At 42.0% G+C, this 135053-nt stretch overlaps 2 protein-coding genes and 1 non-coding gene across 6 annotated transcripts; 2 read left to right on the top strand and 1 right to left on the bottom strand.

Moving 5' to 3' along the window:
* Nucleotides 1-16328: 16328 nt before the first annotated feature.
* Nucleotides 16329-50774, top strand: LOC116762693 (HLA class II histocompatibility antigen, DO beta chain). 3 transcript variants are annotated; one of them, XR_004352322.1, is made up of 8 exons: nucleotides 16329-16472; nucleotides 28935-29204; nucleotides 29745-29948; nucleotides 30396-30506; nucleotides 30769-30800; nucleotides 30966-32789; nucleotides 47919-47921; nucleotides 50717-50774. XR_004352322.1 is itself a non-coding variant. In XM_032650008.1 (6 exons), the coding sequence occupies exons 1-6, from the start codon at nucleotides 16382-16384 to the stop codon at nucleotides 30999-31001; spliced, it is 822 nt and encodes a 273-aa protein (XP_032505899.1). In that variant the 5' UTR covers nucleotides 16329-16381; the 3' UTR covers nucleotides 31002-33787. The 3 variants fall into 3 exon arrangements, 1 of the variants encoding a protein (XP_032505899.1); XR_004352321.1 differs by having other exon boundaries at nucleotides 29667-29948; XM_032650008.1 differs by lacking the exons at nucleotides 47919-47921; nucleotides 50717-50774 and having other exon boundaries at nucleotides 29667-29948; nucleotides 30966-33787.
* Nucleotides 36824-36931, top strand: LOC116763005. Its single transcript, XR_004352422.1, has one exon. It is a non-coding gene; the product is annotated as a U6 spliceosomal RNA (small nuclear RNA).
* Nucleotides 50775-63247: 12473 nt separating the features above from the next.
* GCLC (glutamate-cysteine ligase catalytic subunit) lies at nucleotides 63248-102092 on the bottom strand. Of its 2 annotated transcripts, XM_032649236.1 has the most exons (16): nucleotides 101493-101642; nucleotides 83815-83927; nucleotides 82797-82979; nucleotides 80471-80584; nucleotides 78851-78909; nucleotides 78601-78734; nucleotides 74125-74199; nucleotides 73536-73652; nucleotides 72314-72452; nucleotides 71798-71910; nucleotides 71226-71318; nucleotides 70824-70928; nucleotides 66315-66396; nucleotides 66135-66238; nucleotides 65923-66043; nucleotides 63248-64861 (listed from the first exon to the last, which is right to left on the bottom strand). In XM_032649236.1, exons 1-16 carry the CDS (start codon nucleotides 101640-101642, stop codon nucleotides 64650-64652), a joined length of 1914 nt encoding a protein of 637 aa, XP_032505127.1. In that variant the 3' UTR covers nucleotides 63248-64649. The 2 variants fall into 2 exon arrangements, with proteins under 2 accessions (XP_032505127.1, XP_032505128.1); XM_032649237.1 differs by lacking the exon at nucleotides 73536-73652 and having other exon boundaries at nucleotides 101493-102092.
* Nucleotides 102093-135053: the final 32961 nt, after the last annotated feature.

Here is a 135053-nt window from a genome sequence, read left to right as displayed (position 1 = left end):
TTGCATCTTGTGTCATAATCTACTTTATAATCAGATCAAGTAAAGCTCTTTCACTTCTAGCTCCGAAAAGCTCTGAATCCCTTATCTTCTCTCTAATCTCGTTCTTGTAACTTCCATTCATTGTGTGAGATGATCTCATATTCAGAGAGGTTCCCCTACCCTTGGTGCACCTCTTCCAGCCATTGTTCACAAAGTCATTCTTCTTTCTAAAAGACGCATAAGACGATGCCACTCCTGTAAAATCCTCCCTGTGTCTTCACCCCTTTTTCTGGTCACATCTTCCTCAGAGACAGTTTTTCTAGCCCGTTTGTCTCACCCTTTCTTGTTGGATTAAGTTCTATCCACAACAAACTTCCTGCCCTCCTGATGCCTTTGTGCCTCTGAATATGTTGTTTCCTGCCGTTCGGTGAATGATGCTCCTGGATTTGCCCCAGTTCTTTAAGATTCAACTCAGGATTCAAGTCTCCCAAGAAGCCTTGCTTTATCTTCTCAGTCTGGAGAAAGTGCCCTGTCTACGTGCTCTCGTTGCTGTGCCGCTGGGGCTTACCTCTGTCACAGTCCCTATTAAACTCTCCACCGCCCACTGTAGACCTCTGTCTTTCCACGAGACCATGAGCCCTTGCGGGGGAGGCCGTCTATCTTATTAAGCTTTATATCTACTACCTGGCACAGGGCTCCATTCATAGTGGACAATAAATAAATGTTTGTTGGGTAAATGAATAAATCTCCTTCCTCTACTGTCTTCCATCTTAATCCTCCCTACACATACAAATCGTGGAAAGTCCAAAGCTGTGCATGTCACTGGTTATTGGAAGGGTCTTAAAGTGGACGGTTCCTATTCTAGGAAATTGAAACTTTCACTTTCCCAGAAATAGCAGGTACTTTCCCGGCTAGCAATGAGCTCACCAGAAATTTTTGTTTTTGTTTTTGTTTTGTGTTTCTGCCTGGCAACTGTTGGGAGCAAGGTGAGGCCAGAGTAAGGAACTTCTTAGGCAGATAAACCTTTGCTTAATCCTGCTGCTGTCCTACTGCTCCACACCTGTTTATCTCTCAAATTTCACCAAGGGTGAAATAAGCATTGGGAGAGACAGGAGGCTGGCCTGATTCCTTCCCCTCCCCACCAAATGTCCTTCTTCTATTTGTAAAGTAGGAATGATAATTTCTGTATCTCCTTACCTTATGGAAACTATAGTCCTCACAGAAGAAGATCTATTTATCTTTGATGTCCTCAGTACAAATTACACCCATTGACTCAAAATACTTTAAACTTGGAAGACATCTTAAAAATAGTATAGCTGTCAAATCTTACTTTACAGATAGGGAAAGTGGCCTGAAATCACACAGCTAATCAGTGACAGAGCTGGGAGGAAAACTCAGGCAGCCTGATGGGCAGTACGGGAAGATACGGCAGAACTTAGGATCATAAGCGGTCATGAAAACTTGTCATCTCAGGGAAACTTCCAGGTACGCCTTATTTCAGGGACACAGAACAATGTTCCCCGACAGAGTGTTCAACAAATCCTTACAAGTGTGGTCTGCCTGGTAACCACAGACATTAGTAATTCTGATTTGTCCAGAGTTCTTTTCATTTCCCCCTCCTACTACCCATCACCATTTGACTTCCGCCCCTTAATTTCCCCTTTTTCTTGTCACTTAACTTCAGTGCCTTTCCTGCTCAGCCATGTACTACTCTTTCCAAAGCGAGATACGAATGGAGAGGAGGAACATTAGGAAACTCTCAGATTACTTTGGAGCCCCAAACAACCTCCCGCCCCGTCTGCTCTGCCCAGTGCGGGAATAACTTTGAACTTAAAGTACTTTACACCCCAGCCAAGTGGGGCAGCCCCTTGTAGTCTGCACGGCAGTCGTGGTTCAGGGGAAGGAAGTGTGGAGTCAGAATTTGGGGGGGAAAGGACAAGGGAATAAGGAAAACAAAAATCTGTTTTGGGCGCTGAGTGAAAGGAGCATCCATTCACTTGGGTCCGATGCCACCTGCTGGCCCTAGGAAAGACTGAGTCTTCAACCTAGAGTTTCAAGGGCTTTTATGAATTGTAATAATTCAGTATCAATGGTAATCATTCCGGAGTGCCCTCTGTGTGCTTCTGCTGTGCTAAGTGCCTGCCATATACCGTCTTACTTTATCTGTAAGATAATCCCATGTGGCAGGTGTTACTATCCCAATTCTAAGAATGAGAGTGGAGATTTAGAAACATTTACTCACTTGCCTGGGACACAGAGCTAGGAAAAGGTGGACTTTGCTTAACTTTACAACAGAACTCCTCAAAAGAGTTTGCTATACTGCCTGTATCCACTTACCCTCTTACTATTCTCTTTTTTTAAAGATACGATTCATGTGAATAAGCAGTACATTAATTAATGTGGTTTACAATTCAAAAAGCACAACATGGTCTACGGAGGAAAGCTTCACTCCCATCCTTCCCCACAGTTTGCCAGTACCCCTTGCTTTGGCGATCCACACTTCAAGCTTTATCCTTCCAGAGAAACAATGTACTGTATATTTAAGCATATATATGTATATATTCTCGCTCCCTATTATTACAAATAGCAGCCCCCTAAATTCCCAGTTCTGAAATTTACTTTTTTAAATAAATGTATTTATTTTATCTATTTTTGACTGCTTTGGGTCTTCGTTGCAGCATGCGGGCTTTCTCTAGTTGCAGCGAGCGGGGGCTACTCTTCGTTGCGGTGCGCGGGCTTCTCATTGCGGTAGCTTCTTTTGTTGCGGATCGTGGGCTCTAGGCACGCGGGCTTCAGTAGTTGTGGCATGTGGGCTCAGTGGTTGTGGCACATGGGCTTAGTTGCTCCTTGGCATGTGGGATTTTCCCTGACCAGGGTTCGAACCCGTGTCTCCTGCATTGGCAGGTGGATTCTTAACCACTGCACCACCAGGGAAGTCCTGAAATTTACTTTTTAAACTTTAGAAATATATGGCTCTAATGTACGCTATTTTATGGAAGTACCATATTTCATTTAGCCTGTCTCCTTTTATTGACGAGTAGTTAGGCTATCAGAAGTCTTTTGCTATTATAAGCAATGTCTTGTATAGACATTGTTATACACATGTGCGAGAATAGGACTAGGATAAAATCCTAAAGAGGATGTTGCCAAGTCTAAATGTTTATGTATTATTAATATTGATAGATATTGGAAAATTACCGTCATGGAGATTGTATGAATGCAGAATTCCATCAGCAGTATATGAGTTTATCTCTTTCCCCACATTCTCATCAACACAGAGCGTTGTAAAATTTTTAGATTTTGTGACTCTTATAGATAAAAAGTGGCATCGTACTGAAGTCGTCATTTGGTTTATTTTTGTTACCACTTAAGGAAGAAGGATACTGAACCCAGAAAGAAAAATTGAGATGCAATAAGCCAAGATGAGTAAACACACACACGTGCGCACACACCACCACAACCATCATTAACTGAAACCTGTCTAAAATATTGGTAAATCAGACTGAGGAATGAAAAATGACTATAACTACAAAAATCACTGGCAATAATGACAATTAAATTTAAGAACATGATGCGATAATCAGAAATAACATGAGATTGAGGCAGATAAAGTAAAACAATTCTAAAGTCTTGGTCGTATTTAGCAGGAGGGCAGAGATATTGATTAACTTTGGATGTTGCTAAATTAGGCAGTCATGTTAAAAACGTAGCGGTAAATCTTAATTAATAAAAATTAAAACTCCTAAGCCAGTAGGGGGAAATTAGAGATTACTTAGAATATTTAATTAGTTTAATGTAAGTGACGAAAGGACAATAAAGGAAGCAAAGAACATAGCACAATATGTGATAATAGAAACAAATCCAGACAGCTTAGTAGTCACAGAAATGTAAATAACTTAAATTTAGAAGTTAAAAGAAAGAAGTTCTCAGATTGGATTAATACTATCACAAAATCTAGTTATAAGCCCTTCACATGAGTCACAAAGAAAACTTAAATACTTGAAAAGGTTAAAATCAAAATGTGTAATACGATGTGTAAAGCTAACACTAATAGAAGATAGTTCATGTACATTGACATCTAAAAATACGCGTAATGGGACTTCCCTGGTGGTCCAGTGGGTAAGACTGTGCTCTCCCAGCGCAGGGGGCCCAGGTGTGATTCCTGGTCGGGGAACTAGATCCTGCATGCTTGTTGCAACTGAGAGTTTGCACACCACAACTAAGACCTGGCACAGCCAAAATAAATAAATAAGTAAATATTACAAAATAAATAAATTAAAATATGCATAATGATAGCAAGAAGTCACCAGGACATTATACTAAAACTGAATGAGTCTGCACCTAGTAATAAAGTCAGATATAGGTAAGAAAATATAGACCACAGGAATTCCCTGGTGGTCCAGTGGTTAGGACTCCCCGGTTTTCACTTCTGAGGGCTGGGGTTAAATCCCTGGTAGGGGAACTAAGATCCCACCAGCCGAGCAGCGTGGGCAAAAAAATATCTATATCTAGATCTGTATGCCAAATTATAGAAGAAATTGATAAATCGAAACACATTTCTTAATAATTACAGATTAAGTGGAAGAATGAGTAAGGACATAGAATAAGCTTGCTGATGGCCTAGTCTTTAATATCTGAGAGTCAAAAGGTAGCCCTAAGACTGATAAATCAAGTAGTTGTATTTAGAACATATGTAAGAGTACAGAGTTACGCACAAAGACAATGGAAGAGAAAGGGAGAGAATATAAGCTTGCTTTCTGATGTTTATAGCAGAAAACTAATAGGAACTATCTAAAGAAGAGAGGAACTAACTGAAGTATATAAAAATAAAATTATCAAGACAATCCCAACATATATACTTTCCTAAATATCTGAAAAACTGCACCTTAGAAAACCACAAAAAGACATAGTGAAAGGTTTTAAAAATGAAATAGTCGGGGCTTCCCTGGTAGTGCAGTGGTTGAGAATCCACCTGCCAATTCAGGGGACACAGGTTCAAGCCCTGGTCCAGGAAGATCCCACATGCCGCGGAGCAACTAAGCCCGTGCGCCACAACTACTGAGCCTGCGCTCTAGAGCCCGTGAGTGACAAATACTGAAGCCTGTGCACCTAGAGCCCGTGAAGCACCTAGAGCCAGCAAGAGAAGCCACCATGATGAGAAGCCCGCGCACTGCAACGAAGAGTAGCCCCCACCCGCCTCAACTAGAGAAAAGCCCGCATGCAGCAATGAAGACCCAACGCAGCCAAAAAAATTTAAAAAAAATAAAAAAGAAATACTCATATAAACATCATATTTAACAGAAAATAATAATCTCCAAATTACACTGAACTATTTGCCATATTAATAATTGTAAATGAACTTAACTCATTAAAATATTAAAATTAAAAATATTTTCAGATTAGATTAAAAGAAAAACTCTGCTGCTTGCAATATACAAAAGACATGCCTAAAAATAAAGTGACTCAAATAGATCTGTTCATTTATTCGATAAATAAAATGATGGACAAAGGCATAAAGAGAGAATGCAAACGTAAAGAAAGCAGAGGTCACAGTCTTATTAAACAAGGTGAAATTCAGACCAATCTCCCCAGATTGGTTGAGATAAGAAGACACTTTATAATGTAAAGTGTAAAACTCAAAATGCATGTCTAAGAAATATATAAGTTCTAAATAGCATATAAGTAACCCTCACAAAGCAGAAATGAAGGTAGATACCAGGAAAATATTCAGAAATGTAGTAACAGGTGATTTTAATTCACTTTTCTTAGGACTAAACAAATCAAGTAAATATGAACACAGAAAATATTACTAACATAGTCAAAAATTAGATCTGATGGCTCTATATTGAAATCTCTTCATTGAAAATTGAGAACATAATTTTTCAAGTTTCAGCAAAATATTAATGAAAATAGACCACACATTCTGGCACTCAATCATTTCCCCAAAATAGGAATGATACAGATACTATTCTCTGACTATAATGGAGCAAGCTTGATAATAATCAGGTCAGAAAAGGTAAATGCCTTTCCACATAGGAACTTAAAGAAATGGTCTTTCTCTTGGGCCAGAGAGTGAGAAAGCAAACAAACAAACAACTGAAGATTTTCTAGAAAAATGACAATTAAAAATTGTTACCAAGTCACTCTGCTTGCCGCACAACAGGCCAATAAATCGGGAGAGGAGGTGTTGAGGCAAGGAGTAGCGACTTTATTCAGAAAGCCGGCAGAGAAGATGGGGGACTGGGGTCCCCCCAAAACCATCTTATCAGGGTCTGGATGGAAGTTTCTTTTGTAGAACAGAGAGGGGGAGGAGGTGAGGAAGTAAAGTTAAAAGGCCATTAGTTTTGCCTGGCTTGGCCAGCATCCGGAAGGGGATGTGTTAATTTCTTCTTTTCTGCAGCCATTCACAGGTGGGCAGAGTCCCATTGTCTCCCTGGGAGCCGAACAAAGGCACTTTATTATAACATTCAGGCAGATGGGCAGGGTTCCCTGAGGCCGTTATATATGATTATAATAACAAAAGCAACGAAAAACAAAGTTTAAAATCAAAGAAACAGATCCAACATGGAGTCCGACTTTGCTCTTCCCTGTTACAATTAAATCACATATCAAACTTTTGGGATATAGTTCCTCAGTGTTCAGAGGAGAATTCATGACCTCAGTTACTTACATCCATGAAAGGAAAGAATGAAATGAACAATTAAATCACATATCAAACTTTTGGGATATAGTTCCTCAGTGTTCAGAGGAGAATTCATGACCTCAGTTACTTACATCCATGAAAGGAAAGAATGAAATGAAGTGAATTAAGTGAAAGGAAAACAAAATCAAACAAATGGAAACAACTTAAGTGTCTATCGATAGATGAATGGATAAAGATGTGGTACGTATATACAATGGAATATTAAAAAAGAAATAAAATTGTGACATAACAACAACATGGATGGACCTAGTGGGTATCATGCTAATTGAAATGTCAGAGAAAGACAAACACCGTACGGTTACAGTTACATGTGGAATCTGAAAAACAAAACAAGGGAACAAACAATTACAAAGCAGAAAGACTCATAGATACAGAGTGGTTGCCAAAGGAGAGGAGGCTGGGGAGAGTAAGTGAAATAGGTGAGGGAGATTCAGAGGTATAAACCTCCAGTTACAAAATAAATGAGTTACAGGAATGAAATGTACAGGGTGGGGAATACAGTCAATAATATTGTAATAACTTTGTATGGTGACAGATGGTAACTAGACTTATCATGGTGATTACTTTGTAATGTATAGAAATATCAAAACACTATGTTGTATATCTGGAACTAACAGAGTGTTGTAGGTTAATTATATCTCAATAAAAATTAATAAAGTCACCAAGATAAAAGTGGAAGATACATATATCTTTTTTTTTCTTTCTTTTTTTTTTTTTTTGCGGTGCGCGGGCCTCTCACTGTTGTGGCCTCTCCCGTTGCGGAGCACAGGCTCCGGATGTGCAGGCTCAGCGGCCATGGCTCACGGGCCCAGCCGCTCCGGGGCATGTGAGATCTTCCCTGACCGGGGCATGAACCCGTGTACCCTGCATCGGCAGGCGGACTCTCAACCGCTGGGCCACCAGGGAAGCCCCCCTGGAAGATATATTTTTGTCAGGTAATAAGGAGAATGATTTTTTACCACCTCAAAGAATAACCACATCTACCACACCCAACTTCTCTCACTCCCTAGGGAATGGGGAGGGAATGAGAAAGAGGGATGCAAACTATGAGTTTTGGGGGAAAATCACAGAAAAGCCCATGTCTCTATTAGGTAGGGCTCTTGGCTGAAGTCAGACGGGAAGACATAGATGAAAATGCCCCACTTTATTTTTCAAACTCATACAAGTAGAACACAAAAACAAAAATGTGGGAGAAAGCAACCAGGGCATGACCTTTCCCTTTATTAGTTGTCTCCCCAGAAATGTCTATTTTCTCTGATGAGCCTCTGAAGCTCAGATCCTTCCACTGTAGACATTGACAAGAAGCACAGAAAATGACTCAACAAAGTTTCCAACTGGACCAATCAGAGGCTTCGATTTATTCAGGATGTATCAGAGGCCATTGACAAGGGAGATTCCCAGGTTGGTATTGCTTCCTCTTCTTGGTTGACATTGCTACCTCTTCCTACAGATGGTCTCCATGTCATTCCTTGCTTGTGATATACGAAACCACTGACTTCTTTTGAAGAGATGGTACCAAAGTTATAATACAATTCTTCAGTTATTTTGACCTTTTGTGCATCTTATCATTACAGGGATGTTAAAGGTGTAGAAATAAAGTTTCCAGGGTTCTCAAGTAAGAAATGTAGTGCAATGGAAATAGCACAGCCTATGGATTTACTACTTGTGACCTTTGGTTCATTACTTCACCTGTAAAAGGGAGGTCACAATGGTATCTACAGTGAAGCGTTGTTCTGATGATTCTGTCTCTCTTCCTCTCTTTCTCTCTCTCTCCCTCCTCCTGCCCCACACAGTCATATAGTGCTTAGAAAATTGGCTCATAACAAGCAATCAAAAAGCATTAGCTCTTACGGTTACGACGTAGTCAAGTCAGATTTCAGAGTTTATGGGCTTCAGGCACATTCACACCAGAAGAAGTAAAAGGGAGCCCTCCTAAATTTCTGGTTCAGCATTCGTATCTTCCAATCTTCCCTCACCACCACTTGCCATCTAATAACTCCCCTTCCCTCTAAATCCAAGCACAAGCCCCAATTTAATCTGTGTTCTCTGGGCCCCAGAGTTCTCTTCTCCTCGTGGGCTCTCGTTCATCTCCGAGAGAATCTGCAGAAGCCCAGCCGGGGTACTGCCTGCAGAGGAGCGGAGACGGGCTTAGGCATAAGCAGCCTTGTCATCTCCTGCTTTTACTGCTTCAGATCACCCCTATATCATGTCCTCATTCACTTAGCCTCAAGTAAAACATTTTCCTCTATTTCCAGATGAGATACACAGGAAAGACTGAGGTAAGTGTTTGTATGAAGAAAGAAGGAAATTAAAATTCAGTGGCTTGCGTTCCCTCTGATTGCCACCTTTCTACTCAGCGTCACACACACCCTTCCAACTGGGAGCAACACAACCGTCCACTTCTAGAAAAAGCACTCACAACCATGGCTCATACATCTGTACACAGAGTTGAATTTCTGGCCTGTGGTCAGGCTTCTAATTCATGAATATTCTAATCTACCTGAGGGATATGGGGAGGGGGGTACATTCTGGTTCCTGTCCTATTAGGTTAAGTGAGGCTGTAGTAACAACCACCACCAGTGCCTTCTTTTTTTTTTTTTTTGGCCTCATCGCGTGGCTTGCAGGATCTCAGTTCCCTGAACAGGGATCGAACCTGGAACCCCTGCAGTGGAAGCACGAAGTCCTAACCATTGGACTGCCACGAAATTCCCACTACCAATTATTAATTAACTTGCTTAATTAAGCAAGTTATTTCTCATTCATGCAGTGTCTCTTGTAGGTTCAGGTGATTCTCTAGCGCACTTTCTTTCCCTGATGACTCATCTAATTAGACTGCTTTTATATTCTGGTTTCAACATTTTATATAACACAAAGCTATCTTAGTTGACTTGGTAGTGTTGCCGAAATTCGACCTCTGTACACCGGTGCTGGATTAAATCTCGGGGACAGAGTTTTGGATGAAGTAGAAAGAAATAGCTTTATTTCTTTGCCAGGCAAATGGGGAGACAGCGGGCTAGTGCCCTCAAGCCTGCGTGTCCTGCCTTGGAGGGGGTGGTGAGGAGTCTTACAGTGTTCAAGGAGCAGGGCGTGGTCAGCTCGTGGACATTCTTCTGATTGATTGGTGGTGAGGTAATTGGAAGTCAGCATCATCAACCTTCTGGTTCCAACTGGTCTGGGGTCTATATGCTTCTGGGCAATGTACAGTTAACTTCTTCCACCAGGTGGGGATTTCAGTATCTGCAAAACAGCTCAAAGGACATGGCTTAGAATATTATTTATAGCCCTTGAGGAAGAACTAAAGGTCCTTCACTTCGTTTAATGGCTAAAGTATTATTGTTTTGTCTTCCTTGACTATCTTCCTTTTTTCCCTGCATTTTCTCACTTCTCTGATTAAATTTATTCTTTGACTAAAGTTTTTCTAAGACCAAAGGCAGGCAGAGGACAAGTATCCTGAGTACAGGTCTCTTGCCTCCTTAGGTAGGTTTATCCCTATGTGTTTTATTCTTTGTGTTGCGATGGTAAATGAGATTGTTTCCTTAATTTCTCTTTCTGATTTTTCATTGTTAGTGAATAGGAATGCAAGAGATTTCTGTGCATTCATTTTGTATCCTGCAACTTTACCAAATTCATTGATTAGCCCTAGTAGTTTTCTGGTGGCAACTTTAGGATTTTCTATGTATAGTATCGTGTCATCTGCAAACAGTGACAGTTTTACTTCTTCTTTACCATTTTGTATTCCTTTAATTTCTTTTTCTTCTCTGATTGCCATGGCTAGGACTTCCAAAACTATGTTGAATAATAGTGGTGAGAGTGGACATCCTTGTCTGGTTACTGAGCTTAGAGGAAATACTTTCAGTTTTTCACCGTTGAGAATGACGTTTGCCGTGGGTTTGTTATATATGGCCTTTATTATACTGAGGTAGGTTCCCTCTATGCCCACTTTCTGGAGAGTTTTTATCATAAATGGGTGTTGAATTTTGTCAAAAGATTTTTCTACACCTATTGAGATGATTCATAAGGTTTTATTTCCTTAATTTGTTAATATGGTATATCACATTGATTTGCATATATTGAAGAATCCTTGCATTCCTGGGACAAATCCCACTTGATCATGGCGTACGATCCTTTTAATGTGTTGTTGGCTTCTGTTTGCAAGTATTTTGTTGAGGATTTTTGCATCTATGGTCATCAGTGATATTGGTCTGTAATTTTCTTGTCTTTGTGATATCTTTGTCTGGTTTTGGTATTAGGGTGATGGTGGCCTCATAGAACGAATTTTGGAGTGTTCCTCCCTCTACAGTCTTTTGGAAGAGTTTGAGAAGTATAGGTGTCAGCTCTTCTCTAAATGTTTGATAGAATTTGCCTGTGAAGTCATCTGGGCCTGGACTTTTGTTTGTTGGAAGGTTTTTAATCATAGTTTCAATTTCATTACTTGTGATAGGTCTATTTATATTTTCTAATTCAGCCTTGGAAAGTTGTACCTTTTGAAGAATTCGTCCAATTCTTCCAGGTTGTCCATTTTATTGGCATATAGTTGTGTGTAGTAGTCTCTTATAATCCTTTGTATTTCTGTGGTGTCAGTTGTAATTCTCCTTTTTCATTTCTCGTTTTATTGATTTGCATCCTCTCCTTTTTTCTCTTGATGTCTGGCTAAAGGTGTATCAATTTTGTTTATCTTCTCAAAGAACCAACTTTTAGTTTTATTGACATTGCTATTGTTTTCTTTGTTTCTATTTCATTTGTTTCTGATTCTTTATGACTTCTTTCCTTCTACTGACATTGGATTTTCTTTGTTCTTCTGTCTCTAGTTGCTTTAGGTGTAAGGTTAGATTTTTCATTTGAGGTTTTTCTTGTTTCTTGAGGTGAGATTGAATTGCTATAAACTTTCCTCTTAGGAAGTCTTCTGCTGAATCCCATAGGTTTTGGGTCGTCATATTTTCATTGTCATTTATTTCTATGTATTTTTTAATTTCCTCCGTGATTTCTGCAGTGATCTCTTGGTTATTTAGTAGTGCACTATTTAGTCTCCATCTATTTGTGTTTTTTACAGTTTTTTTTTCCTGTAATTGATTTCTAATCTCATAGTGTTGTGGTCAGAAAAGATGCTTGATACGGTTTCAATTTTCTTAAATTTTTGAGGCTTGACTTGTGACCCAAGATGTGATCTACCCTGGAGAATGTTCCACGTGAACCTGAGAAGAAAGTGTATTCTGCCGCTTTAGGTGGAATGTCCTATAAGTATCAATCAAATCTATCTGGTCTATTGTGTCCTTTAAAGCTTGTGTTTCCTTATTTGTTTTCTGTCTGGATGATCTGTCCATTGGTGTAAGTGGGGTGTTAAAGTCCCCCACTATTACTGTGTGTTACTGTTGACTTCCTCTTTTATGGCTGTTAGCATTTGCCTTATGTATTGAGGTGCTCCTATGTTGGGAGGATATTTAGATCATATTTATTTTATTTAAATCATAAATATTTATAATTGTTATATCTTCTTCTTGGATTGATCCCTTGGTCATTATGTAGTGTCCTTCATTATCTCTTGTAACAGTCTTTATTTTAAAGTCTATTTTATCTGATATGAGTATTGCTAGTCCAGCTTTCTTTTGATTTCCATTTGCATGGGATATCCTTTTCCATCTCCTCACTTTCAGTCTGTATGTGTCCCTAGATCTGAAGTGGGTCTCTTGTAGATAGCACATATATGGATCTTGTTTTAGTATCCATTCAGCCAGTCTGAGTCTTGGTTGGGGCATTTAATCCATTTACATTCAAGGTAATTATCAATATGTATGTTCCTACTGCAATTTTCTTAATTGTCTTGGGTTTGTTTTTGTGGGTCTTTTTCTTCTCTCGTGTTTTCCGCCTAGAGAAGTTCCTTTAGCATTTGTTGTAAAGCTGGTTTGGTGGTGCTGAATTCTCTTAGCTTTTGCTTATCTGTAAAGCTTTTGATTTTTCCGTTGAACCTGAATGAGATCCTTGCTGGGTAGAGTGATCTTTGTTGTAGGTTTTTCTCTTTCATCACTTTAAATGTGTCCTGCCACTCCCTTCTGGCCTGCAGACTTTCTGATGAAAAATCAGCTGATAGCCTTTTGGTAATTCCCTTGTATGTTATTTTTTGTTTTCCCTTGCTGCTTTACATTTTTTTTCTTTTTATTTAATTTTTGTTAGCTTGATTAATATGTGTCTTGGTGTGTTCCTCCTAGGGTTTCTCCTGTATGGGACTCTCTGCACTTCCTGCACTTGGGTGGTAGTTTCCTTTCCCATGTTAGGGAACTTTTTGACTATAATCTCTTCAAATATTTTCTCAGACCCTTTCTCTTTCTCTTCTTCTTCCGGGGCCCTTTTGATTCGAACGTTGGTGTGTTTAATGTTGTCCCTGAGGTCTCTGAGACTGTCCTCAATTCTTTTCATTCTTTTTTCTTTATTCTGCTCTTTGGCAGTTATTTCCACGATTCTATCTTCCCGCTCACTTACTCGTTCTTCTGCCTCAGTTATTCTGCTATTGATTCCTTCCAGTGTATCTTTCATTTCAGTTATTGTGTTGTTCATCTTTGTTTCTTTGTTCTTTAGTTCTTCTAGGTCCTTGTTAAACATTTCTTGTATTTTCTTGATCCGTACCTCCATTCTATTTCTGAGATTTTGGATCATCTTTACTATCACCAGTAAAGATGAATTCTTTTTCAGGTAGGTTGCCTATTTCCTCTTCATTTATTTGGTCTTATAGGTTTTTACCTCCCTCCTTCATCTGTAACATATGTTTTTATCATCTCATTTTTTTGATGGGTGGGGCTGTGTTCCTGTCTTACTGGTTGTTTGGCCTTTGGCTTCCAGCTCTGGAGTTTGCAGGCCATTGGGTAGAGCTGGGTCTTGGTGCCGAGATGAGGACCTCCAGGAGACCTCACTCTGATTAATATTCCCTCGGGTCTGAGGCTATCTGTTAGTCCAGCGATTTGGACTCGGTGCTGCCACCACAGGAGCTCAGGCCTGGCCCTTGGTGTCCTGGGAACCAAGAATCCATAAGCTGTGTGGCACAGCAAAAAAAAAAAAAAAAAAAAAAAAAAAGCAGAATAACAAAGAATAAAAAATAAAATTAAATTAGAAAAGTAAAAAATACATTAGGAAAAAAAATAAATGAAACAACAACAAGGCAAAACAAAACCACAGCAGCAAAAAAAAAAAAAGAGGGTCCAGAAAAGTCTTTGGCTGGGGGAGTGGGGAGGGGCTTAGGCAGGGGCGGGGCTTAGGGGGCGGGGCTTATGCTCAGGACCCATGCAAGTCTTGAGAGGGGTGGCAGGGGCAGGGCTTAGGCTCAGCGTGCCTGGAGGTGGCCTCGGAGGGTGGAGGTTCAGGCCTGGGACTCCAGCAGGCTCCTTGAGGCCCAACTACATGGGGGGAAATGCTGGACCCGTTCCTTTCCCATCCTCCAATCCCCCAAAAGTCTATCCCCATCTCCACTAATTCTCTTGCTGTAAGTGGGCCCCTCTGAGCGTGGGAACCCCTCCCCCATTCACCCCTCAGGGGTGCCGGTCCTGTCCCACCTCCACTTCTCCTCCTCCCCTCCCTCCCGAGTCCTACCCAGTCGTGCGGGGGTTCCTCCTGTCCCCTTAGGTGTCCAAGGTCCCCCACCAGTGCCTGGTAGGTGCCCTAGTTGTGAGGAGACGTGAACTCTGTGTCCTCCTACTCTGCCATCTTGACTCCCCCTGTCATCTTTCTTCTTCCCACACTTCATATGCTTGGAAGTTCTAATCCTTCAGGATTTACAGCTGGCTAGCAGTAAAAGTGGGAACATGAGACCTTGCTTGGGGTCTCATGCTTCACAGAAGCTTAGCACAAAACTCTCTATTAGAGTATCAGGGATTTGACCAGCTAATAAAGCCTTTGATTTACAATTTGCTATTACATTTATGGGTAGAGCTGTCCTGAGGGCATCTCAGCATATTTGGTAAGGCATAATTCAAGTATTCCAGGCTCACCTGGTCAATTACCATCATAATCCCATATTACGCATCCATCAAAGCATGTGTTCCTTTAGGGAAATGAAGGAGAAAAAAATTCTATTGTATCTTCTCATTCAATGAAGTAGTGTGTGTGTGTGTGTGTGTGTGTGTGTGTGTGTGTGTGTGTGTGTGTGTGTATAAAATATATATACATATTTATTTTGGCTAATCCGTAATTTTTAAGGAGTTCCAGATACACTTTTTGTTTAACTGTTTATTTCCTCTCTTTTGTCCACATGCACATATGTGGAATTATAAAATTCTCTCTTGGCCACATGTATCAAATATCAACTTTATCAATTTCATCATGAACTCTTTCTTAGATGGTTAGAATTTCCTCTTCTTGTGTGCTCAAGCATTACAATGTTGATTTGATTCTTCCTGACATTACAGTGGATTGTTTCCCTGTCACTCCACCCAGGTTTTACGTTTCTTGAGGACAAGAAACATGTCTGTTTCATCTTGCACTGTCCACAATATTGGGCCATAGAGCGTGATGCTAATTAAATGATAATGCACTTACAGACCACTTTGGCAAAAAAGGAGTCTTGCTCTCCTTTTTTCCAGTTTCTTTTTAGCAGAAGATCTTGCCTTGTTCTAAACTGAGTTTATTGAAGCCACACAACTGGAACTTCCTCATTCCCCTCTATCACCCCAAACATTCCTATTTCATTCATGTATCTGAAAAAGTCTTTCTCTTTTTATTGCCATGTGTGACAATTATTTGGATTCCAATCAACATTTGGAGAGTAATTTCTCTTTTCTTCTCCTTTTTATCTTCAATTTATCCTAAGTACAGTTGACTTTCACTTGACTCAGAAACTTAGGAAGATCTTTTCTAGCTTAAAAGCAATTTTTCCTTAGTGTTGCTTTTCTCTCAAGAGAGAGTCTCATCTTTTCCCTTGTTTTCACTTCCAAAATTCACGAAGCACTGCTTACATCTCCTGCCTTCATTTTCTCATTTTAATCCACTCTTTACCTTTTTGAAATATTGCTTCTACCTTTAACACTCTGTTCCATTGAAGGTTTTTGGTGCCCCATTACTTATAAAACGCAATAATGCTTTCTTTTCTTTTATCCTTTTAGCCATTTTTTGCAGCATTTTATTCTTTTGAGAATCCTCTCTCCATGTTTTTTTTTTTTTTTTTTCTTCTTCCCCCTGTCTTGGTTTACAGGAAATCCTCTTCAGGTAATTCTCAGTCTCTTCAATTTCTTCTCTGATAATCCTTTCCCTAACTCCTCATAAGGTCCATGCTTCAAAATGCTGTCTACTATCTTCTTTATTTACACACTCTCTGTAGGCAATGTGAACGACCCCATCGGCATGGATATCTATTAGTCACAGCAGGCCAGGGACAGTGCTATATGAGGATAGTAAGATCCATGATAAACCATCTGCCCAGTTCTTCTAAGACCACATACCTTTTTCTCCTAGCCGGTTTCCATGTACCTAAACTGCTGCCAGTGATTCCGCAGGTAAACAGTTCTTGAGTGGTAACTACTTTATGAAAGTATTCTACCCAGCACCTAATGACACAAAGCCTCTCTGTCTTGATTGGTTATCCATGTGAGGAGTTTCCAATCCTGGGGAGGCCAGAAAGGTATCTCTATTCTTCATGAATATTTTTGACTGAGTTGTGTGTGGGCAAGCCCCATTCTAAAGAGGTGGACGATTTTTCTGTCTCGCTTGTTTTCTTCCAGAATGGGTTCTAGCTGGGTTCCCTGGGTGGTGGCTTTGTTAGTGACGGTAATCAGGCTGGATTCCTCCATGACTCAAGGCAGAGATGCTCCAGGTAAGGACACAGTGATTTCTTTCATGTGTACATGCAAAAACTGGCATGGGGGAGGAAGGCCTTTCCCTACAGGTCCAGGCTCCAGTCCAGACCGGAAGGGGCTTCTAGGTTCAAAGAGAGTCTTCTTCCCTTTGATAGGAAATTATTCCTTCCCTCTTTACCACATGCAATGGACCGGCAGGAAAAGGGTCTTCCTGTCCCACAGCCACGGATTCAAGGAGTCCGGAGGCAGGAAAAAGGGAAACATTGCTTGCTTAGGGTCCTTATGGCATTAGTGTCAGTCTGGAGGACTGTAATAAATGGAGGCAGTCTGAGAATAGCTGCTATCCTTCCGCCAGGAGTTTGATGATTGTGACTGTTTCCGTATGTATCCAATTGAGGTGTATGTGAATAAAAGAACTTGGAAACGAAGGTTGCTTCATTTGACATTTTTAAGCCCCTATAATATGGTCAGATTGTACGAAGTGATCTTGAGAAATGAGAGAAATTGAATGTATTAGAAATTGTATTAGGACACGGCTCAAACCCGTGTCCCCTGCACTGGCAGGCAGATTCTTAAATACCGCGCCACCAGGGAAGTCCCCCACCTTCTTTTTTTTCAGATGTAAATGTACTTTTTATTAAATCAGAAAAAGATACAGTACACATGGTATCAGTCAATCATATGGCTACTTTGGATTACATTTTAATATACTCATCGTCCTATGTACTCCTCTGTACAAGTATTAAAAAAAAACTCAGGTATTTGAATAATCTTCTGTACATTTTTATTATTAACGGGGGTTATAGGGAGGGTATACATGTATTAGAAATTGAATGCCTGTCCTCGTGTTACCAGGTACATGTATTTACTGCTGTTATTTTTCTAGCTGAGGAGTTAAGCTATGCAAACAGGAAGTGATATTACATTCTGAAAACATATTTATCAGAAGAAAACAGGATATAACATGCTAAAAAACAGAACCCCTTTGAATGTCAAAGTCTCATTAAACACAAAAGAGGAACAAACCTAGGGGTGTGGAGGGTGGGTGTGAGGAGATCGTTATTCTTGGAGAATAGAAACCTCTCTGAGCTTATAATAATATCCACTGAACAACAACAACACATGCACAGTCAGTAAGATCTAAACTCTGACACAGATCTGACTGAAAACTAACTTTTAAAATATTTTTATCTAGAATGTAAGACAAAATAGAGATTTGGAAGTTAGAGCATTGTTTGAAATTAGCTGAGTTCGAGATGAGTCTGGCTGACCCAGGAAGGATGCTGCTGTCCTGACACTCAGTCCAATAGTTCCTCTGAATGTAGAAATGAAGGAAAATCTACTACTCAAGATCAATAACAATTCTCCTTCAGGTCTCAACTGAAATGCCATTTCTTCAGGGAGATCTTTCCTGATCAGCTTACATTATTAACCCATTTGAATGTCCTTTTATATTGTTCTCAAGTGCACAGAATGGAGTTAATATTCCCCAGTGACTTCACAGCACCTTGTAATCACTGATCAGAACAAGGACGCTCTCCTCTCTTCCCTTGTCTCCATTCTCACTCCCTCCCTTCCATTCTAATGTGTCTGGTATGTCTTTAAGTATGAGGGTGGCTTTTAGGAAGATGGAGCATTGTTTTCCTGTGTGTATTTAAAAAGATATTTTTTTTTTGGAGTGTAACTGCTTTACAATATTGTGATAGTTTCTACTGTACAACGAAATGAGGCAGCTATATGTATACATATATCCCCTTCCTCTTAGACCTCCCTCCCACCCCCGATCCCACCCATTTAGGTCATCACAGAGCACTGAGCTGATCTTCTTGTGTGTTATAGCATGTTCCCACTAGCTATCTATTTTACACATGGTCGTGTATATATGTTATTCCTAATCTCCCAATTCGTCCCACCCTCTCCTTCGCCTCCATTTCCACATGTCTGTTCTCTACGTCTGCATCTCTACTCCTGCCCTGCAAATAGGTTCATCTGTACCATTTTTCTAGATTCCATGTACATGTGTTAATATGTGATATTTATTTTTCTCTTTCTGGCTTACTTCACTCTGTATGACAAACTCTAGGTCCATCTACATCTCTGCAAATGATCCAATTTCGTTCCTTTTCATGGCTGAGTAATATTCCATTGTATATACGTACCACATCTTCTTTATCCATTCATCTGTCGATGGACATTTAGGTTGTTTCCATGTCCTGGCTATTGTAAATAGTGCTGCAATGAACATTGGGGTACATGTGTCCTTTTGAATTATGGTTTTCTTAAGGTATATGCCCAGTAGTGGGATTGCTGGGTCATATGGTAGTTCTAGTTTCAGTTTTTTAAGGAATCTCCATCCTGTTCTCGATAGAGGCTGTATCAATTTACATTCCCACCAGCAGTGCAAGGAGGTTCCTTTTCTCCACACCCTCTTCAGCATTTATTGTTTGTAGATTTTTTGATGATGGCCATTCTGACAGGTGTGAGGTGATACCTCATTGTAGTTTTGATTTGCATTTCTCCAATAATTAGTGATACTGATCAGCCTTTCATGTGCCTCTTGGCCATCTGTATGTCTACTTTGGTGAAATGTCTACTTTGGTGAAATATCTATTTAGGTCTTCCGCCCATTTTGATTGGGTTGTTTTTTTTTTTTTTGATATTGAGCTGCATGAGCTGTTTGTGTATTTTGGAGATTAATCCTTTGTCTGTTGCTTTGCTTGCAAATATTTTCTCCCATTCTGAAGATTGTCTTTTCATCTTGTTTATGGTTTCCTTTGCTCTGCAAAAGCTTTTAAGTTTTATCAGGTCCCATTTGTTTTTATTTTCCTTACTCTAGGAGGTGGGGTCAAAAAAGATCTTGCTGTGGTTTATGTCAAAGAGTGTTTTTCCTATGTTTTCCTCTAAGAGTTTTCTAGTGTCCAGTCTTACATTTAGGTCTTTAATCCATTTGGAGTGTATTTTTGGGTATGGTGTTAGGGAGTGTTCTGATTTCATTCTTTTACATGTAGCTGTCCTGTTTTCCCAGCACCACTTATTGAAGAGATTGTCTTTCCTCCACTGTATGTTCTTACCTCCTTTGCCATAGTTTAGGTGACCATAGGTGCGTGGGTTTATCTCTGGGCTTTCTATCCTGTTCTACTGATCTATATTTCTGTTTTTGTGCCAATACGATACTGTCTTAATTAATGTAGCTTTGTAGTATAGTTTGAAGTTGGAGAGCCTGATTCCTCCAGCTCTGCTTTTCTTTCTCCAGATTGCTTTGGCTATTCAGGGTCTTTTGTTTTCCATACAAATTGTAAAATCTTTTTTTCTAATTCTGTGAAAAATGCCATTGGTAATTTGATAGGGATTGCATTGAATCTGTAGATCGCTTTGGGTAGTATGGTCATTTTCACAATATTGATTCTTCCCATCCAAGAACATGGTATATCTCTCCATCTGTTTGTGTCATGTTTGATTTCTTTCATCAGTGTTTTATAGTATTCTGAGTACAGGTCTCTTGCCTCCTTAGGTAGGTTTATCCCTATGTATTTTATTCTTTGTGTTGCGATGGTAAATGAGATTGTTTCCTTAATTTCTCTTTCTGATTTTTCATTGTTAGTGAATAGGAATGCAAGAGATTTCTGTGCATTCATTTTGTATCCTGCAACTTTACCAAATTCATTGATTAGCCCTAGTAGTTTTCTGGTGGCAACTTTAGGATTTTCTATGTATAGTATCGTGTCATCTGCAAACAGTGGCAGTTTTACTTCTTTTCCATTTTGTATTGCTTTAATTTCTTTTTCTTCTCTGATTGCCATGGCTAGGACTTCCAAAACTATGTTGAATAATAGTGGTGAGAGTGGACATCCTTGTCTGGTTTCTGATCTTAGTGGAAAGGCTTTCAGTTTTTCACCATTGAGAATGATGTTTGCTGTGGGTTTGTCATATATGGCCTTTATTATTCAGTGAGCCAAAAAGTGCCTTTTGTTTTTTAAGTAAAAATAAAAGGCACATTTTTCATTTTCACCAAGAACTTTATTGAACAACTTATTCACCATTTTTTTTACACTACCTTCTGCCAGTTTTCAGGCAACTTCATAATTCCATCTTCCCAAACCTTTTTATATTTTTGAGCAAAGAGCTGTTTCGGGTGCCTTGTACGGTCTTCCAGGGAATTGAATTTTTTTCCATTAAGAGAATATTGTAAAAACCAAAATACATGGAAACCCGAAGGTGCAATATCTGGTCAATACAGCAGATGAATCAGAACTTCCCAGTGAAGCTGTAACAGTTTCTGCCTGGTCATCAAAGAAACATGAGGTCCTGCATTGTCCTGATGGAAGATTATGTGTTTTCTGTTGATAATTCTGGAAGCTTTTCATCGAGTGCTGTTTTCAGTTGGTCTAATTGGGAGCAGTACTTGTTGGAATTAATCGTTTGGTTTTCTGCAAGGAGCTCATAATAGAGGACTCCCTTCCAATCCCACCATATACACAGCATCACCTTCTTTGGATGAAGACCGGCCTTTGGTGTGGTTGTTGGATGTTCATTTCGCTTGCCCCACGATCTCTTCCTTTCCACATTATTGTATAGTAACCACTTTTCTTCGCCAATCACAATTTGTTTTAAAAATGGAACGCTTTCATTATGTTTCAGTAGAGAATCACATGCGGAAATATGGTCAAGAACGTTTTTTCCGCTTAACTTACAGAGAACCCAAACATCAAAGCCATTAACATGACCAAGCTGGTGCAAATGATTTTCAGTGCTTGATTTGGATATTTTGAGTATGTCGGCTGTCTCCTGCATGGTATAACGCTGACTGTTCTCAATTACTGTTTTAATTTGATCGCTATCAACTTCAACTGGTCTACCCGACAGTGGAGCATTGTCCAGCGAGAAATCTCCAGTACAAAACTTCGTGAACCACTTATGACACGTTTGATCAGTCACAGCACCTTCTCCATACATTGCACAAATCTTTTTGTGCGTTTCAGTTGCATTTTTACCTTTCTTGAAATAGTAAAGCCTAATATGTTGAAAATGTTGCTTTTTTCTTCCATCTTCAATATTAAAATGGCTACACAAATATTCATCAATTTTGATAATTTTTAAAAAATGTATGCTGATATGACAGCTGTCGTATACAATCTAACAAAATTGTTTTGAATGAATTTAAAGACAACTAAGTTCTACTAGAGCCATATTACAGAAAAAAACACACAAACCTTTTAGCCCACCCAGTATGTTGAGGTAGGTTCCCTCTATGCCCATTTTCTGGAGAGTTTTTTTTTTTTTAATCATAAATGTGTGTTGAATTTTGTCAAAAGATTTTTCTACATCTATTGAGATGATCATATGGTTTATTTATTTATTTGTTTGTTTGTTTATTTTTGGCTGCATTGGGTCTTTGTTGCTGCGTGCAGGCTTTCTCTAGTTGTGGTGAGTGGGGGCGACTCTTCATTGCGGTGTGCGGGCTTCTCATTGTGGTGGCTTGTCTTGTTGCAGAGCATGGGCTCTAGGCACACAGGCTTCAGTAGTTGTGGCACGCAGGCTCTGTAGTTGTGGATCACGGGCTTAGTTACTCCGCGGCATGTGGGATCTTCCCGGACCAGGGCTCGAACCTGTGTCCCCTGCATTGGCAGGTGGATTCTTAACCACTGAGCATCCAGGGAAGCCTGATAATATGGCTTTTATTCCTTAATTTGTTAATATGGCGTATCACATTTATTGATTTGCGTATATTGAAGAATCCTTGCATTCCTGGGACAAATCCCACTTGATCATGGTGTATGATCCTTTTAATATGTTGTTGGATTCTGTTCGCTAGTACTTTGTTGAGGATTTTTGTGACTGTTCATCAGAGATATTGGTCTGTAAGTTTCTTTTTGTGTGTGTGATATCTTTGTCTGGTTTTGGTATCAGGGTGATGGTGGCCTCAGAGAACGAATTTAGGAGTGTTCCTCCCTCTGAAATCTTTTGGAAGAGTTTGAGAAGTATAGGTGTCAGCTCTTCTCTAAATGTTTGATAGAATTCGCCTGTGAAGCCAACTCGTCCTGGACTTTTGTTTGTTGGAAGACTTTTAATCACAGTTTTAATTTCATTACTTGTGATAGGTCTGTTTATATGTTCTATTTCTTCCTGGTTCAGTCTTAGAAAATTGTACCTTTCTAAGAATTTGTCCATTTCTTCCAGGTTGTCCATTTTATTGGCATATAGTCGTGTGTAGGAGTCTCTTATAATCCTTTGTATTTCTGTGGTGTCAGTTGTAATTCTCCTTTTTCATTTCTCATTTTATTGATTTGCATCCTCTCCTTTTTTCTCTTGATGAGTCTGGCTAAAGGTGTATCAATTTTGTTTATCTTCTCAAAGAACCAACTTTTAGTTGTATTGACATTGCTATTGTTTTCTTCGTTTCTATTTCATTTATTTCTGCTCTGATCTTCATGATTTCTTTCCTTCTACTGACTTGGGTTTTCTTTGTTCTTCTGTCTCTAGTTGCTTTAGGTGTAAGGTTAGATTTTTCATTTGAGGTTTTTCTTGTTTCTTGAGGTGAGATTGAATTGCTATAAACTTTCCTCTTAGGAAGTCTTTTGCTGTGTCCCATAGGTTTTGGGTCGTCGTGTTTTCGTTGTCATTTATTTCTATGTTTTTTTTTTTTTTTGCGGTACGCGGGCCTCTCACTGTTGTGGCCTCTCCCGCTGCGGAGCACAGGCTCGGGGCACGCAGGTTCAGCGGCCATTGCTCACGGGCCCAGCTGCTCCGCGGCATGTGGGATCTTCCCGGACCGGGGCATGAACCCATGTCCCCTGCATCGGCAGGTGGACTCTCAACCACTGCACCACCAGGGAAGCCCTTTCTATGTATTTTTTAATTTCCTCTGTGATTTCTGCAGTGATCTCTTGGTTATTTAGTAGTGCACTATTTAGTCTCCATCTATTTGTGTTTTTTACAGTTTTTTTTTCCTGTAATTGATTTCTAATCTCATAGTGTTGTGGTCGGAAACGATGCTTGATACGGTTTCAATTTTCTTAAATTTTTGAGGCTTGATTTGTGACCCAAGATGTGATCTACCCTGGAGAATGTTCCACGTGAACCTGAGAAGAAAGTGTATTCTGCCGCTTTAGGTGGAATGTCCTATAAGTATCAATCAAATCTATCTGGTCTATTGTGTCCTTTAAAGCTTGTGTTTCCTTATTTGTTTTCTGTCTGGATGATCTGTCCATTGGTGTAAGTGGGGTGTTAAAGTCCCCCACTATTACTGTGTGTTACTGTTGACCTCCTCTTTTATGGCTGTTAGCATTTGCCTTATGTATTGAGGTGCTCCTATGTTGGGAGGATATTTAAATCATATTTATTTTATTTAAATCATAAATATTTATAATTGTTATATCTTCTTCTTGGATTGATCCCTTGGTCATTATGTAGTGTCCTTCATTATCTCTTGTAACAGTCTTTATTTTAAAGTCTATTTTATCTGATATGAGTATTGCTAGTCCAGCTTTCTTTTGATTTCCATTTGCATGGGATATCCTTTTCCATCCCCTCACTTTCAGTCTGTATGTGTCCCTAGATCTGAAGTGGGTCTCTTGTAGACAGCACATATATGGATCTTGTTTTAGTATCCATTCAGTCAGTCTGAGTCTTTTGGTTAGGGCATTTAATCCATTTACATTCAAGGTAATTATCAATATGTATGTTCCTACTGCAGTTTTCTTAATTGTCTTGGGTTTGTTTTTGTGGGTCTTTTTCTTCTCTCGTGCTTCCCACTTAGAGAAGTTCCTTTAGCATTTGTTGTAAAGCTGGTTTGGTGGTATTGAATTCTCTTAGCTTTTGCTTGTCTGAAAAGCTTTTGACTTCTCCATCGAATCTGAATGAGATCCTTGCTGGGTAGAGTGATCTTTGTTGTAGGTTTTTCTCTTTCATCACTTTAAATATGTCCTGCCACTCCCTTCTGGCCTGCAGACTTTCTGATGAAAAATCAGCTGCTAACCTTATGGGGATTCCCCTGTATATTTTTTTGTTTTCCCTTGCTGCTTTAAATTTTTTTCTTTTTATTTAATTTTTGTTAGTTTGATTAATATGTGTCTTGGTGTGTTTCTCCTAGGGTTTATCCTGTATGGGGCTCTCTGTGTTTTCTGAACTTGGGTGACTATTTCCTTTTCCATGTTAGGGAAGTTTTTGACTATAATCTCTTCAAATATTTTCTCAGACCCTTTCTTTTTGTTTTCTTCTGAGACTTTTTTTTTTTTTTTTTGTGGTACGCGGGCCTCTCACTGCTGCGGCCTTCCCTGCCGCGGAGCACAGGCCCCGGATGCGCAGGCCCAGTGGCCATGGCCCACGGGCCCAGCCACTCTGCGGCACGCGGGATCCCCCCGGACTGGGGCACGAACCCACGTCCCCCGCGTCGGAAGGCGGACCCCCAACCACTATGCTACCAGGAATGCCCCTTCTGAGACTTTTATAATTCGAATATTGGTGTATTTCATGTTGTCCCAGACGTCTCTGAGACTGTTTTCAATTCTCTTCATTCTTTTTCCTTTATTATGCTCCTTGGCAGTTATTTCCACCATTCTATCTTCAAGCTCACGTATTTGTTCTTCTGCCTCAGTTTTTGATTCCTTCTATTGTATTTTTTATTTCAGTTACTGTGTTGTTCATCTTTGTTTATTCTTTAGTTCTTCTGGGTCTTTGTTAAACATTTCTTGTATTTTCTCGATCCATGCCTGAATTGTATTTCCAAGATTCTGAATCATCTTTACTATCATTACTCTGAATTCTTTTTCAGGTAGGTTGCCTATTTCCTCTTCATTTAGTTGGTCTTGTCGGTTTTTATCTTGCTCCTTCATCTGTAAGATATGTTTTTATTGTCTCATTTTTTTTTTTTTTTTTTGGATGGGTGGGACTGTGTTCCTGTCTTATTGGTGGTTTGGCCTGAGGCTTCCAGCCCTGGAGTTTGTAGGCTGTTGGGTAGAGCTGGGTCTTGGTGCTGAGATGAGGACCTCTGGGAGACCTCACTCTGATTAATATTCCCTGGGGTCTGAGGCTGTCTGTTCATCCAGCGATTTGGACTCAGTGCTCCCACCATAGGAGGTGACCCCTGACCCCTGGCCTGGGAACCAAGATCCTGCAAGCTGTACAGGGTGGCAAAAAAATAAAAAAGGGCAGAAAGTAACAAAGAGTGAACAATAATAAAAGATTAGAAAACTAACAGATATGTTAGAAAAAATAAAATATAAATGAAACAACAACCAGAAGGTAAAACAGAATCACAGTAGCAAAAATATAGGGAAAAAAAGGCCGGAAAAGGCCTTGGCTATGTGGGGTGAGGCTTAGGCATGGGCATCCTTTAGGTGGGGGCGGGGCCTTATGCTTAAGCCCTTGGGGTGGGGGGTGGGAATTAGGCTCAGTGCCGTTGGAGGGGCCCTGATGTGCCTCTGGCCTCAGAGTAGGGATGATCAGGCCTGAGACCTTAGCAGGCTCCCCGTTCACCTTTACTCTTCTTCCCCTACCCCCTCTCTCCCACACCCTTAGGACCCACATGGCAGGAGGGGTCCCCGGATGGTGGAGGACTCAGGGCCCGAGTGGGCAGGAGAAATGCTATCCACGTTCCCCCGAGTCCTCTGAAACTCCAAGGGTCCCTCCAGGCACAGGAACCCCTCCCCTCCCCCAGCCACCCCTCAGGGGCACTGGTTCCCTCCAACCTCCACTTCTCTTTCCCCCTTGCTCTCCCCCATGTCCTCCCCAGTCACTTGGGGGTTCCTTCTATCCCCATGGGTGTCAAGGTCCCCCACCAGCCTCTGGTAGGTGCCTTAGTTGTGGGGAGACACGAACTCCACATCCTCCAAGTCCGCCATCTTGACTCCGCTCCCTCCTGTGTTTTTAAATTTTAATAAATGTCATTGTGCGATGAATCACGTTCTGTTTCTTCTCTTACCTAACACAATGCTTTTGAGCTCTCCCTCGGTGTTGGTGTTCGTGAATCCAAACCTGTCTTTATTGATAGGGAAGCAGATCAGGGAGGGGAAGTGTCTGTTTCTATGTAAAATGAACTAGAACTTAAGTGAATTGAGACCAATCCAGGTCCATTTACCAGTCTGTCTCTTAAAATTGTCCAGGGGCTTCCCTGGTGGCGCAGTGGTTGAGAGTCCGCCTGCCGATGCAGGGGACACGGGTTCGTGCCCCGGTCCGGGAAGATCCCACATGCTGCGGAGCGGCTGGGCCCGTGAGCCATGGCCGTTGAGCCTGCGCGTCCGGAGCCCGTGCTCCGCAACGGGAGAGGCCACAACAGTGAGAGGCCCGCGTACCGCAAAAAAAAAAAAAATTGTCCAGATCTTCAAATCTAAGACAACTATCACCACCTTAGTTTGTTTGGGTTGCTATGACAAATGCCACAGATTGCATTGCTTATAAACAACAGAAATTTATTTCTCAAAGTTCTGGAGGCTGGGAAGTCCGAGATCAAGGTTGCAGCATGGTTGTGTTCTGGGAAAGGCTTTCTTTCTGGTTCAGAGCGGGCACCTTCTCTCTGTGCCATCACATGGTGGAAGGGGCTAGGGAGCTCTCTGGAACCTCTTTTCTAGGGACACTAATCCCTTTCATCAGGAATCCATGCTCCTGACCTAAGTACCTCCCCCAACACTGCGGACTAATACCATTACCCTTGGGGGTTGGGGTTTCAACATGTGAATGGAGGGAACACAAACAACCAGACCACAATACACAATCATACTTTTTCTTACCTATGAAGACTGATTAAATAGCTTTGGGAAATTAAATTGTTTTGGAGAACATGCCAATTAGAAAAGAGTTACATTGTATGAAAGTCAGTATAGATTTCAAACTAATCACTATCAATACTAATAAGGTACTTTGAAAGTGGAAAATCATAATGGAGAGTGGATTTGCATTTTTACTTATTTATTTAAAATTTATTTTTAAAAATATTTATTTATTTTTGTCTGTGTTGGGTCTTCGTTGCTGCACACGGGCTTTTTCTAGTTGCAGCACGCGGACTTCTCATTGTGGTGGCTTCTCCTGTTGTGGAGCACAGGCTCTAGGAGTGCGGGCTTCAGTAGTTGTAGCACACGGGGTCAGTAGTTATGGCTCGTGGGATCTAGAGTGCAGGCTCAGTAGTTGTGGCGCACAGGCTTAGTTGCTCCGTGGCATGTGGGATCTTCCTGGAACAGGGCTCAAACCCATGTCCCCTGCATTGGCAGAGAGATTCTTAACCACTATGTCACCAGGGAAGTCCCTAAAATTTATTTTTTATTGAAGTATGGTTGAATCACAATGTTGTGTTCATTACTGCTGTACAGCAAAGTGACTCAGTTATACATTCTTTTTCATATTCTTTTCCATTATGGTTTATCACAGGATATTGAAGGATTTGGATTTTTTTTTTTTTTTTTTGCGCTACGCAAGCATGTGGGATCTTCTTGGACCGGGGCAAGGACCCGTGTCCCCTGCATCGGCAGGCGGACTCTCAACCACTGCGCCACCAGGGAAGCCCGGATTTGGATTTTTTAATTCATTCTTCAGTGGAAATGTTTAATATAAAAGTTTCCAAAAAAGGTTTAAGTTAACCCTATATTCACCATATTATTACAACCACTAGAACTGTGCATACAGGGCCAATGATGATGATGATGATGACAAAAGGCATCTTCAAGTCGTGAGTTAATACTATTTTACCCAACATAGATAGAGGTAATGAGGTCATTACCTTACTAGAGCCAACAGAGGGGATGAGGTCTCTGAGTAATTGTGCAAAGCAAAATGTCCAGAAGAAAATTCATTAAAAAAAATGTTTTTTTTTTTTCCTGTGCCACCTGGAATCTTAGTTCCCCAATCAGGGATTGAACCTGTGCCTCCTGCAGTGGAAGCACAGAGTCTTAACCACTGGACCACCAGGGAAGTCCCCAGAAGAAAATTCTTGAGAAAACCCATAGTGAGTTGAAAGTACAAGGGGAGTCTATTTCACACCTACTATGAACCTACTCTGCATTTCTTTAACCCACCTCCATCCTTCTTTCACTTTACTCCAGAAGGAATATATAGAATTAACCTACTAACGGCAAGAATACTATTGAACTATTCCATACAGGGCTGGGAATTCTTGGGCTTCTGAAAGCTTGGCTTGGAGAAACTTAGCACAGTGTCTGGCAAAATGCAAACAAGTCTATAAATATTGGTCAAAGGAATGAATATTTGTTGAATGAAAGTTTATGTCTCTGGACACATTCTGACTTGCTTCTTTGGGTTACAGGTCTCCTGTTTGGCTGGCCTGGTAGGCTGGACCTCAGGCTTCTTTCAAAGAAGAATGGATGTCTCTTTGCTAAGAAGAACCAGGGTGGGGCCCAGGGGAGCAGAGGCTACTTTGGCCGATTTACTGAGGTCAAAGGCCTCTTCTCCAATCAATGTGGTCTGGCAATAATAAACCAGGTATGGGTTTCCTAATTGGGGCTGGTTCATAGTCTTTTTTTTTGGTTTTCTAGAAGATTTTGTGATTCAGGCAAAGGCTGACTGTTACTTCACCAATGGGACAGAAAATGTGCATTTTGTGGTCAGATTCATCTTTAACCTGGAGGAGTATGCACGTTTTGACAGCAACTTGGGGATGTTTGTGGCCTTGACGGAGCTGGGCCAGCCTGACGCTGAGCTGTGGAACAATCGGCCCGATATACTGGCAAGGAGTAGAGCCTCTGTGGATGCGCTCTGCAGACGCAACTACAAGCTGGGTGCACCCTTCACTGTGGGGAGAAAAGGTGAGGTGTAAGGTGGGGACTGCGGGGATTCAGGAATCTCCCCCGTGTGAGCCTGGCTGTGGCTCTTCTTCCTTGTACTGGGCAGTTTCCTGCTTCAGGATAGATGGGTCAGGAGCAGGGGAGTCTGTATATGTTCTGTCCTCAATTGTGACTCACTCACTATCCTCAGGGGTCAGTTCGTGGTGGTCTTGGGTCCCAGACCCCCAGTTCTCAGGGACTTTAAGGGCTAGTGTCTTCCCAAATACAAGGGGCAATTGTGGGCATGTGATAAAGCCTAAATCCTCCTTGCGACACTAACATACCCAGCGTTTGAGTCTTTGGGGGTGAGATTTTCCCACATTTCCAGTTTCTACTTGGGTGATTTGGGAAAGAAATATGGGGCTGAGATAACCTTTAATGAAACTCCTGTGTTGGCTTTGTGGATTTCCTTCACCATGTCTCATTTCTTCTCTCCCCTGCTAGTGCAACCAGAGGTGACTGTGTATCCAGAGAGGATCCCAGCCTTGCAGCACCACAATCGGCTGCTTTGCTCTGTGACAGGTTTCTATCCAGGGGACATCAAGATCACGTGGTTCCGGAATGGGCAGGAACAGAGAGAGGGGGTCATGTCCACTGGCCTCATTAGGAATGGAGACTGGACCTTTCAGACAATGGTGATGCTGGCAATGACTCCTGAACTCGGAGAGGTCTACACCTGCCTTGTTGATCATCCCAGCCTGCTGAGCCCTGTTTCTGTGGAGTGGAGTGAGAATCAGCTTATACTTTCTGGACAAAACTCGGCTCAATCTGACTCAAGACCTGTGTTACCTCTGTGTTCATCTTGGCTTCAACACTAGTTCTTCTTCCCTCTGATCTGAGGGAGTCATAGAAATTGGGGTCTTTGGGTTGGGGTGGGAAAAAACATGGCTATCCTTGGATCTTCCAAGAAATATGGAGGTGTAATCACCTTGTCACTTACTTCCAACTTTGGGAACTACTGTCCTCTAATGCTTTGGTCTTGGCATTTAGGGGGGCATTATTATTGGCTATAAGGCTCATTAACAGAAACTCCATGAGTACAAACCTTGGCCTTAAAGATGTAGTCCTTCCCTAGATAGCACTGGATTGGTGTCCAGCACAGGTTCTGGGATTTCAGGAAGGTACACCAAATATTGGGAGCTTTTGGCTCACTTTAATACATGTTTTCCATAGGAGCTCAGTCTGAATATTCTTGGAGAAAGATGCTGAGTGGAATTGCAGCCTTCCTGGTTGGGCTAGTCTTCCTTCTGGTGGGGATCGTCATCCACACCAGGGCTCGGAAAGGTAATGAGCTCTGAGGAGTACCCCTGCCCCCTGCCCCCTGGCTTTCCCCACTTCCCACTTTTCCTAACGTCTAAGGTGCAAGGCAGGGAGGGCTGATCATACCTCTCAGGTATCACTGGGATAGTTTTTTCCTGAAGCCAGAAACATTCTGGAGGGTAATTGGAGATGGAGTTCTGATACTCTGGGTCATCCCCCATCGCTCAGGATAATCACAACATTTGGTTCTAACTGGGGCATCCTATTTCTTCCTTTTTTATTGTAGGACGTGTGGAGACTCTGTTGTCTGGTGCTGAGGTAATGTTTCCTTCCTTAGCTTTTGGTGCCAGATCATTCACCCATCCTTTGGTGGAGGGAGGGTCACGGGGATAAGATGTAAGTGACTCTGGCTGGGTGCGCCGTCTGCTGAGTCCCTGTGCTGGAGGGTGGGGGACTCACGGGACTTTATCACTGTCCCTGCAGGTCCCAAGAGCAGTTCTTCATCCACAGCCACATTAAGGTCCTAATAGAAGCTTCTCCCCCTGGAGCCTGAAGAGGGTTTGAGTGGTCCTGGATTAAGTGAAGGACATTCATGAGGTCAATGTGCTGGATGACTGCTTTCCATGAGACCTTGGAGGAGTCCTGAACTGATTCTAGAGTCTTGTGTCCTGAGATCACGTATCTCTCATCTTTGTGCCCTTCTTCCTCCTCCTTGTCTGTACTAGTCCCCATTTCCAGGGACAGTGTCCAGAAATTCTCCTAAGACCTAGCTCCTTCCAATCCCAAACTTTTTACTTTTCTGTGGTACAGCCCTAACCCTCTAAGTCGTGATCTCCATCTTTCTTTCTTCCAAAGGCAGCCCCACAGTCTTCAGAAGACAAACGTTCAGGTAGTCACTGCTCCCTTTTCATTGTTTTTTAAAAAACTCTTTCCTTTCAAATAAAACTGAGATAGAGATTACCACATAAAATGTATAATTCAATACATGACTGACGGCAAAACCCCTATAATCAATGCTCAGTTCAAGAAATAGAACTTTTCCAGCTGCTGCATAAGTCTCCCTGCTGCAGGCCAATCAAAGCCCACTCCCTCCTCTCAAAAGTAGTCATATCCTTGCAAACTATTTGGGCCTTGAATTTCCTTTGAGGGATGATTTTATTACACTTAACAATTAAAAAAAATCATCTGTAGGACTATACAGATGGTCTAATTTCGGGGTCAGCTTTGGTAAATTTTGTGCGGTAGATTGATTAGGGTACAAAGTATTTGTCATTCATCTCATGGAGATGTAGCTGGCCCTGGACTTAGACCATTCTGAGAGTACGTCTAAAGAAGGCTTACAGCTTTTACTTTCCTATTGGAAGTCCTGAGCCATCAGGTAAGAAGTTTGCCTTCATTGCTGATGGGACCACATAGGCCACGTTAGAGGCACTGGAATTGCTGAGGGAGAGAGTGTCTCTGTGTCCCAGTTGAGCCTCCAGAGGACCCCAGCCCCAGCTACCATCTGACTGCAACCACATGAGAGACCCTCTGTGAATACCACCTTCTAAGCTCAGTCAACTCCCAGAACTGTGAAAAATCATTAAAATGGCTGTAGTTTTAAGCCACTAAGTTTGGGTGTAATTTGTTATACAGAAATAGATCATGAAATGTTGTTTTTGGGTGTAATTTGTTATACAGAAATAGATGATGGAATGTTGTTTTTCAAAGAATTTTATCAAAACAACAAATCTACCAGCACAAACTTTATATCCTGTTAGTATCTTTTAATGTTTGTAGAATCTGTAGCAATGGCATCTTTTTGTTACAGATGTTAGTAATTTGTATTTTTCTTCCTTATCAGTCTTGCAGGTGGTTTATCAAAAAAAAAAGAAAAGAAGAAAAAAAGAAAACTCTAGCTTTGTGATTTTCTTTATTATACATCTATTGTTCATTCTATTTCCTCTCTTATCTTCATTATTTCCTTTCTTCTACTTTTTTTTGGCGTGTTTCTCCAGTTTACACAGCACCATTTGTTGAAGACACTATCCTTTCCCCATTGGATATTCTTGGCTCCCTTGTCAAATATTAGTTGAATATATATGGAAGGGTTTAATTCTGGGCTCTCTTTTCTGTTCCACTGGTCTATGTGTCCGTTTTAATGTCAGTACTATACTGTTTTTATTACTATAGTTTAAAACCAGGAAGTGCGATGCCTCTGGCTTTGTTCTTCCTTCTCAGGGTTGCTTTGGGTATTCTGGGTCTTTTGTAGTTTATGATTTTTTTGCTATACAGGTTGCTAGTCCTACATCATTCACTTAAAACTTGGTATATTAGTCCTTTGCATGGCTATACCACAATTCATCCATTCTCTCTCTTAAAATTAAGACTGTTTCTTTTCTCTTCAGTTACTTTTTTTTTATGTCATCTTGGCACATGTATGAGAATTTATTTAGAATGTTTTTATCTAGGATGGAAGTCTGGGATTATCCAACTACCCAAAGGGATATACACCAATATTTAACATATTTTATAATTTTTTGATGTACAGAATTTTCATGATCAAGACAAAGTTGTCAGTTTTTCTTTTTGAATTTGGAAATAATTTTGTTATTCCTAACCTGGTGCAACAAACATTCAATTACAAGTCTCTTTAAGCTAATGTAGGATTGTTTCTTTTAGATAGATATTGTCTTAGTCCATTCAGGATGCTACAACCAAATACCATAAACTGAGTAGCTTATAAACAGCAGAAATTTATATTTCACAGTTCTGGAGGTGGGAAGTCTGAGATCAGGATACCAGCAAGGTCGAGTTCTGGTGAAAACCCTCTTCTAGGTTTGCAGACTGTCAATATCTCACTGTGGCCTCACATGGTGGAAGGGAAGACCCTGGTCTTTTGGGCCCTTTATAAGGGCACTAATCCCATTCATAAGGGGTCCACCTTCAGAACTTAATCACCCCCCAAAGCTCTACATCTTAATACCATCACATTAGGGACTAGGTTTCAGCAGATACATTTTGTAGAGGCACAAACATTCAGAACATTGCAGATATATGGATGTGGATTTTATTATTGTTGTCAATCATGTAACATTTGCACTTTAATATTTTAATAGATACCACCAAGCTCCCACTCATTCATGATGCTACTAATAATATACGAGAGAATCCATTCCCACAGACTCTTGTAAATCCTTTATTTAAAAAACCCAGACTATTATATTTGCCAATTTGGGGGAGAAATATTTCATCATATTGCTATTTGAATTTGTATTTTTTTCTGATTATTGGTGTGTTTGAGTAAATATTTTATGTTTATTGGCCTTTGGTGTATTTGATTCTGTAAATAGTCTGTATCTTTGCCCACTTTTCTGTTGTTTATTTTTGTTCATTTATTTGTTGGTTTGTTGGCAATTTTACATAATAAGAAAGTTAGCCCATTGTCAGCCTTGTGTGTTGCAAAGTTTTCTGAGCTTTACATATTTCTTTAAAATTTATTTAGTCCGTGCAAATAAATTTAAAATTTTTTTCAAATACATATTTTTATTTATGTCTTCTAGACTTTCTGTCTTGCTTAGGAAGACTCTTTTTGTTTTAAGAAGGATTATTTTAACGGGCTTCTTGAGGTATAATTTACTTACCACAAATTCACTCTTTGTACATGTAAAATTTAATGCTTTCAGTGAACTATAGTTTTTTTCTTTTAATTTATTTTTAATTGAGGTAACAGTGGTTTATAACACTATATAAGTTTTATGTTACAACCTTATATTTCTATTTTTCTACACACTAGAGCATGCTCACTGCCAGATTTAGTTTCCATTCATCTTCATAGAGTTTATCCCCTTAACCCATTTCACCCTCCTCCCACTTCTGGGTATTTATCCAAAGACTATGAAAATTCTAACTCGAAAAGATATATGCGTCCCCATGTTTATCACAGCATTATTTGCAATAGCCAAGATATGGAAACAACCTAAGTGCCCACCAACAGATGAACGGATAAAAAAAAGATGTGGTATATATATATACGTATATATATATGTATACGCACACACACACACATACAATGGAATACTATCAGCCATAAAGAAAGATGAAGTCTTGCCATTCACAACCACATGGATGGACCTTGAGTGTATGACCCTAAGTAAAATAAATCAGATGGAGAAAGAGAAATCTGTATGATTTTACTGATATGTGGACTGCAAAAACAAGTAAATAAAAACAAAATAAACAAGACATATCAAACAAAAATAAATGCTTAGATACAGAGAACAGAGTAGTGGTTACGGTGGTGTCTTTTGATTGGTTAATTCAACCTATTTACATTTAGGGTGAATATTGATAGATGAGGACATGGTACTGCCGTTCTATCTTTTGTTTTCTGGTTGTTTTATGTCTCTATTGCTTCTTTTTTCCTTGTGTTTCTATCTGCCATTTTAGTTTGGTGGTGTTAAAGGACGTTTTTCTCAGTTTCCTCTTTTTTAATGTTACATGTCTCTGCTCTAGGTTTATGTTTTGTTGTTACCATGAGATTTGTATAAAACATCTCATATATAAAATAGTCTTTTTTTCTGCTGATAGCATCTTATCTTCATTTACCTATATGACTTCTGTATTTTTCCTCTTCCCTTTTTATGTTTTTGTTGTCTCAAATTATCCCTTATGTTGTGTTTGTTCTCAGATTGAAGTAGCTATAGCTATTTTTATGCCTCGCCCCCCTTTTACCTTTATGCTACAATAAATGTTTGAAAACCTATTCTGATACAGAGCTGCAATTTTCTGATTCTGTCTGTGTATCACCTTACTCAAAGTTGTGTGTACTTTTTACCTTTTTGAAAGCAGCTCTTTTGCCCCTTTCCTATTTGCCCATTTCTGTTCCTCTCTAACCTTAAAAGAACCTAATTATAGGAATGAGATCACTAGGCAATTGAAACTAACTCCCGACTTATGCTCTCCTGAATGCACACCATGCCTTGTCTAACCTGTTGATTCTTTTCCTAGATAAAAAGCAGTTAAAAAATGACTAGCTCTCTACCCCCAGCAGCTCAAACCTCCCCCCCCCACCCCCTGCCGCAAGCAATCCTGCAGGAGATCACGCAGGCAAGATAACATCTGAAGAGAGAGTCAGCCAGTCTGCACTCAATGGAGAATGATGCAGAACCCAGCCTCCTGCCTTGGTGATTCACTGAGATTCTTTCCCTCCATTTTTCCCTTTAAAAACTGTCATGGCTGAGCAGAATCTTTGGAGTTGGTTTGGGAAACATGTCCACTTTCTCCCCAGATTTCTGGCTTTTCTGATTAAAGCACGTTTCCTTCCTACTGACACTTGCCTCTCAAATTATTGGCTTATGAATGGCGAACAACTGAACCTGGGTTCAGTTACATTTTTATTTCTGGTAGAAGAGCTCCTTCTTACATCTTTTCTAAGGAAGGTATATGTTGATGAGCTCTCTCAGCTTTCGTTTGTCTGAGAAAGTCTTTATTTCTCCTTCATCTCTGAATGACAACCTGGTTGGATAGAGTAGTCTTGGCTAACAGTTATCTTTCAGTATTTTGAGAATGTCATTCCACTCCCTCTTGACCTGTAGAATTTCTGCTAAGAACTCTGCTGATAAACTAATGGGGGTTCCTTTGCAGGTTACTATCCTTTTTTCCCTGGATGCCTTTAAAAAATTCTCTGTCATTGACTTTTTTTTTTTTTTTTTTTCTTTTTTTGGCTGTGCTGTGCAACATGTGGAATCTTAGTTCCCTGACCAGCGATTGAACCCGAGCCCCCTGCAGTGGAAGCACGGAGTCCTAACCACTGGACCACCAGGGAAGTCCCTGTCATTGACTTTTGACAATTTTAATATAATGTGTCTTGGAGATGGTCTTTTTGCATTAAGTTAATGAGGGGCTCTATTTGCTTCATTGACTTGTAGATTCAGTTCCTTCCCCTGGTTGGTAAGTTCTCAGCCATTCTTTCTTTTTTATTATATTAAAAAAAATATTTATTTTATTTATTCTTTTTTTTTTTTTTTTTTTTTGCGGTACGCGGGCCTCTCACTGTTGTTGCCTCTCCCGTTGCGGAGCACAGGCTCCGGACGCGCAGGCTCAGCGGCCATGGCTCACGGGCCCAGCCGCTCTGCGGCATATGGGATCTTCGCGGACCGGGGCATGAACCCGTGTCCCCTGCATTGGCAGGTGGATTCTTAACCACTGTGCCACCAGGGAAGCCCCTCAGCCATTATTTCTTTAAATAAACTTCTCTCATCCCTTCTCGCTCTCTTCTGAGATACCCATCACCCTAATGTTGCCCTTCCTAAAAGAGTCAAATGGCTCTCACAGAATTTCCCCATTCTAAAAAGATGTCTGTGCTTGCTTTGACAGTACATATACTAAAATTGGAACCATAAAGAGAGAGATTAGCATGGCCCCTGCGCAAGGATGACACGCAAATTCGTGAAGCATTCCGTATTTTTATAGATAGCTAGTGGGAAGCAGCCACATAGCAACAGGGAGATCAGCTCGGTGCTTTGTGACCACCTAGAGGGGTGGAATAGGGAGGGTGGGAGGGAGACGCAAGAGGGAGGGGATATGGGCATATTTGTATACGTATAGCTGATTCACTTTGTTATAAAGCAGAAGCTAACACACCATTGTAAAGCAATTATACTCCAATCAAGATGTTAAAAAATAAAGAAAAAGATCTTTCTCTTTCCTCTTCTACTAGTATCATTTCTACATTTCTATCTTTGAGCTCACAAATTCTCTCTTCCATACGGTCTACTCTATTTCCAGTGCTTTCTCAAGAATTCTTCATCTCGTTTATTAGTTCTTTAACTCCAGAATTTCTATTTGGTTCTTTCTTTTTTTTTTTTAGGGTTTCAATCTCTTTGGGAAAGTATTCCTTCTGTTCTGCCTTTGTGAGTTTCGTTGCTCGTTGAGTTTCTTCCTGCCAGTTGTTTTGAATTCTCTGTCAGTTAGATCACCATATCCCATGACCTTATGATTGTTTTCTGGAGAATTATTTACTTTTGTGGTACACTATTGCTGTGGTTCTTCATGGTGCTTGATGAGTTGTCCTCTGCCAGCACATTTGAAGTAGCGAGCACACTTTTCTATTCTGATGAATCGTGGGTTTAGAAGTTAGAGGCTTTTCTTTTGTTTTCCAGTAGGTGGCACTAGAGCACACGGTTTTGGTTTCTCTTACCTGAGCTGCCTCTGGTTATATTTGAGTTCTTCTGTCAGAGGTGTTGCAAGGTGCTCTCACTGTCACTTGTTGTGCCTCTGGAGTCATTGGTGCTTTGCTGCTGCCCGTGTTGCTGGTGTTGCCACTTGAGGCTCTGAGATGGGGGCTCTTCTGCTGTGTCTGGGGTCCCCTGAGTTGCCATTGGCTGTTGTTTCAACCTCCAAGTACTTTCTCTTTCCCAGAGGTCAGGGAGTGGGTCTGATCACAGGGTTGGTTCTCCCCGCAACCAGCCCCCACCCCTAAGTGGGGTCCAACTGTCACCTCATTAATATAACGAAACACCTTTGTGGCTCTCATCACTTTGGAAATTCCAAGTGTTTTAGGAGAACTGTGCCAGGAATGGGGAAAAAGACCAAATATAGATTACATTTTATGAAACCCAATATCACACTCTGGGAAAAATTAAGTTGCCTCTTGTGTAATTAAAAATTTGTTAAGATGATAAGTCTCATGGAAAGGAGCCTTATCACAATAAAGGTGGGGAACACAGGGAAATTTTTGGAGGTGATGGATATATTTAACTATTGGACAGGTACATTGATCAGCTCTGGAGGTGCCCTACCTGGGGCCCATCTGCTATGTAAAATAAGTAAAAAACAAATCAAAGCCAAATTGATTGGGTTTTCTCTACTACTAGCAGCAGAAAGTGTCTTCATTGAAATAGTCATGCCATACATTTTAATTCAACCTTATAATTTCACACCAGGTTTCAAATAAAATGAGAGGAATCATTTCTTCATCTCAGATAACAAAGCAAGAGTAAAGCTGCAACCTTGGGATCAAATAAAACTTATTTCAACTGTATGTCTATTGCAGACATGACTATCTCCTTATTAAATTCCTATAGCATGATGACTTATTTAGTGTAAATAATATACAGTGCAACTAAGATGTTCAAAAAATAGACTGAATTTGCTTAAAAATAGAATAATAGTCTCTGACACTGGAGGAATTGTGCTCAAATGATTATTACTTTGAAATAAACTTCTAAATCAATCACTTACATTTAGAATTTCCTTCTATTTGACACTGACTCTTCAAATGGAACAAAATAAAAGAATCCTCTATTTTCTCAACGAATTTCTTTCTCTGAGACATGTCCAACAACTTTATATAATCTATATTACTTATAATTACTTCTAGTATAATAATTTACTTATATTCCCAAAGTCTATGGAATTTAGAATTATATAATGATTTAATAGTTGCACAATGTTTTATACAAGGGTAGAATATTTCTTTGATTTACTTTTCTAGCTTGTTTCTAATCACATACTTTTTGGCAAGTTTGTTTCCATTCTTATCGTCTGTTTTCAGTTTATGTAACTCCTTTTTAATCTTTTGGATTAAATTTACCATTTACCATTTACCAATCCCATTGACCATTGCAACAAAAAGAATAAAATACCTAGGAATAAACCTACATAGGGAGACAAAAGACCTGCATGCAGAAAATTATAAGACACTGATGAAAGAAATTAAAGATGATGCCAACAGATGGAGAGATATACCATGTTCTTGGATTGGAAGAATCAATATTGTGAAAATGACTATACTACCCAAAGCAATCTACAGATTCAATGCAATCCCTATCAAATTACCAATGGCATTTTTTACAGAACTAGAACAAAAAATCTTAAAATTTGTATGGAGACACAAAAGACCCCAAAGAGCCAAAGCAGTCTTGAGGGAAAAAAACGGAGCTGGAGGACTCAGACTCCCTGACTTCAGACTATACTACAAAGCTACAGTAATCAAGACAATATGGTACTGGCATAAAAACAGAAACAAAGATCAATGGAACAAGATAGAAAACCCAGAGGTAAACCCATGCACCTATGGCCAACTAATCTATGACAAAGGAGGCAAGGATATACAATGGAGAAAAGACAGCCTCTTCAATAAATGGTGCTGGGAAAACTGGACTGCTACATGTAAAAGAATGAAATTAGAACACTCCCTAACACCATACACAAAAATAAACTCAAAATGGATTAAAGACCTAAATGTAAGACTGGGCACTATAAAACTCTTAGAGGAAAACATAGGAAGAATACTCTTTGACATAAATCACAGCAAGATATTTTTTGATCCACTTCTTAGAGTAATGGAAATAAAAACAAAAATAAACAAGTGGACCTAATGAAACTTGAAAGCTTCTGCACAGCAAAGGAAACCATAAACAAGATGAAAAGACAACGCTCAGAATGGGAGAAAATATTTGTAAATGAATCATTGGACAAAGGATTAATCTCCAAAATATATAAACAGATCATGCAGTTCAATATTAAAAAAAAAAAACAAAACAAGCCAATCCAAAAATGGGCAGAAGACCTAAATAGACATTTCTCCAAAGGAGACATACAGATGGCCAAGAAGCACATGAAAAGTTGCTCAACATCACTAATTATTAGAGAAATGCAAATCAAAACTACAATGTGGTATCACGCCACACCGGTTAGAATGGGCATCATCAGAAAATCTACAAACAACAAACGCTGGAGAGGGTGTGGAGAAAAGGGAACCCTCTTGCACTGTTGGTGGGATTGTAAATTGATACAGCCACTATGGAGAACAGTATGGAGGTTTCTTAAAGAACTAAAAATAGAATTACCATATGACCCAGCAGTCCCACTACTGGGCATATACCCAGAGGAAACCATAATTCAAAAAGACACATACACCCCAATGTTCATTGCAGCACTATTTACAATAGCCAGGTCATGGGAGCAACCTAAACGCCCATCGACAAATGAATGGATAAAGAAGATGTGGTACATATATACAATGGAATATTACTCAGCCATGAAAAGAAATGAAATTGGGTCATTTGTAGAGACATGGATGGATCTAGAGACTGTCATACAGAGTGAAGTAAGTCAGAAAGAGAAAAACAAATATCGTATATTAATGCATATATATGGAACCTAGAAAATGGTACAGATGAACTGGTTTGCAGAGCAGAAATTGAGACACAGATGTAGAGAAAAGACGTATGGACACCAAGGGGGGAAAGCGGTGGGCGGTGGGGGTGGGGGTGTGATGAATTGGGCAATTGGGATTGACATGTATACACTGACGTGTATAAAATGGATTACTAATAAGAAAAAAAAAAAAAGATGTACCTAATATAAAAGGGGTTTTTAATATGTGTTTGCTGAATAAATTAATCAATTAATTAATTTACTGGTGCACACTATATTTAGTGTTTAGTGATATAAAAAAATAAAATTTTGATTACATAAAATATTTGAATATTCTTCCATTTAAAATGGTTAAATAAGATATTCAGACAAGTCAAGCTTTCAAATCTGTCCATTACAACATATTTTCTCATTGTCATTTAGGCAACCACTTTTACAAACCTTGCATTGTTTCTATATACACATGTGAGTAGAATAGAATGGAATAGAATGGGTATAGCTAGATATTCTTATTCTCCTCCTCTCTCCTTTTGCTAATTTATTAAGCAAAATGTTGTATACTACATATACTCTCCTGTACCTTGCTCCAAATATATTTTGGAGATTATTCCATAGCAGGGTACAGAGAGCTTCTCATTTTTTTCTAGCTGCAGGGTACTTCATCATTTATATCGGTGTATTCATGCATTCCCTTTTGCTTCCCAGCATTTTCTGTTTTCTGCTAAGGTAAGGTCCACACAGGATTCTCTCATGACAGACAGTTTGTCACACTATCTGGTGGGGGGCCTCAGAAATACATCTTTTCCACTACAGTGGCTTTGTCCTGATAGCTTTCTGAAAAGAGCACACCCCAAGTCAGAGTCAGCATGCCACTGATTTTTATTCAAAATATAGAAAAAAAAATTGAGGTGTTGAAATCTACCCTTAATAATAAAAGGAAAGTTCTAGAAGTACCCAGGTTTAGATATTTTCTTTTAAAAAAATCAGGGAAAAGAGACAAAAGAATGTGATTGAAGGCATCATATACTTACAAGTTACCTGCATGTCTTGTATTTGTTGTCCCCTTTCTGTATCCCATGGTGTGAAGGGACTTGTGTGTTTGTCTTTGAGAATGCAAAGATGTAGGAGTCCAGGAAGTGGGTTCAGTAAGGGCTTTCTCCTAGCTCAGGGCAACACGCCTAAATACAGAATGCAGAAAACCCCCCGAGATAAAACAGGGAAGGAAGCAAGGAAACCTTCCAGATCACATGTGTCCAAAATTCCGGAATGTAAATGAAAATGGTCTTTGTTTTGTGATGCAACTCTCCCTTTCTCTTTTCCTTCTATTTCTTGTCCTTGATGCTGTATGAAGCAGAAGATTCACTCCCTGTGTATCTCAGAAAATAAATATAAGGAAATGAGGGCCAAAGGAGGCAGCAAGGGTAGAAAGCAAAGAGGATCAGGAAAGAATGAAATAAGGTACTGGAATCAACACTGGGAACTTCCAGGTCCAGGTTAGGGGCTGAGGAAGCCATCCAGGACATTTCCTGCAGGGTCATTCAACCAGATCCTGAGCAAACCAGATCCTGAGAAAGTACTCTTGTTGTGAAGAATGAGTGCTAAGCAGGAAAACTTTTCGTGCTGTTAAGAAGCTGGGACAGAAGGTTCTTCTTTGTTTTTAAAATTTTTTTTATTGAAGTAGAGTTGATTTACAGTGCTATGCCAATCTCTGCTGTACAGCAAAGGGACTCAGTTACACACATATAGACATTCTTTTTTATATTCTTTTCCATTATGGTTCATCACAGGAGATTGGATATAGTTCCCTGCACTATACATTAGGACCTTGTTGTTTATCCATCCTATATATAATAGTTTGCATCTGCTAATCCCAAACTCCCACTCCATTCTTCCCCCACCTCCCCTCCCCCTTGACAACCACAAATCTGTTCTCTATGTCTATGAGTCAGTTTCTGTTTTGTAGATAGGTTCATTTGTGCCATATTTTAGATTCCACATATAAGTGACATCATGTGGTATTTGTCTCTTTCCGACTTACTTCACTTAGTGTGATCACCTCTAGTTGATGGGACAGAAGGTTCTTGCTTGAGTGTTACCATCTTCACTTCAGCTCAGGAGTCCTACAGGAGACAGAGGAGAGGGTTTTTTCCAGACCTATCTCTTCATGCTGCTTCGTTCCCTCTTTTGGGGGGCCTCACGTTAAAGCCCTGTAGTAAGAAGGGGGAAATCATTCTTTTTCTTTTGGCGGTACGCGGGCCTCTCACTGTTGTGGCCTCTTCCGTTGTGGAGCACAGGCTCCGGACGCGCAGGCTCAGGGCCATGGCTCACGGGCCCAGCCACTCCGCAGCATGTGGGATCTTCCCGGACCGGGGCACAAACCTGTGTCCCCTGCATCGGCAGGCGGACCCTCAACCACTGCGCCACCAGGGAAGCCCGGGAAATCATTCTTAAGCCTCCCTGAGCCAAAGATACTTTAGAGCACAGGCCTCTTATATTATTTATTTATTTATTTTTAACTGAAGTATAGTTGATTTACAATGCTGTGTTCATTTCTGCTGTATAGCAAGGTGATTCAGTTATATACACACACACACATTTTCTTTTCCCTTATGGTTTATCCCAAGATACTGAATATAGTTCCCTGTGCTATACAGTAGGACCTTGTTGTTTAGCCATCCTATATGTAATAGTTTGCATCTGCTAACCCCAAACTCCCAATCCATCCCTCCCCCACGCCTTCCCCCTTGGCAAACACAAGTCTGTTCTCTTACTAGCTGGTGCAAAGTTTTATTGCAAACCACCTAATCAGAATTCAAAGTCTTTCTCATTTTGTCTGTCTCCTGTCTTGTCATCTCCACCACCATTTCTAGGAGACCAAATCCATCTCTAAAAGAGGCTGAAGGGGCATTACCTGTTGGCTGAAGTCCAGAGTATCCTAGGAAAGGGAAGGGAGGACGTATACTTAAAAGATACGGAGGCAAGTCTGTTCCCGGATACAATGTCCCCAGCCCCGGACTCTCCCCTCTCACCTGAGATTTCTCTACATCACCATCCATATCACCTGATGCCAGGGTGGAGAGGAGAGCAGACCCTGAGAGCATGTGACCTAGGAAGCTTCCGTCACGCAAATCCAGCATCATTTCATCAGCCTTAGCGTCTCTTCTTGCATTTGCCCCAGGATCTCCATCTGAGATCTCCATGCATGATAACCCTTCTCTTATCTGTACAGGCCATCACCTCTTATATTTCACTCATAAATAACCGCGGACTGTTGACTTCTGGATTTCCAGGAAATTTGAGATTGACTAGGTAAAGGTTGCTCGATGTGTTCTCTGAATATCGATGACCCTGTATGATGACCCTGTAGGATAGGGTCATCGATATTCAGAGAACTCACTGAGCAAAGCCATATTTCTTCCTCCAAGAAACCTGTGGGGCATCTCAGCTGCTAACAGCTTCCTTACCATTTTAATGCCCGATTAAGAGCAGCCCCACCCCAGGGAAGAGCAGACCCATAACACAGGCCCCGATTCTACTCAGCATCTTGTCTCGTGGAGGTTCACACCGTGTCCCTGAGAAAAGAAGCTAGTTTGGGTGATTATTACCCTGAATCCAACTTCTCTGAGACTCTGAGAGCTTTGACTGGGGGGAGAAGCCTGATATGAAAGAACTAGAATAATTGGCCATTCCTAGAAAAGGAATGGCTACAAGGTTCAGGCAGTGAATCGCTTAAATATCACAGCCCTGGCATAAGGCCACACGTCTTCAACATCTGATGGACGAGGAGCCTGGGACTGGTTGAGATTGAACTCCCCATCAGGACAGGAGCATCCCTGTAGAGGATGTGCCCCTTCTCAGGTCACAATAACAACTCAGAGCAGGAGTGTCAGAAGCACAAGCCCAGCCTGACGCAGGGGACTGGTGCCCAGGGCCAAGGGGTGACCATGACCTGTGATGTCATGGGAGGTTCAAAACAGGGACATCCTCTTTTCTGCTTGTCAGGCAGAACTGCCTCCCCAAGGAGTATAGGTATTTGTAGAAACCATCACGAGATGTCTGTAAACAATCAGGAGATTTCTATCACAGGATATCACAGGGCAGCCCCAATAACCTAAGATGAAGGAGAGAAGAACATGGAGAAAATGCACATATGCTGTGGGGAGAGGAGAAACCTCGGGGGTAAACAAGTCTCCTCCCTGATGGGTAAGGGATTTTCGAGGTCAGAAGGCTTCTCACTCCATTCCACTGTGACAGGGCTCGTCCAGCTGGGGTGCTCCACGTGGCAGGTGTAGACCTCTCCACTTTGAGGAACTATTTCAAGCATCACCATGGTCTGGAAGGTCCAGTCTCCATTAGGGATCAGGCCTGTGGAGACCACCCCCTGCCTCCTCTTCCTGGCCATTCTGGAAGCACCTGACTTCAGTGTGGCCTGGATAGAAACCATTCACAGAGCAGACCAGGAGGCTGTGGTGCCACAGGGGCTGGGTCTTTGCAGGATACACAGTCACTGTAGGCTCCAGTAGGAGAGAAAATGTAGAGGGAATAGCGAGGGAGACAGTAAGTCTCCTGACGAGATGTAGCCTTGTGCAGACCAGACTGCCATGTGGCTTAGGAGAAGTCAGTGTCATGGGTCTTGAATTTAACCCCTATAACAGGGCCTATTAGAGTTGAGAGACGTCGAGCAAAATTGTGGGGTTTCTTTTCATAATTTGAAACAGTTACCTATTGTTGAAGTGTTTACGAATTTTGCAAGACGCAGGGTGCATTCAATAAAAGGGTGATTTCTGTAACTAGGCTGCCTGTGTTCAAATCCAGGCTTTACTTCTAACTGGTTAATCCTGGGAGAGTTTTTAAATCCCTCTGTGCCTCAGTTTTCTCTCCTCTAAAGGAGAATAATGATATGAATTTACCTCTTCAAGTTAAATGAGTCATATATACAATGGAATACTACTCAGTCATAAAAAAGAACGAAATAATGCCATTTGCAGCAACATGGATGGACCTAGAGATGATCATACTAAGTGAAGTAAGTCAGAAAGAGAAAGACAAATACCGTATGATATCAGTTATATGTGAAATCTAAAATATGACACAAATGAACTTATCTACGAAAGAGAAACAGACTCACGAACATAGAGAACAGACTTGTGGTTGCCAAGGAGGGTGGGGCTGGGGGAGGGATGGAGTGGGAGGCTGGGGTTAGCAGATGTAAGCTATTATACTGTATATGGAATGGATAAACAACAAGGTCCTACTGTATAGCCCAGAGAACTATATTCAATATCCTATGATAAACCATAATGGAAAAGAATATTTTAAAACGGATGTGTATATGTATAACTGAATCACTTTGCTGTACAGCAGAGATTAACACAACATTGTAAATCAACTATACTTCAATAAAAAATATTGATCATCATATTAAAAAAAAAAAGAGCTAATGGACTTAAACCATGTAAGGAAATGGTTGGGGGAATTCCCTGGTGGTCCAGTGGTTAGGATCTGCGCTCTCACTGCTGAAGGCCTGGGTTCAGTCCCTGGTCAGGGAATTAAAGTCCCACAAGCCGCACAGGGAGGGCCAAAAAAGAAAAAAAAGAGATGGCCAGAACTTAGCCTTCAGTATATGTCAGTTACTTATTGAATGTTTTTACTGTGAAAGAAAGTGTGATTCACAGCTTAAGGGTAAATTAGGGAACAGTAGTGGGGTAGATAGAGATGTAGAGTGTGAAATCCTGGTTACACTGACTCAATGGACTCACATCTTAGAACAGCACAGAAATGGTTCTTCCCCTGAGAAGCAGAAATAGACAGAGGTCATTCTCTAACGCTATGAGTTGTGCTTCAAGGAAAGCATGAGTCCTGCAGAGGAAAAGGAACAAGGAAAGTTAATCATTTAAAAAGTTTTTATTGTTTTATACTCAGCTGATGGATCTCTCTCTCTCTCTCTTTTTTTTTTTACCCCCAAAAAAGCCACATCTAGTTTTTCAATTGTTATCATTTTAGAATTCTCTCTCCTTCTAAACTGACATTTGAGATCAGGGCAGGGTCTGGGACTCTTCACGTCTGAGACAGCCTCTAGCAGTCTCAGGCCCTCAATAAATACAATTATTTCAAAAGAAAAGAGAGGGACTTCCCTGGAGGTCCAGTGTTTAAGACTCCGCCCTCCCAATGCTCAGGGCCTGGGTTTGATCCCTGGTTGGGGGACTAAGATCCCACATACTGCAACTAAGCCTGCGTGCCACAACTAGAGAAGCCCTTGTGTGGCAACTAGACCCAGCACAGTCAAAATTAAATAAATAAATAAATAAATAAATAAAAAGGAGAAATGGGGGACACATTTGTACAGTACCACAAAATAGCAGATTTAAGACCGATGGTAAATCATTAGTCACAATTTTTCGGTTTCTATTTCAGTAAGTAAAAAATGTTAAATTCTCAACATGGAAAATATTGAACAGAATCTAATAGAAACCACAAACTGGAGAAAATGTTGAATCAAGTATCAGCAAAGTGTTAATAATCTTACTGCATAGACAACCCATAAAATTACTGAGAAAAACACTAGGACCCTAGTGGCAACAGATTAATAGATAATGCTTTGGGCAGTCATTACAATTGGGGGAAAAAAAAGAGAGAAGAACTTTAGAGATAAAAGAAATGTAAGTTAAAACTAATAAGATATAAATTTCTAACTAAGTGGCAATATGGAAAATAAAATCTAACAATGGGGAATGTGAGGTAAATTGTTCACAACCATACAAAGGGAAAGCACAACTACTTAAGTACTATTAACATTATAAAAATAGTAACATAAGTATGGTATTATTATTTTTTTTGCGGTACGCGGGCCTCTCACTGTTGTGGCCTCTCCCGTTGCGGAGCACAGGCTCCGGACGCGCAGGCTCAGCGGCCATGGCTCACGGGCCCAGCCGCTCCGCGGCATGTGGGATCTTCCCGGACCGGGGCACGAACCCGTGTCTCCTGCATCGGCAGGCAGACTCTCAACCACTGCGCCACCAGGGAAGCGCCTTTTATGGTATTATTAAGTAACAAAATTATATCTGAAAAGCTAGCTTCACAATCATTTCAAATATGTAAAAATATACACACTAAGAAAGCAAAAGAGTAGTTGGAAATTCAGACCTAAAAGTAGCCTCAGAAAGGTCGGAGGTGAGTGGGAGGTTCTTCTCCGCTGCACCCCTAGTGATTAGTCTCCCTCACAAATTTCATTCTCAAAGAAACGCGCCTGCACACAGACGCCGGCACATTTATTTCAGGGGTTTCAGGAGTAAGGGGGTGTGTGCCCAGAGCAGACTGGGGCTCCTCTCACGCTCTCCCAAGCCTCTTACATTCCTCACCTCTCCTCCCCTCCCCTCCCCCAACCACAGACACCTGGAGGTCCCTTCCCGCCTCTCTGACCACCCGCCCCAGTCAGCCCTTTCCTCTGTCTCTCCTCCCCGAGACTCTCCCAGGGCGGCAGCGGAGGATGCCTGGAGCCCTCCCTCCTGCATCCCTCTCCCCATAGCCCCCTCCCTCCCGGTCCTCTCAGACCCCAGGCCCACTCCCCCCACCATACACACACTCTCTCCCCTCTCACCAGCATACGTCGACAAAATCGCACTTTAGTTTTCCCACAGAAGGCTCTCACGTGTACCCTCGTAACTTGTACTTGTCCACAATCCTACACACTCACCCTAGACTCAGTCCCTCTGTCTCTGTGTCTCTCTGTCTCTGTCACAGCCCCCCCACCTCCCCCCCCTACCCCCGACCTCGCCGCCGCACGGTGCTGCTCTCCAAGAACTTGTTAATCCTGCAGAAGGTGTGCACGGCGGCCCGCGCCCGCTGCAGGGCATCCTTCTGGCGGTTCCAGAGCTCCGCGGCCGGCCGCCCCAGCTCGCTCACCGCCAGGTCCTCCCCTACGTGGCTGTCGAAGCGCACCAGCTCCTCCCGGTTATAGATGTACCTGTCCAGGAAGTGCACCTGCCGCGTGCTGTTGGAGAAATGACACTCGGACTTTACCTGCACCATGAAAAGTGCTGTGGGGACAGGAATGATGTTGTCACCCGGGCGCATGGGAAGAGAATGGCGGTGACGCCCACCGATGACAGGCGCCCGGGCACAGGCCGGGGGCGCTAGTACTCCCTCGGAGGCTCTACCGGCACCCCACGGGTTCATCTTCCACCTGCCAGCGGTGGAGGAAGGACGTGCTGGGCGGAAGAGACCCCTCTGCTCCTGAGCCATTCGGGCTCCACTTGGCTTCCATGCTCGCCTGGACATCTCCAAGTGTGAAGTGGACTGGGATTTGCCCCATCACCATCTCCTCTTAGGAGCCTCCTTCATTCTGTAAGTACTTGGTTAGGGCTGTGCTTGTGTCCAAATTTCGCTCTCCCTTGGGACTCCAAGGAAGGGAACACAGCCGTCTCCCCTCTACTTGTGGAGCTTAAAATTTAGTGAAAGTGATGGACAAAAGCCAAACACGCAAGAATTTATACAGAAGTGAGAAAAGTCAGGATAAAAGTGTGGCGTTCTATAGCAGAGAATGATAGGATGACCTAAATTAGGTTAGGGTGCCAGAGAAGTGGTCTCTGAAGACCACTTTAAGTGGTAACATAAAAGGGTACGTGGATGTGAGCTAGAGGAAGTGTGTGTGTGTGTGTGTGTGTGTGTGTGTGTGTGTGTTTAGGGGAAAAAGAGAGACACATTTTAGGTAATGGTAATACTGTGTGGAAAAGCTGAAAGAATTGATGAACTTCCTCTAGAAAGTTCACTGAAGCACAGAGAGTGAGAGGAAGGAGGGGAAAAGATTAGACTGGAAAAATCACATGGAACCAGGCACTTAAAATCCTTGTAGGTGACATTAGGATTTTGACTTTATGCTAAACGTAATGAGAACTATTGAAGAGTTTTAGGAGATTAAAACCATAACCCCAATACAGGTCCACAATTCCTTTTCTGCATTTCCAAATCTGGATAGCTCACAAAATCAGATTTTCTAAAAATTTGCTGCTAAAATTCGTTTGGCAAATCTGACCTGCTGAGGGAAGGGGTCAAACGTGTCTCAGAGCTCTTATTGGTTACATATGGTTCCGTAGCTTCACTGTGTGTAAAGATACATATAGACATAAATATACACATATATATCATATGAATGCACATATTTTTGATTTTTTGGTATTAAATTACAGTATCATTAACATTATGTTAGTTCCAAGTGTACGACATAATGATTCAATATTGTTAAAAGTTATACTCCATTTAAAGTTATTACAAAATAATGGTTATATTTCCCTGTGTTGTACAGTATATCTTGTTGCTTATTTATTTTATTCACAGTAGTTTGTATCTCTTAATCCCATACTTTTATCTTGCCCCTCTCCCCTTCCATTTCCACACTTGTAGCCACTAGTTCACTCTTTGTGAGTCTGTTTCTGTTTTGTCATATACATTTGTTTTATTTTTTAGATTCCACTTATAAGTGATAACATAGAGTATTTGACTTTCTCTGACTTATTCCACTAACCATAATACTCTGTAGGTCCATCCTCATTGTTGCAAATGGCAGAATTTCATTCTTTTTTATGGCTGAGTAATAGTCCACTGTGTATATGTGTGTGTGTGTGTGTGTGTGTGTGTGTATATATATATATATATATATATATATATATATATATATATATATATACACAAACCACATCTTTACCCATTCATTTGTTGATGGACACTTAGGTTGCTTCTGCATCTTGGATATTTGTAAATAATGCTGCAGTGAACATTGGGTTGCATGTATGTTTTCAAATGAATGTTTTTGTTTCTTTCAAAAATGAAAATATTTTTGTCTTTAGATTTAGTTGAATTGTGAAAATGTCAAAAAGAGTTAAAGAATAACCCTGTGGTTAAAGGTAAGAAGAATAAATGGAAGTTTCTGATATCATTAACAGTGTGGAAAGTAGCATTGCTGCAGAAATTTGAGGCATTTTACTGAAAAATATTGTAACAGCACCACTATTTATGACTTAAAAAGACAAGTTGTTGAAATCAAATAGAGGTGTGATGACCAAGAACTCGTGACATTTTGAAAAACATGGCGTAAGGGCTTCCCTGGTGGCGCAGTGGTTGAGAGTCCGCCTGCCGATGCAGGGGACACGGGTTCGTGCCCCGGTCCGGGAAGATCCCACATGCCGCGGAGCGGCTGGGCCCGTGAGCCATGGCCGCTGAGCCTGAGCGTCCGGAGCCTGTGCTCCGCAACGGGAGAAAAAAAAAAAAAAAACATGGCGTAAGGCAAAAAATAAAAATGAAGATCTTGAACTTGCTTTGATTGAATGGATTCAACAAGAAAGTAATGAATTTGTTCAACTGTCTAGTTTTGGGGGTAATGAAACAAGCTAAATAAAACCACGAAGAGTTGAACTGGAAGGTGAATGTGTGTAGAAAGTGTAAGTCTAGAAGTTTTAGAAGCAGCATAGTCTATATAAAGCAGTGTTTTCAACCTCAGCACTATAGACATTTTGGACCAGGTGGTTCTTTGTGGCTGGGGAGAGGGAGCTGTTCTGTGCATAGTAGCCTGTCTATCAGCTTTCCTGGCCTCTACCCACTAGTTGTCAAAAGAACCCCCCTGTGTGACAACTAAAAATGGCGCTATCTGGAGCCAATGTTCTGCGGCGGGTGAAGGAACGGGGAGAAATAGTGCTGAGCTGTCGTTGGGTGAGAACCATGGGTGTAAATCATATGAAAAAACTGTCCCGGAGAAACCACTCTCAAGTATGGAGCAGCTGAGAGTGACATAGAAAAATTTGCCAATATTATTTCTGTTGAAAATCTTGGTCCTACATGAAATATGTTTTTTGGGAAGCCGGTCCCAGTGAAGAGCTGTTTTTTCCAATAAAATAAATTTGTTCAGTCCAACCAAAGTTGACTGATTTCTTTGCCTTGGCAATTAGTCACTGTGATATTGTGATTTATGATAAGAAACATGTATTTGTTCTTCATCCCCGTTTCTGCCACAGGTCTCCTAAAACCCTGGAAATTTCCTAAGGGGTAAAATCAATAAATGAGTCTTTTATATTAATTAGGTGACTTTTGGATCCAGTCTAAGGAGATGTACTACTGGTCCATAGTCCTCCCTATCTCAATAAACAGCACCACCATCCACCTATAGTTACCATGCAAGACAAAATCCTGAGGGATAAGCTTTTGATGTTCTATCTTCCAACTCCCACCATTTAATTCATTAACAAGTCACTCAACAATCTATCCCAAATCTGTTCACTTCATCGCTACTACACTAAATGAAGTCACAGGCACATCTTCCCTGGAGAACCCTTCTACTCTCCCCTAACTGGTCTCTGTAACTTCACTTGGAACCCCTGCAATCCAATCTCCATGTGGCAGCTGGAATTAGTTTTTAAAATAAATATAAATGGACTCTCCTTGTAACCCCTTAGTAGCTTCACATAGCTCTGTAAATAAAAGTCAAATTTCTCACTATGGCCATCAGGGCCTAACATGATTTGACTCCTGACTTTCTCTCTAACCTCATCTTATTCCACTCCCCAACTTGCTTTCTCTGCTTCAGCTCCTCTAACCTTCTTTCCATCCCTTAAACACAGCAAACATCTTCCCACACTTTGACCTTTCCCCTGGTTCCTCTCCCTGGAGCATTTGTCCCTTAGATCCTTTCCATGTCTGGCTTATTCTCATCATTTATGTCTCAAATGAATGTCACAGGGAGAGCCCTGTAGATACTTGCAGTGAAGTCAGGTGAATACAATTTTCTCAGTCCCTTAACCCTCATATTTTTTTTCAGAGCATTTATTGCTGTTTGAAATGTTCTTCTTGGTTCAATGTTTATCGGGTTGTTGTCTTTCTCTCTTGTCATTAGGTAACTTCCATGATCATAAGGGACTTTTTTTCTGTTATTCAAATAGAATCCTCTGTGCCTAGGACAGAGCCTGGTATATAATAGTTGCTCAAAGAAGTATTTGTCATCTAAATGAATAAAGCCATAGTTTTGGGAATTGATCTTTGTGGGGCTCCTGGTAAAGCAAGAAGGGGCTCCAGTTCCAACACACTTTTGTAATCATGACACCTTATGTCTCTTCTACTTTCCTGTGAGAAATTCAGACTAACTTGCTCTTTCTCCTCTTACTACTTGGAAGAAACATTCACAGGTAAGGAAAAGGTGATTTTTAAGAGACAGGGGACATTTCATGAAGTTTCATTTCATCCAATGCGTCTGTTATAGTGCTGAGGGTTTGTGCAAACCGGGGATTTTTAGTAACGGTGATGACATAGTAGGGGAAAGAATAGGGAGAAACTGGAAGGAGAGGTAACCAAAGACGGCTAATTATGGAAAATAGATGGTATGGTGAATGAACCTATGAAATTTGGGCCCAAGAGTCCAAGAGGTCAATGAGTTCCCTTGATTTCCTTACTGGCTTTCAGCCCTATGGGATGGAAACAGCCTTCACACGTTCTGTATCCTGCTCAGGGTGTATGGTTTGAACCATATGAAATTGCTGATATTTGACTATTTGGAGTTTATAAAAATATAATTTCATAATTTATTCTATACTAGTTGAATCTCTTCTTGTGGGTTCAGGCCAGAGAAAGAGGAGATATAGGAGAAACTGATAGGATAGAAAGGTTCAAAATAGAATAAGCACTAACCTGTGTCAGGTTTTCAGTTCTTATGAGTTCTTTAAGGCATCACAGAATGCCCCTTAGATGCTCCTTAACTACAGGGTCATTCTCAGTACTAAGGATCCCCGCTTCAGGTCCAGAGTGCTTTACGCAGGAGAAATAGGGAGAAAACTAACCCCAGCTTTTGTCAGAGTACCTCCAGTACAGGCATACAGGCCTTATGAACAGTGGGGTTTAGGGAGAAAGAAAAGGAGACAATAGATAACCAACAAGGACTTACTGTACAGCACAGGGAACTCTACTCAATATTTTGTAATAACCTATAAGGGAAAAGAATCTGTAAAAGAATATATATATATATATATAATATATAATATATATATATAACTGAAGTGCTGTGCTGTACACCTGAAACTAACTCGATATTGTAAATCAACTATACTTCAACTTAAAAAAAAGAAAAGAAAAGGAGACAATGGTGAGGTCTCTTGATACATCCTCACGTATTAGTGAGAGGTAGCCTCATCACAGATCCCATGGACATAACACAGGATCTTCTAGGAGAGATCTTCCTAATTCCTTTTGAGTCCCCATAAAATTTTCAGAGGATTATTCCCATTTTCTGGCATAACTCAACAGAATAAAGGGAACCACGGATGGGAATTATTTTGAAATCATTAGTAATCATTTTAGATTATTTTTGAAAGCATTTCTAAATCCTCTCAAAACCCCGAGGGAATGGGATATAAGGCTGGAGAGGTTTTATTAGAAGAGAGTTGACAAGAAATAGCCTATATGTATATATACGACGGCACCTTATGCTGGTCTTACAAAGAGGGCAAGTATCCAGGCTCCTTTTGTTTGTGGAAGGAATTGAGGATCCATATGATAAAGGTAAGTAGTCACTGAAGAAGATGTCGGTGTTTTAAGTGACATGGCCTGGACCCAGACAAAGCTAACTCCCTCCCTTCCCCCACACCCCAAAATAGCTCACCATCCAAGGCGTGCACTTACCTCTCCAGCCCAAGCCAGGAGCGGGCTCAGCACCATGAGTATCACTGTCAGTATTACTGTCCAGGAGCCTGCGGGGAACCAAAGGCACACCATGCAGAAGAAGAGAAGACAGGGTGCACGGGAGCAGACAAATCTCAGGGAGGACTAGGACCCTCCTCTAACCCACATCTCAAATATTACCGACCAAGGAACTCATTTCTTTGTTCCTGGATTGGGTGGTCTCAGTTTTGGAGAACCAATCAGATTCATCTGTGAATATCATCATCAGTTGCTGGTTAGATACTCAATATGAAGTTCCTCTTTTGAAACTCAATTTCCTTCCTTAGGAGGATTGTTTTAATTTCGTGCTTTAAAGGTTTGATCCAGTTGTATTTGTAACATTTTAACTGGGGCCCTATTGTGAGCCAGCTCCGTGCTGGTCAGCGACGGTCACCCAAGTTTTTCAGGATTGTCTCCAGATACTGTCACTGAGTTTAGTGGGACCTCCAGGATACACATAGAGAAAGCGGCTTATCGGGGGTAATCCTTGTGGAATGGAGGGTCTTGAAGGTACCTTTGTAGAGCATGTAAATAACAATGTAATAGGGTCAATGTCCAAATCACATTCTGCAGGGGGCTGAGAGATGATAAAGGACTCAAATCGGCCTTTGGCACAGCAACTCTGCTTTAGAATAATCAATCTTTTATGTGAAAAAGTGATCAATCCATTCCTCCTAGTTCCCTTTTTGACTTCCTCATTTAATTGGGGATATTTCCCTTTCTTTCTCTTTAAAAAATTTTTAAATTTTATTTCATTTATTTTTTATACAGCAGGTTCTTACTAGTTATCTATTTTATACATATTAGTGTATATATGCAAACCCAATCTCCCAATTCATCCCACCATCACCACCCCCCACCATCAGTTTCCTCCCTTGGTGTTCATACGTTTGTTCTCTACATCTGTGACTCTATTTTAGCCCTGCAAACCTGCTCATCTGTACCATTTTTCTAGGTTCCACATATATGCGTTAATATACGATATTTGTTTTTCTCTTTCTGACTTACTTCACTCTGTGTGACAGTCTCTAGATCCATCCACGTCTCTACAAATGACCCAATTTCGTTCCTTTTTATGGCTGAGTAATATTCCATTGTATATATGTACCACATCTTCTTTATCCATTTGTCTGTTGATGGGCATTTAGGTTGCTTCCATGACCTAGCTCTTGTAAACAGTACTGCAACGAATATTGGGGTGCATGTTTCTTTTTGAATTATGGTTTCCTCTGGGTATACACCCAGTAATGGTATTGCTGGGTCATATGGTAATTCTATTTTTAGTTTTTTAAGGAACCTCCATACTGTTCTCCATAGTGGCTGTATCAATTTACATTCCCACCAACAGTGCAAGAGGGATCCCTTTTCTCCACACCCTCTCCAGCATTTGTTGTTTGTAGATTTTCTGATGATGCCCATTCTAATTGGTGTGAGGTGATACCTCATTGTAGTTTTGATTTGCATTTCTCTAATAACTAGTGATGTTGAGCAGCTTTTCATGTGCTTCTTGGCCATCTGTATGTCTTTGGAGAAATGTCTATTTATGTCTTCTGTCCAGTTTTTGATTGGGTTGTTTGTTTTCTTAATATTGAGCTGCATGATCTGTTTATATATTTTGGAGATTAATCCTTTGTCCGTTAATTCATTTGCAAATATATTCTCCCATTTTGAGGGTTGTCTTTTCCTCTTGACTGTAGTTTCCTTTGCTTTGCAAAAGTTTCATTAGGTCCCACTTGTTTATTTTGTTTTTATTTCCATTACTCTAGGAAGTGGATCAAAAAATATCTTGCTGTGATTTATGTCAAAGAGTGTTCTTCCTATGTTTTCCTCTAAGAGTTTCATAGTGTCTGGTCTTACATTTAGGTCTCTAATCCAGTTTGAGCTTATTTTTGTGTATGGTGTTAGGGAGTGTTCTGATTTCATTCTTTTACATGTAACTGTCCAGTTTTCCCAACACCACTTATTGAAGAGATTCTTTTCTGCATTGTATATCCTTGCCTCCTTTGTCATAGCTTAGTTGACCATAGGTGCGTGGGTTTATCTCTGGGCTTTCTATCCTGTACCAGTGATCTATATTTCTGGTTTTGTGCCAGTACCATATTGTCTTGATTACTGTAGCTTTGTAGTATAGTCTGAAGTCAGGGAGTCTGATTCCTCCAGCTCTGTTTTTTTTCCCTCAATATTGCTTTGGCTATTCGGGGTCTTTTGTGTCTTCATACAAATTTTAAGATTTTTTGTTCTAGTTCTGTAAAAAGTGCCATTGGTAATTTGACAGGGATTGCATTGAATCTGTAGATTGCTTTGGGTAGTATAGTCATTTTCACAATATTGATTCCTCCAGTCCAAGAACATGGTGTATCTCTCTCCATCTGTTTGTGTCATGTTTGATTTCTTTCATCAGTGTCTTATTGTTTTCTGAGTACATGTCTTTTAACTCTTTAGGTAGGTTTATTCCTAGGTATTTTATTCTTTTTGTTGCAGTGGTGAATGGGATTGTTTCCTTAATTTCTCTTTCTGATCTTTCGTCGTTAGTGTATAGGAATGCAAGAGATCTCTGTGCATTAATTTTGTATCCTGCAACTTTACCAAATTCATTGATTAGCTCTAGTAGTTTTCTGGTGGCATTTTTAGGATTCCCTATGTATAGTATCATGTCATCTGCAAACAGTGACAGTTTCACTTCTTCTTTTCCAATTTGTATTCCTTTTACTTCTTTCTCTTCTCTGATTGCCGTGGCTAGGACTTCCAAAATTATGTTGAGTAATAGTGGTAAAGGGGACATCCTTGTCTTGTTCTTAATCTTAGAGGAAATGCATTCATTTTCTCACCATTGAGAATGATGTTGGCTGTGGGTTTGTCATATATGGCCTTTATTATGTTGAGGTAAGTTCCCTCTATGCCCACTTTCTGGAGGGTTTTTATCATAAATGGGTGTTGAATTTTGTCAAAATCTTTTTCTGCATCTATTGAGATGATCATGTGGTTTTTCTTCTTCAATTTGTTAATATGGTGTATCACATTGATTGATTTGCATATATTGCAGAATCCTTGCATCCTTTGGATAAACCCCACTTGATCATGGTGTATGATCCCTTTAATGTGTTGTTGGATTCTGTTTGCTAGTATTTTGTTGAGGATTTTTGCATGTATATTCATGAGTGATATTGGTCTGTAATTTTCTTTTTTTGTAGTATCTTTGTCTGGTTTAGGTATCAGGGTGATGGTGGCCTCATAGAATGAGTTTGGGAGTGTTTCTTCCTCTGCAATTTTTTGGAAGAGTTTGAGAAGGATGGGTGTTAGCTCTTCTCTAAATGTCTGATAGAATTCACCTGTGAAGCCATCTGGTCCTGGACTTTTGTTTGTTGGAAGATTTTTAATCACAGTTTCAATTTCATTACTTGTGATTGGTCTGTTCATATTTTCTTTCTTTTTTTTTTAACATCTTTATTGGGGTATAATTGCTTTACAATGCTGTGTTAGTTTCTGCTTTATAACAAAGTGAATCAGTTATACATATACATATGTTCCCGTATCTCTTCTCTCTTGTGTCTCCCTCCCCCCCACCCTCCCTATTGTTCATATTTTCTATTTCTTCCTGGTTCAGTCTTGGAAGGTTATATCTTTTTAAGAATTTGTCCATTTCTTCCAGGTTGTCCATTTTACTGGCATAGAGTTGCTTGTAGTAGTCTCTTAGGATGCTTTGTATTTCTGCCGTGTCTGTTGTACTTCTGCTTTTTCATGTCTAATTTTATTGATTTGAGTCCTCTCCCTCTTTTTCTTCATGAGTCTGGCTAATGGTTTATCAATTTTGTTTATCTTCTCAAACAATCAGCTTTTAGTTTTATTGACATTGCTATTGTTTTCTTTGTTTCTATTTCATTTATTTCTGCTCTGATCTTTTTGATTTCTTTCCTTCTGCTAACTTTGGGTTTTGTTTGTTCTTCTTTGTCTAGTTCCTTTAGGTGTAAGGTTACATTGTTTATTTGAGATTTTTTTTTTTTTTTTTTTCTGCTGTACGGGCCTCTCACGGTTGTGGCCTCTCCCATTGCGGAGCACAGGCTCCAGACGCACAGGCTCATCGGCCATGGCTCACGGGCCCAGCCGCTCCGTGGCATGTGGGATCTTCCCGGACCGGGGCACGAACCCGTGTCCCCTGCATCGGCAGGCGGACTCTCAACCACTGCGCCACCAGGGAAGCCCTATTTGAGATTTTTCTTGTTTCTTGAGGTAGGCTTGTATAGCTAAACTTCCCTCTTAGAACTGATTTAGCTGCATCCCATAGGTTTTGGATCGTCGTGTTTTCATTGTCATTTGCCTCTAGGTATTTTTTGATTTCCTCTTTGATTTCTTCAGTGATCTCTTGGCTATTTAGTAACGTATTGTTTAGCCTCCATGTGTTTGTGTTTTTTACGTTTTTTTCCCTGTGATTCATTTCTAATCTCATAGCACTGTGGTCGGAGAAGATGCTTGATATGATTTCAATTTTCTTAAATTTACCGAGGCTTGATTTGTGACCCAAGATGTGATCTATCCTGGAGAATGTTCCGTGTGCACTTGAGAAGAAAGTGTAGTCTGCTGTTTTTGGATGGAATGTCCTATAAATATCAATTAAACCTATCTGGTCTATTGTGTCATTTAAACCTTCTGCTTCCTTATTTATTTTCATTTTGGATGATCTGTCCATTGGTGTAACTGAGGTGTAAGCCCCCCAGTATTATTGTGTTACTGTCGATTTCCTCTTTTATAGCTGTTAGCCATTGCCTTATGTATTGAGGTGCTCCTATGTTGGGTGCATATATATTTGTAATTGTTATATCTTCTCGGATTGATCCCTTGATCATTATGTAGTGTCCTTCCTTGTCTCTTGTAACATTCTTTAAAGTCTATTTTATCTGATATGAGTATTGCTACTCCAGCTTTCTTTTGATTTCCATTTGCATGGAATATCTTTTTCCATTCCCTCACTTTCAGTCTGTATGTGTCCCTAGCTCTGAAGTGGGTCTCTTGTAGACAGCATATATATGGGGCTCGTTTTTGTATCCATTCAGCCAGCCTGTGTCTTTTGGTTGGAGCATTTAATCCATTCACATTTAAGGTAATCATCGATACATATGTTCCTATGACCATTTTGTTTATTGTTTTGGGTTTGTTTTCGTTGGTCCTTTTCTTCTCTTGTGTTTCCCACTTAGAGAAGCTCCTTTGGCATTTGTTATAGAGCTGGTTTGGTGGTGCTGAATTCTCTTAGCTTTTGCTTGTCTGTAAAGCTTTTGATTTCCCCATCGAATCTGAATGAGATCCTTGCCAGGTACAGTAATCTTGGTTGTAGGTTCTTCCCTTTCATCACTTAAATATATTGTGCCACTCCGTTCTGGCTTGTAGAGTTTCTGCTGGGAAATCAGCTGTTAACTTTATGGGAGTTCCCTTGTATGTTGTTTTTCCCTTGATGCTTTCAATAATTTTTCTTGTCTTTAATTTTTGCCAATCTGATTACTATGTGTCTTGGCATGTTTCTCCTTGGGTTTATCCTGCCTGGGACTCTCTGTGCTTCCTGGACTTGGGTGGCTATTTCCTTTCCCATGTTAGGAAAGTTTTCAACTATAATCTCTTCAAATATTTTCTCGGGTCCTTCTGACTCTCTTCTCCTTCCGGGACCCCTTTAATGCAAATGTTGTTGCGTTTAATATTGTCCCAGAGGTCTCTTAGGCTGTCTTCATTTCTTTTCATTCTTTTTTCTTTATTCTGTTACACAGCAGTGAATTCCACCATTCTGTCTTCCAGGTCACTTATCCGTTCTTCTGCTTCAGTTATTCTGCTATTGATTCCTTCTAGTGTAGTTTTCATTTCAGTTATTGTATTGTTCATCTCTGTTTGTTTGTTCTTTAATTCTTCTAGGGGTTTATTCTTTAATTCTTCTTTAATTCTTCTGGGTCTTTGTTAAACATTTCTTGCATCTTCTCGATCTTTGCCTCCATTCTTTTTCTGAGGTTCTGGATCATCTTCACTATCATTATTCTGAATTCTTTTTCTGGAAGGTTGCCTATCTCCACTTCATTTTGTTGTTTTTCTGGGGTTTTTTAAATCTTGTTCCTTCATTGGGTACAAAGTCCTCTGCATTTTCATTTTGTCTATCTTTCTGTGAATGTGGTTTTCCTTTCACAGGCTGCAGAATTGTAGTTCTTCTTGCTTCTGCTGTCTGCCCTCTGGTGGATGAGGCTATCTAAGAGTCTTGTGCAAGCTTCCTGATGGGAGGGACTGGTGGTGGGTAGAGCTGCATGTTGCTCTGGTGGGCACAGCCCAGTAAAACTTTAATCTGCTTGTCTGATGATGGGTGGGGCTGGGTTTCCTCCCTGTTGGTTGTTTGGCCTGAGTTGACCCAGCACTGGAGCCTACTCGGCTCTTTGGTGGGGCCAATGGTGGATGCAGCCTGCCCACCAGCCACTCCGTGACCCTGGCTTCCTGTTCCTCTGGACCCCGGGAGCAAGGGGGCAGCTGGTGGGGGCGGGGTGGGAGGATGACGTCACGGGACTTTTTTTTAAAGAATGAGGTTGCAGATGATTAGGCCGAATGCCTTGGGTTCTAGGAGAAAGGTACTGATGAGGACGGGGTACCCAGGGCATCTTTCAGGGTAGCATTGGAGTAAATAAAATGGGAAGCCCATGGAAAATGTCCTGTGCCCATAATGGGATTTTTTTTTTTTACTATTGAGTTGTATGAATTTTTGTATATATTTTGGATATTAACCCCTTTATCAGATACATGATTTGCCAATATTTCCTCCCATTCAGTAGGTTTTTTCATTTTCTGAAGGCTGCGAAGGAATTTTTGTAGTTTGACGTAGTCCTACTTGTTTATTTTTACTTTTGTTGCTTTTGGTGTCAGATTCAAAAAATCATCATCAAGACCTATGTCAAGAAACTTAACACCTATGTTGTCTTCTAGGAGGCTATGGTTTCAGGTGTTACATTCAAGTCTTTAACCCATTTTGAGTTAATTTTTGTGTACGATGTGAATATTGATAGTAGTCTAATTTCATTCTTTTGCGTGTGGTTGTCCAGTTTTCCCAACACCATATATTGAAGAGACTGTCCTTTCCCCACTGTATATTGGCTCTTTTGTTGTAAATTAATTGACCAAGTATATGTGAGTTTATTTCTGGGCTCTCTATTCTGTTCCATTGATCTGTTCTTCCAAATTCCGTACAGATTTGATTACCACAGCTTTTTAATATGGTTTGAAATCAAAGCTGGAGGCACCATTACTCTTAATGCATCTTCCATACTTAACTTTATAATGTTTCATTTCATAAAATGTTAAGAATGAAAGGGGCTTTAGGGACTTCCCAGCCAATTTCAGCCACCACTTACCAAGAAAATGCAAATAGTCGGAGGAGTGTATCTTTCCCAGCCAAGGTCACCCACCAAGGCCTCCTCACGTCCAGTCCAGACCTCATGAGTTCCCTGCCAATTTACACTTTCCTAAATATCACTTGGCATGTACGTTCCGAAGTTTTTACAGGGAATGTTAAATATTTACACAAGAGCATAATGGAGAGGAGAGAGCAGCTGGTAGATCTCAGTGGCTTATCTTCAGGGAAAGCCAGGGGGAGCCTTAACCTAAATGGAAAATTCATTAGCAGCAGCCCCAAGAACCTTGCAGTGAAGCAGCCTATGTACGGTTCTGAAAGGGGCCTCTTCCTAGCCGAAAGCCTTGACGCCCAGGCATCCCAGGCACACATCGCACGTCCCTTCCCCCACGTCAGACACCACCAGCTGCTTGAAGGATATTGTCACATTTTCTTCTGCAAGATCCCCAAGAAACCTCCTGAGACATGGCCTCTCACCACATCCTGGGTTTCCACACTTTCCACTCTTAGTTACTTTTGTGTAGGTGGTTTAGAAGGCGGCGGCTAAGGCCAGCTCCCTCCACTGAGGGACAGAAGGCTCACAAACAGCCTCAGGGAGGAACCAGTGGCAGGGGTAGAGGCAGCCTGGGACCAGGAGGAAACCGCTTGTTAATCCAGGAGACTGGATGGGTTAAGTTAGGGCCAGTTGTGTTCTAAGTGAGGGTCCAGGATCAGCCGCAGCTATTTCCACCAAGGAAAAGGCCCTCTTTGCTTATCTCAGTGTTCATCGTTCTGTTCCCAAAGCCCTGAACCCTCAGCTGAGTTCAGGCAGGAAAGCTTATGAAAGGTGGTACTTTCTGTCTTGGATATAGATAGGGTGCCGTTACTTGGTTTTCAGATAAACACACATTCGAATTGAAGACCAGTGTCATTTGAGACTTAGAATTGATTTGTGTCTGAGGTACAGAAGTGATCTAAGTCCTTGTTACTTGACGTGGCCCACACACCAGCAGCGTCAGCATTACCCGGGGGCCTCTTAGAAATGCAGGAACGTGGGCCCCCATGTCAGGCCCACAGAGCCAGAGGTGCACTTCAGTAAGACACATGTATGCAGGTTAGTTTGACAATGACCCTGCCCTAGGATCGTTCAGATAAAAGTAGACAAGCAGATGAAGCTGAGAAAAGTGGGTGGACAAGATGAACTAGGGGTTGGGGGTAGGAGAGGGATGTGAGTCCAAAGACATGGGTTGGAAACAGTTCTCTGCAGGGCCCGCTGAGCCAGTCTGAGCGGGACAGCACCCCAGTGCGCACACAGCCCGATTTACCTGTAACTCACCATGTGACCATTGACTTGGCACAGCGACAGTTTGGAGTAAAAGAAAAATTCACTTCCAGTGGTCATTTCTCCTCTCCCCACAGGGGTTGACAGCTACTAGGGAGGTGAGGCATCTGTTTTCATCACTATGAGTCTTTCTAGAAGGAGCTGAGGATCATGATGAAGAAATTATTTCCTGGCATATCTGGGCTAATTAAAAAAAACCCACCCTCACCACCATCCGTTTAGTTGTAGGACTCACACATTCAAGAGTTTTCACAATGCCAATTTCATTCTTTTATTTCCTCATACCACAAACACTTTACTGCCTTTTTACAAACTGAATTTACACAAGCAAATTGCAAAGGAAAAACAGGTGTTCTTTAATCCTCCAAAATGCATGTATGAGATATAGCACAAACCCTAGTATCTATACACAAACAGGTTTAGCTGAAGCTTTATGGCAATTTCTTAAAATTAGCATGACAGTTTAGATATTTATGCCTGTAAAGTTTGCATAATCTACTATACATAGTTTTTTCAGAAGCAGTTTTAAGACTTTTAACTAATTGGGGGAAAAAAACTTCAACAAAAAGCTCTAACAACTCTGTGAAACTTAAATTATTTACAATTAAACATTTAGAGTCCTGATTCACAAAACTTAGCGCATATCATGATTAATTTATGAGTTTCACAGAGAAGGTAAGTAGTATGTAGAATAATCCCCAGGTAAAATCTAGAATGAATGGCTTTTAGAAGAATGTCTGTAATATGCTTACTGGAAACTAGAGAAAAAGTAGCAAAACAAAAACTTCAGCAGCTGCGTTTGATTTGAAAATTTAAGTAGACAGCCGCAATCAGAATAAACAGGTGACCACAACAGAAGAGGTGGTGGCATTTTTGACATTACTCTTGGTATGTACAAGAAGAAAAACGATTCTCCCCTTTTTCCATAAAAAAATTACCCCCAATAATCACTACACGTGAACTCAGAGTCTTTCTCCAGAGTTGTCTTCAAACTTGATGCCAAAATTAGCAAACGTAGACAGAAAGTACTGTCAGTTCAGTGGGTTCTGTTTAGTGGGAAAAGCTTGGGACAGGATTACCGAGGGGTTAGCTATTCCAATTACAAAAGAATCGTCATAGATAAGGTGCCGGAAATCTAAGCTTCCCCTCAAAGCACTTTGGTGGATTCAATAGTGATTTCATGTATATGCCAAAGGAGATGACTCAAAGAAAATTAGCAGGACAAACTGTTTTCAAGGTGAAGTGATAGATTTCAGTGAATCAGGTCCAGGTAAAGTCTTTTAAAAAAACCCAAAAATTTATAGTAAACATTTTAAACTCTGGAATGCAGATATGGTATAGTTATCAGTAAGTTACATTTACAAAACCGTTTCCACAGTAGTTGCTCCAGAGTCAGAACTGAAAAATGTACAAGCCAGCTCACAAATGACTTTAGATACAGTGTTATTAAAATACATTGTTAATCATAAAAATACTTTACTATGTACATGTACACTGTATAAACTCTAGATTTGCCTAAACCCACTTCTGCCGAGCAGCTCAAGAAACAGTGCAGTGCTATTATCTGGTCCTCACACCATGCACACGGGCTGATCCTGCGGTCAGTCCTTCACTAACACGGTGAAGCATTTCTCCTTCTGCAGGATGTCTAGTTGGAAGAGTCAGTTTTACTTCCACTGTACTTTACTTTCCTAAATGCTGGCCCAAGTAACTCTGGGCATTCACATAATTCATTTGCGATTTGGTTACACTTTAAAAGAAGGCTATAGTTCATCTCGTCAGTTATTACACTGTCTTGCTTGTAGTCTGGATGGTTTGCGATGAACTCCCTCATCCATCTGGCAACTGTCATTAATTCTCCTGAAAAAAAAAATTTTTTTTTTAAACAACTTAATGGTAGTGGTTTTTTTTTTGTTTGTTTGGTCTTTTTCTTTTGTAAGTTGACATTTATTGGCCCACATAATACAATCCTGAAGAAGAATCAGTGTGGTCTTCTGGTGTAGCCACAGGGCAGGGGCCAGGAACGAGCTGTATTACATGGCTGTAATGTTTGAAGAATTCCTCCTGGGGAAGGGTTTCATGTTGTAGGCAGGCAGTGAGAACACACACATCCCACTGCTATGGGACCTGTTAGATGCCACCCACATGGTGATGCTGTCGGCTCTAAGACATGGGAGCCAATGTGTGTGGACTAGAGCCCGAGTTCTCCCATCTGGCCAAGTCCTGCCCATGCCGGTGTCAAGAGACTGCCCTGGGACAGGAGGGCCCCCGAGTTCCCCAGAGCCATCTGATCAAAGAGGCGGAGAGAATAATGAGAAGTAGATGCATGAAGACAGAAACTGGCAGATACAGCGTTTGGGGGGTGGGGTATATCTTTTGTGGGTCTGGAAATTTTACAGAAGCCTCGAGCAAAATACAGATGCCACTGCTACTCTCCTCTTAGTCACGGCTGACAGCTCCCCACTCACCATGATCTCAAAGCTGAGAAAGTGGGGTTCCAGGGCACCCCTGTAGGGAGGCAGGCTGGACGGCCACCGTCTTAGCTGTGCTATTAGTTAACCTGAGGACTGGCTTAGACTCACTGTGCAAAGAGCCCAGGGTGCCTCACGACACACAGAGTCAGGCATAAATGTCGAACAGGCAATCCAGATACTGTATTTCGTTGCCTAAGAGGCCATCGGCTTAAAGATGCAGCGTTATTGTATGAACCAGTAAGAAAAAAAGCACTGCTAATCAAACTGTGACTGTCAAAGATTACAAGGTGCATCCAACCGCCGAGATGGTACAACGTGGGAAAGTTCATTGATTTGGGATACCGTATACTTTAATAAAAGACTGCTTTAAAAACTGAATATTGTAAGATTGTGAGGTTCTGCCTATGTTAAAAGATTTTTAAAAAAGCAAAGTGCAGAATACCATACCGGATGCTCTCTTCTTAATCAGCTTCAGGTAGTTCAGAATACTGCATCTGGTGTCCACGTCCACCTCCATGTTTTCCAAGTAAGAGTTCAGGATGGGGATCAGCCCGGGGAACATGCCTTCCTGCAAGAAGCGGGGTGCGCTGTCAGCCGACTCCCCGGGGGCGGGGGGTGGGGTGGGGGGAGGGTCGGGGTAGCCGGGGCGCGGGCCCTACCTTGCCGTTGATGATGGTGTCGATGGTCATGAGTGCGTACTCCTCGGCTGCTGGCTCGATGCTGCCCGTGGTCTTGCTGCGGCCGTCCACCATGGCGTTGCCACCTGCCAGAGGGGCGCAGAGGGTGTTAGCGGCCCGTGTGGCCTACAGGGACCCCAAAAATGCAAGAGAAGGCAGTACCTTTGCAAATATCTTTTCTGAAATAAAACAGTCCCTGCAGGACGGCATCTCGCTTCTGTGCTACTTTCATGTTCTCATCAACCTGAAGGAGGAAAACCAACGCAGCCAAGTGAGAACGTTGCCAAAGTCAGGGCACTCCCGCTCCGGCGCATTTGGGGGCTGTGGTGCCTCACTCACCTCGCGGTCTGGACCCATCTGGGAAGAAGCCTCCCACAGCCAGCGCTTGCTGGCGGCCAGATAAGACTTTGCACTGTCATGTGGGGCTGTGTCCCTCAACCCCAGACTGCTGGGATGTGCTTTTTAATAACAATGGGGCAATTCTAAGAGAAGCTTACCTTAAAAATCAATGCGAAACTTACACTCATGTAGGCTGCCCACATCTCGAGGTCCCTTGAGACACCCTGGGATGAATCTATGGCATTGGGAGGTCAGGGGGCTGGTCCCTCCTCACAGCCCAGACTCACGCTCCTGCCTCTCCTGCCACCTGGAGTTGAGGGTTGTGCCCTCCCCACCTCTGGGGCTTTGCTGCCTCATAGGCGGGCTGTGGGATCTGGAATAAGGTGACCCCTCCCAGGGTAGGTCACCGATGCTGCCTGCCCACCTGCGGCTCTGCTGTGCCCACTCCCTCAGGAGACCCCAACCCCTCCATTTCTCCAATGACTTTTTAAGACCCTCAAAGTAGAGCTTTTAAAACTTTTTAGTAGTAGTCCCTTATTTCTATAATGAAATCTTAGGGGACTCTCCATATACAAAACAGACACAAGTCAGAGGTCATGTTGAAGAGGGATGGTCAGTACAGAGTCTGATTACTTAGCTTTGCCCCCTCACACTGATCAATTCCTATCATTATTCTGTTTGTTTTAAGGCACATATGACCTTCGGATTAATCTAGATACAGGAACATATTCAAGCAATCTAAAATTCTCTCATGGCTAGGAACATCTGGCTTCATTTCTAATAACGTTTGTATTTTTCTTAGTCTTGACAAAAACTCACAAAGATCATCAGTTTTAATTTCTGCTTTTATGAATTCCTTTTAAAAAGCTGTAATTTTACTACAGCTCTTTAGATTCTTATTTAATTACTTAGGTTTATTTTTAATATTTCTGTTTATAGTACTTAAAGCTGTGGTTTTCCCTTAGAAATTATCTTTGCTGGCATCATTTTCCTAAACAATCTATAATTCTAGTTTTTTAAAAAAAATTTTATTGAAGTATAGTTGATTTACAATATTGTGTTAATTTGAGCTGTACAGCAGTGACTTCCTTATACACATATGTATTCTTTTCTGTTCTAGTTTATCCCAGGATACTGAATATAGTTCCCTGTGCTGTACAGTAGGACCTCGTTGTTTACCCATTCTATATGTACTAGTTTGCATCTATAATTCTAGTTTTGACTTCATCTAGAACCTACTAGGAAAACGATTTAAAATTTCCAATAGTTAAATGTTTCCTGAACATTTTCTTGTTCAACTTTGGTGGGAATGTATCCTATATGGTGTCTACTTCTAAGAAGTGAAAATTTTCCTTAATTAATTTTTGTTATTCTTCCTCAGGGCGTTTAAAAAAGGTGTGCCATGGTGTAAGATTTGTGATCAGGGGACACAACCAAGCTTATTAACTGTGTCATTTAATTCCCCTGTGGCCTTTCTCATCCTTTGATTATATGGCCTGTCAGTTACTGAGTAACACGCCAGAAACTCTGCTAAGTGACTTACTCCACGAACCCCACATGGCCTTACGACAGCCCACGTGTCTCTGTTCTACACCTGCGAACTGGGGCACTGAGAGGACAACTAACTTGTCCAGGTGAAAAAGATAGTAAGTAGTGCAAGTGATTTATGAATTGAGTGCTCACCTGGAAGCCGCATCTTACCCACCGTAATACAGTGCCTTTAAATTCTTCTTACGCTGCTGAGAAACGTTTGCTACACTTTATGTTAAAAAAATGAAAATGGCTCTAATGTTATCTTGAAAAGAGTATATAAAATTGTTTCCTGTATCTCATTTAAGACCTTCTCACATTTTGTCTGTTAAGACTTTGCCCTTCCTGAATTGTTAAAAGGTCATATGGAGCTCTTTACTGTCAACATCTGTCCTTGTTTTAAGTATATCTTATGCAAACAACATGTACCATTACATTGCTATTTTATATCACCCGTTTTAGCTTTTGAATAGGAGAATTTAGTCTATTCAAATTTGTTTTCATCTTATTTTACCACTGTATGTTCTCTGGACCATAATGTCTTATCACGCCCATGGCCCCAGACCCACTTTTGTGGCACCAGGAAGCTTTGCTTTTTTCCCACCTCTTTGGCTAGGAGATTAGAGGCGACAAATCCTATTTCTATACTATTAGTGGTCTTTCTTACTTTTAGACAAGTAGTTTTGAAATTCTCTCTCCAAATGTCAAGCATTAAGAAGTATCTACCATTCCCCTCCTTCCACTATCCCCTTGCTAGGTAAGATTTCTGGCTTAATTTAGCCCTAACTTGATCTTTTTTGTTAGAATCACTTGCAATGTAAAGACTAGTTTGGCTGGCATGGTTCTAATTCTTTTTTTTTTTTTTTTGCGGTATGCGGGCCTCTCACTGTTGTGGCCTCTCCCGTTGCGGAGCACAAGCTCCGGACGCGCAGGCCCAGCGGCCATGGCTCATGGGTCCAGCCGCTCCACGGCATGTGGGATCTTCCCGGACCGGGACACGAACCCATGTCCCTTGCATCGGCAGGTGGACTCTCAACCACTGTGCCACCAGGGAAGCCCGGTTCTAATTCTTTACCCTTTGGATTCTGTAGACCTCTCGCCATCTCTTCTAGCGTTTAATGTTGTAGATGAGAAATGATATCAATTGATTTTCTTCTCCCTCTTGGCCGGAAGTTTAGGTATCCTAATTTCCTCTCCTGTCTGGACAACTGATCTTCTCTTTGAGATTCAGAAATTCCTAGACTTGGGTTCTTCTTTGAATAATTCTGTCTCATCCTCAGTGGACTCTCACTCAGGGGAAATTCTATTTCTTTATTTTCTTTATTGTATCTCACATCTCTTTTGTATAGACTGTTCTCTTCTTCTAAATTTTGATACAAACCCTGAACTTTCCAGAGAAATCCTCTCATCCTTTTTCCCATAATCTCTGTTTCTTTGCCATCCTGCTGGGATGAATCTCAGTTTGGTTCCCCTAAATCACAGACTTTGATCTTCAACCACACCTGCTTACTGGTAAGCATACTGAGTGTGGCTACCACGTCCCTTGTTTCTGAGAACTCTTACTTTCCAAATGTTCTTTGGTCCACAGGGGTTTATTTAAGATGTGACCTTTCTCTAGAATTTCTTCGAGGGCACTAATGAGAATTTATTTTAAAATTCCTTCCAGTTTCTAAATTAACTGTGTTTTGGGACTTCCCTGGCGGTCCAGGGGTTAAGACTCTGGACTTCCACTGCAGGGGGTGCGGGTTTGATCCCTGGTCAGGCAAGTAAGATCCCACATGCTACACGGCAAAAAAAAAAAAAAATTAACTGTATTTCACTGAGGATAATATACTCTGCAGGCCCATGGGCTCTTCGCTTTAGAAGTTTTCAATTTTATACTGACTTTCAGACATCTATATCTGACCGCAGAACAATGTGGGTCCACCTATATGAGGATTTTTCCAGCAGTAAATACTACAGTATTCCATGATCTGCTGCTGGTTGAATTCTCAGATACGGAGGAACTGACTAAGAGTTACACGCATGTCAAGTGTATTTCATAAACTGGCAGCTCACGTGAACCCTCCTTACGTGCGTTCATCTCCCCAGTGGCTGTACCACATTCAGGGTGTGTGTGTGTGTGTGTGTGTGTGTGTGTTGGGACAGGGCAGCTCTGCTTCTCTTCCCTCCAGCCCTGAGCCCTGGCAGACCCTCACTCCGCCCGGCAGCCTTTCCCAGCCACTCTCTGTGCCAAGAGACCCACCAGCCAGGAACCAAAGGTCTCTATACTCACTTGGCTACTGACCCGCGGCCCCCAGCCTTGCTGCCTCACAGCCTGGAACTGTTCCAAGGCTCTGCCGGGAAACTGCTTCCAGAAAGCTCCTTCTTGGTTTTTGTTGGGCTGAGGCTGATTCAGATTTGTTTTTCCAGTACTGCAGCGCCAACTATGTTCTCCAGAAACCTCTCCAGTTTGGTTCCATTCCCTGCACTACCGAAGTTACGCGCCTCTCCGTCCTGAGTCTAATATTGTGATCGGCCTGGGACTGGACAGGACGAAACCCATTTGTGGGAATCCCTCCCGCCATCATCTTGAGTCAAAAGCGTCTAGAAACTAGAGATTGTTCAAATGCAACCCTAAATGTCTTCCAAATGGGCTGAATAAGGAGCTACTATTAACAATTTTTTCCATGAGTCTCCACCAAAACAGTACCAAAATCTATAGCATAAACTTAGGTTTAAAAAGAAAAAAAAAAAAATACATAAATGAGCAATGGATGATAACCTACAGACACCCAGCCCTACACTGAAACTCGTCCTTACCTTTGACAGCGGGATGAGAAAGTCCAGTTTGTAGGAAAGGATCACCCTGGTGAGCAGCACCACGAACACCACGTACGCGGAGTTCTCGAAGTCTGTCAACTGAACCTGGACACGGGGCCCGAGACATTAGGGGCCCACCGTGCAAACAGCTCCTCCCTGCGAGGCCCCTGAGGGTCATGTCTTTCCCAAACATCTCCTAACCTCCCACCTGGGTCTGGAAGCCTCTGCCCACAATCTATTCTCAGAAGCAGTCCTCCCGAGCTGCTGCACTTGCGTGTAACACGCACACACGTGATCTGTGCTGCCTTCCAAGGAACCCGAGCTTCTGACAAGGGTGCGGGTGGGTGGCAGGTGGCTGGGAACGGGTGCGTCCAAGTCGGTTCCTGCCGACGGGCTGCGTACCTCCATGGGCCGGAATTCCACTCTCCATCCAATGTCGGAGTTTGGAGGAGGAGGTTTAAATCGCATTGTCTGCCAATTTGTGGACTGAATATTCTGTATTCAAAAAGCAGAGAATAAAACCAATTTTCCAGTAAGGTATTAAGATGATCTGATATTTAATACGTGAAGCAGACTGTTTACCGTCCATACCAAATACTCTTCAATTTACAAATACAAAAAGGTACAATTTAAGATTTTCGTGGAGCGTGACCTGCTAGGGAGACAAAACAGCAAGTGCTTAACGGAAGTCAGGCGACACAACAGCAGTCCTGAAAGAAGCGGTCGTGTTATTTTCCTGTGCTGCATATTTGCATTTTTCATCGCTATGAAAATAAGAGAAAATACTGAATGAAAAATCCAGAACCAGAGAGTAAGAATCATAAAATAAGGGTACTTGAACCAATTTAAAATCTTTGCTGCACTGGGTCATGGAGGTCATAGAAGGCCTCTACTGTCATCAACTCCTTGCCCCTCCAGACAACGGCCTCCACCCTGGATAGTGAAGTGAAACACCTTCAAAGCGGAGCAGATACCTCAAAATGGTCGGACTCGTTGGCATCGTCCAGGTGGATTTTCTCTTCAAACAGAGTCAGCGGGTCTCTAATGAAGAGATGAGCCACGTGCTGGGCCAGGAGATGATCGATGCCTGCAGAGAGAGGTCACACCACTCACATCAGAGCTGTTCTCCATGCCCAGAAAGACGGCAGGACAGCTCGGGAAGTCTGAAGAAAGGGCATCTAGAAGCTTAGGAAATGGCTGGGCTGTTCAGGATTTTATCCTGTGGAGTGTGTTCGCTCCTTACACAACGCCCGTGGGGGCAGAGCTGTGGACCGAGGGACAGGCCTCCAAAGTCAGCTCCTTTTGCTAAAAGTCAAGATCTCACGAGTATCTGGAACTTGAAACTTTAAGAACAAGCAGCCTCATGAGAAAAGTTAAGAGACTTCACACTAAAAATAGAAGCCAGGCCAGGAGTCAGCAAAGGAATTTAAAAGGGCTTTGAAGAACTAAAGGCTAACAATCGAATCTAGACAAAAGGAACAGAGGTTCACCTTCCTGCAACAGCTGTTCATAGATTTCTTTGTGTTTCGTCAGGTCGATGTCATTATATTTCTCACCGCACTCAGATAAGTAACTGTCTATTGAATCATATCGGGACTTACTGATCCTATAGTGGTTGTTCTTCAGTGGCTAAAATTGAAAAAAATACAAATGAATGCCATATAAAATGATGTGGAAACAAACTAACGCCCCAAATAATTATATTAAAAGCCTATATACTATATATGTAATTACATAAAACTGTCCAAGCTGAACACGAGATCCCGAAAAAAAGCTAGTTAATCCTGAAAAGTATTAGAAAAATTATATTAAAAAAAAATCTGGAGACAATTTAAGTAGTCTGTTTTCTGACATGACTTAAATATATATATATTTCTTTTTCTTTTTTTAAAAGTGGATCACCTTCATTCTCATTAAGATAGGAAAATGCCAATGTTGAAAGCAAAACTATAAAACTATAATGTAAAACAAAGCTATTAAAATGATTTCTGCTTTAAAGTTTATTTCTACTTAGAAGGCATGTTCAACAATTTATGAACAATTACATAAAGAGCAGAGCATCAATAGGGCCGCCCAGTCGAGAACATCAGAATCACCTGTGAGGGCTCCTTTAGTAACATGTATGTCTAGGTCCCAGTTCTGGACATACTTACTCACTGGGCTAGGGTGGGCCTGGGTACTTATTTTTAAAGATCTCTATAGGTGGTTCTGATGCACAGTCTTGGTTGGAGAGATGCAGTTCAACATGCAAACAAGAGGCACAAACCTACCTCATTAGGCAAACCTAACCCTCTGTAACAGGCCAAAGAACCTGACAACAGATTACACTTTCCACAACAGAGAGCACCACAGACAAAGCACTCAAGTAGCACCAAAAAGCTTTCTGGTAAAAACAGCCATCAGCACTGACTCCCAAAATATAGAAAAATTGTACTACTAATTTTAGAAGGTAAAACAAGTACTGGTTCCAACAAATGATGAAAATTAACTTGAACGCCCCCCACCCCCGCCAACCAAATCACATTTCCTACATTCTCACGCCAAACACACATTGTGGAGCCAAAGACAGGTTGATAACCTGTCAGCTTCTTCCCATGTGTGACTAACCCACTCAGGATAAAAATTTCAGGGCGACTTCAAAACTGTAAGCAGTGACAATATCCCCATTTTACCTGCTGGACTTAAAAGACTATTAAGGAAAATCACTCCCACCTCCAGTCCTCTCTCCTCCCGAGTTCTATCATCTACAGATGCAGAAATCACGCCCCAGCGACAATCAATGTCTGACACATAGCCTCGGTAAAAAGGAGACGCAGCGCTCAAAGCCATCTAAAAACAAACAGAAGTCAGCACCTGCAAGTTCAAAGTGTCATTTACATGCTGAAAAAAGCTTCATGCAGTTACCTCTGGTCTGGAAGAATCAGTTTATGCAAACCCTACAGACTTCTACTACATCTACTGCACCTGCCTTCTCATGGTGAAATACACCAGAAGTGACTCCAGTCCTTGCCTCTGATTCTTTCAAATCATCTTCTCTATACCGTGAGGACAGGCGGGATGGGAGGGGGAAAACGGCCACGCTCAAGCTCGACACGTCAACACAAAAATGCCTTACTGGCAACGGTAAACTCTACAGCTTAGACTCTTATCCATTAGCTCTAAGTCTGCATATTATTCATGTTAGTTCAGTTCTAAATGAAGTCTTAACTGGACTTAAATAGTACATGGTCAGCAAATTTTGCACGTGCAGTCTTTATTTTATACAAAGAAGTAGTTAAAATTAGGTGTGATTTCTACTTACGACAATTGGGCAGATAGTGGCCAACTGATCATAAAGGTATCTGGCCTCAGATATGCTGCAGGCTTGGAACGTTACCTGTTTAAGAATCCCAAGTTATTAAACAACAACACAAAATCAGTACCATCCTCCACAAGGAGCCAAGTCTGAGAAGGAAGGTGGTTGGTCATGGCATGTGATGGTCATTCCGTTGATGACAACATTGAACACAGGAGTTTTAAGACCTGTCTCGGATGAATTTTGCTAGAAAATGGCTTTAATCATGTTCACATCCACTATAAATAACCATGTTCCAAAGTTAAGTAAGATTAAGAAGTCAGGAAAGAGAAATAAGACCTAGATTAACAATGAAGTTCAGCCAGGCGTTTCCTCTTCCACTGACTTATTTCCTTCTACAGCTGCCCATCCACATCTGTGGGCTTGTATACATTTTGGTACAAAAGGGGGATCTGGAGATGTGAAGGATGGGTTTCAGAGTTCACTGGTGGCACAGTGGGGGATAGCTCGGAAGGGGGCAGGACTGGAGGAAGGAAGAGAGGGCAGTTAAAACACTGCAACTGTCCAGGAAAAAACTGAGGAAGTCTGGTGGGAAGAGGCACAGCAGGGCCAAAGCAGGCCTGGTGACCAGTGGGCACAGAGGAGTGAGGAGTGACCTCGGTTTTGGCCTGGGTGCTCCTCGGACAGATGGGAAGCAGTGGCACCAGGACACAATGGGCTTATGAGGCCAAGGAAGAGTGAAACAGCCCTGTAAGCGGCTTGGTCTCCAGGGCTGGGGCCAGGAAGAAAAATCCGAGCTGGAGAAGTATTTGGGGAGTAGGCCCAGATGATGTACTAAGAAGGGCAGATTGCCCAGGAAGCTTGCACAAGACGGGTAAGTAGGACTTAAGAGTTAGACAGAGAAGGAGATCACGTAACTGATTAGTGCAAATACCCTCAAAACAATTACCCAAAAGAAACCAAAAAAAAAAAAAAACAAAACAACAAACAAACAGTGCTGCCCTCTGCAGGGCTGGGGCAGCGGAAGGGGCAGGGAACGCAAACTGTGGTTGTGTTGGCACATTTGGATTTTGTGTTGGTGCAGTAAATAATTTAAGTGCTTAACAGTTGAACTAGCAGCTGAGTGAACGTTTACTATTCTAATCGCAACCTGTTAGTTCCAGTAGTTTTAGCCAGGTCTCAACTTTGCTTTTTTTGGTTTTGTTTTGGCTTTTGTTTAAATGGCAGAGGACTTCTGTTGGAGACTCAAGGGTCTAACCGCTGAATTCATGGCATTTCACGTCAGTGTGGTGACTGACTGCAGAAAACGATGATTCAGACCATTTACTGTGTCCTGACTTTCCTACCATTTCTATGTGAATTAAGCCATATTTTAATTAAAACATAATGATAGGTACCCAGCCATTACAAATTAATTCAACACACGGAGAAGAGCTGTGTCACAGGTGTAAAGGAGGAAGAATGTCAAAGGTGAAAACAGAAATTGAGAAGAACTGACAGGTCACTAATAACCCAAACCAGGGCAGTTTCTGCCAGGAGGTGGGAACGCAGAAATCAGCTTGTCTGCGGGTAAGAGTTAAATGAGAAGTGGGGGAGGTGGCGAGCAGAGTATTTACAGGCTTATCTGCTGTGACCCCACCCCTAAAGCGTAAGCCCTAGGAGGGCAGGGGTCTGCCTTGCGGTTCTCTATCCCCAGTGTGTAGGACAGGGTCTGACACCCACTTAGTCCTTAATATTTATTAAGTGAATAGAGTATCTTGAAGGAAAGAGGGTGCTAAAAAGGAGAACACACAGGAGCAAAGATAAGTTTTATTTTTATAAAATGGTGGGATACTTGAAAAGCTGACCCTATAGCCCAAACTTATATGGATTGAGATCAGGAATACCTAAATGTTCCCCCAAGTGTTTTGACTGCTGAATGCTTTTGAACATACATCTCTTAGTTTATTTAGGTCCTTTTTTGAGTTACTCTTAGCTATTTTAGAGTCTGTTATTTTTGTTTTTAAGAAGATCCTATGATAAGCATTTTTTCTTTTCAGGTTTTTGATTGGCTTCTCTTAAGATGGCCTAGTATATACTAGACAATTCACAGGCAAATTCTGAAAAAGTCAACCCTAGAAAAATATGCTCAAGAAAACTGGCAATTGGAATTCAACAGCTGAGTTAGAACAGTGATACGACTTAGTTATTCTAAGTATATTTAGTAACTAGCTTCTTTACCCCAGGGCTGATTGAGCCATTGAGACATCACTGTGGTAAAGGCTTTAGTGGGGGAAGAAAAAAAAGAGTTCTTACCACCTTAAAAAGATATGAATATATGAACGGTTTTGGATTCTGATATCCTTTTAAAGTATCATATAAAGAAGAGAAGCAATGTCACTAGGAAACTGATGAGGAAAAATAAAAGAGAAAGTATGAAAAATTGATGTTAGAAACCTAAATATCTAAAATTTGTCCAGAACCCAGTGTTGAAGCCATATGATTTTCTTGGGGGGTGGGGGGAAGCCTATCACAATATGTATGAACTTATTAAATGATTCCTGCAAAGTCCCTCACCAAGAGTCAAGAATTTGAATATAGTTGAAGTACTTTTTGTTCTGTACAGTAAGATGCTCACTAACCTTAAAAAACAAACAAAAACTTTGAAACCATTTTTTTTTTGCCTTATTGTAATAAGTAGTTTCTAGTGTTCCACTTAAGAGATAAAGCAGAGATTTCTGTGGTGATTGATGGAATTTGTCTCATTTACCATATACTTACATTATCTGTGCTAAAGACTTTTAAGTGGAGTATTGAAAGTGGGGTTGGCTGGACACACCACTGAGAAAAAGAAAACAACCTTAAACCCATGACAAAGCTTAAATTGGATGGAAAACTGTATCTACAAGCAATAAAAATGTAAACTACCTACCATTAGGACATATTTATTTGTGTAAACACAGTGTTTCAAGGGAAAGACTATCCCTTTGGAATGGGGCAACTGTGCTGTCCATGGCAAAACACCCTGGTTTAATATTAAACCAAGAAAAAGAGGCGATCGGTCCTCCAAGAGCACTGACAGATTTTAAAGCTGTGCTCTCTAAGTTCTAGAGCTTAATGGTTCTCTTTAGAAATATTTGGAATTAAGATAGGGAAGCAGATAAGGCAGTTAAAAGTCAACAGGTCTCTTTTTTATGAAGTGTGTCCATCTGGAAGGAAACTCATAGCCTAGGTTTGTTTGGAAGACACGCTTTATACCACCTATATAAGTCAGGGAAAGCAGGGGAAATGGTATCCTTGGCCATGGTTATTTGAACACACTTAGCATGTAAAAATCTGACTCTGGCATTCAATTCTGATTATACGTAGTTGTAAAATAAACACATCCAAGATACATGTGCAGGAAGGTGTGTGTCTGTGTGCAGCTGCTGAAATGATGGGATGCTGGGCCCCCAGCCGTGTGGAGGGCAGGCAGACTGAGGGCTGGGGGTGGGCTGGGGGGTGCTCATGTGGGGTCAGGCTTCACACCGCTCCAATCAGCAAATAATCAGAACTGGATAAAATCTCCTTGGACAATAACAAGAGGCCCTCTTTTTTTCTTTTGAAATTTTCAGTTTGAAACTTTAAATTTTGTGCCACTTTTACTTCTGTTCTAACATGATTTTAAACAAATTAAAGGTTAAAACCAATACTGTTGTTAATAAAAACAGTTAAAGAATATTAGCTCAGAGACAGACCTAGAAGCAGCCTTAATATAAACCCTTCTTTCAGCTGTTGAGAAAACCAAGACCAGAAGAAGGGGAGTTACCCAAATACCTGAGAAATCACAGCTAAAGCCCAGACACAGGCTTGTGGGCAGCCCGATGGGTTCCTGCTCCCTGCTCCAGGTCCCCTGTGAGGTGGGACACCATCCCTGCCACAGGTGCCAGTAATCTGATTAGATCCAGGGGAAGTTTTAACCAAGTCATTGAGAGAAAGGCTATTCTACAATACCTCCTGTGAAACGTAGCCAGGGGCAAGGCAAACATGGGCTGCTAAATATTTATTCTTTTTATACCACTAGATGGCCTTGCAGGAAAATAAAAATTTAAAGTCCAAATAATCCTTCCCTTGGATCACAAGCTCACTGGAGTGCATCCAGAATTCATTTTCAGAAATGATAAGATTTGACCAATGTTTACAATCTCAAAGCTAGTCACTAGATGGCAGCAAAAATTAGGCACAGAGAGAACAGAGACAGTGACTGCGGAATAGTTCACCTTTTAAGTTCATTAACAACTATGTCTTTGTAGTGAACTGCAGATTCCATAAATTCTGTCCAGAGATAACTTCCAGTGAATTTACTAAGATAACTTCATTGGTTTTCAGAAAGAAGTACTAGCTGCTATTTCAACCTGATTAAAATGTGATTTTTAAAAAGGAAACATGCACATATAAAGAAAAGAAGTTAATAAACAGAAACGGATGAGGACAGCTTGCCTCTCTGGATATTTGAAATGATACCTGCAGACAGCAATTGCCCATCCCAAAGCCCATAGCATCCATGTAAATGTGGTCGGGCTTAGAAGCCTTTGCTGCCTCATCATCCTCAGGAAATGTTTCTATAAATGGAGATGGTGTATTCTTGTCCTTAAATACTGCAGTATTAATTGAAAAAAAAAAAAAAGAAAGAAAAGAGCAGGAAATGGGTGAGAGTCAAGGATTAACAACAATGGGGGGGGTCCCCTCCCACCCGCCACCTCTGTAGACTCACTTGGAACGTTGATGACAACCTTTTCTCCTCTTCTGTGCCGGATGTTCCTGGTGAGGGTACTAAAAAACAGACAACAAATGTCCTAAGTTGGTCACCTAAGAATCATCATGCAAAAGAAGAATTTGACAATATGCAAGTACATGGAATGAAATCCTCCCTCAAACTAATCCTCTAAGACATCCCTACCGAAAATTCACGTGGACCGAGAGACTGAGGGGATTTCCTGAAAGAAGGCTTTGCATTAATACCACGTCCTTTGGTTCTCGTTTGAGAATGTCATTCTCTCTCCTGCCCAAGCCCTGATCCCTGGCTCCGTGCGACTCGCCAAACCAAGCTCAAGTGTCCAAGGTCTGCCGTGGTCTGGCCTCACCCTATGTCTCTAACATTTTCCATGCTAAGTCCAAAGACTTGAGCCAAACTGTGGTACTCATGTTTCCCAGGCATCTCTGGACCCCAGAACCTCAGCACTCCCTCCACCCATCCTGCAGCATTAATACTATCCTCCAGCCTGCGATGTCTGATCCAGAAGCCCCTAGGCAAGCTGTGGCTGTGAGCACTGGACGCGCGGCCAGCCCTAATTAAAATGTGCTCTGAGGGTGAACACACAGCACATTTTGAAGACTTGGTACAGAAATAAAGTAAAACTTATTAATAATTAAAAAATACTGGTCACAAGTTTGATATGTAGAGTTAAATAAAATACACTATAAGTTCACCTTTTTCACTTTTTTAAGGTGGCTACAAAATTACTACTAAAATTACACGTGTGGCTTGCATTATGGTTTTACTGGGCAGTGCTGCTGTCGACGGTGTAAATGCCACCTCTCTCAGGAGGCCTGCTTTTGACCCCCTCAGTCAGAAGCACCTTCCTCTCTCTGGTGTTACCATCTTTGGACACCTGTCATAATCTACCTTTTCTTGCAGCTGAATATCTCCACCTTCCCCTTGGCACACTATAAACACTTGATGTTGGAAACTATGTTTATATGTCTTTATCTTCCCCACGGACTCTGCACGTAGCAGGTGTGCAGACCTGTTACAGGAATGAACACTGAGAAGTCACAGGTCCCTAACTCTAGGTCAGGAGCCCCGGTTCAGGATGACAGGTGAGACTCAAAGGTCCAAAGCTGAGATCAGACTGGTGTGGGCCCTGAAGCAACTTGAAACCCTAGAATTAAAACTACAGACCAACAGACTTCGGAGTTAGTGGAACAGAAGGTAGAGCATGCCTACTATATACACAGGTATTGTACACATTTTACCTTATTGTGAAGGTATATGGAGTGGGATGAGAAGACCACAGATACTGGCGGTAATTTTCAGAGGAGGAAAAGGTAAAAATGATGACAAGGAAGCTTCTCCAAACAGGTGTTAACAGAACTAGGATTGAAATGCATCTGTGGCTAAGTGAACAACTTTAGGATCACTTGGAAAACAGGCAGATCCAGCCTGGAAACAAGCAGCACCTACCGAGCAGCCTTGGGGGACCGAGAACAGGCGTAGCTGTGGGTCTGTGGGCTCCTCTGGTTAATTACCACAGGAGCTGGAATTCAGGACTCCGGGAGGGATGCTGCACCCCCTGGGCAGGGATCCAGGGATCTGAGTCATCCACACACTCACCTGAAGCGCGGGTGCTTGTTTATCGCTTCATCAGGAAAGAAGAGGGACTTGGAAGCTCCTCCTTCCACTGGGTTGGGCTTGAACTCGGGCAGTGTGAACCCAGGGCAGCCTAATCTACAACAAATTGAAGAGCTAAAGAGATAGAATCTGTCTTCAGGGATTAAAAACATGCATGTGTAACGCTGCCTTTTTCAGGGGTCTGGCACACAGGTGTTCTGCAAACACTGTGCCCCTTGCAGCCACGCCTTTGCAGTCTGTCTTGCTCACTAAGCTCTTCTCTTGTGACTGCAGCCCTTTTGCCGATTTTACCAGAAGCCTCCGTCCACTCAGGGTCTGCAGAGCGCTTACTTACGTCCTGGCTGCCTTGGCTGTTTCCCCCACGCGGTTTCTGAGGTGTCTTCCTTTACCAGCTCTGACCCCTGCACACCACCACCTCCCCCATCAGCTTGGTTCGACTTGGGACAGGCCTCCTGCTTCTTGCCTCTGCCAGGTACCTCATGATTCCGTCCAGATCAGGCAGGTTCTCTGCCGGTGCCCCTGTCCACCCCCAGGATCTCCCTCTGGAGGCTGAAACCCAACGCTATTATCTCACTTGACCTGAGGAAGAGCTTTAATTCCAACAGAGAAACAAAGCAGGGTGTAGATCGACAGTGGGAAACTTCTGGCTTGGGAGCCAAGACTAGCCGGTGCCTTATTTTCAACCTCACCTTTTATAAAACTGGCCGCCCATGTTCGCCTTGTGAACAACAATTGAACTTGCCGATCTTATCTGGAAAACAGCCCCAGCTATGATGGGGCTCCTCAGAGTTCCTGCAGCTCCGTACATTATTCACTGACAGCCTGTAGCCTTAGGAAAAGCCCTTGCAGAGAGTGACAAACTGAGATCTGGGGGTCTCTCTGCTGACCAGAATCAGGCTGGAGAAGCACATGTGTACTTGGCAGGAAGCGGGCAGCCAGGACTCAGACCCGCACCCCCAGCCCCACTTTTCCTCCAGGCCAGCACCGTCCCACGGAACCTCTGCAGGGATGGAAATGCTCACGACCTGCACTGCCCAGGTGGGTACTGAGCAGGTGGAAGGAGGCGAATGAGACTGAGGAACTGAACTTCTCATTGTATACAAGTCGGATTGATTTAAATGTAAACAGTCACATGACCACTGTTTGGGTTGCTAGGCCACACTACAGTTGCACCTGTTTACGGAAAGAGAATCACCCTGTTTACACTGAAGAAACTGAGTCTTGCTCTCCCTCTTGATCCGGAAATAAAACTTCCCTTATCATTTAACTGTGGATGTAAGGTGAGGCTTCTACAAACAAATAATTATTATCTTTGTTTTGTTTACAAATCCCAACATACCCTCTCATCATAAAAGATATGGTTAGGCTTTTTTAAAAAAATTAGATTTTTAGAATAAAACTTATTCCTAGCTCAACTCTCCTCCCTTCATAATAACTTAAGAGAAGGAAAAAGCTACTTCTCTAAATGTCTGATGAGTTGCTTAAATAAGGTTTCAACTATTTATATGTGACCATGGAGATTTTAAAAAACAAAATTCCCTTTAAGTGTCCTAAGACCAGTGGTGTGACTGTGAATGCCTATGTTCATCGTGGACATTTATCAGGAAAAAAAAAGAAAGCATAAAAATAGTTCAGAGTGTTCCAGGCCACGGATACCAATCCCCAAAGTGCTTTTGAACTTTGGGGAGGTAAGCATACTTTGCCACAATCTGACAGATATCTAGCAGAGATAACCAGATTTACGATTTGGTACAACTGCATTCTTGCATACAGGTCCTATGTATAACTGTGTGTTATTTACGTACCTCATACTAAGCTAAGGACAGAGTTTCACTGTTCTTATTTACCTTATATTTACTCTTATGAAACTTTAGCCATAACTAGATTTGATGACAAATCCTAAATCTTTTCAGCACAATCCAAACGTGACCCAGTGACTCCCTTGTTCTTTGTTAATATGTATCAACAGACCCTGGGAGCGCTGATGCCAGCACCCCCGTCGGGGGGCCCCCGATCTGATCTGGGGGTAACGCACATCCTTCCTTGTGCACTGCTCCTTCCCCTCGGCCTGCGGAGTCTGTGGCCCTCGGGTCCTTCCACAGTCCCCCCGGCCACCACCACCACTGGCAGAGGCTGGCATATGACTGCCTGCAGCTCTAATGTTACAGATTCTACCAGACACAGTGTGATGAGGATGAACTGTCTGCAAAGCATGAGAGCTGTGGGGTCAAGTGGTGGGTTGTGATCTGCTCTCTTGATACCCGGATGCTCTGAAATGCCAGCCATGCACGTTGACACAGGGACTAACCTGGGAAACGAAGTGATTGTGCAGAGGGCCTGGTTTTCCCCCAGCAGAGATGTCGCTTCCTTGCGGCGCTTCCTCATGTTGTCCTCGACCGTGTTGAACTCAGACATGGTCCCTCCATACGGCTGGCCAGGTGTCCCCTCGATCATGTAGCTCCCATACTCTGGTCTCCAAAGGGTAGGGTGGCTACAGAGGAGAAAAGGTTTCAGTCCATCTTATTCTTCTGCTGCAGTCTGCTCCATTTTTAGTTTTGAAAAAGTTGCTTCCAAAGATTTAGAAACGACTGGGTATACAAGAAGCCAGGGACTCTTTACAATTCCCAGTGGCTGTTAATCTTCCACAGCTTTTCAACTACATAAGGGTTACAAGTGCTGGGTCTAAAATATTTATAAGTAACTGAGACACACACAGGACGTGCACTGTCCAAGGCAAGCAAGCCTGTCCACTCTGCGGGGAAGGACGTGGGGATTTAAGGCCTCCTTCAGTTTAAGACTGGGTTCCAAATGCAAACCCAGCCTCCCAAAATGTAGTGGGTAGAAAAATGAACTGGAGGTACATGACCCCTTCACCTCTGTCTACTGAAATAAAGAAATATTTAAAAAACATCCTGCCAGCCAAGCGAAACCCATCTGCAAGTTTTCTCTGACACCATGGTTTGTGATCTTGGTAACTGCCAATTTTTTAAAAAAATATTTAAATAGTAAACAAACTTTATATTGAGTTTACTCTTCTAAGTGCTTACTAACGTATTTAGAATGTCTACACCCTAAGAGGTAGGTATTATTATTATCCCTGATTTACAGTTGAGGAAACTGAGGCACAGAGAAGTTAAGTACCCCATTTAAGGGTACCCAGCTATTAAGCAGAGGAAGCAGGATTTGAACCCAGGCAACTGGGAACCAGAGCCAGAGCCCTAAACTGCTGTGCTCTCCTGTCTCCTGTACGTGGGAGGAGAGATGATATTCCAGTGGTTCTAACAGTTTCAGAAACTCTCAAAGAAGCCTTCAGTACATCAGCTTACTTTGGGTTTGTCCTTTCCCCCTTTTCTTGCAGAGTTTCAAGAAGTTCCTCTCCAGACAGTACCAGTTGGGCTTTTCTATTTTCATGATCAAAAGATACCAACATGTATTCCACCTATTGAAAATAAAGGAGAGAAAGATGAACATTCCTCCAGACTCGTGCTTGATGCGACCTTTAGGAAAAGTAGGGAAACGTGAAGGTTGGAAAGGATGACAGTGTCCTGAGGAGTCACATCTGCTTACACAACGGTGCTTAGTGAGTGAGGTTTGCATAATGCAAAAACCTGGAGAGAATGGCCAACAGTGGCCTTGTGGGAGGACAAGGGCTCTTACGTGATTCCGTCTTCCCTCGTTCTACTTAACACCTTATAGAAAGGTCAGGATGCCCATTCTGACAAACTGTACTTCGAGAAAGAAGTACTCCAAAGCCAGGATTCTGTAAATCGCAGTTGCATGCAGTAGTCGCATTTTACAACGTATTTCCTCGGTGGGCTTACTGTAAGTTTATGAAAGGGGTTACCTGAGTGTTCTAATCCAGGTAGATTATCCTTCCTCGCTGGTAGGTTATTTAATCACCCCACTATGAGCCTCACTAATGGACAGTTAAATCAAAATCAAATACACCAATGTAGAGGTATTAGTTTAGGAGTTTCGGCAATTTTGTTTTGGTTTTTCAGGAATAATTTAAGACCACTTCCCCACTCTGAACTCATACAGAATTTACAATGCAAGGTGCACTAGTGCATTCATAACAATACCTGGTGGAATTCTGATAAAAAATCAAGAGTGAAATACCAAAGTAAGACTTTTCTGGGCAGAGTACAAATAGAACCTGCATTTGTTTTCCCTGAAATCACACGCTGTTAAGTCATGATAGTTGGTATTAATAGTGAAGATTGTGGCTCACTATTCACGGTTAAAATAAGACACACATCATCCACAGGTAAGTGAAAAGACTGGAGCTGGACCATTCAGGCAGACACTCGAGAGCACCCTTTGCACAAGACCCCAAGACACGGATGGCAAACTTGTGGCACGTGGCAGACCAATCCCCAGAAAGTAATTTGTTTGGCTTATTATAAAAGAGACAAGCAACAATACATCCACTATCTACCTTATCTACTTCACATTTCACATGTAAATCCAGATCCCAGCCTTAAAAACAAACCAAAGCGCAGAAGCCCAGCAGGAGGCCTGGGTCCAGAGGGGCTGGGGCTGGGCAGCGCCCCCCTTTGAGGGGGGCTCTGGTCTGCAGACCCACCGTCCTGGTGGAAGGCATCTGAGTCAGTCCTCCCTATCACAGAAATAGTACCATTCAAGAGACAGATTTGCCCTTCAGCTAAGAAATATAAAAGGGGAAAAAAATGTTAGTAACCATAGGGAAATAGCCTGGCAGGTTTAAATGACAACAGAAATAAACTTTTGATGAACTTTTATTAGTTGTTGTTATGGACTGAATGTTAGTGTCCCCCACACCATGCTTATGTTGAAGCCCTTAACCTCCAATGTGATGGTATTTAGAAGTGAGGTCTTTGGTGGGGGGGGGGGGGGCAGGTAATTAGATCAGGAGAGTGGGGCCCTTGTGACGCGATTTGTGCCCTTATAAGAAGAGACGAGAAAGATGATTTCTCTCCACTGTGAGAACACAGCGAGAAGGCAGCCTTTTGTAAGCCAGGAAGAGGGACCTCACTTGGAAACCAAATCTATCAGCACCTCTGACCATTGACTTTCCAACCTCCAGAACTGTGAGAAGTAAATGTGTGTTGTTTAAGCCACCCAGTCTGTGGTATTTGTTACAGCAGCCTGAATAGACCGAGAGAGTTGTCTTGCTGGCGCTGAGGTGAAAACAGCACTTAATTTGGAAACAATCTAGTTCCATAAGACTCAGAAGCAGCTACAGGCAGTTCCCTATTTAGGGAGATGGTACTTTGAGAAAGCTCCTCTGTCAATTTCTGTGTATATTAGAAAAAAGGAATTTTCAAATTCCTTTGAAACAATGTTATACAAAGGTCTCTGGGCCACCTCTCTGAAGTATTTAACCTATCATGCGTCTGACCTCTGCAGACAGGGAACCCATCACTGCGTCCCTGTGGAACAGTGAGGTCCTACATTGCTTCCCAGGCACTGGGATGAAGACTCCGGCCTCCTTACACCCTGGAGAAGGGGTTGCAACCAGGTGGTCAGGCCGAGGAGGGGGAAGGTGCGGGGTAACTCAGCCCAGGAGGACTGGGCTACAGGGCGGGGTCCGCAGCCACCCTAAAGAAATTCACAATTCAGGATTCAGGGCCAGCTCCTCCATTCCACCGGCCCAAGCAGTAAGCAGTCTTGACTTTGGCTGGGACCACCCATTGCATCTAAGAGACCCGGTTTTCTCCCTACACCGACTCCTGAACAAGCCCGCAGCCATCTTGTGATAGGGCTCTAACAAGCTGATGACCCATCAGTGCTGAAACACAGCGTCCTGCTGCCTCCACACCCTTTGTCCTTTCACCCAGAGTCCTGTGGTCGGCAGGTGCTGGGAGTACTGCACAGAGCCAGGTGGATGTGGCTCCTGCTGTCAAGCTCACAGGTGGCTGAAATGACAGCCAGTAACTCAAGGGAGCTAAATGGTCTGGGGCACGTGTAACAGGAGGGTCTGGTCCCGCCTGGGGTATCAGAAGGTTTCCTTGGGGGGAAGGGGGTGGCCAGGCAAAGGAGAGGGTCGTCATAAATACAGCCCCCACTCCTGACCCCTGTGCTTCCCCTGACCACCACCCTGACTGCAGCGTAATCACCTGGCTGGCTGCCCAGAGATGCAGATAAACTGGGCCCACCCCTGGAGACCATGTCACAGGAGTCCCGCCTCTAGACTGTAAACTGTTTTAAAGCCAGTGACTGTGCCTTCTGCCCAGAAGATGGTTTCCCCACACAGCAAAATACTAATGACCAATATTTTTGAGCACTTTCAACCACCCAGTTGGATGGTGCCCATTTCCGTATCTAGCAAGATACTCAAGCCTGGAGCACCCAAAGGGGTCCTAGAACCAATGGTGATGCTACTTGGTTACAAAATCACTTGTAGTGATTTAGGGAAGACCTGCGTGGCAAGACCAGAAGAGCAGCTGTGCCTGAAACAGTGGGTGAACTTGAGGTGACCACCACAGGTCCAGGAACCCTTTGTATATGGTGACATTTTAGACTATAACTGTTGAAATGTTATTTTAAACTGCTCTATTTTCCCCAAAAGGAAACGTTTCAGTAGTTTACTCTAAAGTTACATCAGGGAACTATACTCAATATTTTGTGATAACCCATAAGGGAAAAGAATCTGAAAAAAGTATATATGTGTATACATATATATGTATGTGTATATATATGTATGACTGAATCACTTTGTTGTACACCTGAAACACAACGTTGTAAATCAACTATACTTAAAAAAAAAAAAAAAAAGAAACACACAGGCCAAAAATAAAGTTACATCAAATTCTTATAATATCTGCTATATTCTGACTTTTCCCCCACTATGAAATGCCATTTCATACCACAGAATAACACAGGGTGCACGCCAGGGAAGTTTACACAAAATAAACGTGGCCTTGCCCTGGCCTGGTCTTCCTCCAGTGTCCTAGACCAGGACTTCAGCTAACAAAGCAGGAGGTTTTTATGCATAATACATTAATCTCAATTTTAACACTGCGTAAAATGATGAATTTCCTATACGATTACGTAAAGTAACTTCCTTGAATCATTACCAAAACAAATTCTTCACATGCCAAGATTAGTAATATGAAGCCTCAGTGAAAAATTTTAAGATTCAGGAGAGAGCAGGGAAAATTGTGATGAATCTCATAAAGGGGACAATGACACCTTTCAATAAAGGAAAGGAAAAAAAAAACACCCTCTCCTTTATGGTAGACACTAGGCACGTGTGACCTTTTTAGATTTAAAATTAAAGTAGGGTTTCCCTGGTGTTGCAGTGGTTAAGAATCTGCCTGCCAATGCAGGGGACACAGGTTGGAGCCCTGGTCCAGGAAGATCCCACACGCCGTGGAGCAACTAAGCCCGTGTGCCACAACTACTGAGCTTGCACTCTAGAGCCCGTGAGCCACAATTACTGAGCCCATGTGCCACATCTACTGAACCTGCGCACCTAGAGCCCATACTCCGCAACAAGAGAAGCCACCCAGTGAGAAGCCTGTGCGCCGCCATGAAGAGTAGCTCCCGGCTCGCTGCAACTAGAGAAAACAGCAACGAAGACCCAATGCAGCCAAAAATAAAATAAATAAATTTATAAAAAATAAAATAAAGTAAAATAAAAATTTCAGTTCCCAAGTCCCTAACGATATCACAAACAATTCAATTACTGCAGGAAGTTGTACTGGACAGCACTGGACTTAAACCCGAGAGAAATCACCTCTTGGAATTATATCTGGACACACTGATGCATTACTGCTGGTGCAAAGGAGAGCCCCGCATGCCGATCTGCTCTTTCATGTCCTACAAATGGTGTGAGACATTTACTTTCTGGGCCTCTGAATTGACACCGGCTGATTTTTTTTAACCATGCCACTACACTTCAGGCGTGTGTCAGTGTTCATTTTCTGATGGTTACAAAGACCAGGCTAAGTCACACCTACCTTATTTCTGAACCAAAGTAGAACCCAACCAGTCTGCTCCCACAAATTAACCTCACAAAAGAGAGCACATCACGTGAAGTTACCAAAGGAGATGTTTGCTGTGGCCACCAACACGGGCACTCTGCAACTTAGAAACCTAAGCCAGAAGACACGTCCTCCTAAAGAAATAATACTGTAAATATAAATAGTTCTTATTTACCTCAAAACACCTGCAGGTTAGTACTATAGCTTCTGGGTTCTGAGGACAAGTGAATTCTCTGCTTCTTTCTTGAGAACAGGGTCCTGGTCACCGCGCGGCTGACAAGAGAGGGTGTCTTGGACCAACTGCTCTGCAGCGCTTAGGTGGGGAGGGGGCGGTGAGGGAGTGAGAGGTCAGGGCCCCTGGAGGACTCCCACGAGGTAAAGGAGAACTCAGGGCTTCAGCAGGGCTGGCTCAGGGCCCCAGGCACTCCTGGAGCAGGTGACTGACAAAGCAAGCTAGGTCCCTGTAAATGTGTTTAGAGATGAAGTTGGCCCAAATTCAGGGACCACCATCGAGAGATAAGAAATTCAGGGCTTTAGTTCTTAGGAACTGGTGATAGATTAACCCACCCAACAAAGGGAGGGTGATGCTTTCTAAAGAGACCTAGATCCAGTGCCGAAACAGGATGTGCAACTCCTAAGTCACTGCTGTGCTCAGAGGGGCCCCTGGGCCCCCAGGGGCAGGTGACAGCGATTCCAGACCTCCAAGTCCAATGCCATTCCACCACAGTGAGGGTCTCCTTCATAACCGCATCTGATGGTGCCTGGATGCTGAGGCAGGTCCCACCGAGACAGCAATTCTGACCTGCTGAAGACAGGGTCTGCAGGATGCAAGACGTGCTAAGACAAACCCCTTCCTGCCATACCTGGAATTCACGGGAAAGGATTACAATCTCTGTTTGAGATAAACCAGAGCTCCTGACTTGGGGCTCTGATGCTGGCCCACTACCTGCGGCCCGGGACAGGGTCCGCCTGGCAGCATAGCTATCAAGTGAGGTCAGCCTCATCCCCACAGAGGCTCATCCGTGTCTGCCCTCTCACAGGGCTAGGCTGCCAGCAGAAGATTAGCTGGAAAGGCCGCAGCCACATTGCTAAACCTGTTAGCATTTGCCCTGGGGACTGAGAAATTGACCACACATCCTCGACTTTTCAGATCTGAAAGTGTAGCTGGCATTTCACTAGGAGGGAACCACTGATCATCTGGTAACCAAAATCACCGAAGCTTGCACTTGTTGCTCGAGACCTTTATCAAAGCAGCCCACCCGCCTTGTTACCCCACCCCACACCCTACTCCTTTCCCTTCCACCTCCAGCCTCGCCTCGGGTTGGAGCCTAGTTTGAATCTTAGTAACATCTGTGTTTTTTTCTTTCATAAAATGAGGATAACGCCTACCTCAAGGGGCCACTGGGGAGGAGCACACAAAGTAATGTGTCAAGTGCCTAAAGTGGTAGTTGAGTACACATATCCTCACGTGTTAGTGATGATTTTCTAGCCCTCGGGCAGGGACACACGTATCGAGGCAGAACAGTCTTTTAAGTGTTCTTACGGGTCCATGGTGGCCTGTAATCAACATTACCAAAAAACGTTGAAATGAGTAGAATAAATGCCAGAATATGTCATTCATGGAAAAGAAGTACTATTTCACCCAAATACTGTTTCGCGCTGTGTCTGTTTCACGCACGCGCGGTCTCAGTAAAAGGAAAGACTCATGCAGAACACCGCCAGCTCTGCGACAGCGGGCACAGGTCAAGTCACCCCCCTCCCGGACACTTTCAAATGGCTCAAACTCAGCACATCTTAGCACCCTCACCACGTGTGCCGCCCCTCCACTCCAGCCCTGCCCCCCAGGCTGCACCCACACAGGCCTTCCTTCTGCTTCTCTACCAGCCAACCACTCCAGGGCCTGGACAGCACCGCTGTTCTCTGCTTGGAAAGCTCTGACCGCAGCCCCTCAAGTAGCTGGCTCCTGATGGGCTCTAGTCATGTGCTACCTCTTCAGAGCAACCTTGGCTAACCCCCAACACTAGGACCTCTCTTGTCCCATGCCCAGGGGTGCCACCCACACTAGTGCCTTGTGGAGTTGTGGAAGTGGTTACCCAGGCCAGAGCAGTCTTAATTTCCCCTCTCTCCTCACAAATATTACAATTATGGACATTTGGAACATGTCCTAATCTAACAAAGTGTCCCTTCCAACTCTAAACTACTATGTCTGTCATTAAACTCTTTCAGAAGTTCTTGTGGTATAAAACCATCCATTTTTCTTTCCCTCTCAAAGGTAAGACAGTACACACACTGCATTGCCAGGAAGGGAATTTTTTTCAAATGCATCGTCTTTGCTACCTAAAGTTCACCCCTTCTAAGCACATGATCTCTTAAACTGTATGCATACATCAATGGAAATCTTTCTAAAATTGATTACATCCTCTTCTGCTACAATAGGAAGATACTAAACATACTTCCACTTTTTTATTAAGGCTTCAGACTCGGGGCAATTTCATTTCTTTAACAGAGCAAGGCCCTGGGAGGCACCGGCTGCCGTGCCGAGATCTGCTTTTCCAAGCTGCTCTCCGACTTGGTCTCTGATTGCTGCCTCGACTGATTTTTTGTAGTTCATCCTGAACCGTGGAAGGAAATGACCAGCTTGCAGGAATTGTGTATAAAGCGAGCAATCTCCGGGTGAGGGCTTGAGACAGGCTTCCAGGAGTAAAGTGCAGGCACTCTGTGCCGAGAGGGCTTTTGCCTGCTTCCTAGTTCTCGCTGTCTTGTGTTTTGGGGCCGGCAGCTCCTGAGCCCTGGATACCACTCACACAGCCATGGAGGGAGGACCACAGGCAGGACTGCTGCCACATGGTGTGTTGGACGATATGCCTTCCAACTGCCCGACTTGCGTAAATACGTGAACGCTTTAGCGGGAAATGAGGGAAGCACTCCCAAATAACCTCTTTAACGTTCCTCTGAGGCTTACAGCGCTCAGCGTATCCTTTCAAGCAAAAAAAAACTTTTTAAATTAAAAAAGGTAAACTTTCACGGAGGCTCTTGCCTTCAGGGTTTGTTTTAACTCTGCCAAATCATCATCCAGTACAAAAAAAGGAAGGTGTTAACTAAATCCAAAGGACTGAAAAAAAGGGCCTGGGGGATGGGAGACAAGACAGTGGGTTTGTGTGAACATTTATGTAATTAGGAACATCTGGTTTGGGGGTTCTTTTGTAATCTTGTGGTGGAAATAAGTTTAATTACTAAATCCTGACCATAACAGACACAAACATCTAAGAACACAGAAAGCTCTCCAGTGTCCAACAGAGTAGAGCCGTGGCCATATGAATGCTGCAAAAATATACCAACCTAGATAACCAAGTTTCCTGGACACCTATAAAAGATGTGCTCTTTTGGCTAGAAGTCTGACGATTATTTATGTTTCCTTAACTTCTGAAACAATGTCTGAGAAACCCAGCCCTTAAGTGGAGGAGATTCAGGGTCATCATTCTAAATTACTCAGTCCTTTATGATCAGTTTCAACATACCATCCCCGTGGCCACTAAGTAACCAAAATGCATATGCTTTCCCAATTCAATTCTGTTTCTTTCTGAAAATCATAACCAAGATTTCAAGGACCCTACAAGCTGTGAAAACATGCATGGGCTTTGAGCCATTTATTTTGGCTGGAAACCAATTTTTGCTCTTTTCCCAAGTTCTAGTATGTTCGAGATAGGTCGCTGCCAAAGCCTCCAGTCCCCTAACCGGCCAACTCCGGCTTCACTTCCGTTCCCATCCTTGCACTCCTCTCGAAAGCCTGACATCCTTCCTGTCCCCAGGGCAGTCCTACTGCCCCCACTGGTCCTTCTCCAGATCCCACACATGTCCAGGTCCTTCTGTGTGTATCACCAGGGTTCGGAAGGGATGGCCATGCTTCCTCTCTGGGTTAGTCATCTCGCTCATCCTCCTGGGTTTTAACCCCATCTTTAGGCCCGTGGCTGCCCTGCCACACACACAGCCAGCTCAGATGTTGCTCCAGCTCCCTCTGCACTATCTACCCCGCATCTCCACTGTATGAGCACTGGGCTCCTTCACCTAGGAGGTCCCAAACCAGAAGATCCAAGCAGTTCCCCAGGAACTATCCCCACAGGCTACACTCTCTCCCCTCCCTCAGCAACGAGGTAACCTCTGCAGTGGGAGCTCCCAGCCTCTAGTTACCCTCCCAGCCCGTTTTCCCCACCACCGCCGAAGAGACCCAGGATTAGTCTCCCGGTACGATTCCTGGACTGACAATACCACGTCTCCTGGCATGGTCCATTACAAAGGACCTTGACATCTATACACTAATATGTATAAAATGGATAACTAATAAGAACCTGCTGTATAAAAAAATAAATAAAATTCAAAAATTCAAAAAAAAGAAGATATATGTATAACTGAATCAATTTGTCATACATCTAAAACTAACAACATTGTAAATCAACTATAGTCCAATATAAAAAAATTAATTACAAAAACAAAAAAACCCCCCAAAAACAAAGGACCTTTGACAGCCTCAGCCTCTAGCCACTCCCCTTGCCCTGCTCTGGTCCCACACCACGGCAGTGATCCTCAACTTCAGGCACTTCACAGTCGCACGTCTGCATACACCCTTCCCTTGCACTCTCTGTCTCCCTTTGAGATCCTCCCAGAAGGTCCCCCACTCCGCCCCCCATCTCTAAGACTCCCAGGATCTCCAGGCAGAGAGCAAACTCCTCCCCTCCTCTCTCCAGCCTGTCCCCTGACCCTGCCATGCCACTGGAGTTCTTCAAGGGCAGGGAGCTTCTCCCTTTTCTTGGTTTCTCTCTTCAACCCCATGCCCTACCACAGGAAGTCCTTGACAAACAGGAGTCACTCAATAAATACTTAAAAGTCATCCATCACGGAAATAAAGCCTTTAGTGTTTGCCACATGTAAGTGAAGCTTAAGTCTCAGTTTTTCTGAAGGAAACAGCCTGTGATAATATCTTGTTTTTATTTTTTTTTAATAGAAACATTATGGGGTTCAAACAGGTTTACTTAGGAAGTTAAGGAAAAGGTTTTAGAAACCTAATATCTATGGGTTTGTAATTAGATTACTTTTTCAGTAGCCAGTAAAGTACGTTCTCTTTGAAAAATCCTAAAACCCAAAAGGTGATGGGATAAGGAAACGGATTCTACTGTCTCTTGTCCACATTTCCTGATTTTTGTAAGTTGTGTGGCATTTAAAGCATTCTGAAATAGTCAAATTGTTAAAAGATACAATTAGAAATTATATATACATATAAAAGCATGCAATTCAAAACCAAATGACAGAATTTTTTGATTACTCTTGCAGATGAGGAAATTGTGGTCCAAAGAATTTAAGTTCTGTATCTAAGATCACACGACTGTTTGGAGGAAGACTTGGGGCTGCACTCCCATCTTCAAGTCAGTCCATTCTTAAACATGTATGCAAACTTCAAAATAATTGTGTTTTCACCAAATACCCAGTCATAGGATGATAACAGTGGTACTAAGTGATGAACATTACAGCATAAAGGCAAAGAAAATCCTGACTTAAAAAACTTGGCTATATCTAGGTTGCTGGAGATATAACCATGAGGGTAGCTAGCCTCTGGACAAAGTTTACACACAAAGGAGAGCAGAGCTCAGAGAAAAGGTAGAAAGACTTCCACTTCTGTTCATGATGGAGTAATAGCGATCAATTTCACACCCCCCCACCCTGAAAAAAAAAGAGAGAAAGAGAGAAAATATATAAAAGAATTTTCAAGACACTGGACATCAGATAACAAAGGGCAGAGATCCCCGTGATAGGAGGGACAATTTTAAAGTGAGTGAGCCCTACAAATGCCCCAGCTTCCTGCCTGGCGAGAGGCACTAGATCATGGGCAGGGAGGTGAAGCAGAGCCCACAGTGGGAGTGGGGGTTTGGTGGGGGGAAGGACTCCCTGAATTGAAGAGATAGAGCTGAGTATCTGAGGAAACCAAGTAATTTTGAGGTCACAGGACCAAGTACCAAAGAGAAGAGAGCTGCACAGACGATTCCGGAGATCTGCAGAGGGTCCCCCCTTAAGGACTTGGTAGTAAATCGATCCACACGTGAGAGGTGAGGACCCAAAGCTGGGACAGGGTGCCTTCCCCCCGCCAGAATGGAATAACTCCTAGTTCAGGGCATTGAGGAAGGTACCCCTGAAGGCCTTGCCTTGGCAGAAGAGAATAATTAGCCCTAAAGTGACACTCTTCCAGACCTGCTGAATAAATTGTAAAAGCAAGACCTGAAAGGATCAAACCATCTCCAAATAACTATATTCCAGAACAAAGCTTAAGAATACGTTTAGGAAAACACAAATATCAAGCACCCAACGAGGTAAAATTCACAATGTCTGGCATCCAATCAAAGACTACCAGGCATGCAAAGGAGCAGAGAAACCTACTCAAAATGTAGAGAAAAAGTCAAGTGAACCTGACTTTAAATGACAGAGATGATAGAATTAGCAAAGACATTAAAACAGTTACAAGAACTGTATTCCCTATGTTCAAAAGCAGTATAGTAAGGTTGCAGGATACAAGATAAATACACAAAATCAACTTTAATATATTAGCAACAACAATCAGAAATTATAACTTAAAGAGTAATACCATTTACAATAAAAAAATATGAAACACTCAGTGATACATCTGACAAAAGACATGAAAGACTTGTCCACTGAAAACTACAAAACACTGATGAGAGAAATTAAACAAGTGGAGAGATATACTTGTTCATGGGCTGGAAGCATCGTTAAGATGTCAATTCTCCCCAAACAATCTACAGATTCAACGCAACCATGGTCAACATCCCAGTAGGGTTTGTTTTGGGTAGAAACTGCCAAGATGTTCTAAAATTCATGTGTAAATTCAAAGGACCTAAAAGAGTCAAAATGAGTTGAAAAAGAGCAAAGTTGGAGAGGTAAGACTACCTGATCTCACAGTTTATTATAAATTATAGCAATAAAAAGTGTGCTATTGGCATAAGGACAAATAGAGCAATGGAACAGTACAAAGAGTCCAGAAACGAAACCACACATAGACAACTGATATTAGACAAATGTGCAAGGGCGTTCGGCAGTGGAGAAAGGATAGTCTTTTCAACAAGTGGTGCTGGGGCACTGTGCAAAAGCAACCAAACCCCAAAATCCATAGCCTGCATCATATACAAAAGTTAACTCCGAAAGGATCATAGACCTAAATGTAAACCTAAGACCATAAAACTTCTAGAGGAAAATACGGGAGAAAACCTTAGATAACGAAAGATTTCCTAGACAGAAACACAAATTCTATGTTAGAGGCTCAGATAATATTCTGACATCTTTCCTCAAGATATGGGGCCTTACACTGAACATTACCTAGGTTTCTCCTTCAAAATGAAGCTACAGAGTTCTAGTTAGTACATTTGCTAACACCACTACTAGACATTCCTAGAAGTGGTACCTTTAGAAGTGATATCCTGGACATTCCTCTTCACAAAGAAGAATTCAACAGTGATGTGGTGGGGTCACAGTAACTTGTTCGGGAGTCCAGAAACATGTTCTAGGGGAGCCACGTGTGCAGAAGGAATAGATATTTTCCTCCCATTGTGTTTTCGCCATATTTAAAGTACATCAAAACCTCTACATATCCAAAGACCTCTACAAACTAATCCTACCTGTTCACCGCACTGACACCACCACCAGACACAGAACGCTCACACACCAATGCCATTTCTCACCTTTCTGCCTTTATTACACTGTTCACTTGCCTGGAATCCTTCCCTTCTCTTCATATAAATAACGACCCTAATTCTCTAGGGCAGCTTCCCAAAGATGGTGCCTGAAGCATCACAATCACCTGGGGTGCTGTGTGTCTCACACGTCTGCAAAGGGCACAAGGGAACATCTGGAGGTGATGGAAGCATTATATGTACACAGATGTTTCCTATTTCTTTGTTTTGACTGTGGTTGCAGATATCTGGTTGTATACACTTGTTAGAAGTCATTGAGCTCTATGTTTAAAATGGGTGCGTATTATTGTATGTAAATTATAGTTCAATGAAATTGGTTTAAAAAGAAAGCCCACATAAAACTATATAACACGAAACGAACAGGGGGAAAAAATCCCAAACTGAGATGGACACCAGAAGTGATAGTCAAGCTCACATTTAAGCCAAGCTTAAATTCTTAGCCTCAATTCCTAATACACAGTTGACCCTTGAACAATGAGGGGGTTAGGGATGCTGACTCTCCCCACAGCCAAATATCTGCATATAAATTTTATGGTCTGGATCATGTGGTACTCTAGTACGTTATTTATTGAAAAAAAGATCCATGTATAAGTGGACAAGTGCAGCTCGAATCCATGTTACTGAAAGCTCAACTGTACACACAGTCAGTTTTCTGGTTCCCTAACCTTCAAAAATGAACCTCTTGGTTATAAAAGGTAATTTTGAAAAAAAAAGAAAATCACCAGAAAGCTCTAACCATATTTCACTCTTTTTCCTCGATTTCACCACCGTGCTTTAGACACATCAGTAAATGCGGATAAACCGATGTCCACAGTGACAGCAAGAGACAGAAAGATGCAGCAACTGTGCTTCGTGTGCAGAGAGCACACAATGACCTACGGAATCTTCATGAATTCTCAGAGTAATTTTTGCTCAGTACCTTATTCTAAGAAGTCATTGTCAAATAATGCATTTTAAAAACACAATTTAGATTCTGAAATGCAGTTTAGAAATACCATAAACAATTACTAAGCTAATGGAATACAATTATATCTGAATGGGCAAATTTCAGTTAAAAACCGGCAAACATGGAATGCCTCATTCCCCAATAACCATGGCTATTTAAATGATATATTTTAAATGAGATATCCTGGGTATTTAAACATTCCCAAGTGAACATTTATGAGTCTTACTTAAAAGACTAGGCACTTACTTGTAAACCATTCCAACAACATTATCTCATTTAATCTTACTAACTCTATAAGGAAGGTATTACTCTCCCCATTTTACAGATGACAAAACTGAGATAAGCACTTCGTCCAAAGCTACACAGAACCTTCAATTAGACTCAAATGACTATGCTTTTGTCCATTCTAGATTTATAGCTCAGGATGTTACTTTTGCTATAGGATCATAAGCTTACTGATTAACAAGCTATGCATTTTCTAATTAGTCATGTAAGCATTCTTAACCTACACAGGTAATTTGAAGTTCAAACTATGAATGATATGCCAGCCCTTTATAAATCCCATCTCAGTTCTTATTGGTTTTACACATGATAATAACACACTTATAAATATTAAAGATGTATATTTCTCTCAAAGTTCTCATAGATTTATCTGCTAATTAGAGCACAACTGACCTTCTTGCCTTTGAAAGGCAAAAAAGAAAAATCAGAAAAAATGTTTCCTTTAAAATGTTTTTCTGACACCTCTGTAACCTGGAGAGTTTGAACTCTGTAAAAAGAGATGTGATGAAATCTCATACATTGTAAATATTCCAAAACCTGGTGTAATGTATTTAAGAAGTGGACCGTGGAGTCAGACAGATTTCAATTCTGATAATGCCTCTGCCACTAAGTAGTTGAAGAGCCTGGCAGGTAGCTGACACTAGAGGGATATTAGGAAGCATTCAAGAGTCGAATTTACTGCCACATTTGCAGTGTTTATAAACTTCCTAGGTTTGTCTTTTAATGTGCATACTCCAACTTACAAAATCTGTACCTAAAAAGTTGTGTGTGGGCTGTGAAGAGAGAAGTGCTTACTTTTTTGCATAAAAGAACGCTTAGCAGGCATCAGGGCCCCCCGGAACACCCATCTCACCTCCCCCTCACCCCCATCCGGGGCAGCATGAAATATCTTCCCAGTACCTGGGAGTCAGAACTTCGATTACCCACAGTAACAGCATGATCAATGGGTTGGGACCAGCCACACTAAAGGCGAAACTCGCATTTGTAAGCTGACCTGGGAATCTGCCTGTTTCTAAGGTTCTCACAGGAAAATACTTCTGAATTCCAAAAAGCCAGCAGACACACACTTGTACAATACAACCATTTTTACCACAGTGACTGGTGGCAGCCTTCTCTTCACTCAGCAGTCTAAAGATGATCCCAGGCGAGTTTCAAAGAGGAACAACCCTCTCATTTTCCAAAGGAGGAAACTGAGGTTCACAACCACCAAGGTGGCTGGCAAGCCTTGGAATACAACACAAGTGCAACTCCAAATCCAAGTTCTTCCTGATAAATACCACCAGAGACAAATACTGTCCTAGCGCCAAGCATTTCCAAAGTGGCGGCAGGCTCTCCTTCCAACCAGATCTACGATGATGGGCTTAGGCTGCTCTTTTTCCTTTTTTAATCCGAGTCCATGGTCCTGTAAGCACAACATCAAAACTTCCACAAAGAGCAGCATTTTGGTATCACGCTGACCCAGCCCAACATATCACGTCCCAAACACCCCTTTCTGTCTGGTGGGGCCATCCTTCATCTCCAGGGCCACGGCACCCACCACACCCTTCTCCACTTCTATCGGCCCAGCCTGATTCTTGGTTGTTTCCTAGGCTTCTGCATCCGAACAAGCTCACTTGCAGGCTGATTCTGCCTGCAGACTTTTACTCAGTAGACGTGACAGGGAGTTCCCACTATGCGCAAGGATCAATGCTAAGAGTGCTAACGGCCTGCTCTTTCTCAGAGGCTCACCTCGTCAGGGAGGCCTGCCATGGTAAATGTGGGACTCTGACTTTCAAACCCCATAACTGCAACCACAGTAAGAAATAAGTTACATGCACCCAATATACCACCCCTACACACACTCTCAAATAACTCAAGTTTGACATAATATTCTCACTACGTGTGATAAACCAATACTCTTCATCCTACCCCATTTCCATTTTTAAAGTCTTGGAGAGAAAAAAATCTAGGGGGAGAGGAGAGATCATAAAATACATACAATACACAAATAATACACAGTAGTCCCTCGGTATCCACAAGGGACTGGTGCCAGGACCCGCCAGAGACACCAAAATCCGCAGAGGCTCAAGTCCCATAGCTGGCCTTCCATTCAGCATCTGTGGATTCAGCCAACCGTGGATCAGGTTGTATTCACTATCAGACAAAAAAACCTCATATAAGTAAACCTGAGCAGTTCAGACTCTAGTTTTTCAAGGGTCAAAATGTCAGATGCTGTAAAGAAACAACGAATTTCAGACTTCTAAAATCTTCTAAATTTATTTCTCAACCCACTAATGGATCATGATCTCCAGTATGAAAAGTAATTTTCTGTAACATAAGAGTGATTACCTTTACATGATGCTGGAGGAACAGAAGCATCAGCAAATGCTTAGGAGTGAGACAACCCCCCCTCCCCCGCCCAAGTCACAATCGCTGTCCAGAGATGCAGAGGTACCACAACGGAGAGTTAGCCCCTGTTTGATTTACAGAATCAAACTGGGGGAGACCAAGCTTTCAATGAAGTACTATTCCAGGAGTAGGAAGAGTGGGGCTTTTTTCTTAACCATCAGGGTTCACAATCTCAATTCTTCCCCTTGGGTCATGCTGCTTATTTCCAAGAGGACTGTCAATACTGGCAGGCAGGAATTTTATTCTTTTTGAAAATCTTACACTCTACCCAGACATGACTGAAGCAGAATTTAAAGTAATAATAAATAATCAGCGGGTTATTTTTTAAATCTAAGATAACTTTTCTACTCCATGGTTTCTGTTAAACAGTAAACTCCTCATTCCAAAGGACATGGGTTTGTTAGTGGAAAAAAAGGAAAGGGAGGTGTGGGAGAGAAAAAAACATCTAGAGGGAACAGAGGATAGATCATAAAATAAACACAATACACGAATATATAAAATGTCGGATGCTGTAAAAAAAAAAAAAAAAAGAGCTTTAGTCTAAAACTGAAGAATCATCACCAAACATACTGTACCCCTCTTCGTTACAATAAAGTATGGCAAACCCCTTACGGTAGAAATGTGAATTACTAGTCATGATACTTTTCTAGCTTACAAGAGCACAATTCCTTCAAATGACAGGCAGAAGTATTTTCCAATCATAGAAAAACTAACTTTTTGCAAGGAGAGAGATTCGGCACTGGTGTAGCAGCACCTTGACACTTAGGTAAAGAGTGATAACACTGACAAGGAGATAAATTATTTACACCTGAGCAAGCCATGGACGGCAAAAGGTAAAAACACGAAAAATATAAACGAAGCTTTCCAGAAGTCATTTGATTATTTGAACTGTATATACACGTTTTTTTTTAAAAAACAGGAAGGAAAGGCATAAAACGCTTTGGCAGAAAAGACTTTAAAACTAACAGGAGGCAGTGCTTTCCAAATCATTCCAATAAACAATGGTTCAATATTGAGAATCTAGAGGCATTTCACCTCGAAGTAGCACACGTGGAAGCACAGATTCGGAAAGTTTATATACTAGATCTGGGCCATGGAAAGGCACTAACAAATCCTAATTTTGAAGCTCTCAGAGTTCCCAGTTAGAATTAAACCAAGCCATGATTTTTAAAATTTATATCTATAAAGTGGTGGTCGGGGGGTGGTTGATGAGGAGAAGCTGGAGGTTTAAAAGGCACCAGGATGAGGTGGGGCGGAAGCGAAATCCTGAAGACCTGATTCCTAACAGCAACCGGCCTTCTAGGACCTTTAGTCCCTTTCACATTAATGGCATTTTGAGACGGGACCGTGGGTCGATAGGCGGCGGGCAGACACCCCAACCTGAAAACTCCTCCAGGCACCCAGTGTCACACTTTTGCACGCTCACGCCCTCCCAGCGCCTACTCCGCACTTGCTGAACGGAAACGAACCCCGAATGAATGAATGGGAGAGAGAAGTCCGGCCAAAGGTTCGGAGCACGGCCCTGGACAGCGCTGGACGCCCGCGGGCTCGGCGGGGACCCTCGGGGGCGCGGCGGGGACCCTCAGGGAAGCGCAGGGCGCGGACTGAGGGCGCAGGGGCCTCGCCGAACAAAGGGGCGCGGGTCGGCGGGGGCCGGGCGCTCGGGCGCTCACCTCGTCGCCCCACTTGAGCACGTCCTTGTGCCGGTCCTTGACGGCGTGGTAGATGTGCAGGAACTGGAGGATCCCGTGCAGCCGCACGTGGTCGGCGTGGCGCTGGGTCTCCTCCCAGCTCAGTGGCGAGCCCTGGGACAGTAGCCCCATGGCCGCCCCCTCTCCTCGCCCTCTGGGCCGGCGGCGGCCGCTCCGGGCTCCCGGCGGGCGGCGCGGGCCGGACACTCAGCTCCCCGCGGAAGGCGGCGGCGGCTCAGCCCCGAGGGGGCGCCCTCGGGCCGCAGCCGGCGGAGGAAGGGTCCGGTCCGCTCCGGCTCCCCCGCGCGAGTTCCCCGCCGCCCGGGGGACCGACCCAGGGGCTGGGTGTACCGCGCGGACGGAGGCTGCGGACCGGGGGGGGGGCGGGCTGGACGGCCCTCTGCCCGACGGCCTGGCCCCTCGCCCGCTCCGGCTCCCGCCCCGTTCCTGCTGCGAGGCGGCGGCGGCGGCCCCCACAGCCCCGGCGCAGCGGTGGCTCCCGCTTCTCTTTGCCGGTGTCCTGCACTACCTCCTTCCTACTTGTGACCAAAACCTGCGCCGCTGAGCATGCCCAGTGCTCCCAACCGCTCGCCGCTCCCCAGCTCGATCCGCCGCTCCGGATTTTATAGACTGCGGGCTTGGGGCGGGGAAAGGAGGCGGTGCGGCCGAGGAGGCGTGGCCGAGCACCCACAGAGACTCAGAGGCTGTGGGGTAGGCGTGCGCAGGCGTGGTTAGGGCGGAGTCCAAGGGGAGGGCCTCACCAGGCCGGGGTCGGCCTCGCTTTAAGCAAACGCGATGTGTAAAAATCCGTTTTCTCTAATCCAAAGAGAGAAACTCTGCGTTGGGGAAGAAGTTTGATTATTCGAATTAATGAAGAATCCACCATATTATTTTTTATGGAGAGAAGCGCCTCACACTTATAAAACCAGGGTGAGAGCAGCTGGGTGTGGCAAGAAAATTTGTCTACAGGTTTTTAGACGTGTACATATTGTAAGTATTTGTGTGGTCTCTAACTATTTATTTGATGACATATGTTCTTTGGATGGCACAGACACCATTCACTGCAACCAAAGGAGCTTCGTCAACATTTCCATAGGGATCGTTAGAAGGAATCATCTCCAAAGTATAGCCCCCATCCAAACCTAGGATTCAACCATCAAGTGATTAAAATGATGCTCATGTGAGCTCACCACGGGGTGGAAGGTTTTAGGAAGAGCTGGGGTTAGCCTTATCCTGGCGGGAAAGGGAAGGAATGAGGTACCTCGCCCCCAAGTAGTTGTTCAAAAAATATGTCAAAAGAGCAATGAGATGACAGATCAGGGGGAAAGTGACAGCAACTAGATCATATGTGTACTGAGACCAGAAAGTGTGTACTTACTGTGCCCTCTTCCCTCACACCACAAAGTTAACATTTAGCGACCACTTAATGACTGACAAATGGGTACATGATCGTAGAAGTCTCTTCTTCCACACCTTTCATATTGGCTGTGCCCATCTCAGGGCTTGGGGACATGGATTCCAAGGTCTGGCTGTAATGTCCACAGGGGTGTATGTGTATGTGTCTGGAGTGTGGGTGGGGATGTGAGGGGGTTTGAAGCTCAGTAGTTGAGGTTTCAGTCATCTGTTTCAACAGCCAGGATAAAAACCAAGCCTCATTCTACTTTGTCCACAGCCCCCTCTTCCTTGTACCCTCCCCACCAACCTCACTAGGCCTGTGCGGTCCTGGCTTTCTGCTGTTTTTTCTGCTTGGAATTCTTCACCTGACACAATCCTGTTCATTCTTTGAGTCCCAGTTACTCCTCTCTGTCTTTTGGTTGCACTTGTACATGTCACTATTTCTACGTTATGATAGAATCATTTAAAAAATATTTCCACACTAGGTAGTGACTTCCTCTGGGATAGAGATGATTCACGCCTTTTGTATCTTTAACTCTAGAAAAGTGCTTTGTATAAATGGAAAGAGGCAGTGTGGAGGTGGGGAGGGAGGGATAGTATTCGTCACTGTTTCACGAGGCACTCATGTCCAGGCGAGGCATCCAAAGGATCATTTTGTAATTCTCATAATCTCATCTCACATCTGCATACCCTGGCATTGTTCAATACAATAGCCATCAGCCGCATGTGGCTGACCATTTGAAATGTGGCTAATTTGAGAAAGTGAATTTTACTTTTGTTTTAATCCACTAAAATAGGAATTGTAAAATTGATGTTCCATTTGGCTACTGGAAAGCTTCTAAGTAAATCTGGAACAGATTGGGAATGTGAAATCCACTTTTTCATCTGTAAATTTTATGAACTCTAAATACGGATCAAGTATTTCCAAAGAAAATTTATTGGACTGGAAATGAGCTGAGTGTAATACACACACCAGATTCAAAGACTTAGTACACACGCACAAAGAATGTAAATATCTCATTAGTAATTTTATATTGATTACATGTTTCTATACTAGTATTTTGGATATGTTATAGTATATTACTTAATTGACCTCCAGGGTGACTTGTAATTGCTGTTACAAGGGGAAAAAACAACTACAGATCAATAGACGTCATATTTAACAAGTCATTCCCCTCTCTTTGACAGTGTTTTGCATTTTCTTTGGTTTACTTCTCGATTTCATTCTGTAGATTGCACCCAAGGCTGGGTTTCGACTTGTGGGAGAGGGTTTTCTGCAGACAGCCTCGCACAGAACGTTTAAGGCCTTAATGATGGCTAAAGCGAAAAGAAGGCGCGCATATCGTGCAGAATCAGCCTTGACCAAAGGTGGATTCCTGGACAGTTCTTCTGCAGAAAACAGCAAGACACACTGGGCCGGAACCCAGCGACAGTACGAACACCGCATCCCGCGCTCGGGGTATCCAGGGAGGCCGAAAGCTCCGCCCCCAGGGCCGCACGGAAAATCCGGGCGGTGGAGTCGGGGGGGCGGGGAGCGGGCGCCGCTCTGAGCATGCTCGGAGAGCCGGCGGTTCGCGCGAGGAAGCGGTGCGGCCGCGGGCGGTGCACGCCAAGCCGTTGTTGTGGTCCAGCCCCCGACACGTGACTGCGCGGGTCCGGCCCCCGCGCACAGCGCCGCCTCGCCGTGACTCAGCACTCTGTGCCGGCTCAGAGCTAGGAGTCAATCCCGGAGAGGCTGGCCAAGTTGGAAGTGTGGTCCTGCACTCCTGCCCCCGGGGCTGCTGCTGCTGATGTTGCGGCAGCCATTTCAGTCTCGTCGGTTTTCGGGCCTCCGGTCAAAGAGGAAAATAATATGTTTCCCTGTGGCCACGCCGCTCCCAGTTTCCCCTGAGTCAGCGGCTCCGCGGAGAACCCGGAGCTGGCCTTGCACAGGGCGAATGAGGAGCTGTGCAGAGGGGCTGTGCCTAGGGCTCGCTGAGGTTCAGGCTACTTGCGGTCACCCGCACCAGCCTTTACTGCTCCGTTTGGCCTGAGCATCCCCTCGATGGTCTCTTAGGTGGTGTCAGTACCTTACTCTTTATGGCGCACCTGCTTAATGCCACGCTCTTTGATTTGGAAATCTGTGAGGCAGTCCTGGTTGTTGTCTTCGTTTTATGGACGAGGCAACTGAGATCCAGTAACAGCAACAGGTAGTTGCTACGCAGGGAGTTGAACTCCAGTGTGATTTCAAAGCCTGGGCACTTTTGCTGCACTTCACATCACATCCTGCGTGAAGCTGATGGCCTCCTGCAGTGGGACTCTTGGTTCTTGATACTTCCTGCACTACAGCCTTCCTCCTTTGACACACCCTTCCCCCAAAAGACCTCTGGTCTGCTAGTGAGGGGCTTAAGGCTTTCTTTTTATTTTCATTAATTGGTAGAAAGACAGTTAACTTGAGTGTATGTAATACAGAATCCAAAAGCTGTGGAAAGGTGTTTCTCCCTACAATTTCACTGTACTTTGAATCTGAATTGATTATACTAAAGAAGGCCTCCAGGACCTTATGATAGAAGAGCAGTAGCCGAGAGATTGGGGTCTTCATGTTAGCTCAGAGGGTAAGCAGCTGGGTGGAGCTAAGCAACGTTGTGTGTATCATAGGAGGCCCCTACCTCTTCACCTGTTCCAATGAGAATCTGGAAGAAATGTGGTTTCCCTTCCAACCTAAACATTCTCTGATGTTAATACTACTAGATTAGTTGGAAAAGTGCAAACCTTTTTGTATTGTGTAGTATTTCTAATGCATGATGCTGAGACGCGCGATTGCTATTTTAAGTAAAAAAAAACCAAAACCTTTTTTTTTGGCCGCACTGTGCTGTATGCGGGGTCTTAGTTCCCTGACCAGGCATCCAGCCCACACCCGCTGCAGTGGAAGCACAGAGTCCTAACCACCAGACTGCCATGGAAGTCCCAAGAAACACCTCTTTTAACTTAGTTTCTAAAAGCCAATTTTTAGTTTATATGGATTTAAAAAATATAAACATGTTCATTTTCATGTAGAGTTACTAAAGATCTGCTTGTCAAGGGAAGCCCTTTATTAAGCTGGGGAAGCGTGAGTGTGTAAAGAAGACGGGTAGGAGTCAGCTGGGGATGAGGTTAAAGATGTGGGAGTGAGAAAGGATGCCTTAGAGGCAAGATCTCTCAGGAGACATGGCTTGATGGGATCCAGAGCACACGTAAAGAGGTGAGCTGCTTTTCTTTTTCTAAATAATAGTATCGTCTTCCTGTGAGATGCTAGGGAAGATGTATTGGGATGGGCAATGTGGTAGCTGAGTTCCATAGACTCACTCTTTTCACTGGAGTATAGTTAAAGAAACACAGCTTTTTTTTTTTCTTTTTGACTTTTTTTTTTTTGCGGTACACGGGCCTCTCACTGTTGTGGCCTCTCCCGTTGCGGAGCACAGGCTCTGGACGCACAGGCGCAGCGGCCATGGCTCACGGGCCCCGCTGCTCCGTGGCATGTGGGATCTTCCCGGACCGGGGCACGAACCCGTGTCCCCTGCATCGGCAGGCAGACTCTCAACCACTGCACCACCAGGGAAGCCCAAAACACAGCGTTTTTTGATGGACATTTCCAAAGAAGCACAGAAGTAGGGAGAACATAGTGTAACATACCTTTTACCCATGTTCAGTATCACTGCATGGCTAATCTTGTTTTGGGTATTCACCCCCTCTTATTAGTGTAGAGCAAATCTTACTGAGTATGATCTCAAGTGGTTAGCTCTAAGTGAGTGCTAAAGAAAAAAAGAGGAACATAGGGATGAGGGGCGATCCGGGAAGACAGGAAGGAATGAGCAGTAGGCTAATCCCTTACTGGAAATCAGTGTCCTTCATGCAGAAATTGGAGGCGCTTGACGTTATCCAGTGGTTTTTATTCCAAATGTTCTAGCTATTGTTATAAATTATGGGACCTTGCATTTAAAAACAAAGCCAAAAACAAACCCAAAAACTGTGCTTGTCACATGTAGTATAAACTGTTTCACAATTGCTGGCATGGATAATTATTATGGTCAAAGTAGGCCCACTGTCGAAAGGAGAATAAGGTTTTTCAAGCATGTATTTACCCTTTTAAAGATCCCTAATGTTAGTCTACACCCCTTCCCTCCCATTTCTCTTACACTGGTTCACACAGACATATGTAAACTTCATTGTAGATTAGATAACATCAAATAATTCACCTTTGGCACACAGCAGCCCATCATTTGTGGATGATGAGATGTGAAAAGGTGCTAACTGTAGTTACATATACTTGAAAAGGCAATTGTACTAAATATTGAGCAATTTTGCTTTGATAAGATCAGTTCCTAAAAGAAAAAAAAAAAAAAAAAAAGGAATAACGTAATTTTACTTCCTGAAGGTATTTTTCCACACACAATACCCCTGACATTTATTTTAGTACTTAGGCTGAAATGTAATAGGTACCTTTGGGGGAAAAAAAATCAACTCATCTAAAATGCAACTTATCCTAAATGCAACTTATCCTACAATCCACATGAAGAATCATCCATCTCAAAATGTCAGCAGTGCCAAGGATGAGAAATCTTGGTCTACATGGATCAGGATTAATTCTGAGTATTACGCGGGTGCCTTTCCTTAAATCCTTGCAAGGGTTTCTAAGGTCATCAGAATGATTAGTTGAAACGAACTGAATATATACAATGGTTAGTATCACTTTATTTGCAGTTACCATGAACACAAATATATACAGCTGTCTAGTACACTCTTAGTCTGTAGTACGCTTCTGGAACTTATGATAGGAGGGTGAGGTTAGGGCCCCTACTTTATCCTGTTTTTCTTTTCCTCATGTTCTCTTAGTCATCCAATCCCGGTCTACTCTCCATAGCATCTTATTTCCTGTCCATGTGAGGCTAGTTATATATTTGTACCAATATCAATATTAAACTGCAGAGTTCTTAGTCCCCTGTCTAGATTTCTTAAAAATTCAGTTTAAAGAATGAAAACTCATTAGCTTTCTTAAAAGCTCTTTTCCTACTGGACAGGGAATATGTCATATGTATGATCAGGGCATCCAAGATGGCTATTCTCTTGTTCCCTGTACATCCCCTGCTCGACCAATACCTGCTTCACCTACACCTACTCACATGACTGACCTTCCTATTGATACATACTTGCCCCTGCCCCAGCTAGTGATTGTTTTAACTTTAGATAAGAACATCTCTACCATGATACCTTATCAAAGGGGCGGTGAGAGGTGCCCCTCTGCTAGTTTCCCTGGTAATCCATAGCCAAGCTGACGTCAGTTCCCCCTGTAACTGGTAACCTGCCCCCAGCACACATATCCCTCCTACCCCCCACCCCCCAACCCCAGCAAAGACTGCCACATAGTGGGGTGTCGCTCTAGGACCTTGCTTCTGGTGTGTAAGCTCCCCCATCCATTAAGCCATTGATGTCTCTGTTGCTGACTCCGGGCTCTTTCTTCGGTCTTGAAGCTGGGCAAACTGCGGGGTGTAGCCCGACAGCATACTGCAAGAAGGCTTGGGTGCTAATTTGCTGAGTAGTTGTAAAGATTGAGAATAACCTGCAGAGCATCTGACACATATTGGGGCTCATGAAATGGTACTTCTTTTGCATCAGTCAAGGCAGGGTAGGAATTTCAGGAGTAACAAACAGTACTACACTCAAATAGCAGTGAGCTCACGAAGCATCTTCCAGCCATGGATGATGCTTCTGCTGCTGGAATGGTAAGAAGTTTTAGATTTTTCTGGAATGACACTCCCTTGTTACTCAAAAGCTCAGTGCCTGTAAAAGCTGGGTTAAAACTCCCCCCTGACCACTGAAAACTGCCTCTCTGGGACTTTCATTTTTAAGGTTTTGTGACTTCTGCCAGTGTCTTTTCTGGAAGTGTCATTCAGGCAAATCTCTATGGGTTTTCTACCTTATTTCTCCCCAAGAAGTAGCCTGGACAAAGTAGAGAACAGCTTGCTACACAGCAGCTGCCCCATGGCCTCAGGTAGGGGCTTCAAGGAGGACAGGCCACAGCTCACATGGCACGTGAGCCAGTGAGTTCACAAAGAGAGTCACCACAAAGCATCACTTTGGGATGGGTAGCCCTGCCCTGGTACAGCCCACCGTTGCCCTTCCGAGGAGTGTTCAGCCAGGGAGATGCGCGTCAGCCAAGTAGGTTGCTCCATTTGTCCTTGATCTAGGGAAGGAAAGGGATCTAAGAAATCATGCTACATCTGTTATGACCAGGAAGGCTCACATTTATTCCTCCCCACAAACCAAATAAAGCAGCACCTGATCTGGGTGATCACTGCCACCTGGTGTGGTCACATCTCACTGTGGGCGGCAACATTCTTTGCAGTAAAAATATTCTCCTTTTCAAGGTGTGCAATATTATGGAAAAGTTTGGGAAAGACTTCTGTGAGGTATGAGCCCATTTTACAGAAGAGGAAGCTGAGGCTCACAGATTATTCCATCCTCAAAGGCCACACTTAGAAACAGCAAGTGAACAGCAAAACCGGGATTTGATACCAGGCCTGTTTGCCTTCAAAGTCCAAGTTCATTCCACCTTCTTCACACTGCTAAAAACCAAACCAAACCATATAAACAGTAATACCTAAATTTGGATTAGGCTTTTATGGCCTACCAAGTGCTTTGACAGAAGAAAGGGAGAATTAAGAGGGGAGGGAACGAACATTTCTCATATACCTACACTGCATCTGGTGCTTTCCATCAACCATTTTATTTAACCTTCTTAACAGTGTGAATTTCTGATTCACAAAACTTATAGTAGATGGTCTTGGTTTATTTTACAAATTTAAGTTGCCCTTTCATTATTTTCTCTCTGTACCGCACGAGTTCTAAGAGCAAGCACACGGATAACTCATATTTGCGTATGAGAGTGTAGCTTTCACATAGTTTATCTCATTTGATTCTTATAACACACGTGTGGAGTAGGGCAATTTTACAGGGAGGAAACTGAGGCTGAGAGGTTACCTACCTTGCCCCAAAGTGGCACCACTAGCATAAGGCCAGGCTGGGATTAGAACACACATTATTTCTCCAACCCTGCCAGCACCTGGCCGTGGACATTGATTCATGAGTATTTCATCACCAACCCAGTTCTTCAAGAGTTGAAGTTTAGCACATAGTTTTCCCTCCCCTCTTTTTCAAAATATTCCCGATCAACAGAAAAAAAAAAAAAAAAAAACAGAACAAAAAAAACAAAAACAAAACAAACAAACAACATGTCCCCAATCAGTTGTCTTTTAAGAGCTAATACAAAAAGAAGGCTGGCCCAGGAAATGGCTTTCTTCTCTGGGTAAAGGAGCCACTGGCCTGGGGCAGATAGTAAGGTCAGTGTCTCTCTTCATCCGGGTGATGGCTTGACCACCCAGGTTCACCCCATCTTTTCCCAAAGTCTTTCCTCCTAGTACCCTCACCTGACTCCTGCCTGCAGGCTGCCTTTACACATAGGCTGCCTTAATATAACATATAATACGTTGCCTTAATATATATGCCCCCCTTTCACAACTGGTTTATATAATCTTGTAGAGTTTTAATATGACTTCATTTTAGAGATGGAGAAACTGAGCTGGAGAAAAGTTGAATGATAGAACCTGCACTTAAACCGGGTCTTCTGACAGAAAAATCAGGACCCTCCTTGCCCTAACTGCGATGGTGTCATTTCATTCGGTAGAGACTTTCGGAATCAGACAATCATCCTTACTGGCTCAAGACTGTACAAAAGAAATTCTTAAACTTGATTTTTTTGTTTTTATAAATTTCTTTTTCTTTCTCTATGCCTTTTAATTTCTTTGTCCAGAACTTTGGGGCATTAGAATAATTACCTAAGTCATGTGCTGATGGAAGAAGATAGAAAGGCTGGATGACCTTGAGAAGACCCTCAAGAAATGATTTCTTTCTAAAGGAAAATCTTCAATAACTACACTCCTTAAAGTAAACCCATAGATGTAAAACAGGCCACTCCTTTTCGGTATCATTCACTAAAACTCATGGTATTGAAAATAAAATTCTCTGCCCAGAGATGTCTCTCAAGCACATAGCACAGCCCTTTTTCCTGCCCAGGAAAACCGTATGTAACTTTTGTGAGAGCTCACGAACCATTCTGGGGAAATTCAGTGGGTTTTCGGAGTCATAATTAAATTGCAAGGGTGATAGCTAAAACCTTGAATGTGAGAATTTGTCCTTGAAGTTAAGATTATTACTGAAGTAGATTTAGGCACTATCTTCTTGTTTTCACTTTGCAAAACAAATAACTAAGAAATCTTTTACAGATGTCTTTTAATATTTGAGAACATGGATTAAATAAGTCCATAAACTAGCTATGAAATGAGTACCAACGTTGATCTGGGCTACAAAGAACCTTTGGAAATTTAGACAATACATAAAGTTCCATGATTATATAATGAAGACAGTTCTCTGCCAGTCGGATTAAATGTGTGCTTGTTTATTTAACAAATATTCGCTAGGTACCCACTCTAGGTGGGTCCTGTTCTTGGTACTGGGGACTTGGGGTGAATGGGAAGGACAACGTTTCTGTTCTCATGAGCTTTCCTTCTAGAGGGAGAAGACAAAAAATAAACAAGTGAAAAAGCACAGTGATTTTAGGTGCCATTTTGAAGAAAGTAATAGAGAGAAGTTATTACTATTTGATGATTTGCGTATGTCAGACCTTCTTCTGGTTAGTTTTGCTAACGATTTAACTACCAGAGCTGTGATTCTGCAGGCCAAAAAAGCTACCAGCTCTAGAGTATTTTCCTTTGCTCCTGCTGGGGATAAAATCTATTAGTTGAAGTAGAGAGTTTTTTCCTTCTTTTCCTTCAGGTAGGTCATATAGCTTCCTTCCTAAAATCCTTCAAAATGAGATAATCATTGTAATTGTTATTGAAAGACAGATGTTTTTGTTACTTTGATAGTTTGTTATGCACCTCTAGATCTTAGAAACAACATTTAAACAATTTCTAAAACCTCAAGTATTTAAGAAGGATTTATGATGGGATTTATTCAGTAAGTCAAAATAGTGTCAAAATGTCAAAGAATATTTGATTTGATGTTCATTAAATTGACATGTTACTTGGGTCAGGGTTTTTTTTTTTCCAAAATTTACTTGGATTGAAAATGATAATTAGTGATATTGCCTTTGCTAACATTAGACCCTGCTCTTCTGCATGGAGACCACATTGATAGAAAGTTCCTAACACGGGGTGGGGAAGGGCATCTAGAATGTAAAACCAGAGGGAAAAAGTACAAATTGTCCCATTTTTCAGATCTTTGACTTTATTTTAGAGATGGGGAAACTGAAATTTGGTACATTTGATGAGGTCAAATTTGTAAGAAATAAATATCTTAATCCATATTATATTACACCCAAGGTTGTTTATAAATCCTGTTTTTTTTCCCTCTCCTCATAAAAGACAAACATAAATTCTGCTTCAAGATGGAACCCTAGCAAGAGTTTTCTCTATTATCCATTTTTGTATTTTCTAGTTGTAAAAAGGAGATTCAGGTCATCCCATTTTAACTAGGGTAATATGTTCTGAGGTTTCTGAGTTTTCATTTTCAAGTTATGGCCAGTTTATATAGTTTTAGGGCTGTTTTATATTCAGATGGTTATATGGTAGTTTATTTAAAAGGCAAAAAGAAGTGCCAGTGTAAGCCTGCAAATATTTATTTCGACTTTTAAAAGTCTGTTAACAGCTCAATTCAGGTAACATGTTGCATGATTAATGAAAGCTGGGTTTCTTTTAACTGAGAAAGAAGACTGTTGAAATAATTAAAAAAAAAAAAAGACTATTGTGTTTTGTGTCCTCTGAGGCTTGCAGTTTAGTAATCGCATTAGTATTGCATTCCAGACTCCCAGAGGAAGGGCATGAAAACTGGTGTAGATTATGAGGGGTTACCGGAAAAAGGGAGAGGAGGAAAGAATTGAGGGGAAAATGAAAGAAAGAAGAAAGGGAGAAAGAGAAGAAAAAAAAAACCAGGGACAGCCTGGAGCAGTGTCTGGTTCCTTACGGAGCAACTCATTCCTTCAGATATTGGTGTGCTAGTGACAGGACTCTGGGCAAATACATTAACATCTTAGCCTGGGTTCTGGGGGAAAAAAAAACGAGATTAAGAAAAAACGTAAGAAAAGAAATTGAACATGATAATTCCAGCCACAGAGTTATTGTGAGGTTTAAACAGCATAACATATATGAAAGTGCTTCGAAAAACTTCTCTGCAGAAGAAAGTTCTCTGCAGATACTACAGGCAGACCTCAGAGTCTGCGGTTCAGACCACCACAATAAAGCAAATATCAATAAAGTGAGTCACATGAATTTTCTGGTTTCCCGGTACATATAAAAGTCATGTTTACATTATACTGTAGTCTAGTACTATGCCTTAAAAAAATGTAAATTTTTAATTAAAAAAATACTTTATTGCCAAAAAAATGTTAACCATCATCTGAGCCTTAAGCAAGTCCTAGTAATAACATCAAAGATCACTGATCACATGCAAGAGGGAAGAGATATGGGAACATATGTATAACTGATTCACTTTGTTATAAAGCAGAAACTAAAACACCATTGTAAAGCAATTATACCCCAATAAAGATATTAAAAAAAAAGATCACTGATCACAGATCACTGGAATAAATATAATGATAATGAAAAAGTGTAAACTGTTGAGAGAATTACCAGATTGTGACACAGAGGCACAAAGTGAGCGAATGCTATTGAACAAATGGCATGAATAAGCTTGCTTGACGCGGGGTTGCCACAAACCTTCAATTTGTAAAAAAATGCAATGTCTTCAAAGTGCAATAAAACGAGGTGTGCCTGTATTAATAAAAGGTACAGGCCCATTTACCATCTTATTTCTAAAACTGTATTTGAGGTATTTCGAGGGGCCTCCAAGCCAGGCTCAGGCACAGAGAGTAAGATGAACATCCTTTATCTTGTGAGGAAACTTGCAGTGTCTCAATACTCAAGTGGGTGAATGTGGGTGCAGGAGGAACAGAACGGTATCCCTTTGATTAGTGCCTATTGTAAACAAACAAACAAACAAACAAACCCCTCAACCCCCCCCCAAACAAAACAAAACAAAGAAACCAAAACTGTATTTGTGCATATTTAAGATATGCTATCTTACTGGGAAGATACTGGGTAGGTGATTCATTCTACAAGACAGGAAAAGGTGAAGGAAGCTGATTCATCCAATTCAAGGCCAGGATCCAATAATTATGGAGGCTGTGTTCCATTCACTGAGGCCATAGTATGTGTCCGTCACTGTGTTCAAACTCTTAAGCATACTCTCATTTAATTCTCACAACCACTCTATGGGGCCAGCAATGGCAGCTGGCTACAGCTCCACGTGGCAGCTGAAAAAAGCAACCTTCAAGGATTTAAGCATATTTACAAGTTACATATCTAGTAAACGTCAGAGTTCGAATCTCAGTCCAGGTGTTCACCACCTTGCTTCTCCACTTCAGCTCTCCAAGCATATCTGTGACACCTGCTCTTCCCCAGTGTGTAGGGGCTCAAAGGCAAGGGGTCCAGGGCTCTCCTGCAAAGTCTGCTGTTGGCCCTGTGGAATCAGAGACCTTTTTCCCCTACCCGTCCCCCTTTCCTGTAGCATTTCCGGAGGGTGTCTGTATTCCTTCTCCCCTCTTGGGGTGGCGGCACCATCCTTGAGGGCATCCATGGCTTGCTTCTCAGTGATGTTCTCCTAGTTCCAGAGGTTGGTGAATACTTTTCAGGGGTTAATGGAGGAACTGGGAAGTGTCAGGGTTCAAAAACGGGGAAGAGGGATAAATTAGGAATTTGGGGGTAACATACATACTACTGTATATAAATTATATGGGAAAAGAATCTGAAAAAGAATATATATATATGGGCTTCCCTGGTGGCGCAGTGGTTGAGAGTCCGCCTGCCGATGCAGGGGACACGGGTTCGTGCCCCGGTTCGAGAAGATCCCACATGCCGCGGAGCGGCTGGTCCCGTGAGCCATGGCCGCTGAGCCTGCGCGTCCGGAGCCTGTGCTCCGTAACGGGAGAGGCCACAACAGTGAGAGGCCCTAATACCACAAAAAAAAAAAAAAAAAAAAAAAAAAAAAAAAAGTAAAGAATATATATATATGTAACTGAATCACTTTGCTCTACAACTGAAACTAACACAACATTGTAAATCAACTATACTTCAATAAAAAATAATTTTTTAAAAAAGGGAAAAGAGGCAGGAAAAGGAGTAAAGTAAGGGTACTAGGGAAATATGAAGAGATCTAATGAGTAGTAGTTAATTGCCTACTAGGTGCCCAATACTGTGATAGGTGCTGGGGCAAAAATGTGAACAAAAGGCAGAGTAGTTCTCTCTCTGTTTACAGCCAGGTTGGGTAGAAAGAAAGTGGTGTTGAATAAAGAGATGTGTGAATTAATGCGTAACTTTAAGTTATGATGTCTTAGGACAGTAGAAGAGTGCTATGGAAAGGAATAAGGAGAGGAGGATACAGTTTATTTTTTTTTATTTTTAATTAAAAAAATTTTTTTTAGATTTTTTTTTTAACATCTTTGTTGGAGTATAATTGCTTTACAATGGTGTGTTAGTTTCTGCTTTATAACAAAGTGAAGACATATACATATATCCCCATATGGGAGATAGTTTCAGAAAAGGCCCTTCTGAGAAAGTGATATTGAAAACATGTTTATAAACTGTTTGATACTGAAATACTTGTATATTGATGATTCTAGAATAATATAACTATTAACCTTTGATGGAAGTTATGCGTAATAGTAGGAAATACATTTATTTTTATTACATATGTATACTATAGTTTTTGAAAGTAAATTTCAGCTGTAAGTGAATATTTCTATATCTGCTATAATTATAAATTTTAAGGAGCTATTATTATCTTTGTATTACCTGGAATAAGACATAATAATCATTGATTTTTACAGATAAAATATCAATTGTTTTGTGAAGAGCTTTCTCTTTTCCTCATATTCCCCAATTAACCAAAGTTTAACTCCTTCTATACATATAATAGAAATTATCTTCTCACCATTTAATATATCTGTTTTAATATTAATATTCTACAGTATGTGGGCTACATCTCATTTTTAAGTCTTATTTATATAACCACAGAGCGTTTTGTTTCCAGTAAAATGTTACTTAAATATTTGGTTTAGGATACATCTACATTTTCATAGAGAATAAACTGATAAAATTTTAGCAACAGTTAATGGCCAAATAAAACATTTAGAAAGCTTTTCCAAAAAAAATACAATAAAATATGTACTTTCACCCTACCTTTTTATTACTTTTTTAGGATATTTGCCTTTCTCTTATTTATTTATTTATGGCTGCACTGGTTCTTCTTTGCGCGTGGGCTTTCTCTAGTTGTGGCGAGCGGGGGTTACTCTTCTTTGTGGTGCGCGGCCTTCTCATTGTGGTGGCTTCTCTTGTTGCAGAGCATGGGCTTTAGGCACACGGGCTTCAGTAGTTGTGGCACGTGGGCTCAGTAGTTGTGGCTAGCGGGCTCTAGAGCACAGGCTCAGTAGTTGTGATGCACAGACTTTGTTGCTCTGCAGCATGTGGGCTCTTCCCGGAGCAGGGCTCAAACCCGTGTCCCCTGCATCGGCAGGAGGATTTTTAACCGCTACACCACCAGGGAAGTCACTCGCCCTTCCTTTTGAGTATGAATTATCACCTTATTGCCTATTGAAAGTTACTCCTTAAATGTTTTACATTAAAGATAAAGTTATCTTAATTAGTGGGAAGAAATATTGATCAAAATCTTTTATATTTCATCCTACCTCTGTGCAAAACCTTCATGTAAAACGGTGTATGTATATTTCAAAGTGTAAAAGTAATGTGTGTGAGAAATTTTACAATTATCAAACCATTAAAAGCACTGTTAATTTTTTAACTGTTAATACTGCTGAATAACAGTAAAGCTTGTTAAATGGTAAAAATATATTTCCTCGGTTCTGATTCTTCTTTGTTACAGTCTGAAGTCACGATTTGTTTTATGATCGTTGTTTATGATTAGCATTATGGCTGGGGTAAAATAAATTTTTTCCCCCAACCCTTCTTCTTTTTTTTTTTTTTTGCGGTACGCGGGCCTCTCACTGTTGTGGCCTCTCCCGTTGCGGAGCACAGGCTCCGGCGCGCCGGCTCAGCGGCCATGGCTCACGGGCCCAGCCGCTCCGCGGCATGTGGGATCTTCCCGGACCGGGGCACGAACCCGTGTCCCCTGTGCCGGCAGGCGGACCCTCAACCACTGCGCCACCAGGGAAGCCCAACCCTTCTTATTTAAATCGATGGTGCAGCTGACAACTACAGTTGACCCTCGAACAACAAGGGGTTTAACTGCTGGATCCACTTATATGGATTTGTTTCAGTAGTAAATACTGCAGTATTACAAGAATCCTTTGTTGGTTGAATCCTGGGGTATGGAGGGTCCGCTATACACGGATTTTCAGCTGTGAAACTGTGAAGAGGGTCAGCACCCCTAACCCCTTCTTTATTCAAGGGTCAAATGTAATGGATCTTGGAATTGGCAAAATACGGCATGCTGTACGTAGTGATTGCGGCAGCAAGTCTTGCTCTCCTCCACCTGGGGTATAAAATGAAATGTCATTAATTTTTACAAAATTTTATTGGAGTACAGTTGATTTATAATGTGTTAGTTTCAGGTGTACAGCAAAGTGAATCAGTTATACATATACATATATCCACTCTTTTTTAAGATTCTTTTCCCATATAGGTCATTACAGAGTATTGAGTAGAGTTCCCTGTGCTATACAGTAGGTCCTTATTCCTTATCTATTATATATAATAGTAGTGTGTGAATATCATTAATTTTTATATCCAATTTACCCTGGTTCTTCTCCCCAGAATGCAATTGATCGACCTGAGCCCCTGCCCCCATCCCTCACTTGCCCACATTTCCCACTAGGTATTTCTGCGAGTCCTGGAAGGGGTGCCTTGCACCAGGCTTATAAGCCCCTCCTCTCCTGTCGCCGTGATGGACCCACATGCTCTCTCTCCCGCTCTGTCTGGGCCACACCCACTGCACTTCCTGTGCCTCAAGGACGGTCTCTTCAGACATCCCAGGTCTGTATAGACAGGGAAGTCCCCGGATGCTGTCTCCACCTGTGTACAGTCGTCAGAATCTCAGCGGCTTCAGAGTGCCGGGAGAGATGTCTCCAGGGCTGAACTGCACTTGGTCTGGAGGCGGCTCTGCTGGAAGCCACATGGTCTCCAAGCCTCCGAGGGACGCTTCTGTGGCACCTCCTTACCTCATTGCCGCCTGGATCCCCCATCCCTCCTTTTTGCCCACCTTCCTTTCAAAGACTAGTCTCCTTAAGAGTGTCCTGGCGGTTCCAACCCCTTCCCCTCCGAACAAGGAAACTGCAGCGGCCTCCTTTTCCCCCAAAAGGCATCAAGTCATTTAAAAGAAAATTCAGAAAAGGCAGTCAGCAAGAACAATGGAGACTACAATAGCTGTTGCCCCATTTTAAAATTAAGAGACTCAGCAGAGAAGATTTGAGGTTGAATGATTTGTCCAAGGTCCCAGAACTAGGAAAACCATGGACAGGCGGAGAGCCCAGAACTCTCTATGCCACTGCCCATAAGAAGACTGAGTTTTCTTTGTCCTCCTGGCTTTTTTCTTTTTGCCTCTTGCTGAGCCTATCAGCTGAGGGAGGTGAAGAAGTGGGAAGCACATCTCTCCTCCAAGTGCAACTGGTTTAACCCCCACCCCACCCCACCCCTTTCATGTTGCTTCCATTGTTTCAGGCATAAAACAGGGACAGTGTCCTAACAAAAAGGCTTCTGAACATGTGTTTCAGCTTTTACCTTGCATTTTTCTTTTTTTAATCCCGTTTGATATATGCATTTATATGCTTAAAAAAAAAAAAAAGGAAGCTCCAGACAGCTGAGAAGAAATAGTTACAAAAGTGATGACATCTTTTGTTATGAAATCATTCTTATGATTTTAAGTGAGTTTGGCTTTTTTTTTTTGATCAGTTTTCTCCCTTGAAAGAACCAGTGAATTGAAATGCAGTTCATTCATTCATTCCAATCTTTTTATTCCCTCCCTCCCACTCTTTCTTTCTTCTTCCTTCATTGATCATTTAGGAGACACTTGCAATATCTGAGACAGTGCTAATGGGATACAGAGATGAATATAGCTGGTACGTTTCCTAGGATACTACACTGCAAAGAACTGGATCTTGAGAACGACGGTAAATACCAAAAAAACTTTAGTGTGAATTAGAAAAGGATAATTATTTAAGCAAAATTCTGATGAAGTGCTAGGTTTTTTTTTTTTTTTGCAGTACGCGGGCCTCTCACTGTTGTGGCCTCTCCCGTTGCAGAGCACAGGCTCCGGACGCACAGGCTCAGCGGCCATGGCTCATGGGCCCAGCCGCTCCGCGGCATGTGGGATCTTCCCAGACCGGGGCACGAACCCGTGTCCTCTGCATCAGCAGGTGGACTCTCAACCACTGCGCCACCAGGGAAGCCCTCTGTTTTGTTTTGTATATAGATTTCTCTCCACTGGAAGAGAAGGGCACTGGGGAGGCATCAGTGGGAGGTGATACATGGGCTAGACTTTGAAGGACAAGTGAAAAGTTGTTATGTAGAGATTGGGACATGGACACAGAGTTTTGGGCAGTAGGACCATTAGGAACTACATCATGGAATCAGAGGACATAATCTACAGTGAATATTCTATTTTGATGGAATGTTAGATTTTCAAGGTGAATGATAAAAAAATGTTTTAAAAGGTAGATCCAAATCTAGAAGACATAAAATGCCAATCTAAAGACTTGAGACTTTGTTTTGTTTTGTCCTATATTGTGCTAAAAGTCAAGCCAATGGTACCCCTCAGTTTATAGCAAAGTTTGGCCATTGGTCTGTGCTAGACTCTTCTGTTTCATTCATTCATTCATTTTTATCTCCTTTTATTTCCCACTCCCAGCAATTGCAACCTTGCTAATGCACTTGATAGTCATAATTTTTTGTATGTGTTTTTATTATATAAGTACGGTTGTGTGCATGTTTTTTAAAATACCCTTCATTGTGGAAAATTTCAAAAGTAAATGAACTACGCATCATCCACTTGTAATAATGATCAATTTCTGTCAAATCTTATTTTATCTATAGCCCCACCTACTTTAGCAATCCCTCTGGTCAGATTACTTTGAAAAAATCATAGACATTATATTATTTCATCTGTAACTATTTCAGCCTGAATCCTTAAGGGATGAGAACTTTTTTGGGGGGAAACATAACTTCAATGCTATTATCTTGCTTAAAAAATTAGTGAAAATTCCTTAATTATTTCTTCAATAAGTGGTGTTTGTATTTCCCTAATATTTCTGTAGAATATTAGAGGAGATGGAAATTTTAAAAATCTGTAAATTTGGAGGAGGAGCCCTGCAGAGTGGGACTAACAGTTCTGAGGAGGTGGCGTTGCTCTCAGTGGATCTTGTTGAGGCTGGCTGGGGGAATGTCGGGAACCCTGAAAACCAGGCTCAACTGTTGCTACTGGCACAGACTCCACTGCTGGGGAAAGGAAGGCTTGAGGGGTGGTAATGGTTCCCTTTTTGATTTTCCAGTTCTTTGCAACCTGGCTAGCAGTTCCTTAATTATGTTCAATACTCATTGTTAACAATGGCTGTGTGTTTCCGCCTCCCAAGTGGACACCAACTGAGAGACATCATCTCATCTTCCTTTGGCTTCTCCTCTCCACCACTGCATTGATATTATCTAGAGTTTTAATTCTAGATTATTATAAATATGTATTTTTATTTTAAATTTTCCTTCTTTTATTAGCTCATTTTTTAAAAATAAAAAATTTGGGTTTGTATTTCATCTATCTTCTTTTTTTTAAGTTTGTTGATTTTGAATATTTATTTATTTATTTAGGCTGTGCTGGGTCTTAGTTGTGGCATGCAGCATCCTTTGTTGTAATATGCGGGATCTTTAGTTGTGGCATGTGGACTCTTAGTTGCAGCATGCGGGCTTTTTAGTTGCAGCATGTGGACTCTGAGTTGAGGCATGCATGTGGGATCTAATTCCTTGACCAGGGATCAAACCCGGACCCCCTGCATTGGGAATGCAGAGTCTTACCCACTGGACCACCAGGAAAGTCCCTCATCTATCTTTTTCAGACCAATTTTATTTTTCTGGTAACATTTATTTTTTTTCATTTTAACATGTTGATCGAGGTATAATTGACATACAGGAAACTGCACATATTTAAAGTGTACATTTTGATAAGTCTTGGCACATGTATACACTCTTAAAAATCATTACTGTAATCATAGTATCACTATAATGAACGTATTCATGTCCCCCCAAAGTTTTCTCCTGCTGTTTTGTAACCCTGCTCCCACCCCTCCCTACCCTTCTTCCTCATCCCCAGGCAACCACTTACCTGCTTTTTGTCGCTATAGATTAGTTGCATTTTCTAGAATTTAATATAAATCGATCAAACACTATGAACTCTTTTCTGTTTTTCTTGTTTAGCATAAGTATTTTCAGGTTCATTTATGTTACTGCATGTATCAATAGGTCATTCCTTTGTATTGCTCAGTACTATTCCATTATATAAATGTATGGCAGTTTGTTTATCCATTCACTTGTTAATGGACATTTAGATTGTTTCCGGTTTTGGCTGTTACCAGTAAATTTGCTGTGAACACTCGTATAAGTCTTTGTATGGACATATATATACTTTCTTTTTCCTTGGATAATTCATTGGAGTGTAATGGCTGGATCAGATGGGAGGTGTATGTTGAAATTTTCTTTTTTTCCACATCTTTATTGGAGTATAAATGCTTTACAATGTTGTGTTAGTTTCTGCTGTACAACAAAGTGAATCAGCTATACATATACATATATCCCCATATCCCCTCCCTCTACAGCCTCCCTCGTACTCTCCCTATCCCATCCCTCTAGGTCATTACAAAGCATCGAGTTGATCTCCTTGTGCTATGTGGCTGCTTCCCACTAGCCATCCACTTTACATTTGGTAGTGTATATATGTCAATGCTACTCTCATTTCATCCCAGCTTCCCCATCTCCCCAGTGCCCTCAAGTCCGTTCTCTACGTCTGCATCTTTATTCCTGCCCTGCCACTAAGTTCATCAGTGCCACTTTTTAAAATTCCATATATATGTGTTAGCATACGATATTTGCTTTTCTCTTTCTGATTTACTTCACTCTGTATGACAGATTCTAGGTTCATCAGCCTCACTACAAATAACTCAAGTTTGTTCCCTTTTATGGCTGAGTAATATTTTATTGTATATGTGTGCCACATCTTCCTTATCCATTCATCTGTGGATGGACATTTAGGTTGCTTCCATGTCCTGGCTATTGTAAAGAGTGCTGCAAAGAACATTGTGGTACGTGTCTCTTTTTGAATTATGGTTTTCTCAGGGTATATGCCCAGTAGTGGGATTGCTGGGTCATATGGTAGTTCTATTTTCAGTTTTTTTTAAAGAACCTCCATACTCTTCTCCATAGTGGCTGTATCCATTTACATTCCCACGAACAGTGCAGGAGGGTTCCCTTTTCTCCACACCCTCTCCAGCATTTATTGTTTGTAGATTTTTTTTTAACATCTTTATTGGAGTATAATTGCTTTACAATGGTGTGTTAGTTTCTGCTTTACAACAAAATGAATCAGTTATATATATACATATGTTCCCACATCTCTTCCCTCTTGCATCTCCCTCCCTTCCACCCTCCCTATCCCACCCCTCCAGGCGATCACAAAGCCCTGAGCTGATCTCCCTGTGCTATGCGGCTGCTTCCTACTAGCTATCTACCTTACATTTGGTAGTGTATATATGTCCATGCCTCTCCCTCGCTTTGTCACAGCTTACCCTTCCCCCTCCCCATATCCTCAAGTCCATTCTCTAGTAGGTCTGTGTCTTTATTCCTGTCTTACTCCTAGGTTCTTCATGACATTTTTTTCCTTAAATTCCATATATATGTGTTAGCATACGGTATTTGTCTCTCTCTTTCTGACTTACTTCACTCTGTATGACAGACTCTAGGTCTATCCACCTCATTACAAATAGCTCAATTTCGTTTCTTTTTATGGCTGAGTAATATTCCATTGTATATATGTGCCACATCTTCTTTATCCATTCATCCGATGATGGACACTTAGGTTGTTTCCATCTCCGGGCTATTGTAAATAGAACTGCAATGAACATTTTGGCACATGACTCTTTTTGAATGATGGTTTTCTCAGGGTATATGCCCAGTAGTGGGATTGCTGGGTCATATGGTAGTTCTATTTGTAGTTTGGAGAACCTTCATACTGTTCTCACAGTGGCTGTATCAATTTACATTCCCAGCAACAGTGCAAGAGGGTTCCCTTTTCTCCACACCCTCTCCAGCATTTATTGTTTCTAGATTTTTTGATGATGGCCATTCTGACTGGTGTGAGATGATATCTCATTGTAGTTTTGATTTGCATTTCTCTAATGATTAGTGATGTTGAGCATTCTTTCATGTGTTTGTTGGCAGTCTGTATATCTTCTTTGGAGAAATGTCTGTTTAGGTCTTCTGCCCATTTTTGGATTGGGTTGTTTGTTTTTTTGTTATTAAGCTGCATGAGCTGCTTATAAATTTTGGAGATGAATCCTTTGTCAGTTGCTTCATTTGCAAATATTTTCTTCCATTCTGAGGGTTGTCTTTTCATCTTGTTTATGGTTTCCTTTGCTGTGCAAAAGCTTTTAAGTTTCATTAGGTCCCATTTGTTTTTGTTTCCCTTAGTCTAGGAGGTGGGTCAAAAAGGATCTTGCTGTGATTTACGTCATAGAGTGTTCTGCCTATGTTTTCCTCTAAGAGTTTGAAAGTGTCTGGCCTTACATTTAGGTCTTTAATCCATCTTGAGTATATTTTTGTGTATGGTGTTAGGGAGTGTTCTGATTTCATTCTTTTACATGTAGCTGTCCAGTTTTTCCAGCACCACTTATTGAAGAGGCTCTCTTTTCTCCACTGTATATTCTTGCCTCCTTTATCAAAGTTAAGGTGACCTTATGTGCATGGGTTTAGCTCTGGGCTTTCTATCCTGTTCCATTGATCTATATTTCTGTTTTTGTGCCAGTACTATATTGTCTTGATTACTGTAGCTTTGTAATACAGTCTGAAGTCAGGGAGCCTGATTCGTCCAGCTCCATTTTTTCTTTCTTAAGATTGCTTGGGCTATTCAGGGTCATTTGTGTTTAGCTAATCAATGAGTTTGGTAAGGTTGCAGGATACAAAATTAGTGCACAGAAATCTTGCATTCGTATACACTAACAATGAAAGATCAGAAAGAGAAATTAAGGAAACAATCCCATTTACCATCACAACAAAAAGAATAAAATACCTAGGAATAAACCTACCTAAGGAGGCAAAAGACCTGTGCTCAGAAAACTATAAAACACTGATGAAAGAAATCAAAGATAACATAAACAGATGGAGAGATATGCCATGCTCCTGGATCAGAAGAGTCAATATTGTGAAAATGACTATAATACCCAAAGCAAGCAATCTGCAAGTTCAGTGCCATCCCTATCAAATTACCAATGGTATTATTCTCAGAATTAGAAAAAGAAATTTTACAATTTGTATATTGAACTTTTTAAGAAACTGCTGAACTACTTTTCAAAGTTGATGAACCAACCAGCAGTACATGAGAGTTCCAGTTCCTCTATATCCTTGGCAACACTTGGTATGGTTGGTGTGTGGTGGTATTGCATTATTGTTTTATTTTGCACTTCCCTAAGGACTAATTGTGTTGAGCATCTTTTCATGTGCTTATTTGCCATCTATATATCTTCTTTGGTAAAGTGTCTGCTCAAGATAGACCATATTTTGAGCTATAAGACAACTCTCAATGCATTTAAAAGGATTCACATCATACAAAGTATGTTTCAGACCACAGGGGAGTTAAATTAGAAATCAGTAACAGAATGACATCTGGAAAATCTGCAAATATTTGGATCCAGTGTTGCTTTTAAGAAATCCGATTCTTGTAGTTTTATAGGAGATGTTCTTTTTCTCTGGAAGCTCTTAGAATTTTCTTTATCTTTTATGTGCTTAAATTTCCCAGTATTATATCTGAGTTCTTAATCTTATTTGGCACTCAGTTCCTTCCATCTGAGTTCTTTCATCTTTCTTTAATTCAGGGTTATTTATTTTTATTATTTCCTTAAATATTTTTTCTCCTCTCTTTAATTATCTCCTTTGGATTCCTATTTTCAGTATGTCAGCATGTCTGCTTTTTATTTTCCATGATGCTTAACTTTTTCTTTTTTTTAATTTACTTTTGGCTGCCTTGGGGCTTCGTTGCTGAGCAGGGGCTACTCTTTGTTGCAGTGCTCCGTCTTCTTATTGTGGTGGCTTCTCTTGTTGCTGAGCACAGGCTCTAGGCACATGGGCTTCAGTAGTTGCAGAACACAGGCTCAGCAGTTGTGACATGTGGACCCTAGAGCGTGCGGGCTTCTGTAGTTGCAGTGCGTGGGCTCCGTAGTTGTGGCTCACGGGCTCTAGAGCGCAGGTTCAATAGTTGTGACTCGTGGGTTTTGTTGCTCTGTGGCATGTGGGGTCTTCCCGGACCAGGGATAGAACCCATGTCCCCTGCATTGGCAGGTGGATCCTTAACCACTGCACCACCAGGGAAGTCGCTGCTTAACTTTTTATTTCTATATTTATTTTTTTATCCTATTTTTTTTTTCTGCCTCATAGGAAATTTCCTCAATCTGCTCTTTCAGTTTTGCAGTTTATTCTTTAGCTATATTCAGCTTGCTGTTTATCCCATCTACTATTCTTTCTTTGAGTGTTTTTTTTTAATAGTTAATCTTTCAATTTGCCTATCTTTTTGACTTTTTCCTGTTTCATATTACCAGTACCTTTTGACAACATTGGTTGTGCTTATTTTAAATTCTTCATCTGCTTATTCCAGTATTTCTGCTTGATATGATCTATGTTGTGCAGTTTGTGGTGTTCCTTCTCTAGGGGTTCTAACCTCAGGTATTTAGGTTGTGAGCTGATGTCCCCCTAGAGTTATCAAGTACCAGGATGAGACACCAAGGCTCAGGCCCTGGTTTATGGCTTTCTTGTGATCTTAAGAAGAGGTTAGAAGATGAGCCCCAGAGAGAGAGTCCTAGACACCAGAACTGCAGTCCACCACCCATCTGTTGCCATTCCCCCCACCCCCCAACTAGGCATTCCTTGGGTAAGGGTTCTCCTCTAAAGTTTTAAAGGGAGAAGACAGTTCTCTCAGATGTGACCTACTATCCCTTATGTGGGCTGGCAAAGAGGCTGGGAGGAGTGGGTCTCAGGGCAGCTGGTCAGCGTTCCCACCTTTATGTGGGCTCCTGTTGCTGCCTTCTGACTCCCAGCGGTAATTGGGTGGGCAGTGGTCCAAAAGAAATCTGAGAGAGGCAGAGCAGAAACTAACAGCACTCTCTCACCTGTTACTCTGCCTCTGCTTGCCTCTCCACCAACAGCTGACAATGGTCTGTAGTCTCTCCAGAATTCCTCACAGTTTTGAAGATTACCATGTTCCTCTCTCTTCTGTAGTTTCCCCAGAGCTGATTCCTTGTGGCCTATCTCTGCTAAACATCTTGTCTGTACTGCATGGGGTGGCAGTGGGGGATAGGTTACTGAGAGCTTTTGAGTTTCGCTGTAAGAAAATTAATCTTGCAGCAGAGTGCAATAAAAAGAGGAAGGAAACAGTTATGAGTCTGAGTAAGCAGTAACAAATATCTGAATTGATAATTTGTATGTTGAAGTAAGAAGATATTTTTTTCTGTATAAATAATTTACTTGTTAGTTGAACCCAAACTTGAAGAAGCTATTGGGGTTTTTGTTGTTGTTGGTTATTTAATATTTATTTATTTATTTTGGCTGCGCTGGGTCTTAGTTGTGGCATGCGGGATCTTTAGTTGCGTCATGTGGACATCTTAGTTGTGGCATGAGGACTCTTAGTTGCGGCATGAGGACTCTTAGTTGTGGCATGCACGTGGGACCTAGTTCCCTGACCAGGGATCGAAACTGGGCCCCCTGTATTGGGAGTGTGGAGTCTTACCCACTGGACCAACAGCGAAGTCCCGCTATTGTTTTATTTTGCCTTCTTTTTTTTTTTTCTAAGTATGTTTGTTCTTAGCTAGATTTTTTTTGGTCATTTTTGGAGTGAATTGCAAACTAAGCACTGGGAGAAACTCAAGATGTTAAAGTGAAAAAGGAAGCTAAATGAGGCCAGATTGGATAGCAAATTGCTATTATTTAAAACTTATGGACCACCCAGACTATGGCAAGTTCTATTTAAGAAAATACAGAAACATCATTCCTTCCACTTAACGACTAACAGTTTCAGGAAATATATACCACATCTTCTGCTTGTGTTTTACTCCAGATACTTCCAATATTTAAGCTTGTTTAATCTGAGGAATTTCCTCTTCGTTTTCTTTCCCTTAATTTTTTTTGAGAGTGGTTCCCTTTCTCTTTTCATAAAAATAGAGACTATGAACAAATGTTATTGTGTATGTTCATATTATTGGGCTGAAAGTTGGTAACTAGAACACCGTCTTTATCCTTCATAGGCAGGCTAGATGGAGCTTTTGTTACCCCCTTGCAACTATTCAGTGTGTTTGCCCCTCCACTCAACAGTAACTGGCTAGTCTCTTTTTATTTTAGACTAAAATCAAAGAAATCAGTTTGAACTGTAGCATGCAAGATTTATGTTAACTATAAACATACGAAAAGTGTTCAATCTTATGTAAGAGAGAAAAGTTTTCTTTTCTTTTCTTCTTTTTTTTTTTTTTGCCTATCAAACTGCCAAAAATTACATGTAAAAAGATTTTGGCAGTAAGAATTCTCATAGAATGCTGATGGGAACATAACTTCTGCTCACCATGAAAGGTACTTGTAGATATGGCTATAGCTGCCTCTGTGTAGCAGGTGGACACCACCTCCACCACATCCCATATTCAGTGGTCCACAAACTTTAGCGTGCCTCAGAATCACTCAGAGAGCTTGTTAAGACTTGGATTGCTGGGCCCCACCCCCAGATTTCTGATTCAGTGAGTCTGGGGTGATGCCTGAGAATTTGCATTCCTAACAAGTTCCCAGGTTACAGTGACACTGGTAGTCCAGTACCAACTTTAAGGACCACCCAGGACCACATGTCAATGGTCCTTGATCCTGGCTATACCTGGGGATCTTAAAAAGAATCCTGTTGCCAGGAACTGCCAGTGTTCATGTCTACTCCCAGTGATTCTAGTTTAATGGTTGAGAGGGGGCCTGGATATCTATATTTTATAAAAGGTCTTCAGGAGATTCTAAGTGGCACTTTGGGTTGAGAACCACTGCCATATTCTCATTCTCTACCCATCATCCAGAGGAACTCTTAGAGATGCTGTTTCACTTCCAGTCAAGCCTTCAACACTAAGGTATTATCAAGATATTTTTATTTAAATTGGAATGCCCATTGGCCTTGGTCTCCACCAAAATTAAGTCATTAAGTATTTTTCTCCCTACTCTTAATAGTTCCCCATGATTTCTCTCCTCTGATCCATTCTCTCCTCCCTCTTCTCCCCACTTTCTTATCCCGTTCTCATCTTCCAGTTGCTTCCTCTAGAATTCTTCACTAATTGGTTATTAATAATCTCTTCTCTTTCAGCCTCTCTACCATTTTTTTACTTCATCTCCTTGCCTTATCTGTAGCTTGGCTTGTTTCTGAAGATAGCACTTTTCTTGCAGCCCTTTCAAATGCAGGCTGCGTTTATAAAAGGAGGTTCTCTTTGGTGCTTTCTGCACAGAGGACTGATATGGGTAAGATATGCCCCTATACCCCCTAATGTCTCTCCTATACCTCAAGTTTTACCCTTAACATTTTAAACCTTAGGCTGGGCATGGGTAATACTGTTATTAAGTTTCCTCAGATATTCACGTTTTACTGTGAAAAAGTTTCAGATACCTTCAGAATAGGTTATGTGCCTTATGCAAGGAGCCAACTTCCTATCAAAGCATGATTGACAGCATGATTGTGTAACAAGTATCAAGAATCTTAAAAATATTTATGCCCATTGACACTTTGATGGGTGGAGGGAACACAGGATAGAGAGGCAGAGGCCCAGGCCAATTCCTTCCATCTATTTCTCTCCTTTAATAAGAGATGTGTAGAAAGGTAAATGTCTTCCCATTCTTTTCATTAGGCCCAGAACAACATCTAGTGACCCTGAAATTCAATTCTCCCCAGAGCTGTAGTTCTCATTGGGAGCAAGTCTAAGTATGTTGGGAGAAGAGATGTGGACATATTTATTCACAAACACACTTTGGACCTTTTTTTTTTTAAGTATCTCTGCGTCACTGGTGCGTAGTGTTTTGCTTCCACACTTTTTATGCATGCACAAGATCTGGGTACAGTTTGGCTGGCGTATCTGGGAAATGAGAGTAGTATGAAGGGTGTGTTTAAGCCACAGCTGATAATTCTTCTTTGATAGAGACAGCCCTATTCTGGCCCAATGTACAGAAACTGGGTGCATAGAAAGATAGGAGACACAGTGGGATGGTGGAAAGAGCAAAAGACTAGAAAACTCAGGGTAAGAATTTTTTGACTTACTGTTTTGTGATTTTGGGCAATTTACTTAGTTTGTGTGAGCCTCAGTTTCCTTACCTGTAAAATGGGGGTTAGAGTGTCTTTTATATTCCTCACAGGGTCTTTGTGAGGATGAAATAATTTAATGTGTGTGAAAGTACTTTGACAGTAGTAACGTGCCATAGAACAAAGGTAAGGCATTCTTGTAGGATGGGGTGTGGTGCTCTCCTGGGCTTCAAGGGGAATATTTGAGTGAAATTGACTTGTGAAATCTGTGAGGTTGACATATTAGTAATGATAAATTGTAAGTTTAAAAATGGTTAAGAGAAACTGTAGCTTCTGGAATTATAAAATGATTGAATGGAGATGAATAAAATAGCATAAATTTGCTGGATTAAAAAGAACCTCAGATTTTGAAAATATGCTACCTAGTTAAACAACATCAAATAAACACACAATTTTCCAAATAAAAACACTTAGCCGTTTCCTAAGCCCTTTTTCTTTTAGAATAAAGATTGCCTGATTCTTAAAATATTACCTAGATTCTAGTTAGATATGGGTTATTCTACCTACTTACCAAGAACAATCTTTTATATTTCACTTGAAAGAAAAAAAGAAAAAGACCAGCAAGTTTCAGCATGGTGCATGTGACAATGTTAATTTTCTGGAATATCTCAATTTCTAGAAATCTCATTGGTCATAAGGCCCTCACAAACTATCGTGTTTATGGTCCCTTTAACCCTTCAAACCAAAAATCCTTAGTGAAAGCCTCCTTTTGGGGGTAAGGGATATGAATATTCCTCCTAAGGAACACCCCCTTGGTTTTGACTTCTGCCAGGCCTTTACTCCCTCACATCTGGGGTTTCATAATCCCCATTACTTTTTTTCTGCACAGCAATTCTCAAATTCGGCCTTCTTTCATCATCTCTAAAGTCATCTTCTTAACCTGTGCCTGTTTATCTTCTGCCTGGATACTTCCTGAACCTTCCATATCTCCAGCGGTATGAGGTTCTATGCTCATACTTTGGCCTCACTTCAAAGTGGTGCTAAATTATTTACTCATTCTTCACTGATTTCTACTCAGTTGTCTTCTCGTTAAGCTAAATCCACCTTTTGCCTGTATGTCTCCCCACCAAACACAGGTTTTCAGTACATGTTTGTTAAATCCAATTGAATAATTTTCTTTATCAAGCTTGCAGCATAAACTGGACCCTCGATGAGCAAACATAGATGTTCATGCCCCTGTTGATATCAAACATGAGTTTAGAGTTTTCAGTGTGAATCTTGGAAAACAAACTGCCTTGGTGAGACGGAAGAGCAGTGACGTGGGTGGTGAGAGTGTGACCACGTCCTTCACCCCAGAACTCAGGAGAAACTTTCGGTCTCTTGTTTTGGTAGTTGGAAGGATTGTCCAGGATCCCAGCAGAGAAGATGGAGTTTTGCGTGTTTAGGGGTGACAAGTGGTGCTTTAGAAGTGGAGGAATTTGGTCAGAGAAGGATATAGTTTGAGAGAGAAAGGAGTCATTTTTGAAAGGGAAAGTAGTGGTTAGCAAGCTTGGAGGAAGGAGAGTGGGAAGTGAACTGTCAGAGAATTCACATAGATTTTATAAGAATGGAAAGTTCTTGAGGACAGGGGTGTCTTTGTATTGTGCACTGTTGTATCTATTCTAGCACCCAGAACAGCACGAATAGGGAGAATCCAAGTCGGCCTTGTCCATGTGCCAGAAATATCCAGCGGTTTCTACTGGATCCTGTGTGGATGGGTGGTTCTGCATTAAAGGCCTATGAGCACTGTTGTTCTGAAAGCATTTTATGTCTGGGATGCAAATGGGAAAAGGCCCGGCAGAGCCCTCTGACGGAGGCAGGCTTCGTGACACATTATTTGGCCTCCCTCCTCTGTTGCATACCTTATGAACGCCCGAAGTCTTCACCGACATCCAGCTTCCACCCAGAGACCACATCCTCACTGCCTTCTGTAGGACATCCCTCCCTGTCCCATTAGGAGGCTGTGATTGCTGTTTCTTCTTCTGCTGTCTTCACTCCAGTCCATGAAGAGATGAGGAGAGGAGGGGAGGGGCTGAGGTCAGCAGTTAGGTACAGCCTGGGAGTTGTGGGTGTGAGCTGGAAGGCTATGCTTCTCTGGATACTGCTACTGGATGCTCCCTTACTGGGCTGGGAAAAGCTGAGCAGGATTAGAGGCAAAGAAATGATGTGACCCCAGTGGTTATGGGAAGGAGGTAAAGGAAGCCATAAGGTTAAGATGGGGCTCACTTTTTCTTAGCATCAAAAGGAAATCTGGGGATGCAGGAACCTGGAAGGGAGTGTGATATAGAGCGGATGGAGAGACATGTCTGAACACAGTAAAATAAACGGCCAGTGTGGTCTGAATCCTGTATAAGTTCACGGAGAATTCTCCTTCTCTTCCCTCTCAAGTTTCCTCCACAGCATAGAGTCAAAGCAAGAGACCAGGAAGAAGAGGCAGAACACAGCCCGTCTCTAAAAGCCACTCCCTGTGGGCTTGAGTTTCCTTGGTTCACTGATTTCTCCTAAGGCCCATTATGATTGTGACCAGAGAAGAATGATTTTATGGCTCATTGACAAGTGCATGAACTTACCTCATCCCACACGTTTTGGGGCAGTATATTTTCTTTCTCTTTGGAAGGGGTCCACTTTCAATGTTTTTTCTTAGGAATTGTTTCTTGTGATAAAATGCAACAGTCAAAGGTCCCCAGAAACAAATCAGTATTTCAACAGAGGTTTATTTTACTCTCTTCCTTGTCTCCTCCTTCCTGGGAGATTGTATTAAACCACTGATAAATGAGGAATAAGGATCATTTACAAGCATATTGTTACTCAGTGCCTCACAGGTGATACAAAGGAAGAATTGCCATCATGAAAGAAGATTCTAGCTGGGGCCAGAACCTGACTAACCCTACCTGGAATGCCTTCTGTAAAGGTCAGGTTTCTGCCTTCCCCAAGTTCTATTTCCTTTAGCTCTTTCCGTGAAGGGCTGTCAAGTATCAGCGTATAATGAATGTGCCTTGCAAGTAAATATCTTTCTAACACGTAGAGCCTTGAAAGAAAATGCACCAGCTGTTTTTTTTCTTTAGTTCTTTTTTCTGTTATATTTATAAACAACACAGAAAAAAGAGTCCAGATCTAGAAACGAATAAAATTAAACTGAAAAGAATGCCTCAGTATATTATTGTATACTCTAATTTTATGTGATTTTTCCCTTTTTATTCTTAGAAAGTCATTAAATTCAAGATCTGTGAGATTCAGTGGTCCTTATTATGCTGTTTTTTTCTTGCTGTTTTAATGGTAGTACATTTACGAAACAAGCCATTCATTCATTCAAATGAAGTTACCATATTGTTGGGGATACAGAAAAGAGGCAGATAGTGGGCCTGGTCTTTTAGGAGCTCAAAGCCCCAGAATACCCTTCCTTCCCTGTGCTTTAGCACCGCCTCTAAAGGAAAGAAGCAGCAAAATACTTCTCTTTTGAATATATGACATGTATATGACTCATTATATTTATGACTCCTTTAAATGAATTAAGAGGAAGTTCCCAGAGTATTTATACTCTTACAGTGTAACATTTCCTAAGACTGCCCATCAATTCTATTGATATTTTTACCCAAGGATTTAGATAACTGGTAGAGAACTTTTAAAAAAAACCCACTTTCTTGAGGTATGATCGACATACAAAAAGCTGGAGATATTTAGTGCGTACAACTTGACGTGTTTGGGAATTGGTAGAGATTGTTTTTTTTTTGTTTTTTTTTTTTATCTCTAGTACTGATCTGAAAATGAAATTGTTTAGGGGTAAGATTTGCAGTTAATAGAGGAATAAAAGAACAGCTGATTGTCCCAGCTTTTACTCTGGCTCTGCCTAATACACTGCAAGTCAATGTTTACTTAATGAGTGGTATTTATTGCCTTTCAATTCAACAACAAGCTACGTTTTTAATATGAAAATCACCATGATGAGTTATACCCACTGTCTATTCATCACTCAGCTACTCATTCCCTCTATGCGATGGCTCTAAGGCAGTGGTCCCCAACCTTTTTGGCACCAGGGACCATTTTCGTGGAAGACAATTTTTCTACGGACTGGTTGCGGGGAACGGTGGCGGGGGATGGTTCAGGCGGTAATATGAGCGTTGGGGAGTGGCAGATGAAGCTTTGCTCCGTCGTTGCTCACCTCCTGCTGTGGGGCCTGGTTGGTAATAGGGTCCATGGCCCGTGGGTTGGGGACCCCTGCTCTAAGGGATGCGTTCCAGGATGTGGTAGTTACTGTCCCTGGATATAAGCCGAGTGGATATAAGCAGCGGTTGTGTCTGTGCTGTCTTTGTCACCTGTTACTCCTCAACCCACTGGCGTCTGGTTTCTGCTCTACCATGCCAACGAAGTGCTTCTTATCAAGGTCACAACTCTGTATTGCTAAGTCCAGTGGACACTTTTCAAGTTCCGTTTTCACCTCTTAGCAGAATGTGACACTGATGACCACTTTCTTCTTGAAGTGTGTTCTTGTAGCTTCTGTCACACCGCCATCTTCTGGTTTTCTTCCTACTGCTCTGAATACCCCGAAGTCTGCTTTGAGGGCTCTTTTGTATCTCTCCATCTTTTAAATATTGGTGTTCCTTCAGGGTATGTCTTGGGTCACCTTCTATTCTTATTCTATACACTTTTCCTGGGCAATTTCATCTCTTACGTAGGTTCTTATCTTCTATATTAATCTCTTCCAAATTAACGTCTCCAGTTGAAATCTCTTTCCTGAGCATTAGAAATCAAGCCATCGACTGAGCAGCTTCTCTCTGATGGCTCAATCTCAACCTGTCCCAGACTGAAGGCTGAATCCTTCTCCCCTTCCCCTGGCCTCATACTGCTTTTTTGCCCCCCACCCCCACCCCCGCACAATCCATCAGCTCCTTCCATGGTCCAAACTGCAGTGAATGACACTACCATCCGTCTGGTTACCCAGGAGAGGAACCCAGGAACTACCCATGACTTCTCCCTGGCCTCTACTGCAGTCCTAAATTAATTAACAAATCCTACCCATTCCTCCCTCTCAATAGCTCTTGAGTAAATTCAGTTCTCTTTAGCTTTCTCTCTCTCCAGTTCAGAGAATGCATGTTCCCAAGTCATCTGTCTCTATGCCAGCCAAGGCCTGAAATGCCAAACACTTGACTCCATTGTCCTTTTCATTTTGCCAGATAGTGCCTGCCCCGAAGCTGCAAAGAAAAATGCCCTGGATGACTTAATCTGAAAAGACCAGAGGGCATGGAAATGTGAGTGTGTGTGAAACCTTATTTATTTAAAAATATGATCCAGCTGCATCTGTAGTAATTTCTAGAGCTTAATGATTTCTCCATTTATTTTCTAGAGTTCCATATCTACTTCATAGCCAATAGTAATCATCATCTACTTAATCTACTAATATGTAGTAGTAAACTATAGGATAGCTATAGTTAATAGCATAGATTGCTTTTTTCTCTTCATAATTTTACTTTTGAATTGCCTGTGTTG

Source organism: Phocoena sinus, chromosome 11, assembly GCF_008692025.1.
Source record: "Phocoena sinus isolate mPhoSin1 chromosome 11, mPhoSin1.pri, whole genome shotgun sequence".
Taxonomy (NCBI): domain Eukaryota; kingdom Metazoa; phylum Chordata; class Mammalia; order Artiodactyla; family Phocoenidae; genus Phocoena; species Phocoena sinus.
Note: the sequence above shows the minus strand (reverse complement) of the source record. Positions and strands in the feature narration are given on the sequence as shown.

Excerpts from the sequence above, each read along its gene's own strand:
- LOC116762693 (XM_032650008.1), top strand. The coding sequence starts at position 16,382 with ATGGGTTCTAGCTGGGTTCCCTGGGTGGTGGCTTTGTTAGTGACGGTA. Across the intron at positions 16,473-28,934 it reads TCAAGGCAGAGATGCTCCAG|AAGATTTTGTGATTCAGGCA; the intron begins GTAAGGACACAG and ends TTGGTTTTCTAG. Across the intron at positions 29,205-29,666 it reads CTTCACTGTGGGGAGAAAAG|TGCAACCAGAGGTGACTGTG; the intron begins GTGAGGTGTAAG and ends CTCCCCTGCTAG.
- GCLC (XM_032649236.1), bottom strand. The coding sequence starts at position 101,642 with ATGGGGCTACTGTCCCAGGGCTCGCCACTGAGCTGGGAGGAGACCCAG. Across the intron at positions 74,200-78,600 it reads TGGGCAATTGCTGTCTGCAG|GTAACGTTCCAAGCCTGCAG; the intron begins GTATCATTTCAA and ends ATTCTTAAACAG. Across the intron at positions 66,044-66,134 it reads ACACCATCATCAACGGCAAG|GAAGGCATGTTCCCCGGGCT; the intron begins GTAGGGCCCGCG and ends CGCTTCTTGCAG.